The 133502-nt window shown below is 35.3% G+C and overlaps 2 protein-coding genes across 2 annotated transcripts; both read left to right on the top strand.

Moving 5' to 3' along the window:
- The first annotated feature begins 609 nt into the window (after positions 1-609).
- On the top strand, positions 610-105282 carry LOC128546252 (protocadherin Fat 4-like). Its single transcript, XM_053516538.1, has 32 exons — positions 610-680; positions 41239-41304; positions 55672-55894; positions 57112-57233; positions 59348-59416; positions 59781-59942; positions 60220-60439; positions 61521-61645; positions 63705-63773; positions 64786-64953; positions 67978-68218; positions 68746-68870; positions 74677-74748; positions 75209-75367; positions 75881-76112; positions 76426-76559; positions 81987-82052; positions 82681-82842; positions 85818-86052; positions 86608-86738; positions 87203-87271; positions 88182-88343; positions 94675-94912; positions 95390-95520; positions 96169-96237; positions 97475-97636; positions 98245-98473; positions 98733-98863; positions 99221-99289; positions 100945-101106; positions 104338-104566; positions 105087-105282. The coding sequence occupies exons 2-32, from the start codon at positions 41247-41249 to the stop codon at positions 105265-105267; spliced, it is 4605 nt and encodes a 1534-aa protein (XP_053372513.1). The 5' UTR covers positions 610-680; positions 41239-41246; the 3' UTR covers positions 105268-105282.
- An 11169-nt stretch (positions 105283-116451) lies between these two features.
- On the top strand, positions 116452-121032 carry LOC128546253 (beta-1,3-galactosyl-O-glycosyl-glycoprotein beta-1,6-N-acetylglucosaminyltransferase-like). The gene is made up of 2 exons (XM_053516539.1): positions 116452-116688; positions 120552-121032. Exon 2 carries the CDS (start codon positions 120569-120571, stop codon positions 120869-120871), a length of 303 nt encoding a protein of 100 aa, XP_053372514.1. The 5' UTR covers positions 116452-116688; positions 120552-120568; the 3' UTR covers positions 120872-121032.
- Positions 121033-133502: the final 12470 nt, after the last annotated feature.

Consider the following 133502-nt stretch of genomic DNA (forward strand, 5'->3'; position numbering starts at 1 on the left):
CCTCGGTAAAACTTAACTGCTCGCTACGGCCATGGATCTGTTCTTTAAAACGTTCATGATTTCGAACAATAAAACGATTAAGGAACATATTACACCAACACAAATTTGTAGAAAAATTTAGTAGCACTATGGTATTTTCTCCGCCATTGAAATCTTACGAAACGTTACTGTTGAAGTAATGATGTGTAGACGTAATTCAGACATAGTAAAAAACGCGGGTTCTGCGTTGTATCTATTGCAAATGTAACATGTAAATGAATTCGCATCTTTTTTTCAATGAAAGAAACTTTTTATTTTACAATTTTCCCTATAGCCCTTATCAGGTTATTGTATAACATGTTATTGTGTTTAATGGTTTTTTCATTGAGATGTAAACCCCAGGTATGTTGACAATACATTATTATTTCAGTAGTCGCAATTACGCACAATATTGTTTTGTCTGTTATCAGGGATGCGAGACACAGTTTTTTTTATGTTGTACAAAATGAGCGTCGTAAATATTTAGAAATGCGGTACTCGTTAATCGTTATGTCAATCCTGCTTCGTGTTACCCGAGAAGGGGCGGGAAATAAAGTTCTGCACGGATGCACAACATAATTGTCCGATTATGTCATTTTCGTTCCGACATTGGAAATGGAAGGAAATGGATTTTAGTAGAGCTAACAAGTAATACTTCAAAGGTAATCTTTCATTGTTAAGACTTTTAGGCACTGGCACATTACATTTTAGTAGACAAAGAGTTTCTCTTATTTGGAAACATAACTAGATGTCAATATTTTGTTCTTTTATATCACAAATTGCTTGTTTGTGTTTAAACATTTAAGCTTTAAACGATGTACATCATTGCTAATTTAATGCGAAAATCATTATTGGCATAACATAATAATAGTTTTAAAACTTAGAATTGATTTTAGCGAAATTTTAGTGAAAAATACTGGTTTCTATATCCCGAAGCCACGAGACTTTTAACAAAATACTATGTTTTACAATTAGTAAGTCAAATCCTTTCAATACAGGGGCTTTCCAATAAACCCTGGGTGGAAAGAACACTTTAATACATATTAATAGGTGTTTGAAAAATTTTGACCTTTATTCATTGACTCTGTGCTTGTTTACTAAGGTTTTAGATTCTAATTTTGAAAAGATCATCAAAACGTGCATTCACCACGATTTGCAGGTTTTTATGAAATTGTAGCGTAATGAAATGTTGTTAAACTTAAAAGAATTAGAAGTACTATTAAGCAAATTTAGTTGCACCACATCAGCATTCGCGGTATATTTGACAAATGTTAATAGAGTTCGTGTTAACTGAGATACCATTATGCTATACATATCTTGCAACATTTGGATATAACTTTACACAAGAAATAAATCTCAAACCATGTCGGGAGTATCAGTTTCAATAGAAAAACATATTTTAGGGTAATTTAGCGTAAGTTTCCTTATGCTCATGTATTCAGTTTTGAAGACGGCCAATCCCAGTTATCTCCGTAGAAACTGAACCTTAAAGCAGAATACGTATTATATGCAACATGATACTAATTGTTTATAATAAGAGTGTGACTAAATGATCTTTAACATCCTTTATACTTGATTACGCCAACACTGATGAACTGTTTTCTAAGATTCAATTTCATTTATAAAAGCACAAAACAAAACAAAACAGAAAATTTAAAAAGGAAAAAAAAAAAAAAAAAGAAATAAATAAAATAAAAAAAGAAGAAAAAAAATGAATGAATAAAAATTCACTGTGGGTACATTTCTATATTTATTTCCAATTTGTCCTGCCTTTTTGTACCGCATTAACATTTACGAGTTTCGAAGCAACATGTGACGCGACATGAACGAAGTTAAAGTATTTATAAACATGATGTTTTCTTTAATGTTTTCCTTTATGCTTTGAAATAATGGTAATACTGATTTCTTGTTAGTTAAGATTTCCGTTTCAGATAACAAGCGACATAGCATGCTTCGTTTGAAATGAACACATAAGCATGCATGATTATATATATAATTATATATTTATATATCAAGCTCCACTATTCGGTCAAGTCATCAATGTATTACTAGTATACTTAGTTATTTTAAAGCAATCTTTGCTGTTTTGAGTATTGCTTATATTTTACTGTAAATTCACATAAACATTGTCCAGCATACGAACAAAGTATCTGCAGGGGCTGTGTTATACATTGGTTATTTCTAAGGTTAAAGTTCTTCGGCAACCTTTGTTTTTCTGTCATATCTTTGTTACTGTTGTTTATATCTTACTGTAAGTTCACATAAACATTGTCCAGTATACAAAGAAAGTATGTGCAGGGGCTGGGCCCATTATACCCAAGTCAAGGTCAAAAAGTTGTTACACTTGGGATTATTTTCAGGTAATTTTTTTCGGAACCTTCGTTTATAGACATATCTTTGGTATTTTAAAAGATAATGACTTGAATATAAAACTATTTCTTTACAGTCGTCATCTACATATGTGGTTACAATCCCCATAATTCCTATTGTATTATTGACAGAATAAAAATTCTTTCATACTTTAAGTTTTTGGAAATCTTAGCTTCCTGGATATAACTTTATTACAATATAAGATAAACACTTGAAACTTGAAACGTATCTTTATCATCACCATCTGCATGAGAGGTAACAATCCTTATAATACTATTTTGTATTTTTGACCAAATTTTAATTATACTCCTTTGCTACTTTCATACATTTTAGCTCACCTGTCACAAAGTGACAAGGTGAGCTTTTGTGATCGCACGGTGTCCGTCGTCCGTCCGTGCGTGCGTGCGTCCGTGCGTGCGTGCGTCCGTAAACTTTTGCTTGTGACCACTCTAGAGGTCACATTTTTCATGGGATCTTTATGAAAGTTGGTCAGAATGTTTATCTTGATGATATCTAGGTCAAGTTTGAAACTGGGTCACGTGCCATCAAAAACTAGGTCAGTAGGTCTAAAAATAGAAAAACCTTGTGACCTCTCTAGAGGCCATATATTTCAATGGATCTTCATGAAAATTGGTCTGAATGTTCACCTTGATGATATCTAGGTCAAGTTTGAAACTGGGTCACGTGCCGTCAAAAACTAGGTCAGTAGGTCTTAAAATAGAAAAACCTTGTGACCTCTCTAGAGGCCATATATTTCACAAGATCTTCATGAAAATTTCTCAGAATGTTCACCTTGATGATATCTAGGTCGAGTTCGAAACTGGGTCACATGCCGTCAAAAACTAGGTCAGTAGGTCAAATAATAAAAAACCTCGTGACCTCTCTACAGTAGGTCTAAAAATAGAAAAACCTTGTGACCTCTCTAGAGGCCATATATTTCATGAGATCTTCATGAAAGTTGGTCAGAATGTTCACCTTGATGATATCTAGGTCAAGTTCGAAAGTGGGTCACGTGCCTTCAAAAACTAGGTCAGTAGGTCAAATAATAGAAAAACCTTGTGACATCTCTAGAGGCCATATTTTTCATGGAATCTCTTTGAAAGTTGGTCTTAATGTTCACCTTGATGATGTCTAGATCAAGTTCGAAAGTGGATCATGTACCATCAAAAACTAGGTCAGTAGTTCAAATAATAGAAAAACCTTGTGACCTCTCTAGAGGCCATATTTTTTATGGGATCTGTATGAAAGTTGGTCAGAATGTTCATCTTGATGATATCTAGGTCAAGTTCGAAACATGGTCATGTGCGGACAAAAACTAGGTCAGTAGGTCTAAAAATAGAAAAACCTTGTGACTTCTCTAGAGGTCATACTTGTAAATGGATCTCCATAAAAATTGGTCAGAATGTTCACCTTAATGATATCTAGGTCAAGTTTGAAACTGGCTCACGTGCCTTAAAAAACTACGTCAGTAGGTCAAATAATAGAAAAACCTTGTGACCTCTCTAGAGGCAAGACTTTTCATGGGATCTGTATGAAAGTTGGTCTGAACGTTCATCTTGATGATATCTAGGTCAAATTTGAAACTGGGTCAACTGCGGTCAAAAACTCTGTCAGTAGGTCTAAAATTATTCAAATCTTTTGACCTCTCTAGAGGCCATATTTTTCAATGGATCTTCATGAAAATTGATCTGAATGTTCACCTTGATGATATTTAGGCCAGTTTTGAAACTTGGTCACGTGCGGTCAAAAACTAGGCCAGTAGGTATAAAAATAGGAAAACCTTGTGACCTCTCTAGAGGCCATATTTTTCATGAGATCTTCATGAAAATTAGTGAGAATGTTAACCTTGATGATATCTAGGTAAAGTTTAAAACAGGGTCACGTACCTTCGAAAACTAGGTCAATAGGTCAAATAATAGAAAAACCTTGTGACCTCTGTAGAGGCCATATTTTTCAATGGATCTTCATGAAAATTGGTCAGAATTTTTATCTTGATAATATCTAGGTCATATTCAAAACTGGGTCACATGAGCTCAAAAACTAGGTCACTATGTCAAAAAAATAGAAAAAACGACGTCATACTCAAAACTGGGTCATGTGGGAAGAGGTGAGCGATTCAGGACCATCATGGTCCTCGTTTGTTGTTGACAACTTTCGTTTTCTGGACAAAACTTTGGTGCTGTATAAGATAATGACTTGAAATTCAAAATATTTCTTTACCATCATCATCTGCATGTGTGGTATCTGCTCTTGACAGAATTATGCCCCTTGTTGTATCTTCCTTTGAAAGCAGAGGTCTCTTATTAAGACGTATATTCATTCTATTGTCACATTGTCGAAGAGTGGAGCGCGCTGTCTTACGCACAGCTCTTGTTAATTGATTACAATCTAGCGTGTGCATGATTGTTGTACATTCTATTTACGATGCGTCGCCGGCGCCGTTCGCTATGCCTTTTTAACCTTGCCTTAAAACAGATGTTAAACAATTCAAATGTTTACCTTATTATTTGTACTTATATGTGAATGTCTGAAGCTCCCTACAGTATGTTTTGCAACTCTCTTTTTCTCGTTTGTGGACATTTTCGCCGCTAAATTAAACATTCTGTTTACGATGCGTCGCCGGCGCCGGTCGCTCTGCTTTTTGAACGTTCTTTTAAAACAAATGTTAAACAATTCAAATGTTTACCTTACTATATGTACATATATGTAAATGTCTGAAGTTCCTTAAAGTATGTTTTGCAACTCTCTTCTTCTCGTATGTGGACATTCTCGCCGCTAAATTATTGCCCAAACTCTTTTTAATGTATCAATATTTTTCGTATATAATCGTGATTTTTGCTTGTCTGATTTTATGAAAAAGATATACGAGGTATTGTTGTCACTTGATCGTTGTGCTTAGAAAATTTGAGTTTACTGGTTGGTATTTTTGTTTGGGACCACCTTTTATCAAAAACCTATCAGTATAGCTTTGAAATTTTGCACTTGTTTAGTATAGTTAGTTGACTGTATTAGGCCAAGAACCACAATAATGATATGCATTTTGTCAAGGTTACGGCCCTTTTTGAACTTAGAACTTGTTTAAGTCCACTTTTTCTGAAAAGCTATTAATTATCGTTATTTGACTGTGTGGGCCATGAATCATGATTCTGATATGCAACTTGTCAGAATTATGACCCTTTTAGTAATTAGAAAATTTTGTGATTAATGTTATTTTTTTTTGTTTTTGTTTAGGTCATCCTTTTCTCAAAAGCTACAAGAGGTACAGTTTTGAAACTATGTACACTTGTTTATCATCATTCATTGTCAATATAGGCCAAGAACAATGACGCTGTCCAATGACTATTTGAATACTTAAATGAACCGGATCTTTCATACGGAATATCTAGAATTCCTACTTATGCTTCTAGAAATATGTACCATTGTTAAATTCATCCTTTATGGATCCTACCGCTTATTCTTTTTTCTCCAGTTTTGTTTTTGTTTTCATCTATTCTTTCCCCTTAATAAGACCACTAGAAGAATGCTGATTGTTGCTAATTTCAGAATCATGTCCCGAACATTCTATAAATCTTGTTCGTGTCCTGGTCTGCGATGGGTTTCGTGGTGCCGCACTGTCTCTGTTCTCCTTATGACCCTTAGTGAACGTATTACGTAAGTCTTAAATTGGAGACAGGGAGGTGCGTAGCGAGGATGAATCTTCTTTCTCCGACTGGATCTACTTGCTGCATAGCCAACTTATACTTGTTTCCTGCACATTGCTATAGATTTGTCTCATTTGTCCCTGCTGTTTCATTACTATTATCTGGAGACGTGCATCCTAACCCAGCTCCTTCAAATGATTCCTCCGACGAATCATCGGTTTGCAGTGATACTGATTCTGAATCTATAAATATCCTGAATAGTGGTCTAAGTATTATGCATGTGAACATTCAAAGTCTTCGGCCAAAACTAGATATTCTTGAAGCAGAGGCACAACAATATGACATTCTTATCTTCTCTGAAACTTGGTTGGCACATGATGTTAAAGACGACTCTCCCAAGATATCTAATTTCAACCTGCCTTTCCGATGTGATCGAGTTGGAAGACTTGGCGGTGGTGTTTGTACTTATCTTCGTGATAATATACATGGAAAAATAAGAAATGACCTTTCCTTACCCGGTCTTGAGGCACTATGGGTTGAATGCGTCTACCAAAATAAGTCTTTACTACTTGGCGGGTTCTACCGTTCTCCCGATGCAAATAATCACTATTGGTCTTTAATAGAAGAGAGCATCGATAGAGCACACAATACAAATAATCAACACATCATAATTGCAGGCGATTTCAATTATAATATGAAATGCCCCAACTCAAATAAAATGAACAACCTGATTAGTTCATGCAACTTTATTCAAACTATTGACGAACCTACCCATTTTACAGAAAGTTCCAGTACTCTTATTGACATTTTTATCATTAAAAACCAAAACAGTGTTCTAGCCAGTTTTGTAACTGATCCTTTTATCCCTGATCTAACTAGATATCACCGCCCAATAGTCCTTGTCTTGAAAATGAAAAAACCAATAACGCAGTGCTATAAAAGACACATATGGAAGTACGATCAAGGAGATTATAACACCTATCGAAACACTCTTGGCTCGACAAATTGGGAAGAAATTCTGTCTCACGAAGACCTTGATTTAGTAGCATCTAAAAAAACAACCACCATCAACGAAGCAGCTAAATTATCAATTCCAAACAAAACCGTTACGATTCGTCGTAACGATGTTCCCTGGTTTAACTCTAATATTCGAAAACTTATCCGTCGAAGAAACCGAATTCATAATATAGCAAAATCGCGAAATACCGACTATCATTGGGAAAAATTCCCCCGAAAGAGAAACGAAGTAATAAAAGAAATTAAAAAGGCAAAAGCCCAATACCAAAATTTTATAATTGAGAAAATAAATACAAATGCACTTACTTCAAAAAATTGGTTCAAATTAGCTAAAGCTGTTCTCAAACTTGTAAAATCTAATCAAACAATTCCAACATTGACAAATGGTGACACTATAGCCAATACTAACCTAGAAAAAGCAAACTTTCTGAATGTCTTCTTCAGTCAACAGTCCTCCATTAACGATACAAACAAAGAACTACCAAACTTACACTTCACAGCAGAATCCGTCCTTACCAGCATTAATATACTTCCTCAGGATGTAGCAGATGCCATATCAAACACTGATCCTTCTAAAGCCTCCGGCCCAGACTTGATTAGCCCTCGACTGCTGAAGGAAGCAATGAACGAGTTGTGTTCTCCACTCTCTGAATATTTTAATCGACTTCTGTCCAATTCATATGTCCCAACAGGTTGGAAAAAGGCTAATGTAACCCCAGTATTTAAAAAATCCGATCCATCAAATCCTAGTAATTACAGACCTATTTCTCTCCTCTCATGTCTTGGAAAAATTATGGAAAGATGTATCCATAAGTATTTATACAACTTCCTTATGTCAAAAAAGCTTTTGACAACACTTCAATCTGGATTCATCAAAGATGATTCTACCAGAAATCAACTTCTCTATATATACAATGATTTCTGCAAAGCCTTAGGCGATGGAAAAGAAAAAAGGGTCGTGTTTTGCGATATATCTAAGGCTTTTGACCGTGTCTGGCATAAGGGGCTCATACAGAAACTATCTTCTATTGGTATCAGAGGTACACATCTTACTTGGTTTAAGTCTTATCTCTCTGACAGAAAACAACATTTGTCATTAACAACGCTTATTCTGAATGGCAAACAGTTCCCGCTGGAGTGCCACAAGGTTCTATCTTAGGCCCAGTTTTAATTCTTATATACATCAATGACATAGCCAATGAAGTAAACTCAAACATCAGACTCTTTGCAGATGATACAAATCTTTATGTAATCGTAGACCATCCATTAACTGCAGCTCATACTCTAAATAAAGACTTAGATAAGATTCACAACTGGGCGAACAAATGGCTCGTAGATTTCAATCCTTCCAAAACTGAAACGCTCATAATCTCAAGAAAAAAGAACAAAGTAAATCCGCCAGTCTTAAAAATGAACAACATTCCAATCAAAGCTGTCGAACATCATAAACACCTTGGTATTACTTTTGACAACAACGGGAAATGGCAGTCACATATCACAGCAACCACATCTAAGGCATGGCAAAGATTAGGAATATTAAGATCTTTGAAATTTATACTAAACAGAAAGTCTCTTGAACAGTTATACATTTCCTTTATCCGGCCTCTCCTAGAATACAGTGACTCTGTTTGGGACAATTGTACCATAGAAGAAAAAAGAAATATTGAATCCGTACAAATTGAGGCAGTGAGAATTGTAACGGGTGCAACAAAATTATGTAATATAGAAAAACTTTATATTGAACTCAAATGAGCAAAATTGGCCGACAGAAGAAAAAAACATAAACTGACAACCTTTTACAAAAAGAATCACAATATCGCCCCAGATTACTTATCTCAACTCATTCCAGTTCAAACACAATCAAGATATAATCTCCGTAACATCAATAATACCCCTCAAATTAATACACGTACTCAGTTGTATAAAGACTCCTTTTTACCTTCTGTTATACGTGACTGGAATTCTCTTCCTAAATGAACAAAACTAGCCCCATCTCTGTCTGCTTTCAAAAACAAACTCAACACAAACTGCCAAAAACCTCACTTTTACTATTATCATGGTACAAGAAATGAACAAGTACTTCACACAAGACTACGGCTAGGATGTAGTTCTTTAAATCATGACCTTTTTCGAAAATCAATTACTGAATCACCCTATTGCTCTTGTGGTGAAATCGAAACTGTAAATCACTTTCTTCTCGCATGTCAAAATATTCTGCTCAAAGACAAAGATTCTTTTCAACTTCGCCTTGTCCTGTAACGTACCAAAACTTGATATACGGATCGGAAAATCTTTCTACTGATCAAAATGCTCTTGTCTTTTCAACAGTACAGAAATACATCCTCGCTACTGGGCGATTCACATCGTAGTCTGATCCACGAACTCAATAACTTACTTGTATGTTGTCTTCTGAAGACGAGTAGCACTCAGCATTCAATATCTTTGAAGTATTAATGTGATCCTACAATTCTTTTGTCCCCTCTTCTTTGATGGTCTATTATTTTATTTTATATATATATATATATATATATATATATATATATATATATATATATATATATATATATATATATATATATTTCTTCTCTACTCTCCAAAATATGTTTGCTTAAGTAGTCGTACACTAAACATCGCAAGACAAACTTTCAAGGAGCTGTATTAATATAAGCCTCTACAGGCTTGTTTATATATCCTTAGACTAGAAAGCTATGTCCATGTTATTATTTATTGCTATATAAAACTGTTTGACTTTGTGTATAATTTATAATGAAAATAAATATTGTTTAAACTAAGCACGTATGAAATGTCATTTATATCGAGAACGATGTTTTCCACCGAGGCAGTATATATATGGCGAAAAATACTTTATTTATATTTATCAATTTTATTCCTTTTATCATATGTTTGAGTCTGACGGTCGAATGTATATTAGTAACATTACGACTTTTAGGACAATCACAATCCAAGCGGCAAATAACAGCGGTATTTCGAAATCGAATTCCTGTGAAAATGAGACGAAGAGAAATGAAAAAATTAGTTCCATTTTGTCAGTATTTCAGAAATGATAATTTGCATATTATGCTTTGTGCATCACTTTCTGCATGAACGTTCCTGGTAAAACTGACTGATAAAAGAATACTCAGAATGTAAGAGATCGAGCACCTTTAGTTTGCTTGAATATTTTGCATATCTGAGAACAGTGTTCTGAGTAATCATTCACTGTCTATTGCTCACTTCTTCTTTTTTCAAATGATATCACCACTGAAACCGTTTAACAGAAATTTCTTAAACTTAGCCGGGATGTTACTTGGATACTCCTCGTCCGCTTCTTTCAAACAATAATGTTCGTTTATGCATATGGGCCACCACAGTGAAAACTGGAAATATCGTCAAACTGCATCTTATCCTAAGTATATGTAGATAGTGGAAACTTTTAAACTATAATTAGTTAAAAGCTAATTTTACCTTTATTTCGTACAAATGATCCTTGTGTAAATCTCTATATATTTTTTTTTCTAAATTACTCCCATCCCTCAGAATAATTTCACATGTAATTAAGGTGTCTTTTGGCAAAAGTATTCAGACCATGTCGATTCATTGCAACCTTTTGATGGGTTGAATTTCTCTATTATAGTTAAAATGCAGTATTCTGATTCCAACGGCCAATTTTCACTTCAGTTGGCAAATAATGTTTCTTGGGTGATTGTAATTTCCTTTAATATTTCATGTGAAACTAAGGTGAGCGATCTAGAGACATTATGGTCTTGTTATAAATGTTTGGCGTGTATATTACCTAAACGCTTACTCAGAAGGAATAGATCTACCTCTACAATAAACATTACAAGTACTAAATTAGCTGTTTTAGCAACAATCTAAAGGTACTTTGGTACAACAACACCGGATTTTTGTAGAGATGTTGTTATAATACAATCGATGCGATTCTTGGACATAATATTTAACGATCGTTATTTACTAAAACTATTTAACATTTTATTAGAAAAGCTATAGCTGAATTATTCTGTGACACATTGCTTGTTTGGTATTCAACCTTTCAGCAAATCGTTATCACGTTTCGCTTTGTAAGATGACGGGAGAAGTCGGCTACAGTACGAAAATTACCTGTTCATCTTAAGTTGAGAGCAAAATACTTTTAAATACTATTCTGTCATGTCTTATAAGCAAAAAATGTTATATTTCCTGTGTCAAGGATCTATTTGCGGATCATATACATTTATCTGTTTACTCAAATATTTTGTTTCAGACTTGAAGTAATACAATGAATCCACATTTAAATATTTGAACAATTTTTAGACATTCTAAACCATAGGAAAGGCATGTTGATATCTGAAAGGCTTGTTTATTAAGTTATTTTGTTATCATAGGCTGCAAAGGTCTGATCATAATAATATGAGATCACCAGCAGGGTCGAAGCGTTTTTGAGCGTAGTAACTTGATACAAATTCTGCGCGATTTTATTTCTCTGAATAAATTCTGTAATGGATATGGTTTGTATTTCACAAGTACATACAAAAAGGTAGAAGACAAATTTACTTTTTCATTGTTGATCCTGTATTATTGATTATACTGGACTATTTGCGTTTACAAAATACAGGACCCGAAACAGTCCTTATAAAATGTAAACAGAAAAGCCACTGATTCAATTTTAAATCGATTAACCTTGAAAAATTTTGTTAAAAAAAAAAATCATAAAGGTGGAGGTATATAATAAAAGGATCAGTATAACAAGCGGCGAGAGTGATCCGGTCTGGCCAAATCTACGAGGCATAAATCAGCATGTCGAAATATACATTAAACTACTGTAATACATGTAACAAGTGAAACGTAGCACTTTAGATTGATTGATTTTTGTGAGGAAGGAATCAACTTTATTACACCTTGAATAAATCTCCTTTTAACGTAAAAAAGTACAGTCCGAAAACAGAAAAAGATCTTCTTCGACAGCGTGAAATATTTTCCTGCAAAACAAAGTTTCCCTTCTAGCCTGTTACTTAACCATCATTCGAGGGATTGTAGTATTATATGACACAAGTATCCCATATGATTAGAAAATATGTTGTTTATTTTGTATGCACACAAGACCTCTAGCGTAAAGGTCCAGGGCACACTTGGAGGTCAAAGGTCAACATGGCACTTACCTGGTCTATTTCGTGTCTTGTCTTGCCATCCATTGAGGGCTTACAGCATTACTTGTCAAATGCTCTACATAATCAGACGACGTGTATTTTCCGAATCAAGGTCAAATATCAAGAGAAAGATTTCTTTTCCAGTCCGGTCCATAACTCTCTCATCCATCAAGGGGTATAATATAAAGCGGCACAAATGTTTCCCATAATAAGATAAGTAGTCACGCTAACACGCGGACCCCTAGTTGATAGATGAAGGTCACACTCAGAGGACAAAGGACAATACAACCTTTTTGCCCGGTCCAGAACTCTGTCATCAATCAAAGGATTTTAGTATACCTTGACAAAATGTTTTCCCACAACGAGACGACGTGTTGTGCGCAACATCCAATACCATAACCATGAGGCCAAAGCCACACTTGGAGTTCAATATGAAGTGGGTCTTTAATCAGTCAATTCCATCACTCCGCGATCGATTTAGGGGTTTTGATATTTTCCTATAATGAAGCAACTTGTCCTGCGAAACACAGAGATATCAAGCTCAAATTCTAAGATCACACCCCGAAAAAGGTTTTCTACCATTAACTGGCACATTTATTCCCCATAATGCACAATGGGACAACTAGTATGTAAAATTTTGAGACTTCTAGCTCAATGGTCAAGGTCATAGTTGAGGTCAAACATCAATGGGTTTTTATTCCGTGTCCGATCCATAATTCTATAACCACTAAAGGGATATTAATATAATTATTATGCCATGCACAGTATCCAGACATTAGATTAGGGGACTTTGTATTGCATGTCAGTCGACAGGGAAGTGTTAAATCATTTTATAAATGTGTTAAATCAGAAGTTCCGTCAATGAACACATAAATGATAGCTTATTATGCTGTTTATGCGTTTAACAAAGGGTGTGTATTAGAGGGTTTCTTATATGTAAATTAGGCCACATTTTTCCATTTTAGCTGTACGTGCTATCAGTCAGCTCATACATTTAAAGATGTAGAATACATTGTTAGTTAAACCTTAGCAATTTATTGTTTTTCGTGTAATCTAATGGTTTAGCTGTTACAATCTCAAGTTCGTTTATCTCTGTCCCTTCAAGTGCAATTTCTATCCAGGTTTGAGTAGATGACCCTCCAAAGTTTTTTTGATATTTAAAGAAGAAAAATACGAATATTAAACCCTTTTCAGCGTGTCTGCATAGTTGAATATATTGTATTAGTATGCGCGTTAGCATTCTAATATTTTAATATAAGCTTAAAATGTATATGTCCATGGTTACGCATTGTTAAACAATTATGTATGATAACGGGGATTTCAACGGCTTCAGTACCCCTCTCTTAGACCAAAATGAAATATTAAGGTAATATTATCAGCACAATATCAAATACGTTGCATGGTACACTATTTATTTCAATGTGTAAAGTAACCATGGCAACAAGTGACTTTATCTATAGCTTTTTGCATACTTTCTTACAAAAATATTGAATAAATTTATCTTTCTCGTTTAATGTAGTTTTAAAACATTTTATTTCTAAAGTAAGTAATATGTTCGTTTTATCATGTATTTGACGTCGTGGACGTGAAATAAAGCCATTACATAAAGGGGTAAGTTCACTAACCGTACTATTTTGCCCTGTAATTTCAAATATATTAAATACTTAAAAAAATATCATTTAAGTCTTCTTTCAAATAGACTAACCTTAGAGCTTCTCAAAAACATCAATAGATCAGTTCTATCCACAGTATGTGAATATTTACATCGCTTCAATCCAACCCTAGTTTCGCAAAGAAACCTGAATTTTCGCGCTTTTTCATTGTTCAGGCGAATAATTCAGTATCAGCGCATCCATGTACAAAAAAAATATTTGTATCAGTGAAAGGTTACTTAAATACCAACAAAATGGTGTATGCATAAGTTTGGTACACAAATGCGCTGATGCTGACATTTGATAAAATACGTTTCCAGGTGGACGGATTGAAGCAGAAAAATGTCTATACCCCACCCACCTGATTTATAAGCTCATCCGTAAATCATGTTCGTTTACCGGTGAAACAATCGTCATCACATGCCTGTTAGTGTTTAAACGTAAACGTCCTTTCTTTTTAAAAGTTTAACACATAAATATAATATTAAGAACTCGGATGAAAAATATTGTAAGAGCCTGTCACGGACGTAAATCTACATACACGACATAAATATAAGCTTTTAAGCATGCATTGTCGTTTGGTTATAGAGCATTGTGTTTACAATTACATGAAAGTTTTAACACAGTAATGTTTCTGGTGACGCGAAAATATAACGTTAATACTTAATTTTCTATAAGCACGCGGTCATTACCGAAGGAGCATCATTGAAGGCACGTGCAGTTTTCCCGCCAAAATACAAAGAAGAAACGTCTGCTTCCGGTTCTATCAAGAAGGACCGATATTTACGCATATTCATTCTTTTATTATTCACGTTTCCGTCTTAACATTCACATATGTAGGTGTGTTCAACCAAACATTAGGAAAATCTTCCGAACAATGTACGAAAATGTATATATCGATCTAGCAGTTTCTACTGAAATATGGTTTCGGAAGAATCATGTCGAGTCATTAAAACATACGCGTATCATGCCCCGACGCCGATAAGGCTTGTCATTTCTTTGGACATGATTTATGAAAATTTTGTCAACCGGTTTTAGAATAATGATTTCACACAGAACATGTTTTAGTAAACTTGTTTTAAAGGCACTGACCTCCAGATCGTACGACAACAAAAAAGAAAAAATTAGATATCAGAAAACTATTGCTATATTTCTTAAGGTTTTAAAACTTAGATACTGACAGAATATGTTATAAAAACACCTAAGAATTAGTTGACTTTGCGATTTTTTTCCCGTTCAAAATATCGGTACACTGTAGGTAAACTGCCTTTATATTTATTTAACGACCGTTACACGCATATTTCTCAGTGGTGTATTGATCAGGGACCGCAGGAAAAATTTTATTGCCGCGGCGGCCCGGGTTTGATTCCCAACTCGAACATCTCTCTCTCTCTCTCTCTCTCTCTCTCTCTCTCTATTGATTTGCATTTTAAGACAGATTAGAAACAAATCTCGCGTACTAATGTTCAAAATATGACCAAACTTTAAGCGAAAATCTGGTGGTCAGTGCCTTTAAATGGCTAAACGCTAAAGTAACAACTCGTGTGATCTTTTTGTCCACATAATGTTTAACGTATAATGGAAATAATTAAGAATGGTAAGGTTTAAGAAAAGATATGACATACTACGCAGGTCACATTTATTTTACTTCCACGTAAAATAAGTTTTAAAAAAGTTTTTTTTACGATGCTGACTTTGTCATTAATACTTTAAACTGCAAGAATGCACTTATTTCTGATAGGTCTGTCTATCATTTGCATTAATCTGTGGGCAAAATATGATTGGAAACTATTAGAAGGTAAGTTCACCTTGCAAATCAAATGTACACGTGGCTTTTGTCTTTGATCATGTTCAACATAAATCATGCAAGTATTTTAAAGAAATTGATGTTCACTATTTTATAGTTTAACTTTGCAGTGATACGCATGTGAATTAACTGAACAATTCGACAGAAAAATAGATAAACCGCGCATGGACAGTTTAAATAGTTCAATTACATGTAAGGCCACATATAACAGTAATGAAAACATTTGCGTAATACTGCAGTAAATATGATTGTGTGCGACATTAGTGACTTTCCATAATTATAAACGAGAATTACAGTTGGGAATATTATGATGTTGGTTTTCTTAGCGACTTACATATTTTCTTATAAATTAGGTTTCCTGATCGGCTATTGCTTCACAAGTATATTGAAATACCTGAGGCAAATATGGATGATGACGATATGTTATTTACGTCGGCATTGAATAATGAAATCGGTACCATTGATTTATTAACATACAATTTTAAGTGGAATCTGTACGCCCGTTTAAAATATTTGTGCGAAACATGAAAAATTTCGACAGATCTTCATGCTTTTTTTTTTTTACTCAATTCTCGCATGTTTTCGTTTCGGCCTGCCTCGGTTTCATTTAGCTTCATTCTATTTCTTTTCACGGCGTATGAGAAACATCCGTAACTGGTGGCATAACAAACGTCACGTGCTTGTCAGAATACACGAGTGTGAATGAAAGGCGGGAAAAAATGGAATTATCAATCGGTCTTCACGGGTTTTATTGAATTCTACACAAGTGCGAGGTATCGTACATAATCGGTGACACGATTCTATTACGTCAGGAAATGTTGATGGACAAACTTTCGGCGATTAATGACGCTGACTGTTAATTCAAAGGGAACTAGACAGAAAAATGAAATATTTAATGAACAGAAATAAAAATGATAATATTTTTTACATTAGTGATGTAAAAATGGCATTCCGTGTATTGCGATCAGTAAAGTAGCGACTTCTTGTTAAAAAGAAAGGAAAATATCCGTAAGTTATTAAGAGAGGGGACCACCCATATTTTTAATATTTTCACAATCAACCCACCACCCATAAAGACGATTTTTCTGAGGACCACCACCCATGATTATGATTTTCTGATGGACCCCACCACCCAAAACTATGATTTTCCGGTGGACCCCACCAACCGTCAATTCGATTGCCGTCCAGCACCCCCATACAGTTAATTCTGGAATCGCCCTAATTTCATTTAAAACGTAAATAAGTACAAAATATTATGTCATAAAATGTATACCCAAATAACGAACAGCATATAAAAACTCACACAAATTGTTTTTCCGCCGGAAATGACAGACGATTGCTATAGGTAGAGCCAATTAGAAATATATATTAGTTTTACACGCGTAACTGTTGGTAGTCCATGTGACTCAGTGGTAGGGCGCTCGCTTCACGTACTGAAGGTCCTAGGATCGAGAAAAACGGGTAATTTAGCTCTAAGTGAAATATTCAATGATATTGACATTGTTGTTACCATGACAACATCAAATTATTTGACTATCTGCTATTTTACAAATCATTCTGATAATTATTTCATGACAAGTTATAATCTGCTTAATTTTGTATAGGGCATCTACTGTTGTAATATTGAGAACTGAAACAATGTTTTGTCTCAAATATGCACGGTTACCATAGCAACATAACCTAAGATAGGATGGAAATCGAAGGAACTTGCAATTCATCAGTGTTGTGTTGTTAATGTTTATTACAGCAGTGTTAGTTGTTTAGTAACACATTATTAAATGCCAATTTTGCAGTAAAAACGGATTTTAAGGTAGTTAGCATTGTTGCCATAGCAACCATTATGATGTCCTTCAACTGGAAATGAGTCAGGTATTTGAACAGAATATATATTGCTCTATCACATGTGTGTAATTTATCTGTTTCTGAGATTGGGCAAATTTTGACCATTAGTGAACTTACCCCTTTGGTATTTGACGTTGATGTCATTTAAAGTATGAGACGTTGAACGAACGAGTTTACTTGGCCTATATTAGGTGAAGTAGGAAGACATTTTGATGTTTCAACAGGAAAGGCTTACATATGATAAAAATAACTTCACATTTGTGTATTTCCCCATTGGATTTATTACACTTGCTGAATGAAATTGACAAAATGCTTCGGCAGAGCCTCGCATTTTATCATTTTGTTTAACTCGTTTACTTAATTCAATATGAACAGACACGTATGTTATAACCTCTTTTTATTTGAATTTATTTAAACAAATATCAAAGCTTAAAATACTTACAGCAGTACGCATCAACTGACTTTTTATATAAAAAAATCATTCTATTTGCAATTCATGGATGATGCTGAAATACAGATTAAAAGCTAAAACTGTGATCCTTTAATATACCAGTGGCAATGCCTTTAAAATTTACATATAGATTTATAGGCCACGGGGTTTGTTTCCATAGTAAAATCAATTTATTTCAAGATATCACTATTTAATCCTGAAAATTGTAGAGCATATCTAAGTACCAAATTATCAATGCAAACATGATGAATAGGTATTATAAATCAAACTTCTCTAATGGCCGAAATAAGTAATCTTGCACTCAACTATATTTCTAATAACGTCACTTAACATTATTCATTTTCTTGTATTCCGCATGACATTTCAGTATTAGTTCATAAAAGCCGCAACTATTGACCATTATTCGAAGAGAAAGATTAATATAATATATAGTTCAGCAATGGAATTGCTGTTTGAAATAGCACAGACCAAAAGAATGCTCAGAAATACCTACTTTCAAGATAGAAGCTATTATTATTTTTAACTGACACGTAACATCATTATGTCGATGACGTCATTTTATCGCAAGTTCCCCTATCACCCCCCCCCCCCCCCCCATCCTTTCCCCTTGCAACTGCGCTCCCTTTTTGTTGGCATTTTCCCCTCTTCCCCCTTTATTATGAGTAAGTTATCGTGCCAAACTTAAATTTGGCTGCCGGGATCCGGTGCTCGATTGTTTATTTTTTCCTGAATTTGTGTGTGCGTTTGTGTGCTTGTGCGTCTGTGTGTCTTGGGCGGTGCCCAACAGTGATGTTATATCTTACTTATCTGTTTATCTATGTTAGTTGTGTGTGGCTTCGGTACATGAATGTCTGCGCTACTGCTGTTTACGTTGTAGTGTACCTGTGATTAAGGAACGTAGCATTCCTTTTCTTTATTCATCCTTGTTCTACTTTCCCCTTCAACCCCCCCCCCCCCCCCCTTTCAACTCCTTACCCCTCCCCCCCCCCCCCCCCGCCCTCTATCTATATTTTGTCATAAAATTAAAATGTACTTGTTGGATTTTTAAAGCCACCCGTCTGTAATATTTTCTGTTACAGCTTCTTTTTGTTGTGTGCCTACTTTGCCAATGCATGGCTCTGGGGCTGTGTTTGTAGTGCTCTGTGCTTCCGAGAAATCTACCTTTACTTATTATCTTTTGTAGCGTTTTTTTTTTTTTTTTTTTTTTTTTTTTTTTTTGCAATAATCTATTCATAATTTCAGCATTATTAAACAATTAAGTATCAGATCAGGGACAGCTTAATGAATTTGTTTTAGAAGAATGAGTATACAAATACAATTAGTTTGTCGAAAATGTTGACGTACAACTTCTCGATAGTTTCCAGTTGGGCTTGCGCCAATGTTAAGGTATACTACCTCCTCCTTAAGATGACTAGGGAAGTAAAACTTCAACATGATAACTTCACGCATGAATGGTTCATATCATTTGCTTACTGCTTACGTCCGCAAGTGAACATTTACTAACACACAAAAATGATTTTAGATACAGCCAATCTAGACAATGGAAAAGAAAGTCCTTTCTCATATAAGTTGAAATGATCGGACTAACTTTTCTTTCTTTTTTACTGCTGCATAAGTATAACAACTTTCTCAGTTTACAGTTGAAAAAACTTTAACGCATTTATAATGTTTCAGATTTCTTGAATTTGTTATTCAGTTAGGTAGTTGTTTTCAGTATATAACAAAAGTAGTCTGACCTTTGAAGGCGTAGCGTGCAAAACAGGTTGCGATGAAACAATTTGCAGACACCGTTTTGTGATTCTGATGGTGTTTTTTTTTTTCTTGTAATTGTTATTTTACTGCGCAATAACTTGCAATGTTACAAGGACAAAATAGAAAGGATTATGAAAGATATGAAACATTTGTTTACATAAGTGCACCCATTAAGTTTATTCATAACTAATCATAAGTAATCTGGTTTTACAAGAAACATTTCCTCCCTACCGTGAAACTCCTCCAAACTATCTGGAAATGACAATACTAGATCGCGATGCTTTTAAAAGTCGGAATCAATTACATCAGTATATAAGATGATAATATATATTCATTAGTCAAAGTAATAGCATGTGTATTTTAACATTCTGCACGGTTTATTTTTGAGTAATCTATCTTCTTCGAAATCGAGCAGAAGTGTAACGTCCCCACACGGTGACCAGAATACCAAAGTAGTATAATTGTATTATACAAATACAATACCATTTGTATGCCTGACAATGTTAACAAAGTACTAAAAGTATTTAAATGACCTGAAAAGAAATCAGTATAGTATGTACTAACATCGTTTACAATTGCCTTTTTAGTCTTTTTAAACATGTTTAATTTACCTGACCTCCGAAACACAATTGATCACTTTATGTCCTATTCCAATAAAACCATGGTAAAACCATTTTGCCATTTTTTTTAAAAACATTGTATAGGGTGGTTTGATTGTTCTAACTTTCATTACCTTAATCATTTTGATATATCGGTGGTAAATGTTTTTCAACAAAACAAAACTACTTAGTTTTCACTATTGTGTTGGCAATGAGGAACAAATATACGGTGCCCCTAAAGTGACATGTTACACACTTTTTTTCCAATTAGGTAATGTGACACTTTTTTTTATTTCGTTTAAACGAAATCATTTCGTTTAAACGAAATAACTTATTTCGTTTTAACGAAATGATTATTTCGTTAAAACGAAATAAGTTATTTCGTTTAAACGAAATGATTTCGTTTAAACGAAATGATTTCGTTTAATCGAAATAAAAAAAGTGTCACATTACCTAATTGGAAAAAAAGTGTGTAACATGTCACTTTAGGGGCACCGTACAAATATATCCGTATTTGTTCAGTTTTAAAATGAGTTATGGGTCAGTAATTGCATGATTACATAAACGAAAGGTGTAATTTTATAATGCTATGTTTTCTTTGCCACTTTTAAAACTATATTTATAGATTTAAGATATATTTGGAAAAAATGGAGATAACTCCGATAAAACATTAGTTTAGACTTAGGATACTTTTCATCTCCTGTAAACTATTCACTGTTTACCTCTTGGCAGTTGTAATTATTGCCGCTAGATGTTGCTAAGTGATCACTGATTTTCAAAGCAAAATATTTATTTTTTCGTTAATAATCCTTAATAATGGTAATGCTATACTTTTCCTTAAACATGCAGATATATTCCATTCAGTTTCTTGTTATAACTGCACTTTGTCCAGCGCATGCTTGTCTTGTGTTTTTAAGACACATTGTGTTTAGCTAATTAGGACTGTAAGATATTTGCATAAATCTGTTCCTATGCACTCTAAAATCACCATGTCATGTGTATTTGTACATATTTTGCATTGTATACTAAGGTATAAAGGCATAAAAGGTGTGTTGTGTTCTATAGGTGTGCACATCGAGTGTTCTGTCATATAGGTATCCGCGTGTCATTTCTAAGCATAAACATTTTGTTAACAAACTTAGTAGAATTTCTGGTAGTCCGCGTTACATCGTATAGCGGAGTACTTCTGTCCTCACGTTTTTGGAGTTTAAAAACAGTTTTGAATAATAGTAAGATAATAATTTGTTATAATTAGATGTAAATTTAAAGAGAATTCAGTTCTAGCGAGTGTCACTAAGCGACGACATCGTTCTAAATTCAAATTCAATGCCGGTATTGAATATAAAAACGTTGATAAAAATAAACACTTATTTCCTTAAATTTAGTTTGACTGGTTTACTTATCTCAATCTTTTACAAGTGTATATATACAAAAATTTTAGAAAACGTTTTTAAATGTTCTAATTAAAGCTTCTAAATATTTATGTAAACGCTTTTTTCTGGGACAATTGCAATGATGAGGAACTACATTCAGTGGTATGACAATGTCGCATAAATGCGACGACAAAATAGGTACAGGTTGCCAGAGTTTTCTCCAAAAAAAAGAAACAAGAATAAATATATAAAAGAGGTTTACCTCTTGTTTTTCTTGGCCGAGCACATTATGCCAGCTTTTCAAGAAATCATATGTACTACATACATACAAGTACTTAATCGTGACTTTTGTTGATATTATTTATGTGTAGGAATCACCTTGTATGTAAACATTCTTCAATCAAAGCTGTTATATTTTCGATCTTTTCAGATTGTTCAGCACGACATTTATGTTGTGTTCGTGTATTGTTTAATATTTCGGCTTGGATGGTTCCAGTCCTCGCGGTTCAAGTGCCTTGGATATTGTTTAATCAACCATTGGATATGTTGCCTGCTTTTTAACTTTGTCTTTTGGCAGTTTCTCTGATATGCAGACTGCATCACCACACATCTCCTCTAACAATTCCAGTTTGTTTAGTTTTGCCCATTGTTTTCCCGTTCAGGGCAAAGCCATTATTTTATCTCGGGACCATACGCAGCTCTTCACGGAACTGCACAATGTATTTCATCGACGGTTCCATGTGCACCGCCGTATGCAGACATCTGCGGATGTCTCTAAATTATATCCTGGTATTTAAAACATGTGTAAATGCTGAGTTCTGCACGGAGCTAGAGGGCATGGGCGGTAGCTTGCATTTCTACTACCGCTCATGAACTGGCTCAATCAAACCGAGCCTGCAACATGTTCATTTAAGTGTGGAGCGACCTGTGGTTTTCCCCTTCTTTTCTTTTTTCTCTTTAATGGTGTTTTTGCCCCTGACCGTTTTGTGGCGGTGCCCCACAGTGTTCTTTTTATTTCTTTTACCATGCATTCATGTTATTTACACATTCATACATACACTGTTGTAGGGTTTCGTTTCAGGGAGACAGTAATGTCAAAAATTAGCTATTCCTATTGGATTTTTGAGGATTCATTGACAGCCTGATGCCTGAATTTTGATTTCCGTTTTTATGCTTATAAGGTTCATGATTTATCATCACATGCTAATGCTTTCATTTTCATATTTTAATTTTATTTTTATGCCCCCGAAGGGAGGCATATAGTTTTTGAACCGTCTGTCTGTCTGTCGGTCTGTCGGTCTGTCAGTCTGTCTGTCAGTCTGTCGGTCTGTCCGCAATTTTCGTGTCCGGTCCATATCTTTGTCATCGATGGATGGATTTTCAAATAACTTGGCATGAATGTGTACCACAGTAAGACGACGTGCAGTGCGCACGACCCAGGTCCGCAGCTCAAAGGTCAAGGTCACACTTAGACGTTAAAGGATAGTGCATTGATGGGCGTGTCCGGTCCATATCTTTGTCATCGATGGATGGATTTTAAAATAACTATGCATGAATGTGTACCACAGTAAGACGACGTGCAGTGCGCAGAACCCAGGTCCGTAGCTCAAAGGTCAAGGTCACACTTAGACGTTAAAGGATAGTGCATTGATGGGCGTGTCCGGTCCATATCTTTGTCATCGATGGATGGATTTTCAAATAACTTGGCATAAATGTGTACCACAGTAAGACGACGTGTCATGCGCAAGACCCAGGTCCGTAGCTCAAAGGTCAAGGTCACACTTAGACGTTAAAGATCATTTTTCATGATAGTGCATTGATGGGCATGTCCGGTCCATATCTTTGTCATTCATGCATGGATTTTAAAATAACTATGCATGAATGTGTGACACAGTAAGACGATGTGTCGCGCGCAAGACCCAGCTCCGTAGGTTAAAGGTCCTAAACTCTTAACATCGGCCATAACTATTCATTCAAAGTGCCATCGGGGGCATGTGTCATCCTACGGAGACAGCTCTTGTTTTATTCTCATATGCGCATGTTTTAATGCTCATATGCTAAAAGTTCAATGATCAAATAAACAGGTTTAAAAAAAAAGATGGCAAGAAGTATTTAGTAACTACATCTATAGCATTTTCATCTGAATGTAAAGAATACGTTTCTCAATAGACACAAAAGATAACCGTGAAGATAATTATATGTTCACTAAAAATTAAATCTTATACCTCACTTCATTTTGTAGAACAAAGGTTTAACATTGTTTTCATTTAGCGAAAAAAAAGACGCTATCTAGGAACAGCATACCTCACAAGTGTGAACAAGGTCACAGTGTTTGGGCGTCTTTTGTAAGCCACATAACTTTACACTTCATTCATTGCACTTATTTTGAAACTTTGCCTTTGGATTAATATGTCAAAAGTCATATAGGCCTCCGCCCTATTTTATTCAACTTCAGTTTCCTGATATTGTATCTTAGTATCCGTCACCTAAGATCCCAAATCCCTACATATCCCAAACAAACATACATCCTTGCTATATCCTACGCCACCCCAACATATCCACCCTTACAATTCCCTTTATCTATTTCTATTTTAAGTTCGTTTTCTTGATATTGTATCTAAGTATCCCTCATTCACATGCCGCTCCCCAGCGTCACCAACATACCCCAACCTTTCCCTGTATTTTGTTTTACTTACAGATCACATTCCAGTATCTTAGCATTCCTCAACCATATTCCACAACATTACCTTATCCCTGCATACAACTACGCCAACTCAAACCCTCTCCATCTCTGTATTCTTTTCACTTTTAGTTCAGTTTCTGGATATTGTATCTTAGTATCCTTCATCGAAAATCCCGCCCCACCCCCACATTCCCTTTCTATCGCACACGTACTCCCAACAATGCCACTGTAATTTTCTTTACGTTCAGATTAGTTTCTTGATATTGTGTCAAAGTATCCGTAATAAAATTGTCTACCCTTCCTGTCCAACTTGTCCCCCATCTCCTCTGCTCCTGTATATTTCTACGTTCGGTATTTTTCTTAAGTATCTCTCACCCACAATACCTCCCGTACCCAGATTGTGTTTAATTTTAAGTTTAGTTACGTGTTTCGAAATACCCTTCTTCCCCGACAACTCTCATTTTTATCAGCAGTTTCTGGTGTTTCTTAATGTTTAGATAGAGGTTCTCCCCAACCCTAAAGTAACTGATGTTTTGTGTTGGCATTTTCACAGTATAGCCACATTCTACTTGCGAGCTGTTGTTTCCTTAGGATTTCTGTTTAAAGCTTTGCATGTAAAGAGGTCTGTAAACAACTTCCATCACGAGACGACGAAACAAGACAAGTTGCCGAACGCCTAACTCTGGCTTTTAGTTTGTTAAAATAATATCCCTTTTTAACTTAGAAATTTTGTGAAAGTAGTGCGTGAAATCAGGTTCCTCTGAAACACTTTGATTGTATGCTTTCGAAATGATCAAATACTTTTGCATCATGTTTTACTTCGATAAACATATTACATTTTAGACAGTCACAATTACAACTTGTTTGGCAAAACCACGGTAGATGCATGTAGTTTCATCATATGTAGTTTCGCGTATTGTTTAAATTAATCAAATTACATGAAAAATTGTCTCGTTAAAACCACAAATGGGGTGCTAGTCACAGACTCCTTAAAAACATGGACAGTGTCCTGTAAGTAAGTCAATACAGCAGTCCACAATATAAATTTTACATCATAGAAATCGGTAACACATTTGAATAGTTTCATTGTTTCCTCCGAGTCTTCCTAAAAATAAAACAAATTTTTGTTATTGTTTTTTTTTTAAATCGTCAGTTTGTCTTGGAACGTGAATGTCTTGAGATTTAGTCTGGATTGCCTGCCCCCGTCACATAAAGCACTATCAAGACAACAGTGAAGTTGTTGAGATAGTGTTGTATTCAAGCTATCTGCAATGACTCTACGTTCATGAAAGTATTCCAACTTTTAGTGAAAATAGTCATTAAAGCATTCATTTTTCGAGACAAAAGGAAATATTTCGCGAACTTATTTTGTTATCATATGCAGTGCTTGGCACTGATGTGAATTTTCCATCTGATAATAAGTCTGTAACTTAAGTTAAAAGTAAATATGTAGATATATGCCACGATATAAATGACATAGATGAGCCTTAGATATTAATTTGGCAAAAATAAAACTAGAACGAACTAACTAACTAGAAAGGACATATAAACTTGTACAATTTGAAAGCGTATCCGCGAAGACAGCTGATAAATACGTTTCAAAAACGCGCATTCAGTCAATGCTTTTGTTCTAGGACATATAAACACTCGAATGAGAATGCCTGATATGCAAAAGTTTCATGCAATAGACTATACGGAGGTAGATAATAAATGCTGATTTATTTCAGTAAATAATAACAGTTATCTCCCCTTATATATATATAATATTTCATCTGTTGCACTGCTGTGGTTTGTGATCTAGGGAGGCTGCCTCTTTTTGGAACGTGCGTATCCCTGTTAAATATTCTTCCATGTTATTTCACCTTCCCTCATGACCCCCGACCCATTCCGTACCCTAACCCCATTCATTTTTTTATGGGGTGGGGGGGGGGGCATATAGATTTGCTCTTGTCCGTCCGTTCGTCCTTCCGTCCGTCCGTCCGTCCTTCCGAGAATGTTGTGTCGCGCCTAGCTCCAAAAGTATTTGACATAGAGTCACAACACTTTACAGGAATGTTGGTCAGCATGTGTAGTTGTGCACCTGGGGTTTTGCGTCCGGATTCATTCAGTCATGTAGAAGTTATGGCCCCTGACTTTGTAAAAATTGGTCATTTTAGTGTTGTGTCGCGCCTAGCTCCAAAAGTATATGACATAGAGTCACAAAACGTTACAGGAATGTTGGTCAGCATGTGTAGTTGTGCACCTGGGGTTTCGCGTCCGGATTCATCCAGTCATGTAGGAGTAATGGCCCCTGACTTAGAAAAAAATGGTCATTTTAATGTTGTGTCGCGCGTAGCTCCAAAAGTATTTGACCTAGAGTCACCAAAGTTTACAGGAATGTTGGTCAGCATGTGCAGTTGTGCACCTGGGGTTTCGCATCCGGATTCATTCAGTTGTGTAGGAGTTATGGCCCATGACTTAGTTAAAAATTGGTCATTTTAATGTTGTGTTGCGCGTAGCTCCAAAAGTATTTGACCTAGAGTCACCAAAGTTTACAGGAATGTTGGTCAGCATGTGCAGTTGTGCACCTGGGGTTTCGTGTCCGGATTCATTCAGTATTGTAGGAGTTATGACCCCTGACCTGGGAAAAAATTGTCATTTTAATGTCATGTAGTGGGAGCATCTGTGTCCTATGGACACATCTATAGTTTATATCTTACTTATATTTAAAATGTACTTGTTGTTGGAACGTCTGCTGTATCTTTTCACTACTGTTTCTATTTGTGGCGTATCTACGTTGCGATGTTCCGTCTGGCTAAGTTTGCTCTGGAAACTCTGTCTTTGAATTTTAATATTTTATAACTGTTTCTGAAGTAGATGATCTAAATGATGTTGCATTACCACGGTTTAGTAATGGTCTCATGAATTATAGGCAAATGCACGTCACTGTTCAGTTATCTAAGGAATGACTTTTATTTTTTCGCTAGCGATTTATGTTTAATTTGCCGATCCTATTCTGTCTTTTATTGTGCATGTTATAATTTATTTCCATTTGTAAACAAGACTATAACAACAACATATTTTGTTGCATTTAACACTAAAATCAGCTTCCCGACCATTCTGTTTACCAGACAGAATAGCTACGACTTCATCTAAGGAACGTTCTCCCTAACAATACGCGGATGTCGTCAAAACAGGCCGTTATCACTAAGCAGCTTTGCCGTAACATTCGCTACTGTCCATTACCTGTTCATACGAAATTAAAATCATAACTTAAAATGGAAAAGAATAGGGTGTATGTAAGTATTTCTAAATCATAAATATTCGCAGGGGACTAATTTTCGTAGACTTGTCATAAAGTTAAATCCCAATGAACAAGTAAAATTTCCATTTATTTAAAATGTCATAGATCTAGTTGAAATCCCCCAAACATTACATCTCAACAAATAGCCGTTTTATCCAAATCACGAAAGTTTTGGTCAATACATTAAATGATTGCACAGTATTTTCATAGAAAGATGAAAGCAATCATAGACAAATATTCAAACCATTTAAGCATCTATATTAAATACTGGCATAGAAAAAAGATGTTTTGAAACAAATACAGCTATAACAGACATGTTTTACTGCAGCATTTTAAGAATACTGAATAGCAGCAGTATGCCATTTGCAGATAAGACATACATTAATGTTTTTACAAAACAATTTGAAAACTGTTTTTACATAAAGCGCAGTCAGCCATATTAAGAATAGCTTAACGTGTGACAGGTGTAGTAATAACCTTTCTTAATTATGTCAATGCTTACGTTTATGCCTTAAATTTGGCTATACATGGTCAAAAATCCTGGACGCCAAAACTGAATAAAGGGCAGTTAGATAGTTTAAACGTCCTACCACTTTTAAAAACAATCCATGATAGATGTTGCTTTGTAACATAAGTACCATAAAATAACTTATTAGGAATATAAGGTTTTATTATATATATTCTTCTATTCCACTTTTCAGTGACTGACATAACAATTATTTAAATATATACACAGAAAATATCTTACAAAAATATATGAGTAATGACATATATAAGTACATTAACAATAGAAAGATAGCTACACATACAAAGTATAATGAAAAATGATCGATATCAAACTGTTAACGACTGAATTTGTTCAGCTCAATAGAATGCATTTACGCAGCATTTCCCTGCATTCCCCATTACATAACTTATCGAAAGACGAAATATAAGTATCATGTCAGGGAATGTATAATCAGGTTATACACAATAAAGTGTCGTGCAATTTTAGTCATCTAAATAGAAACCTCCTAAGGAGGTTGTCTTTAGATGGATCTAAGATTATTTTTATATTGCATTGATATGTCGTGGATGTATTTACAGCATAAATTGGTGAAGCTCTTTTGGAGTTCTTGGTTAACGCCAAAAACAGCGAGTAGATTGCAACCAAAGAGACCTCTTATGAATGCTTCTGAATTTATTCTAAGATATTGCAAATACCAGAACGTATTTCTGCATGAATGGATTTAGTAAATCTTGTCCTTTCATTCGTATAGGCATCACACTCAGCTAATATATGTCTGTTTATATCCTCAGTTTCTTTTCGACATATGCCGAAATAACACTATTTTCTCAGCACATATAATTATAACGAAGTTGAAATGTCACCACCGGTCTTCGTAATAGCATGTATAATTTCACTGTTTGTATTTGTGAAAAGCCATAGATGTAATGATGTGACCGATTCATGTATTGCAATAAATCTGTCAGTGTTTGGAAAATTTGCATCCTTCATAAAGTTGACAATAAAATGAAATGGTTCATATCTATACAATATTTTGAATTTCAGGAATGAAGCCGTGTTGGTTTTTGTAGCCTTTCATAGCAAACAAGTTGAGTCTGTGGTTGAAAGGTCTCCTAGAAGGAGTATTTGTTGGCATTGTGCACAGCTTTTGTAAGAAGCTCAGTTTTCTTTGATCTATATCTGCTTTGATAGAAAACCATCCTAATGTGCTTAGAGCCATGTCTGTTCTAGTGGTTTGTAGAAGATAATGAATTTTCTTTGCAGCTAATATATTTTAAATCTTTAGATTTTAATTGTGTCAGCTTTTGACATATTATGTCGTAATTCCGATCCATAATAGGACGGTTGAAAACGATACTTTCTTGACAAATGATGCTAGGGTTAGAGGATTATATCACCTACATTGTTTTCAAGGACTTGCACAGAGAAGAGCGACGATTAGCCTTTATGTACACGTAGATCGATTGTATCTGCAGCAGATAATGACTTCTTGAGTTTTTACCGACATGTGTTCGCTTGGAAAGTGTTATCATGCGATTTTCCGCCAGATTTAAGTACACAGCATTTGTCATAGATAAATTCGTAGCCCCATTTATTTGCATACGTGATGAAAATGTTAAGCTGGTGTTCCAGTGACATAAGCGACGGGCTTAAATGTGTCAAATCATCGGCTAGTGTTGGGTTGTCACAGTCAATATTCCCGGTGATTATACCATGATTCAAGATATTGCAAAAGTTCGTCAGTAACGAGTAGATAACTCCAGGTAGTTAATATGCCTCCTGTCGAATGCCTTGCATAACTGGGAATTAATCCGATGGTACACCATTTATTGTGACACAACCGAATGAATTTTGAAAGCAGTTTATTATAAGGCGTAGAAATTTTCCTTTGATACCTAGTTGTTGCATTTTCACAATTATAGCACTGTGTCTCACATTGTCACACCTGCTGTATCGAGGAAAACGGCGTAGACATTGGAATTACTCTCCGTGTATGGTAATACAGCTTCTTGTAGATTAAATGACACTTTCACGGGCCCTAAATGACTTTGATATATGCATTTTGCTGAGTATTTAGAAATTTTAGCTCTTTGCATAAAGTCCAACCAGAGGTTCGTTTATGTAGAACTCGTTCAAAAAGTTTATAAATAACTGGGAGAAGGGTTATCAGTCGATAGATTTTAGGCTCCGTTTTATGTTTTCCAACCTTATGGATTGGTATAATTACTCCAATTTTGCATGCTACCGGAATGCAAGAACATTGAACCATCATATTAAAAAGTTTTGCAAGTGGATGGCCAAAGTATTGCCTCCATTGATTTTATAAATTCAGATTTTATTGAGTCTTGCCCGGGTGCTTTTCTGCGCTTCATGTCTCGAATACAAGTTCTCAGCTCATTAATCTTATCGCCCTGGATAAGATTTCATCCTCTGAAAGGTCGTCACTTGCTTTGAACGTACTTACGCTTTTATATAGATTATGCAAAAATTTATTTTTCAAAAGCTGATTTGTTCTTCTGGGTAAATACATTGGCGTAATATTCTTGAAAGAGTTCATTTAGTTGGTAAATCCATGGTATGAAAGTTCTTTTTTCACAACAAATTATGGTTTTTCACCTGCTGACTGTTTCGGACAGTTCTCTGTCCTTCATCACGAGCACTAACTTCCGGTCATCTTCGACTGTTTCCGCCACCATAATTAGTGGTGAACAAGAAATGTCTTTAAAAAGACAAACGGCGTAAAGGTAATAATGTTTGGCGCATGAAAAATTCAGAATTAAACAGGATGTACAGACAGAAAATATTTGGATATGCATGTACAAACACATTATTCATTTGCAAATATTTCAACTAAGCAGCAAATTTAAATGATCAACAGGTATCCTTTCAGTGATAGAAGGTCAAAATGATTTGACGTCCTGGGCTTATTCTGAAATAATATCGCGTTGGGTCAGAATCCCCTATAAGTAACTCAATAGCACAATAGGTCGACCATCGTACAATTAGTTGGACTGGAAAAGGCTAAAACAGTTGACATGAAAATAAAACCCTAGCTTTTAAATCACTAGTAGTGACCCCCAAGACTCTAATTACATGTACTTGATTAGGTTTCAGTTAAAAAAAACAACAACAAAAACTTAAAGCAAAAAATCAAACATTTGCAGACTGGGATACCTTCAATAAATGTTGAAATCTTTTTTATTTGGGTAAAGTAATAGGTAAATACTTACATAATATATGATGAAATAGTGATTTTAAATTTAATTTGCACTTTGCTGTTGTTTGCATAGTCATTTTTGTTCATAAAATTTAAAAATTTTCAGCCGACCTACTGGCCTCCATTGGTGTTGTTATTGTTTTTGTCTCAGCACTTGCCAGAGCGGGGCTCCAGTGGGGAAAGACCCCTGGTGTCAAATTATGTAGGGAATAACTCAGTTTCGTGAAATAATAACAAAGAATTGTTTAATTTTTTGCTTTATTTTCACGAAGAACATGAATTTGTCGTGTGTGCGAAACCGCGTATAGTCCGACACCTGGTACACTGACTCTACAGTTACAACCAGCCACAACTCATTCATCCATAAGCGAGGTACGCAACGGAGGGAGAAGTTTACTTTCGATTTCTCTGGCGGTGATAAATTACTAAAAACTTCAAATAAGAATATATCATTTTAGTTTACGGTAACAAAACTACTAAATATGTTCCATTTTAAAATATGTGACTTCTGATAATCAATGCCATTTAAGACTTAATAAATAGTTATATTCTCAGCGCGCACCTGTTCCGTGTCCCGATTACCACAGAATCTAGGTCAAAATCCATGTTATTCAGCTAACGCCGAAAAAAGAAATTTCATACCATTGGCGTAATAGTTTCTAAATGTTTTTGCAATTCCGTCAGGCTCGCGAATAGTTTGACCTTTGTCAATGATTTCATTTACTGGATTTAATCGTTTACCTTTGTTCGTTTTATTAAACTCCAAAAGAGCTTTATATCACATTCAGCAGTCTCATTTAGCTCATCATACTATTTTCTATTGACACCTGATATAGCAGTTTTTGAGCATTTATGAACTTGCGTTTAGCATCTTCTTTATAGTGATTGGATCACGTGACAAATTCGTAAACGGACATGCTTTTTTGAGTGGATTAAAAACTTAAGATTAAACATGTTTATAGTAAACTAAAAGGTTTAAATTTAGTACTGGAGTTTTCAGTAAATATTTCTCTTTCTGATGATGTGTAACATATTTCATGGATAACAAAAATAATGAAGATATTGAGAAAAAACGAAAATGCAGCAGTGACAATACAAATAGCGGGCTATTGAAAAATCCTAGACATGGCCGCTCGCCCCAGGGCAATGTGGAGAATCATAATGACACTAGTGTTATAGAATCAATACACCAAGCCAATTCAGTCTTATTCAATGATACGATATCGCTAGAGGACTCTGTGTTCGAAACTTGTGTCAATGTCAGTGAAAACGCGATGCCAGCAAAATCAACCAAAGAGGCAGCGCCTGCCAGTACTCCCGGATCCCCCAACATCCGGCCTCTACCAATTCCCGAGGATGGCCCCAAAGGGGACGGATCGCCAACGGACGCAATAATTGACTATTTACGGCGCATTGAATCAAAGTTGAACCATGTTGATCAGCGTTTGAATACTTTAGACGCTCTAGAAAGTAAGGTCAGTAATTTTGAACTTGATCTCAAAAAACTTTGGACATTTGTGCACGATCAAAATAAACGGCTTGATGAGAAGGTATCCGCCATTGACCAACGTGTGGACAATCTAGAATTTGCCCTAGGCCAAGCACAAAGCGAAATTACCGGTATGCGAAAAGAAGAGGTCAAAACCAAGGACGAACTATTGTATGTAAAATCGCTAGGAATGCGTAACAATTTGATCTTTGGGAATATAACGGAACTTAAGAATGAAACCCATGAGCAAACCGAGACATTATTACGCGAGTTCTTTGTTGACAAATTAAAGATTGCCAAAGATTTGGTCACTAGCATGAAAATTGAACGTGCACATCGCATGGGCAATTATGACTATAAAAGTAAACATCCACCCCCGCGTAGAATAGTGGCCAAATTTGCATTTTTTAAAGATAGGGAAATGGTACGTCGTCAGCGCGTTGAGCTAGATAAAACTGACTTCTTCCTGCACGAGCAGTTTCCGCCAGAAATATCTGCGCGCAGAAGAGCTCTCATTCCCTCATTAAAGGCTGCTAAGAAGCAGGGCCGGAAGTCGTGGCTAGCCTACGACACCCTGTATGTTGACGGAGTTCCGGTTCGTGATGGCAAGCTTCCAGACGGACCATCAGTCGGCGCTAAGGGGTAGCGATGCGACGAGGCTGGACTTTCTATCTTGTCATGGAATGTTCATGGGCTTAACAAGTCTAAATTAGAAGACATTGATTTTATTAATAAACTTTCAAAATATGACATTATATTTTTGTATGAATCGTGGGGAAGTAAAAATTCTGACTTTTCAATTGATGGTTATAATTGCTATAATTTTTATCGCAAATTTCAAAACCGTAGAGCGAAACGATGCAGCGGCGGTGTGGTAGTATATATTAAAAATAGTATCAGCAAGGTGATCAGCTGTTGAGTGAATATTTTATTGAAGCTTCTGATATATTACTGTCATATCTAGTTGATATTTTTAACGGTATTTTAAATAACGGATTTTTTCCGGATCAGTGGATGAACGGTATTATTGTGCCTTTATTCAAGAAAAATGACCCTAGTGATGTTAAGAATTATAGAGGCATTACACTAGTAAGCTGCTTCTCAAAAATATTTACCGGTGTTCTAAATAAAAGGATTACAGATTGGGTTGAATGTAATAACGTTGTTAGTGATGCCCAATTTGGCTTTCGAAAAGGTCGTTCGACCATTGATGCAATATTTGTATTAAATGCAATTGTTAGCAAAATTTTAAATGAAAATGGAAGGTTAGCATGTGCTTTTATTGACTTTAAAAAGGCTTTTGACAGTGTATATCGTAATGACCTCTGGTTTAAGCTTTTTAATCTTGGTGTTAGAGGAAAAACACTGAGGATTATACGTGATATGTATTCTAAAGTTAAAGTTCGTGTGAAAGGTTGTAAAACATATTCAGATTATTTTGAATGCTCTATTGGATTGAAACAAGGGGAGGGGGAGGTAATGTCCCCTTTACTTTTTCATTATTCTTAGAAGATTTAGAGTTATTTCTCCTTGACGATGTTAACTCTGGTATAAGTTTTGATGAAATTTCGTTTATACTTATGTTATTTGCAGACGACATGGTGATTGTTAGTAAAAACCCCATCCGACTTGCAGAATAGCCTTGATCTTCTTCATAACTATTGTAATACTTGGGGGTTAGAAGTAAATCCAGATAAGAGTAAAATTGTTGTATTCAGAAAACGTGGCCCTCTTAAAAATGACGAAACATGGACTTATAATAATGTTCAATTAGAAACTGTAGATAATTTCAATTATCTTGGCACTGTATTCAATTACACTGGAAGTTTTATTCTAAATCAGGAAACATTAGCTGGAAAAGGTTTAAAAGCACTAAACACATTGCTTGTTAATACACGTGGTATGCAATTAAAACCTAGTACACTATGTCAATTGTTTGATGCCTTTGTTTGTTCTGTATTGAATTATGCAAGTGAAATTTGGGGTTTCAGTAAAAGTAAAGAAATCGAGAGAATTCATTTGAAATTCTGTAAGTCTTTACTCTATGTTAAACAGACAACTAGCAGTATGGCTGTCTACGGCGAGTTATGCCGATACCCATTGTATATTGGTAGATACGTAAAGATCATAAAATACTGGTTGAAGATTGTTAACTGTGATAATGTTATTGTAAGCAAATTATATGAATCTATGTTGAGTGATTGCCAAAGAGGCAAAAATAATTGGGCAACTAAAGTAAAATCGTTGTTAGATAACAGTGGTTTTTCAAATGTATGGATAAATCCTGACATTGTTAATGCTAATACATTTCCAGCATTATTTAAGCAAAGACTTATTGATCAGTTTGTGCAGGCATGGTTTACCACAGTATCTGGAAGTCCAAGTTTATACACTTATAAATTGTTTAAAACATCTTTTAACCATGAATACTATTTGGATAAAATACCACTTAAGCTACGAATACCATTTACAAAGTTAAGACTATCATCACACCAACTACGTATTGAAACTGGTCGTTATGGTAATGATAGAATTGAACATAATCAACGATATTGTATGATATGCAACTCTGGTGATCTCGAAGACGAGTACCATTTTATTTGTATATGTTCAGCGTATGACCAAATCCGTAGACGTTATATTAGTAGACATTATGTTTGTAGACCAAGTGTTGTAAAATTTCTAGAACTAATGCAGTCTGTAAATTACGAAGTTGTATTTAAACTATGTAAGTTTATAAAGGAAGCATTTACAATTAGACAAGGTATAATAAATAGTCATAATTAGACATGTATTTACTGCCAATTTTCTCTAACCATCATTTACATGCCCCACTTTTATCATTATAAGCCATAATAGCATGTAATCTTAGGATTATATTGTACTGTTGTTCCTTTTCATATGATAATAAATGTGATGTCCATAGTCCTTCCTCATGTACATGTTTATATCTAGAAATAATATAGATGTTGTTGTATGTAGTTTTCCGTGTCCTTGTACATATTTGTCATGTTTGTAATTTACATTTAACAAATTATTGTACCATGTAACAAGAAACGTTTATATGTTTACGTTACTTAATAAAGAATCTTGAATCTTGAATCTTGAATCTTTATAATTAGCAAATTAAATGTTATCTCTACCTCGTGGTTTATCTTGCTGAAGCCATTTTATGCGTTCAGCCTTTTGCTGTTTATATGCAAGCTTAACATCTTTATTCCAGTAAGGCTTAATGTGACTATTAAATTTACAAAAAGGTAGAAGAGCGTCGGCACATTTTTTAGGCACGTCACAATATGTCTATATGAGAGTTCAACATTTTCTATCGTACAGCTCTGATGTGCGATATCAATTTCTGATAACTGTTTGGAGAGAAGCAGTGTATGCTAAAAGTTGACCGGGTGTACATTTGTTCCATACAATATATGGAGAATCAGGCAGATATACATGAGTACATGGTAAATCATATGTAGTAAATATCGGCAGATGATCTGAAACTGAATAGCAATCATCATCAAATATAATATTAGATTTAACAAAATCACATTTGGATTTACTAATGATGATATAATCTAGTGTTTTTAAATGGGACGAATGTATAATTTATACCACTTGTTTCACAGGGTTTCAAATCATTTTGCCGTAGGAATTGTTTATAACTAGCCACTCTGTCAGTGTGCGTTTGTAGTTTAAAGTCAATATCTACATTTGCATCGCCACAATACTGTATATTGCCTTCAGATAAATATAGACACGTAGACCTTGTAGCGCGTCTATACAGTCTGCATAGTCTGCAAGTGTATAAATAAAGGATGGCATATAAACGCAGAATAAAAATGTTGGAATCAAATTTCTATGCGATATTTTGATGTCCACAATGCGATTTAGATTTGCATTTGGTAAAATATCAATATCGGAATCTAATGACTTCCTGTACAATATGCTTACACCCCCTTTACCATATCTCATGTCCAAATCAACAGTTTCACAAACAGTATATGAGCGATAATCTGAATGAATAGTATGTAGGAATTGCACGCTATTATGTTTCAGTTTGTGCTCAACTATGCACGCAAAGTCGATAGCATATAACTGACAGATCCTGACGAAGACATTGCACCGCGAACATTCCATGTAAGAATATTGCATGAAAAGTTCTTGTTTGTAGTAACTATGTTAATAAAGTAATTAGCAACTAATAGTAAGATGGTTGTGTGTTTAACTTTAATCATCATGTTATTGTTTATAGTTCTGCCAGGCCGAATTTTCTTCAGTGTTATCATTCTTGTAAAACTTAGACTCCCATTCCATTTCCGTGTACATGTACTAGCGTCGACAGTAAACTTTGCGCGGCCAAAAGTTTTGACATTCAACATGTCGGCAATCAGACTGATAGATTGTTAACTTAGCTGCGAGTGATCCACAATTTGTATCGATAAGCTTGAAGGCAAATGGCTTTATATTTTTGCTCTTAAGGAACTCCATCATCCCAGCTTTGTTTGAAGTTGTAGATATACTTCCAACATAGTATCTGCGAGTACGGCGTGTCTGAACGGTCTCGAAGACTGTTATTATCATGGCTATCGGTATTGTGTTGTACGTAATGAGAATTGCTTAAATCTGAATTCGTGTTGCTCTTTCTGCTGAGTCGTGCTCAGCAGCGGTATCATCAAACTGTGGTAAATGACTGTCGTTTTGTGATCATTACTTGTATCGACTGACCGGAAGTACTCACTGCTACCCACTGACAATGTTCAGATTCGCGCGGTCTTTTCTGAAGGATACTTCTATATATGCAAATGTCGCCGTCGTTTTTCCGTGCAGCACGTACTAATTTCTCAATATACTCATCCTTTAGCTTATTGAAAAGAATCTCATCTAGCACATTGAAGAAATCTTGATTGAACATTGGCTGGTTATCTATATCAAACGTTTGATTTATGTACTGGGTATCATCAAGCTGATATTGATATCATATAAATTTAATGTATTAAGCGTCTCGAACACCTTCGAGCTGTTGCTGAAATACTCGTTGATTTCGCAAGCATTTACTTGAGTGGCAGACGGGGCTCCCGGAAATGATAGATCAGTTGACTCTGTTGTGGCTCTGATCGGTCCAGTCAATGAAGGATAAGTCTCCAGTCGCCATCAGTATTTTCCGTTATAAGCGTTTAGATATAACATTTGCCGTTATGCCCTCCGGCGCTTCTTGAAAACTTTTAGCGTGACCCCTACAGGCTGTATTTTTCGAATATCAATTTTGAACAAAGGACAGTACTCTATAGTCAATAATATATTTCTAATGCGTTTTTCTATTTGTATCCATGTTTTGCTTCAAAATCAATTGAATACCACTTAACTGCAATTTATCCATATTTGTAATCCATAGAAATCCAATATATTAGGTTAAATTTCCAAATTTAGTTTTCTCTCAAATAAACAAGCCAAGACTAGATTTGACCATATACTTGGAAAAGAATTTGCCCGTCATGGTGCGGCTTTCATCAATTTGGCAAATATATTTTAGTTTTATTCATGCATGCTTTGTTGGCAAATAAAACATGGTTTTGAGTTCAGAGGCGTAGAAAAACGTCTTTATTTGCCAACAAAGTACGCAAAACTAAAATCTATTTCCACTATAACACGTTTGAATTACATCAGGACGGGATATTAATCTGGATATTTTATGCGGAATAGTCAAAAAGTGTTCGAATTCTAATTTATGCATGAATTAGAATTTTGCGATATAATTGAAAAATGTTTTCTATGTTTAAATATCATTATGATATAATTTACAGATGGCATGGTAAGAAAATTGTAATTCATAAAAAACTGACTGATAGTTACATATCAAAACATCAAAACATTTTTTGAAAAATATTCGTATAAAACTGTAATCAATCAATCTTTAAAGTATCATTAGCCAAAATTATGAACGAGGTTTTACATGTGATAATATTGTTAAAATTTAGAATGTTTTATATACAATCATGAAAACCTGGAGACATTTAGAATAGAATGATTATCTAGAGCTTGTAGAATTGAATCTGCGCATAGCCTTGTTAATTATAACATTAAAGTTATAAATTAATTTATGGTATTGGCACATTGTTTTATTAATTTCTATTTAAGGCTTGGAGATTTTATATATGAACAGCAATAAAATAGTTTAAATAGTTAACGTACTGGAAGTATAATGGCGATAACTATGCGTGAAGGTAATTCTGCACATGTGGATATGGATATTTTTTCTCCGTCTCACTCAGGTTAACATTCATGCCAAATATAAACAAGATTGCTCTATTCATGTCGAAGTGATGGTCCGGAAGAACAAATCCGGACTGACGCACGCACGCACTGACGCACGCACGCACACACGCACCCACGCACATGTAGCCGTCTTCGCTTCCGCAAGCGGACAAAAATGGCATTTTCTTTATTTTTGTTATACACCGATATGGCTTTAATACTCCGATCAAGCTAGGTTTGGCTACTTAAGATAATAGGTAAGGGTAGATTTCTCGGAAGCAGAGAGCACCAAAACACAGCCCCAGAGCTACGCATTTGCATAGCAGGCCCACAACAAAAAGAAGCTGTAATGGAAAAATATTTCAGACGGGTACTAAAACTTAACTGACGCTCATGAGTAGTGGGAGCATATAGATTTGGTCTTGTCCGTGCGTGCGTCCGTCCGTCCGTCCGTCCGAAGTTCTTGACGCGCCTAGCTCAAAATGTATTTGATATAAATTGATGAAACCTTGCATGACTCTTTATCATGATATGAATTTGCGCGCCTCTTATTTTTCGTCTGGCTCCGCCCCCTGCTTTTAGAGTTATGGCCCCTGAAAAAGTAAAAAATGCACATTTCCGCCCTGTGACAGGCCTAGCTCAAAAAGTATTTGATACAGATTCATGAAACCTTTCATGAGTCTTAATCATGATATGAACTTGCGCACCTCCTATTTTTCATTATGGTCTGCCCCCTACTTTTAGAGTTATGGCCTCTGAAATAGGCAAAAATGTCCATTTTCACCTTGTGACGCGCCTAGCTCAAAAATATTTCATATAAATTGATTAAACCTTGTATGAGTCTTTATCATGATATGAACTTGTGCACCTCCTATTTTTAGCTCGACTTTTCGGAGAATACGGGAGCAATCCTATTCGCCCCGGCGTCGGCTTTAGCGTCACACAAATGTTAAAGTGTGCGTACCACCCCAAATATTTTCAAAGTCCATTGAGATATTGCTTTCATATTTTGCATACTTGTTTACCATCATGACCCCATTCTATAAACAGGAGTAGACAACTCTATCAAGCATTTTGACTGAATTATGGCCCCTTTTCGACTTAGAATATGCTTATTGTAATGTTAAAGATTTACTTATAGCTTATATTATACTATCAAGCACTGAGAATAGTCGAGCGCGCTGTCAACTTACAGCTCTTGTTTGTCTGGCTCCGCCCCCTATTTTCAGAGGTTTTGGCACCTGAAATAGTAAAACAAAATGCACATTTTCACCTTGTGACGTGCCTATCTCAAAAAGTATTTCATATAAATTGATCAAACCTTGTATGAGTCTTTGCCATGGTATGAACCTGCCCACCTCTTATTTTTGTCTGGCCCCGCCTGCTATTTTCAGAGTTATGGCCCCTAAAATAGTCAAAAATGCCCATTTTCACCTTTTGACGCGCCTAGCTCAAAAAGTATTTAATATAAATGGTTGAAGACTTGCATAAGTCTTTATCATGATATAAACTTGCACACCTTTTATTTTTTGGCCCGCTCTACCCCCTGTTTTTTTTAAGATATGGCCCCTGAAATAGTAAAAAATACACATTTTCACCTAATTATGTGCCTAGCTCAAAAAGTGTTTAATGTAAATTCATGAAACCTTGCTCGAGTCTTTATCAAGATGTGACCTTTCACACTTGGCATTCTTTTTGAGAATCTTTACGCTTATTACAGAGTTATGGCCCTTGAAATAGCCAAAATAGTGGATTTTTTGTTTGTGATGCTCATAGCTCAAAAATATATGGCCTAGAATAATGAATCTTCGCTTATAGCTTCCTGAAACGTATAAATGCAGTTTTTACTTTTATTTAACAGAGGAGCAGGCAAGATAATTTTGATAAAAAAGTTAGTGAGCAAGATTAAAAAAAAAAACTTCCAATGTTTCAATATGCATAGCACGCATTTGCCGAACTTCACGTTTAAACGTAGAAATGGGGGATTGAAATTTGCCATTACTTATCCGTTATTAACCATGCTTTGTACGTTACATAGGGGTAGGGATAGACATACCAAAATTCAATGGAACTTCCCTTTTATCTGGTGCCAGTGGTGCCATGTATATCATAAAGTAAAGCTATGTCTATTCTTGTATTCCAGTGATTGAAATGAAGATCCTTGTAACAGCAGTTCTGGTTCTTGTGCTGATAATCCGAGTGAGTGCAGGTAAAGAAAATTCTTACATTCTCTTGTCTTTGTATTAGCGGGATACAACAACTTGATAGATCTGTAGTGTTTAATTTGCGGAAAATTTAGTTTTGTCTCAAGGCAAAAATGCACATTAATATTATTACAACTTTGGGGATTAAAACCTCTTTCCATTACATAATGTGGGCCTCAACTGAGTGGGTCGTTTAAGTATTACCTTAATTTCAATTTTGTCAAACTCGCAGGTCATACGTTTTCGATACCTGATTTCTTTACGAAAAGAAAGGAATGCAACACGAATGAATATTAAAACGTATTAACTACGATTCCTTTTTGTGTATTATGGGAGCAACAAGCAATTACAACATCTTGGTCTTCTTATAATGTTTTCAAATTTGCATCACCTTTTTAACGTATGAATTTCTGTAGAGTACACCTGTAAAATTCAAAATAAAATTGCAAAATTGGTAAAGCGCCTCGGACGCTTTTGAAATAAATGATAGTGAAAACCAGCATCGTTCAAGTATTTAATAGAAACGAGACAGAATATCAAACAGGTAAAGCCACGTTCTAAAAACGCAGCCTCCCAAAAGACACACACGAACAACACTCGCACACCACACACACAAACAAATACAGGAACACCGTAGGGCACCGCCTTGGAACGGTCAGTGGCAAAGCCGCCACTGGGGAGTTTAAACCGATTTTTGGTGCACCTAACCTTACTCTTACCCCCCACCATGTTCCAAAGTCACAAGACAGTGTAAATAAAAGTTATCCCCGCCAGGTGAAATCCTAACATACGTGAAGGCAACAGATGGCATGAAATGTAAAACACAAAAATGCTCTTGTATATATGTATATAAAATGAAATCCTTAAGAACCTAAAACGTATGTACTCAATGCCTTTGCAGAAGACAGAGCAACAAGGGAAACACCCTTACGGGCCCGACGAAACGGGCCAGAAGACGGTTATCATAATCGTTCTGTCCTGGTGGGATTTAAGAACTACTAATCATAGAGTCCTCCACCTGTTCCGTCAGACACAATCAAAGAGGAAAGAGTAGCGTTCAACTGTAAAAGGACTGAACACCACACATGCCGTGTGTCTCAAAACAGTTGGGTCATAACCTCTTTTCATAAAACGTTTAATCAACTTACTAAATACAATTGGAAAATTGCCATGACCCAAAATCTTACGAAGTTTGTAAACCACATCCCCATAAAAAGCGGGTTTTGATATACCTTCTCGCAGAAGTGTCTTTAAATTGCTATTGGATTTCAAAATCTAATCTGAATTACGACTGTAAAATTTGGAAAAGTATTCACGTAATTTATAATAACGGTAGCCTGATGAAGAAGCTTATTTGTAATATATAAGTTACGTTTCCTTTTCATTTTGTTATTTATTAGTGTCAGATATACAGTTTATATCAACTTTTGTGCACACAAGGGTAAACATGCTTTTCCTCAAAATTGTGAGCAAGCATTTTAACCTTATGCACCTGAACTGTCTAAAAGGGATTTTGAGTCATGTTAAATATGTGTATGTACCTTATCATACAAAACTGCAGGTCGTGTTCTTTCCTTAAAAACTATGTGTACTTTATCGTTACTTCAGTTTTGGTGTTGACTCCAGTAACTGATCAGTTATTCTCCTTGATTAAATTACATTTGAACTATTGTTCTCAAGTTTGTTGAAATTGTTCCATTGACCATGTTACGGGTACACCATAATCTAAACTAAAAAGAGGTGCCTCCACAACCGTGTGTTTAAGGCCGCTGACTTTGAATCATTTGTTCTTCACCGTGAGGGTTCGAAACCTCCTTTCGGGTGTAGAAATTTTCATGTGAGGAAGCCATCCAGCTTGCTTATGGAAGGCGTTGATTCTACCCGGGTACCCGCTTGCACTTAAGATAATGCACGGTGGGACACCGGGGGTCTTCCTCTACTACGGAAAGCTCGTGTTTGGTGAGAATATAAACCTCACAAAACAAATAAAATATGGGTCGGTATGATTAACAATAAAAATATACTAATCATGAATGAACTGTTTAGTAACTCTTCTTACAGTTTGTGGTCACCAGTATTGATCTGTAGCATCCTGTGTAAAGTTTTTTTATGCAGCTGTACACTGTTTTATGCTTTCACATGTAATTGACAACTTCCCTAGATAGACATACCGACAAAAAGATAGATAGATAGATAGATAGATAGATAGATGGATGGATGGATGGATGGATGGATGGATGGATCGGTCGGTCGGTCCCCCGACCAGTCGGTAGGGTAAGGTAAGGTAAGGTTAGGTAAGGTAACGTAGGTATTTTTCCCACACTGAAGCATATTAATATGTACAAGAGATTGTCCTCATTCCAGTAGCTTTCTCAACATATTTTACCTTGTGAGATTCTGAGATTTTTAACTTTTGCAACCAGCATGAATCCAGACCAGCCTGCGCATCCGCGCAGACTGGTCAAGATCCATGCTGTTCGCTATGCAATAGGCTTTGACAGCGAACAGCATGAATCCTGACCAGACTTCGCGGATTCGCAGGCTGGTCTGGATCCGTGCTGGTCGCAAACCTACTATGTTGGTTTTCTCATGGCGCGGGTCTCATATTTTTTATATTTTAGACATAACAGATCTAAAGAAAATATTTTCTTTATTGTCATACGTCGCCACAGACTAATAGTTACTGCAGAAATCATTTAGCCATATCTAGAGGACGATAGACGTTGACAATTACATCGAACAAAGTCTATTTGTAACTATGTAAAGATTTGTTTTAAACTTTAAAATTCGTATCATATTTCTTACTGGCGTACATGCCTGTGCAATTTGTCTCGACTACAAAAATACCAAACTATTTTTTACCTTTTTTTCGCAACTCAAACATTTGAAATTGGTCTATACAAAAACATACATCTAGGGTCATTGCATTTTTGTACTGATGGAGAAGTTCTGTTTTCATTAAATTCTGATTTAATAAGAATACTTTTTAAATTCGGAAGCTGTCTTTTACATTTTATGATTTTAATGAAAACAGAACTTCTCCATCCGTACAAAAATGCAATGACGCTATATGTAGTTTATGTATTTGTATTATTGAAGGGTCTTCTTTCAGTTTGAATAATAAAATATTTCATGTTAAAGAAAGTATGGACTGTACTGTTCAAAATGTATATATGTACTGGTTTGTAATGGGTGTAATGACTTTTATATTGGTCAAACAGGAGATAAACTCAGAAATATAAGGACAGTGCATGACTAACAAATAAGAGACCCATCAACAAGACAATTGTCTTTAAGTACTCATTTAGATATATGCTCAAAAACCGTCTCTAAATTTTCAATATTTTCTTTTTACAAATCAGATTTCATAGTAATGATGTTTCAGCTAGGTTATCTAAAGAACGCTATTTCATTGATATTTTTAAACTGAAACTTCACCAAAATTGATGACGTTACAATATTCTTGCATAAAAACTACTTTTTTTCACTGGATCCGCCCATGTATTAACGGGAGAAAAATCGTGTGCAAACAAGGCAATTCACGTGCTGTTAATACCCGATTTTTATTTTTGAAATGCTTTCCCAGGGACGTATATGTAATTCTGCGCAGATTGACATCTGGTATCTGCGTCTTTTTTCTTTCATAAAAAACCTCTTCTTGAAGCATTAAAGATGCAATCTGAACCATAGAATGTTTTACTGTATCAGTAACTAACGCCAAATGCGCTGCCCCCAACATTGTTCATCGTTTCTTCCCTTGTTTACTCCCCTTTTAGAACTCTGCGTCAGTTCAGATTTTGTAGACAGCCGTGAATGTTACAGAATCGCGTGTTTACCTGTGCAATTCTTTGTTTTTAGGTATCATATTTATGATTTTGGTAAGTATCAGTCAGTATGATTTTATCTAATTTCTCGAAGAATTTATATAAACAGCCTGGAAACTTGACACTACGTTCGTACTCATCCGTACTCCAACTGCGTGTCCGTACTCCACATAACTCGAATGTAAAGTTAATATTCTTGAAATTGTGACCGAGTCCACCAAATTGTGGAATGATATGAACAGTAATTGGTAATTTTATGTTTGTAATATTGAGAGATAAAAAAAATCGCTTAAAACCTCCAGGATGTGCTTTTGATAGTGTTGTTTATTTCCGGGCCCTGGATACGGATATTTAAAACATGTTTACCGTTTCCAAGAACAACTAGAATGGTAAATAAAAAATGTACCGGAATCGTCAAGTCATCACATATGAAAACAATACATAAATCGTCGTGAAATATATTTTTATGCAAGAATAGTGACAATACACGTTTGTTTTGTGTATTAACGTCTGCAGAAGCCCTTGGGATATGTTTGTAACCTCGACCTTCGATCTCGGTCACAAACAATCCCGCGGGCTCGACTTTCGGTCTCGGTCACAAACAATCCCGCGGGCTTCTGCAGACGTTAATACACAAGAAACGTATATTATCCCTACATTAACGTTGTGTACACATGTGTACGCAAAAATGACGTTGCTTAGCAATTACACATTTATTGACGCCATATTGTATTATTTGCCCTGATGAGTATAAACGAAACCAGTAGGCAAATATAATGTAACTCATGTAATGTTGTTTAATATATATATATATATATATATATATATATATATATATATATATATATATATATATATATATATATATATATATACACACACACACACACACACACACACACGCAACCTGGATGCTTCTCTCTCTCTCTCTCTCTCTCTCTCTCTCTCTCTCTCTCTCTCTCTCTATATATATATATATATATATATATACACACACAACCTGGATCCTTGTCTGACCATCGAAATGATTGTGTGTTTGAGTCTTCACAAAACAAGACATCCAGAGGACGTGGACACTTCCCTTTAAAATTTTTAAAGATGGCTCGATTTTAAAATAATTGACTCAATACCAAAATTATAAAAACATATAATTTGTTAAATAGGCTGGTCCTCAGATTTAAACATAAAACACAAACTCAAACAACATCTCGCCTAAACTTCTGGTCTGATTCTGTAATATTTTCACAAAAATTATTTGGAGAGCTTCGGTCTACCAAGTTTGTTTAAATTATTCAAATTGTCTAAAACATGGGCAAACTGGGGGCATAGTCACTTTTTTTCTTAAGTAAACATTGGCAAATTGCATGCCTAATTTAAAATGACACTAAGTTGACTGTCTCTCAAGAGTCTGGGGGCAATCACTTTTCAAAATGTATATAGTGGATACTGAAAACAAATTTTATTGTCAGTAACAAGAGACCATGTCAGATTACCTTAATCATAGATTTTATTTTATATTGTCATGAAAAACATTTTATATAGACCTTTGTTTCCTCACTTTTTCTCCTTATTTTAATCAGATATTTTTACGTGTCAAAAAGTTTATCAAAAGAGGATACAATGCGAAATTCGTGAAGCACAGTGCATGTTTGGTGATTGACCCCTCTACAGTTAACCCCCTCTACAGTTAGTCGCTACGCTTTCCTATTGGATGGTGCGATTACTAATAAGGTGTAAGACTCCTTGGTGTTTTTCTCCTAAATCCTACAAGAACAGGACGGAGAGAGTGGAAGTTTGTCTTGCAGCTTTCTTAGTCGTACCCTTAAAGGTTAGACTCTTGGGGCTCAGACGTCAGACAAGTTGTTGAGTACATTGGTGCACTTATATTTAGATTGACCATGATTTTATGTTTTACTTAATATGATCTCGTATTTTTTTCACTAATGTTAGAGACTTTCTCATCGGAGAGAGACTTTATTTACATTGTGTTGTCTAACTTGTTGAAAATAGGGGAAGTGCGAGGTTGGCATTCCCTGAATGCGTTTAAACCCCCCAGTTTCCTTTATTGTTCCTTCTCTTGAGAAGGAATATCTTAATTCGGTAGGTCACACTTGACTGAGCTACTGATATTGAAAGCTGTTGTAATTACAAGCTGGCCAGTTAAACTCCGTGACCTTAGAAATAACCTTTGACGTTAAACTATTCTTTCTCAATTGAGGCGACTCTCTGACTGAACGCGTTCCATGGATTACATAATATTAAACCCGAGGATGACTGATTGATTCTTTTATTTCCTCCATTTTTGAAGAACATAACATATGTACATTCAGCCGACCAGATAGACATATATCAGCAAATTTAAATGTAAACAACCAAATATTATCGTTACCTTCAAATGCATGGTTAATATGTGAAAACAAACCCTATTGCGACCCTCTAATTATGCTCAACAAATTCACACATCGAATCATAATGGATTGACCGGGTCAATGTCTTATTGCCATATTTACTCTACTGAAAGTGGTAACAGATTTAATTTGTTGTTGGATTTAACAATCTATGCTAAATAACTAGCGTAAATACTTACCTGACATTTTTTGGCAGTATAAAACAGACATTGCAACCAAAATTTTATAAGATGATCATTTTATATTTATATAGATGTGCCCTAGAAGGAACTTTTGCTATGCTTTAACTTGTATAAGTTACTGACCGTTCAAAACGGTGACCCTATTTTCAACTTGTTTTCTGTCCGTCTTGTATTTTATGTTGTTTGTGTTGTCTTGTTTGTTTACGAGTTTCTTTCCTCATTCTCCTCAATCCCCCTATCGCCCCTCCCATCCTCTTCCCTTGCATAACTACGAGTAAGTTATCGTGTCCACCTTAATTTTGGCTGCCGGAATCCTTAGGCGGTGTATGATTGTTGTATTTTCCTGCTTATGTGTGTGCGTGTTTGTGCTTGTGCGTCTGTGTGTCTTGGGCAGGGCCCTACAGTGTTGTTACATCTTACTTGTCTGTTTATCTATGTATGTTAGTTATGTGTATGTGTGTTTGTCTTTTGTACGCGAGTGTCTGCGCTGCTGTGGTTTACGTTGTAGGGTAACTGTGATTAAGGAACTTAGCATTCCCTTTTGAATATTCATCTTTATTTCACTTTCCCCTTCTACCCATCTTTTTCTACCTCCTATCCTTTCCTCCGGCTTTTTTTATATTTTGCAAAAAAAAAATGTATCTGTTGGGTTTTTGAAGCACCCCATCTATAATATTTTTCCGTTACTGCTTCTTTTTATTGTGGGCGTACTTCGCAAATGTGTGACTCTGTGGCTGTGTTTGTGGAAAAATATACCCCTATTACCTTTTATCTTTTGTTAAGGGACCGCATTTTGCACTTCCTTTAGGTGGTCTCTTAATGCTAATTGCACTGTATATCACGCTGGACGATATTCTTATAGCGATAAGCTGTTTGTTTTGCTCAGTTGGTAGATACACTGAACAGAATTAAAAACGCAACACTTTATCTTTTGTCGATTTTTTTCAAAAGGACAATATATTTTAATACATCTGCTTATTGCAGTAAAAGACGAATACTTTTACTAGCAATGTTAAAGTATCCGATTAATTGTCGATAAAAATATGCACATAGTGGTGGTTTTATCGAGCACACCCTCCAAATAAAAGTAACAAGAAAATGTCATAAAATTATCGTATATTTCATATTATTTCAGACTTGATTTATAAACATTTTATTTATTTATTTTGAATATTTCGTCTGTCTGCCAGTTTTAACAAGTTTGTTTTTACTGTGAATATATCCGGAAACGCCACCTTTTGCAAAATAAAACTCAATTTTAACCATAGCGGAAGTCGTGACGTACGTAAAAGAACGCTGTAATATTTGCTTATAAGAGACTCGATCCAATCACGCTGATTTCCATAACGGTAATGCTAGCTTTTATTTGACCATCATTTCTTTGAAATACACCGTTCGTTTTACATTTTTAATGTAAACGAAACCATCTCATTGTATAAAACATATTTTCGGCTTTTTGGATTGATTGAACGTATTATCTTTGAAAATGAGCAAATCATGAAAATAGATGAAATTTCATTAAGCTGAAAATAAGCTACAGAAATGCGTCAGGACACACCAAACATTTACATTTTTTATCGAGTACAAACGTCATAAAAGTGTTGCGTATTTAAAGCGTTTCGGTATACTATTTATCCCAGGAGCTTCTGTTAAATAAAATTAACAATTCGGATACTACTGGTTCATATTTTTAGATTTACCTCTCTCTATTTATGACAATAGTATACATACCAAACTTTATGACAAGAGGGATGATTTGAAATTTAGTATTGTATATTTCCCTCATTTGGATGGAGATGTATCCCGGGATTATTCATATGGAATATATATTTCTCAGTTAATTCAGTTTGCCAGAGCGTGTAGTCATGTTCAGGATTTCAATGAACGTAATCAATATAATTATTACAATTAACTTTCTTCAGCAGGGTTATCATTATTATGTCTCCCCCAGGAGACATATTGTTTTTGCCCTGTCCGTCCGTCCGTCCTTCCGTCCGTCCGTCCGTCCGTACGTCACACTTCATTTCCGAGCAATAACTGGAGAACCATTTGACCTAGAACCTTCAAACTTCATAGGGTTGTAGGGCTGCTGGAGTAGACGACCCCTATTGTTTTTGGGGTTACTCCGTCAAAGGTCAAGGTCACAGGGGCCTGAACATTGAAAACCATTTCCGATCAATAACTAGAGAACCACTTGACCCAGAATGTTGAAACTTCATAGGATGATTGGTCTTGAAGAGTAGATGACCCCTATTGATTTTGGGGTCACTCCATCAAAGGTCAAGGTCACAGGGGCCTGAACATTGAAAACCATTTCCGATCAATAACTAGAGAACCACTTGACCCAGAATGTTGAAACTTCATAGGATGATTGGTCATAAAGAGTAGATGACTCCTATTGATTTTGGAGTCACTCTATCAAAGGTCAAGGTCACAGGGGCCTAAACATGGAAAACCATTTCCGATCAATAACTAGAGAACCACTTGACCCAGAATGTTGAAACTTCATAGGATGATTGTACAGGCAAAGTAGATGACCCCTAATGATTTTGGGGTCACTCCGTTAAAGGTCAAGGTCACAGGGGCCTGAACATTGAAAACCATTTCCGGTCAGTAACTTGAGAACCACTTGACCCAGAATGTTGAAACTTAAAAGGATGATTGGTCATGCAGAGTAGATGACCCCTAATGATTTTGGGGTCACTCTGTGAAAGGTCAAGGTCACAGGGGCCTGAACATTGAAAACCATTTCCGGTCAGTAACTTGAGAACCACTTGACCCAGAACGATGAAACTTCATAGGATGATTGGTCATGCAGAGTAGATGACCCCTAACGATTTTAGGGTCACTCTGTTAAAGGTCAAGGCCACAGGGGCCTGAACATGGAAAACCATTTCCAATCAATAACTTGAGAACCTCTCGACCCAGAATGTTGAAACTTCATAGGATGATTGTTCATGCATCTAGTAAATGACCCCTATTGTTTTTGGGGTCACTCCATTAAAGGTTAAGGTCACAGGGGCCTGAACATTGATAACCAGTTCCGGTCAATAACTCGAGAACCACTTGACCCAGAATATTGAAACTTCATAGGATGATTGAACATGCAGAGTAGATGACCCCTATTGATTTTGGGATCAGTCTATTAAAGGTCAAGGTCACAGTGGCCTGTTCATGTAAAATCATTTTTTGGAAATAACTTGAGAACCACTTGACCTACAATGTTGAAACTTAATAGGATGATTGGACATGCAGAGTAGATGTCCCCTATTTATTTTGAGGCCACTTGATCAAAGGTCAAGGTCACAGGAGCCTGAACAGTGACTTGAGAACCACTAGGCCAAGAGTGTTGAAATTTAGTGGGATGACTGGACATGCCAAGTAGATGATCCCTATTGCAGCTAACCATCAGTGTCTCTTTGACTTTCGCTCCTGACCCCTATAGACTTCTTGCCTATAGGACTTTGCATTGGGGGAGACATGCGCTTTTTTACAAAAGCATTTTCTAGTTATAAATTGCGTAAATATTTTGCTTATTCTTAGTACTTTAATTCAAATCAGTTTCGTAGTAATTTAAAGACAATTCTGCGAGATGTTTTCCGAAACTCGATTTTTATGGGGAAATGTCTGACTCAATCAAACCGACTCTCTATTATGTTGCTTGGTTGCGTTCTATGCTTCCAAATGCTCTTTCTGTATACTTTATTAACTATAACAACTGTCTTTAAGTACGTATGACGGCTGTAAAGTCTTCGCGTACTTTCACTTAGTGTTTTTATATTTTCTGGTCCTTCGGGATCGTGGAGTACAGTTTCTGCAATAGAATTCCGCTTAAACCTGTGCTGTTGGCCGTGAGGGTGTTGCATTTTTATTACCTTTCGTAAGACTTTAGGTCATGGTAATTTTCCAACTGTATTTGGTAAAAATATAAAAGGTGTTATTAAATGAGGTTATACACAACTCTTTTGAGACCCACCGCATGTTTAGTGTTCAACCGTTTTACACTTGGACACTACGCTTCTCTCTGTTTAGGTTAACTAGGTGGAAGTATGTCAGAAGTGACTCGAGCAAAATTCACCTCCTTTAAATATATGACGTAAACAGGCGTTATCAAGATCAGAGTATTTCTTCTTCATGCATGAAGGGATTTTGATGTAACTTGGCACAAATGTTCACCACCATGAGGCACCCTTGTTTTTAGAATTACATGTGTTGCTACTATAAATAGATTATAATATAACTTATTTATGACTGGCCGTAGAGAAAAATCGAGACAAGTTTTCTGTGATACAACATGCATGTTACAATCCTTTGGAAGCATAGAACGCAACCAAGCAACATAATAGAGAGTCGGTTTGATTGAGTCAGCTATTTCCCCATAAAAATCGAGTTTCGAAAAACATCTCGCAGAATTGTCTTTAAATTACTACGAAACTGATTTGAATTAAAGTACTAAGAATAAGCAAAATATTTACGCAATTTATAAGAACGATAACCCTGCCGAAGAAGGTTATTTGTAATAATTATATTGATTACGTTCATTGAAATGTTACATCCAATTTTTATGTGTATTTTGACCTTTTTCTACCTGGTAAAGGGTTTCTTGTAGACATATTATGTAGATTTTTTAGGATTAATTTCCCTTTGTTGTTACTATAAATAACTTATATGATACTTTCTTTGATAATCGGCCAAAAAATACCATAGGTTTTTATATATACAAACTTTACACTACTTCATTCACTTGTTAATCATTAATATTACATTGACTATATCATGTATCGTACGCATGCCAAAAAATATGTTTAGATATGTTTTTGTTGTGTCGATGAACTTTTCGTGTTTAAGACGAAAAACAAATTATGTTATGCTATGTTTTTAATTACGGTAAAACCGATATAATCGAAATTAAAACCAAACTTTACATATAAAATGCAAATACAGTACTTTACATACAAATTGCATGAATAAAAAATAATCAACATAATTATAGGTTTATCTCTTATGTTTTATTCTTTTTTAAGAAATTACCAATATAATTGCAACTAAAGTCACAATTAAGAACAAGTCCATTTCATAAAAAGTTTGGCAAGGACACGTCAATTTCGCGAGGCGTGGTCGTCACTCAAGCTCATACTTCACTCAAACTTGAGTAAGTATCACTCAAGTGGGCCTTGAGTAGACCTTGCGGGAGTGTGAGTGGAAGTCTAATGTCATATTCATTAAACCCACTCAATCTTAACTTTCGGAAGGGCAACTCAAGTATTGGTTTCATCGTACACAATAGATTTAGCGGATTATAACGTTACATACGAGAATAACATCAAAGGCATGGTCAGCTTTTAACGAGAATTTTCAAGAATTCTCTCCCTTAATTATTGACAGTGTTGAAGCAATTCCCTTCAAACTGGATTGTCTCCCTTACATTAGCTAAAGTCGTGTCATTCATGACCCAAGTCAATAATTCTTTCTCATGGATTTTGCATTGATCTAAAATTTTGCTTTGTGTAATACACGGAAATTAAGCTCCCATGTTACTCCATAGAAAGCAACAAAACATATAGCCAGTTTTAGATATAAATCATGCTGTTTTATAGATTCAAATAGAATTTTATTCTTGTAAAGATATAAAACATTTCTGTAAAAAACCATTATGTTAGCTTATGATATTACGGAATTCATGTTGTCATGTAACAGAAAATGAAAACGTTTAAATAAAATTCTTTTCTTTTCTTTTGAAACTTTGAATCCCGCTAAACATTGACATCCGAGAATTATTTCATAAACGAGCTTTGCCATAAAAACATGTAAAATAGTTTTCTTCGAGAAAAACGAAACCTGTGTGAAGATACATGTATTCCCATTTTGTTTGAATGTTCTTGTCAATATAACGGTACTTTTGTTTAACTTTCATGCCTAGAAGTTTACTCTTTAAAACATGATAAGATAAAGTAGTAAACTAAGCAATACTGTATTTGACAGGCAATGGCAAAAAAACCCCGAGCAGTTCAACAAACCTAAATGACATACATGTTAGTAAAACACGCACACACATGTTTTATTAACTGGCCCTGATCCTAGGTTTTCCATAGAAATCAAAGAAAGAAAGAATCTATCAAGTTTCTGATTTTTCTTATCAGCATTAGTGTATGTGTATCATTGAGATCCGAACTCATATTTTTAAAAAAGTAGCTCTGATTCACCCTGTCTACTTATTTATAGTGTCCAAGTTTCTTAGTCTTGTATAATCAATGATATACATAAATCAAATATGCCATTCAGCTAATTGTTTGTACATACTATACAATTCAATCATGAAATCAAATTTATCCGCGTAAACTAAAGTCTATAACTGAAAAGGGTGGCTATTTTGCATGTTTTCCACGAAAAAATCCGTGACAAAAATGTAGGTCGTACTAAAGAGATAATCCTACCGTGCAAACTCATGAAAAGCATGCTATTATGAATGATTATTTTCTTCTTTTTTTAAGCTTGGATTTCATTTCTAAAATGGACATGATATTGCGCGTCTGTTATTTTCACCCTTTCTTTGCACAGCGTGCAAATCATGCTGTGTCTTTTGTTTAAACAAATGTACACATTCTCTCCCCCTCTCACCAACTTTCAATGAGCGCCTAACTTGCAAATTACACTATTTCATAAGAAAATTATTCTTTGACGTAGTTTTTCTCCTGACGTCGAATGTTTCAATATTCCAAAGATATATAGCTTTCAGTCGGAAATAATGTGATTTTTCTTGATTCGTATTGTTCTCATAAATCAAGGCTCTGTTCTGTTCTGTTCATTTTTTTCTATTTTTTTTACTAATGAGACAATTATGAACGTTATTATTTCAAAAGACTATATTGAATCGTACGTCAGATGTTGGTGTAAGCAGTTCTATAAATTAACACCGTTTAAGTTACATCAGAACTTTAAGAAATCCACAAGGGTTTTATTTCTTGATACACTTTGAAGTTTAAAGGAAGCAAGAAGCCTTTACTCTATTGCACGTAAAGCAAGAAGCCTTTACTCTATTGCACGTATAATTATACTGTTGTACATATTGTTTATAAATCAAGAATACCTACATATGTGATAAATTGCCATGCATTGGAAAATATAATTTATTTGCCTCTAAAGTAAAAGAAATTGAAAAGTTTAGTGTTTTCCACTATGTGTTCAATATAAGCGACAGTGATACTTTTAAAACAAAATTGGAAGCAAGAAGATGTTCAGTTAGAATAAATATTTTCACATTAAATTGAAGAGAAGAAATTGATATATACTGTCATATCTGGTAAAATATTCACAAACCAAAAGACATGTTTGAAATTAATCATTGAAAATAAATTTCCTATATAATCTATTGCTCAAAGTAATATCAGCAGGAAAACCAATATTGATTATTGGATAATTTTCAAGGGGGGCAACCTACAATGATAAGCCAGTCAAATATAATAAAAGCTGGGGATGGTATGCAAAAGTGTTGATCGTTATATTTGTATATATATTTGCAAAGCCGGAAGTTGTCATCTTATTGCCTGTCTGTCCATTTGTTTTATAGTATGTCCTTCCGTCCGTCTATTCACCTGTATAAGTAGAATGAAATTCATACTTTGAAATACATGACTGTATTTTTTGATGAAATCGATTTTTATTACAACTGAATAATACTCGTGTCTTTAATTGTTCATGTTTTTTCCGATAGCCAGTCCGCGTAAATTTCAATTATTACTATTCATTAAATCTCATATACAAACATTTTCTATACCTATTCCAAAGGATCTTTCAAAAAAGCAGGATTTGATAAATGTTTACTTAATACTACAGCGTTTGTTTTTCAAGATTGCTCTAAATATCTCAGAATTAAGTAAAGTTACAAAAGGTGAGTAAATCTGTTCAGTTTGCTGATTAAAAAAAAGAGCAGATTGTAACTGAATTTCTGTCATTTCCAGTTATCTGGCAAACACCACAGGACGGTCATACAGACACACTTGCTGAAAGTACATCGATAGATTCAAATATAACAACACTGCAGGCGGACAATGCACTTAATTATTCCTTTACCCTGCTAGAACCAGCAGATGAAGATTCCAAATTTAGGATAGAGAGTGGCGCCTTGAAACTTAATGAGTCTCTAGATTATGAAACAACAAAATCATACACCTTCACCTTAAAGTAAGTTGATGTCCCTGTGTGAGTAATACAGTTGACATATTGTGTTGTTTTTTTTCTAAATTATCAGGACACTTTTACTGAACCGTCGGCAGTGTCATATTATACTCGCATAAAGGAATTCGGTACTGATAAGGTTCGAACATGTAAGTATGTTTGGTAATTGATTTGAAACCAGCGATAATATCTATTTGGTTAAGGAAGACTTATTGGTTTCTTTAATAGGGAATCGATCCTTCGTCTACGGTAACATGCGATATACTGAATGAGATATTTACTATCCAGTTAAAACATGTGTACTTCCGGCACGTGCACAGAGTGTCTGACTTCGGATTTTGTGGAAGAATACGCTTTTTCCTTGTGCCTTATAAGCGTCCACAACTCTTGTCCGAATCGCAATGTCTTGCACATAGGTACAAATATGGGCAGTCGGATCGATTCCCGATTGAGGCAGTGCCTTATTTCACATTATGATTTCTTTCATGTTTATCAGTATTCTGAAAACAGAAGCACAGGTTCTTTAAAATACCTGTTTTATAATAATTTCATTTTGAGAGTTCCTTTGACGTCATACCAACACAATTATAAGTCATAAGGTGACTTTACAGCATTGATGGTTGAGAAAGACCCCGGGAGCTCCTCCGTGCATTATTTCATCACGGGCGGGCTCCCGGGTAGAACCACCAATCTTCTGTAAGTCATCTGGACGGCTTCCTCACATGGAGAATTCAAAGCCCCGACTGAAGCTCGAACCCACACTGTTAGGATGCAAGTTATTCAAAGTCTGTGTCATTAACAAGTCGGCCACGAAGGCTCCTTGTAATACTTTATTTCATTTTTAGAGTTCTTAAAGGGTGATAACGCCCTTATTTAAAATTAGGATGCCACAATGCTTGGTATGTACATAAACTCTACGATTTACTTTCGTGTTACTACTATTTTGATAAAATGTTTTAATCATATTTCATCAGTTTAAATAGTTGATTAAAATAATAGAAAGTGTTATTGAATCCATTGTTTTGATTATCTCTCTTTAAGGCTCTGACTTTATAGGTTCATGTGTACTATTGAAATTTATGTTTTTAACTATCTAATTTTACATATTCTCTATTTGGACAGTTTTTTAATATGTTTTAATATAAATTTAAAGCCTTATGGGACATTAAGTAATATTTTATTTCATTTTTAGAGGTCTTATCTAATATTTTATTTCATTTTAGAGCTCTTTCGTCGTCAATGTCTGCTGCAATAACTTACATTATCAATATAACAGATGTTAACGATGAAGCTCCGGTATTTACAAGCGCCACAAGCATAGATTTAACAAAAGACACAGATATAGGTAAAGCTAGAGTGGGTAAAACATCCGAAATAGATACTTCTATCTGCTGCTATAAATTGCTATCCATTCCATTTTCTCTTTGTGCATGCTGCCTTATATGACAGCTGAAAAAAAGGGGGTAACGATGACAACCGTAATTAAAGCTGAAACATCGTTGTACTTTTACGAGCAAAATGAATAACACAAGTTTTGAACTTCACTTTTGATCATGTCTATACAATACTGAATCTTTATGATATAAAGTTGTTTTCAGCCCCAGTTATAAACAAGCATTCTTTATTTGTCGAACGTAATAACCTGATCGCATTGATTCTTACTCATAATGGCATACTACCAATGCATGGGGCAAAATAGTACGTGTAATGTATACGATATAATATAGAAAAGGTGGAAATTTCACAGGTCGCTCAGCACGACAAAAACGAAATTTGTGCAGGCTCGGTTTGATTACGCTTGTTCGTGGACGGTAGTGGAAATGGATGCTACTGTCCGCGTTCTCTAACCCCGGTTGAGCAGAACGTAACAATAACAAATGTTACAAGTACAAAAACAATTTAGAGACATCCGCAGATATGATACTACCGATCTACAGGTAACAAAGGTAGAGGGCATTTATACGGTAATAGTGATCTTGGGGTAACAACTGTAGGGAGTATATATATTCTCTCTACTAATAATAATTTATAATGCGAACTTGTATCCTAGCGGATCTCACGTATGGGAAAGTCAACTGTTCTGAAAATAATTATATCCCTTAATGCAAACTATCTCTATATATTCAATGTATCCTCGAGATCCAGTTAACTTTCAGAGAGAGAAAATATAGCTTCTCTGGTCCCAATCAGTTAAAAAGACTAAAATGTCATTACTGATTTGTGAGACATGAAAACAGAGATTTGAGTATATATATGCAAATATTGAACCAGTACGAATGTGTAGTACAATTCGGGCTCGTATATAAAGCAGCACCGAAACTAATCTTATTGGGTTAGTGGACTTGCTGTGGCATGTGCGAGTTCGTTTGTACTGCTAGGCGCTTTGTCGTAATTGGTCTGGTATATTGTGGTGGTGATTTAGTTCGTATGAATTCTCTCTACTGTATAATAATTTATAATGCGAACTTGTATCCTAGCGGATCTCACGTATGGGAAAGTCAACTGTTCTGAATATAATTATATCCCTTAATACAAACTATCTCTATATATTCAATGTATCCTCGAGATCCAGTTAACTTTCAGAGAGAGAAAATATAGCTTCTCTGGTCCCAATCAGTTAAAAAGACTAAAATGTCATTACTGATTTGTGAGACATGAAAACAGAGATTTGAGTATATATATGCAAATATTGAACCAGTACGAATGTGTAGTACAATTCGGGCTCGTATATAAAGCAGCACCGAAACTAATCTTATTGGGTTAGTGGACTTGCTGTGGCATGTGCGAGTTCGTTTGTACTGCTAGGCGCTTTGTCGTAATTGGTCTGGTATATTGTGGTGATGATTTATTTCGTATAAATTCTCTCTACTATATAATAATTTATAATGCGAACTTGTATCCTAGCGGATCTCACGTATGGGAAAGTCAACTGTTCTGAATATAATTATATCCCTTAATGCAAACTATCTCTATATATTCAATGTATCCTCGAGATCCAGTTAACTTCCAGAGAGAGAAAATATAGCTTCTCTGGTCCTAATCAGTTAAAAAGACTAAAATGTCATTACTGATTTGTGAGACATGAAAACAGAGATTTGAGTATATATATGCAAATATTGAACCAGTACGAATGTGTAGTACAATTCGGGCTCGTATATAAAGCAGCACCGAAACTAATCTTATTGGGTTAGTGGACTTGCTGTGGCATGTGCGAGTTCGTTTGTACTGCTAGGCGCTTTGTCGTAATTGGTCTGGTATATTGTGGTGGTGATTTAGTTCGTATAAATTCTCTCTACTATATATATATATATATATATATATACGGTAATAGAAATATTGGGTTTAATAAAATTCTACCCATCTAAAGGGGATAAAGGTAGGGCGTTTGTGTAGGATTCTAACGATCTAGGAGTGGCAAAGGTTAATCCAATACAACAACAAGTTTTCCTTTTATTTTAGACACGATTGTTTACACTGCTGAGGTAACGGATCCAGATACAATCGGTAGCTCTACCTTTTCAATAGCAGGTATGTAATATATATATACAGAATGCCTAGAAAAAAAATCAGCAATAAACTTATAATTTTTTTCTATAAGTTTAATTTTTCACTGCAAGCGCTTTCAATGTTAAACATTTCTTCGTATATATATCAATTTTTCATTACAGCATTTTTATATTAATGAATTATTTTGAATATATTTGTGCTAACATAACAATTCGAAAGTGAATAAAAATGTCTTTGCTCATAAAACAAGTCTCGGAGCGCGGCTTTCAGTCTCTTAAAATCACTCACTTTTATGATGAAGATGTTCAATTTACAATGATTTATGACGACATCCAATGTCCTAATATTACGAAATGAAACAGTTTCTGTTTGATTTATTACCTAGGTGGCAATACAAATGAGACATTTAGTATAAACACAACGACTGGTGATTTAACTCTTGATAAGGCACTGGATCCTGACGTTATTCCAACATACAGTCTGGTGATAGAAGCTACCGACAGTGTATTCACTGCCACCATGACGCTAAGTGTCACTGTAAACAGAAGTAAGCATTATTTATACATGATATACGAATAGTGCCGCCAATATGATAATAATGAGAAAGGTCATACAAGAATGTGATTTTTTTATCTACATTTATACAGAAAATTTACAAAAATTGTTAAAATGATTTGATGATAAGCTTGCGACCATTGTTCTATTGTAATACAACATAACGGGACAGAACCAAATTATTATGTTTCATCTTTAACACAAACATTTCTTTTTTTTCTTTCTTTACTTTTTTTCTTAATCACTATTAGTATATATTTGCATTTTAGTTGTGTGGACGGAACCAGTGAAAGGAACATCAGAAGAGCTGCCCGAGGACACAGCAGTCAACACAGTGATAAAGAATTTGACTGCAGAAACAGCAACATCTTATATCATCAGAGGCCAAACTCCATATCCTGACCAGTTTGGTATAATAAATACAAACGAGCTGGTGCTTGTGTCTGAACTGGACTTTGAAAATACCACTTCACACATCATTTCATTAAGGTGAGTTAAATTTACGTTTAGTGTTTATATACCGGCTCCTATATAGCACTGCCGTCCCTTGTTACTGAAATAGTGTAGTTCTATCTAAAATTACGCTGCATAGATATATTTAATATATTTTATGCATGCCAGTTTCATAAAGTAATGTTCCTTTTTAAAACAGTTGAAAATTCAAGCTTTGGACTGTTTTTCTTCATCTTCAACGATCGCGTTTAGATTGAATGAAATGTTTTGCCTTTATGTGCTATCAAGGCTGTAAATATAAATTCTAGTATGAACGTTTACCATACTTATAAAAGAAAAGGACCGTTTTTAGCTCGACTATTCATAGAATAGTAGAGCTATTGGACTCGCCCATGCGTCGGCGTCCGCGTCGGCGTCCGCGTCCCGATTTGGTTAAGGTTTTGTATGTAAGCTGGTATCTCAATAACCACTTGTGGGAATGGATTGAAACTTCACACACTTATTCACTGTGATAAACTGACCTACACTGCACAGGTTCCATAACTCTATTTTGCTTTTTTACAAAATTATCCCCTTTTTCGTCTTAGAAATTTTTGGTTAAGGTTTTGTATGTAAGCTGGTATCTCAGTACTTACTAATGGGAATGGATTGAAACTTCACATACTTGTTTACTGTCATGATCTGACATGCACTAAGCAAGTCCCATAACTCTGCTCTTTTTTTTTTTTCAAAATTATGTCCCTTTTTCGACTTAGAAATTTTTAGTTAAGGTTTTGTATGTAAGCTGGTATCTCAGTAACCACTTGTGGGAATGGATTGAAACTTCACACACTTGTTCACTGTCATGATATGACATGCAGTACAGAGGTTCAATACCTCTACTTTGCATTTTACAAAATTATGCCCCTTTTTCAACTTTTGTATTAATTCAATTGACAAGGCTGTTGAATAGTCGAGCGTTGCTGTCCTCCGACAGCTCTTGTTTTTATTTATTCTAATGATTTATAGTAACAGATGAGGCAACTCAACAAGACAACTTAATATATATGTTTAATTAGTTATTGCTCATCACAACCTTAACGGTTTAGCTTCATTCATTTTGAATTTCATGTTGTAGAGCTATAGATGGATCAGGAAAGTCAGCGGATATCACTTATATTGTTAATGTTACTGATGTAAATGATCTACAACCCGAGTTTGTGTCAGACACAAATGAATTCATTCCGGAAAATACCCCTGTTGGTATGTAATATGATTTGTCTGTCTTTATCCAAAACATAAACTTGCAAACCAAGACAGCTGTCAGTTAGGGTGAATTCGTAGTTTACCTGTTGCAGACAAAACGTTTTTAACAAATTCAAAAACACATGTTAATCAACAGCAAAGGCATAGGTGATATGTGACAAAATGAAAGTAATAAAACTTCCTATTATCAATTTTGATTGGTTTAAACTTGTGCTTTGCTAAGATAATCTAGTCCAGTTTTTCGCGAGCCCCCTTGCGGTGAGCTCGACTAAGTCGTCACTTTTGGTGGTTCGGTGTATGTGCATCCGTGCATCCGTCCGATTTTGTCCGGATCATAACTTTGACATGCATGGATCAATCTTGTTTATACTTGGCATAAACCTCAATGAAAAGGAGTGTCATGCGCAAATCCCATATTCCTATTTCAAAGGTTAAGGTCACAGTTGGAGGTCAAAGGTCATATTGAAGTTTGTCTGGAGCGTTTCTTCTTGGCATGAATGTTCACCATTATGAGACGGAGTGTCATGCGCAAGAACCAGGTCCCTAGGTCTAAGGTCAAGGTCACACTTAGAGGTCAAAGGTCAAATGCAAGAATGACTTTGTCCAGAGGTTTTCTTTTTTCATGCATAGAGGGATTTTGATGCGCAAGAACCTAGAATTACTTCCTTGGTTGTTACTATAATAAGTTTATATTGTAACTTTTTATTACTGGTCGTTTGGAAAAATCAAGACCATTTTTCAGTAGTACAACATGCATATTACATCCAATTTTGAGGTGTATTATGAGCTGTCTCTACTGGTAAAGATTTGTGTGTGGACTAAGAGTGTTGTGTGCAACTCCCAGTCCTTCTGCCAGCTGGCGGGCTCGACATGTTGCCCGTTGGCATCTTGTTTTAATAAGAGCATTTCGAAACCACGAATGCAAAACTAAGCTTATCGTCATAATCGTGAAAGGGATAGGTTTGAGTCTATATTCTTAAAACTTGTCATAGATTTTCTCATTTTATTAATGGATTGTTCCTAGGTTAGCTAATTATTCTACAGTTTGCTAAATTTATTATGCCCCCACACATTTATGTTGGGGCACATAGAGTTGCCGCTCTCCGTATATCCGCGAGACTATCGGTGCGTCCCGAAATCTTGTGTGTCCAACTTTTCCCACACCGTTAGCCAGATTTGCTTCAAACGTTCACAGATGATCAAGCTAGATGTGCAGATGACCATAAAGGAAGAAATTATTTCTAAGTCTAATTTTACCACTGTTATGACACTTGGATAATTTTGCTTTATAGAATATTGAGAACATTTTTTTGTATAACTCCTCCCACACTTTTTTCCTGATTTGCTTCAAACTTTCACAGATGATCAAGGTAGATTTGCAAATCAGATTAACTTTAAGGAAAGATTTTGTTTCTGTGACTATTTTACCGCAGTTATGGCCCTTTAATATTTTTGTTTTATAGAATACAGAAAACAATCTTGTGTGTCCAGCTCCCCAAACACTGTTGAAAGAATATGCTTGAAAGCTTCACAGACGAAGGGCCTTCATTTGAAGATGATCAAAAATAATGGATTTTTTCTGTGGCTATTTTTTCTAGGATTATGGCTCTTTCTTAATTTCACAAAATAAGCCATAGTAAAGAAATTTTGTGTGTTCAACTCCTCATATACTTTCTGAAGGAATGGATTCAAATTGCTTAGATGCACAACCTTATCTGAATACAAGTTGCTTCAAACGTTTAGTCGAACAGGTGGCTTTGCTATTTAGAGGATGACACAGCGTGTTGGCGTACCCGTGTCCAATGGACACAGTTCTAGTTACTTTTAAAAGTTGTCATAGGTTTGCTCATTTTATCTATATTTGTTTTATTCTGCAGTATTTCTAACTCATCATTCACCCGCGCATTTAATCTATAGTTTGTTCACTGCTCTAAATGAAAGGGCCCGCTCATTTTTTCTGTAATATGTTCATTCTACATTATATTTTGCAATAGATTAATCAGGGTTGATTAAATTTTATTAACTTTATACATAAGATCTGTATATTGTTTTCTAGGTACCACAATTCACACTGCCTCAGCAACCGATGGTGACACTGTTGGTACTGTCAGTTATTCCATAACAGGTGATGTATTTTCTAAATAATTCTCGTTTTTATAGTCACTTATATTTGCATGTGTTGTTCTGATCACTGCATAAACATTTTGATTTTTTTACGGTTCTAATTATGACTTTGAAATTCAAATGTCAATATCACATAAAAGCTGCATTGTTATTCATTCTACTTATGTACCGTTTTAAAAATGATTTTTCTGTACTTTCCATGCATAAAAATAGAGATAGGAATAGGCAAGTGAATGGGCAAGTATAGAATTATTGGGCTTTTCATATTTTATTTTCGATGGGTTGTAAAATAAAGTACTTGATGTTCCTCATTAACATTAATACGTTCACCACTATAACAGTCTTCCCATACAGCATCTAGATTTTGCCCAAAACGTATGTGTTAGTTTTCCGTGCATAACTGACCGACAGTAAAACATGTATGAGTGAGTCAGTCAGTGGAGAGGCTAGGTCTTGCGGCTTAGGACAGGTGATTGCTTTAGACATGTGGAAGTCGGAATAAAACTTCAAGTTTGGATATTACCTTGTTTGCTTAAAGACAAGCGGTTGCCTAATACAGGTGACCACTAAAGCAGGTTAGACTGTATATAGACATATAGGCACACATTCAGGGAATCATTAATTCAATGCAAAATGTGAAAATACAAAATCATATTTTTCTCTCGGATCTGTGTATGCAAACTAGGCGTAATGATGCTCATTTGATTGATTCATAGTTTACAAATTATTGCGTGTTCACAAACATTTCATTGTCTCAAAATTTCTTAGCTTACTTTACATCGAAGTGTTTGAGTCAAGATTGGTTTAAGTAGACAGATCTAAAGTGTTTTTTCCAGTGCTTTAGAACCAGTCGATATCTTGCCATTCTGATATACCAAAACTTGGAAAAAATCTTAAGCACGTACAAACTCTCATCTAAATAGTTATCTTTCAAAAATGTTGCCAGTTAGTTTAAACTGTAAAAAATATTTTTGGGCATTTTTTGTGTTTACTTGGACATCATTTTATTACAGCCGGTAATGATGGTGAAACGTTTGGCATAGATAATAGCACCGGAGGTATTACCTTGAACAAAGCGCTCAACCCAAATATTACTGGCGACTTGCAATACAACCTTCTCATTGAAGCGACAGATTCTGTACATCCAGTTACACAAAATCTTACAGTCACTGTTAAATCAGGTATGATAGTACAGGATTAAAATATGGAGAGTTTGACGACTTATTTTTTCAATTTACATATTTCTGTACTGGTACTGATGATAAACCCGGACAGAAAATGGGGTTTTCTACCTGTAACTTTTTTATTTCTGAAAATTGTTATCCATGTTTGAACGTTGATTGATTATTGATTCGACCACTTTGTCATTTACAAACTTTTAACTATAGTATTATATTGAAACTTTCCCAAAAATGCTGCAAAAGTCATTCCGGGTCAAGTAATGAAAAGTGGCCCAATGTCAGGCCTTCATATGTTGACAGTGAGCATGTATAAAAAAACATCCTCTTCCCCAGTATTTTTGATACTTTTTAAGATAAATGTAGGTCATTTATTTTTACAGAATATTTACCAATTTTGTTGGGGTTTTTTTTGTTAACACCAGTGGGTGTTGCATGTATTTGCTATTGGACAGGGTGTTCAATTATATAAATAACCGATTGAAATCTAATAATTCGAAGGTTATCGACTTTATCATCTGTCCGAGTTTATCATCAATACCAGTACATATCTCCGGGGCATTTAATTCTTGATTTGATTTAATTATGTTTTATTAGTCCCCTACTGGTTGAAAACCAGTTTCGGGGACTATAGGAATGCACTTTTCCGTCATTCCGTCCGTCCGTCTGTCCGTCCGTCCGTCCGTCCGCAATTTCGTGTCCGGTCCATAACTCTGTCATCCATGAAGGGATTTTAATATTACTTGGCACAAATGTTCCCCATGATGAGACGACGTGTCATGCGCAAAACCCGGACCCCTAGCTCAAATGTCAAGGTCACAATTGGAGGTCAAAGGTCAACATGTCTTTTTTCCTGTCCAGTCCACAACTCTCCCATCCTTGAAGGGATTTTAGTATTACTTGGCACAAATGTTCCCCATGATGAGATGATGTGTCGTGCGCAAATCCCGGACCCCTAGCGCAAAGGTCAAGGTCACAATTGGAGGTCAAAGGTCAACAAGGCTTTTTTCCTGTCCGGTCCATAACTCTCCCATCTATAAAGGGATTTTAATATTACTTGGCATAAATGTACCTCATAATAAGACGATGTGTCATGCACAACTTTCAGACCCCTAGCTCAAAGGTCAAGGTCACACTTAGCAGTCAAATGTTAACATAGCATGAACAGGGTCTGTTTCGTGTCCGGTCCATAACTCTGACATTCATTAAGAGATTTTAATATCACTTAGCACAAATGTTCCCCATGATGAGACGACGTGTCACGCGCAATTCCCGGACCCCTAGCTCAAAGGTCAAGGTCACAATTGGGGGTCAAAGGTCAACATAGTTTTTTTCCTGTCCCGTCCATAACTCTGCCATCCATGAAGGGATTTAATATTACTTGGCACAAATGTTCCCCATGATGAGACAACATGTCATGCGCAAAGCCCAGACCCTTAGCTCAAAGGTCAAGGTCACAATTGGATGTCAAAGGTCAGTAAGGTTTTTTCCCTGTCCGATCCAGAACTCTGTCATCCATCAAGGGATTACAATATTACTTGGCATAAATGTTTCCCATGATGAGACGACGTGTCATGCGCAAACCCAGTACCCTAGCTTAAAGGTCAAGGTCACACTTTGAGATCAAAGGTCAAGAGGATTTTTTTCCTGTCCGGTCTATAACTTTGTCATGCAAAGCAGGATTTAGATATCAGTTGGCACAAATATTCCCCTGGATGAGACAACATGTCATGCGCAAGAACCAGGTCCCTAGGTCTAAGGTCAAGGTCATATTTAGAGGTCAAAGGTCAAATTCAAGAATGACTTTGTACGGAACATTTCTTCTTCATGCATGGAGGGATTTTGATGTAACTTGGACCAAATGTTCACCACCATGAGGCACCCTTGTCTTTAGAATTACGTCCCTTTGTTTTTACTATAAATAGATTTTATTGTAACTTTTTTATTACTGGCGGTAGAGAAAAATCGAGACCACTTTTCTGTGGTACAGCATGCATGTTACAGCCAATTTTTAGGTGTATTTTGACCTATCTCTACCTGGTAAAGAGTTTCTTGTGGACATATATTATATAGATTTTTTTTTTTTTTTTTTTTTTTAAGCTTAATTTCCCTTTGTTGTTACTATAAATAACTTACATGATAACATTTTTATAATCAGCCAAAAAAATTCAATATGAAAACAACTGTGGGTTTTTATATATGCACATTTTAATCCAAGTGTGCTGTTATAACATATTGTATATGTAGTACAATATTGTTTATACATCATTGACAGATATCAGTTCATTATGTTATACTGCAGTAGAGAAAATTAGGTGCCTTCCAGTAGGGGACTTTGTATTGCATGGCAATACTTCATTCACTTGTTCTAATCTAGAACATGCAATACATTGTACATACATATTTATAACACATTAAAACAAACAAACAAACATATGATGAAGACGATTTAGGTAAAAAGCAAATGGGTTAGGCCACAAGTTTTACCAACATTAATGACGGCCCTCCCCTGAGTACATTCTTCATGTGAGGAAGCCATCCAGCTGGCTTACGGAAGGTCGGTGGTTCTACCCAGGTGCCCGCTCGTAATGAAATAATGCACGGAGGGGCACCTGGGGTCTCCACCATTAAAGCTGGAAAGTCGCCATATGACCTACCATGTGTCGGTGCGACGTTAATTCCAACAAAAAAAGGTACTAGTACATATTAGCCTGACTGCCACATCATTTTGAACTTGAAATTGGAAAAAAATATGTAATAGTATTATTCAATCCTAGTTTCAATATAAAATGATTAGTACAAAAACAAGTATAAAAAATACATGTTAAATTCTATTCAGCATAAACCCTTCTACAAAGTAATATTCATATGGACAGCTTTTTATTCATGTTTTCGCTAAGACCACGCATATATTGAAATACATTATGTCCATTGCTTTCCTATTTCACATATAAATATATTTTGTATGACTATTTGTTTAACGTTTTGTAGGGATAGTAAGTTTATAGAAGACTGTTTCGTTTCCAGTACCTGCTTTAGTCCTTCCGGCCGATGATACTACTACTATTACGGAGAACGCCGATACATCAGGACCACTTGTTGTGCTGACCTTGGATTCAACAGATCTGGATAACGATCCTACACCGACATACAGTATAGATACCCAAAGCCATCTTGGTACATTTTCTATCAGTAGTGACAACACAAAGCTCGTCACTACCGCTTCATTTGACCGGGAACAAGTATCAGAGTATAATATCACCATAAGGTCAGTAATATAGTATGTTTATTAATTTTCTGATGCTTTCTACATTTATTTTGGTTGGTCTGACAAAGCTTCTTTGCTTGATTGTGTCAGTATATAATATACCTCAAATTGCAGGATTATCTAGGACCATCGTATATTTACGATATAAGACACATTTAGCCCGAGAATATAATCAAAATTATAAGGCTATTGTAAAAAAATTATATCGTGTATTTTGCTTTTGTTTCTCGGTTATCTCCAATAATTTTCAGCTGCGATTCAGTAGCCGACCACCAAGTGATTATAAGTCGATTATGCTATTTCAAACTGTTTGTTGATTGAAAAAGAAAACAATAAAACATAAATATTTCATATACTTCATTCAAATCGAGTGGCCTTAAAGATAACATGCTTAGTTAATATACAAATAGAAATACTGTGTAAGGTGTTTAAGTTTGAACAACTTGTATCGAGCTTAGTTGTGGCCCTTTACTTTTTTCCTACACGTAAGCACTTTATATAGGGCCACTCATTTATTCTATGCACAGGGTAACAGATTCGTCAGGATTTGATCTATCGTCTGCTGCCACATTGACAGTGACGATCGAAGATGAGAATGACGTTGCGCCAACCTTCACATCAAACGCAACACTTGATTTGGCAGATTACACAGGTAAAAGTTTGTTTTTATCTCTCTGAAATGTTGTTATATTTGTTCCTTCACATTATTGTACCCCGCGACAACAAAGTTGTAAAGGAGGGTATACTGATTTCAGGTTGTCTGTCTGTCCGTCTGTCTGTCCGTAGACACAATGTTGTGCGCACAATTGCCACAATTTAATGAAACTTCACACACGTGATAAGTAACAACAGTAGTTGTGCATGGGGCATGTTAGGTTCAGAAAAACAAATTGCAGAGTTACGGGACTTTGTTTTTTGTTACTATACTGTATACATAGACACAATCTTGTGCGCACCATCTCTCCTCATCGCCTTGCCAAATTTAATGAAACTTCACACAAGTGGTCAGTAACGACAATATTTGTGCAAGGAGCATGTTAGGTTCTTTCAACAACAAAAATTGCAGAGTTATGGGACTTTGTTTCTTGTTAACATACAATGTACATACAGTCTGCATATGCAATCTTGTGCGCGCCTTCCGAACCCTTGCACACAATTTAATGAAACTTCACACAAGTGATCAGTACCAACCCTAGTTGTGCATGGTGCATGTTACGTTCTTTTAGACAAATATTCTGCATAGTTATGGGACTTTGTTTTTGTTACTATACTGTATATAAGTCTATATACATACAGTCCACATAATCATGCAATCTTGTGTGCGTCAAATTGCAATGTTCTGTGTCAGTGCATGCGGGTAGGTGGTGGGGGTGGGGGTACATTCATCACCTTTAGTGATAGCTCTAGTTGATAAAGCTTCCTAGTTATATCGTGGAGATAATTTTTAGAAGTTTCTCAAGATCCGTTTACAGGTTTGATTTACGAAGTGTTTAATGTTGTGTGAGTGAAATAAAGACAGTTGGATCTCGGTTAAAGATAATACTCGGTATCTAATTAGTAGAATAAATATTTGTGATTTTTATGCCCCCGAAGGGAGGCATATAGCTTTTGAACCGTCTGTCCGTCTGTCGGTCTGTCAGTCTGTTCGCAATTTTCGTGTCCGGTCCATATCTTTGTCATCCATGGATGGATTTTCAAATAACTTGGCATGAATGTGTACCACAGTAAGACGATGTGTCACGCGCAAGACCCAGGTCCGTAGCTGAAAGGTCAAGGTCACATTCAGACGTTAAAGGTCATATTTCATGATAGTGCATTGATGGGCGTGTCCGGTCTATATCTTTGTCATTCATGCATGGATTTTAAAATTATTGGGCATGAATGTGTACCACAGTAAGACGACGTGTCGCTCGCAAGACCCAGGTCTGTAGTTCAAAGGTCAAGGTCACACTTAGACGTTAAAGGTCATATTTCATGATAGTGCATTGATGGGCGTGTCCGGTCCATATCTTTGTCATTCATGCATGGATTTTAAAATAACTACGCATGAATGTGTGGCACAGTAAGACGACGTGTCGCGCGCAAGACCCAGGTCCGTAGGTCAAAGGTCCTAAACTCTAACATCGGCCATAACTATTCATTAAAAGTGCCATCGGGGGCATGTGTCATCCTATGGAGACAGCTCTTGTTTTATATTTCTTTAATCAAAATACTATCAAATTTATACGAAATTTATTCTGCTTGAAAGAAATATAGACAATTCGGTTTTTAGCTCACATGTCACAAAGTGACAAGGTGAGCTTTTGTGATGACGCAGCGTCCGTCGTCTGTCGTCCGTCGTGCGTGCGTGCTTGCGTGCGTGCGTCCGTAAACTTTTGCTTGTGACCACTCTAGAGGTCACATTTTTTTGGGATCTTTATGAAAGTTGGTCAGAATGTTCATCTTGATGATATCTAGGTCAAGTTCGAAACTGGGTCACGTGCGGTCTAAAACTAGGTCAGTAGGTCTAAAAATAGAAAAACATTGTGATCTCTCTAGAGGCCAAACTTTTCAATGGATCTTCATGAAAATTGGTTAGAATGTTTACCTTGATGATATCTACGATAAATTCGAAACCCGGTTACGTGCAAAAAAACTAGGTCAGTAGGTCAGATAATAAATAAACCTTGTGACCTCTCTAGAGGCCACATTTTTCATGGGATCTGTATGAAAATTGGTAAGAATATTTATCTTGATGATATCTAGGAAAAGTTTGAAACTGGGTCAACTTCGGTCAAAAACTAGGTCAGTAGTTCTAAAAATAGAAAAACCTTGTGACCTCTCTAGAGGCCATACTTATGAATGGATCTTTATGAAAATTGATCAGAATGTTTACCTTGATGATACCTAGGTCAAATTTGAAACTGGATTACATGGCATTGATAACCAGGTCAGTAGGTCAATTAATAAAAAAAACATTGTGACCTCTCTAGAGGCCATATTTTTCATGGGATCTGTATGAAAGTTGGTCTGAATGTTCATCTTGATGATATATGGGTCAGGTTCGAAACTGGGTCAACTGCGGTCAAAAATTAGGTCAGTAGGTCTAAAAATTAAAAAACCTTGTGACCTCTCTAGAGGCCATACTTTTGAATGGATCTTCATGAAAATTGGTCAGAATGTTCATCTTGATGATATTTAGGTCAAGTTTGAAACTGGGTTACGTGCCTCAATAACTAGGTCAGTAGGTCAATAATAAAAAAAAAACGTTGTGACCTCCCTAGAGGCCATATTTTTCATGGGATCTGTATGAAAGTTGGTCTGATATCCATCTTGATGATATCTAGGTCAAGTTCGAAACTGGGTCAACTGCGATCAAAAACTAGGTCAATAGGTCTAAAAATAGAAAAACCTTTTGACCTCTCTACAGGCCATATTTTTCAATAGATCTTCATGAAAATTGGTCTGAATATTTACCTTGATGATATCTAGATAAAATTTGAAACTGGGTCACGTGCGGCCAAAAACTAGGTCAGTAGGTATAAAAATAGAAAAACCTTGTGACCTCTCTAGAGGCCATATTTTTCACGAGATCTTCATGAAAATTGGTGAGAATGTTCAACTTGATGATATCTAGGTCAGATTCAAAACTGGGTCACGTGCCTTTAAAAACTAGGTCATCAGGTCAAATAATAGAAAAGCCTTGTGACCTCTCTAGAGGCCATTTTTTTCAATGGATCTTCGTGAAAATTGGTCAGAATTTTTATCTTGATGATATCTAGATCAAGTTCAAAACTGTGTCACATGAGCTTAAAAACAAGGTCACTACTTCAAAAAACAGAAAAAATGACGTCATACTCAGTTCAAAACTGGGTCATGTGGGGACAGGTGAGCGATTCAGGACCATCATGGTCCTCTTGTTTTACGGAACGAAACGGCAGTCTTAGATTTTAGCGTAGACAGTAAGCGCGGAGAGTAGCTTCCCTTACCAAAATGGCGAAAATTGTAAAGGTTATTACACACTAAATAGCCAGCACTATATATTCTATATAAAATAAGAAGTTTTCACAATGCTGCAGTACACACCTAGACCCATTTTAGATTTCTTTAACTTACATTTTCTTGTAGAGCAACATTTATACTGTAAAAATATCCAAAGAAAAGTAGGGGTCATATTTGATGCAAGAAAAATATTTCTGGTCAAACGGACACACCGTAATTTTTACACTGAAATGACAATCACAATTTAGGGTAGGGGTGTATGAATAAATTTCACATGTTAAATCAGTTTGGTGTCTTTTTTCAACATGCAAATGCTACCAGTATGTCAAGTATAGGCATGCAATATGATTTCAACCAATAGATAGCAATGATTTCAAGGAAAATCCTTCTTACAGCAAAAAGAACTGAGAACTATTTGAATCCGCCATTATGCGACTACCATTTTTCACAGGTGCTCAGGCTATTTAGTGTCTGTATGCCTAAACAAACTTGTTTTGAAGTTGGAAAATTGTCTGTAACAATTTTGTTGTGAAAAATCACGCCGGAGTTTTAAATTGCTAAGAAAGTATATAGGTAAGGGTAGATTTCTCGGAAGCACAGAGCACCTAAAACACAGCCTCAGAGCCACGCATTAGCAAATTAGGCCCACAACGAAAAGAAACTGTAATGGAATGGAAAAATATTACAGACTGGTTGCTTCAAACATTTAACAAGTACATATTACTTTATGTGACAAGTACATATTACTATTTGTGAAATATGGATAGAGGATGAGGAAGTGGTAAAATGGAGGGAGTGGTGGATTTGAAGAGGAAAGAAGAACAAAGATGAAAATACAAAGGGAATGCTACGTTCCTTAGTAACAGTCATACTACAACGTAAGCGCAGACACTCGTGTACCGCAATCATACACACAACCATACCCAACTAAATAACATAGAAAACAGTAGGGCACCGTCTTTGACTCACAATCACACAAACGCACCCATATAAGAAACTGGGGATTTTTAAAGAAGACCATTCGTATAGCGAAGGCAAATGCACGTCAATGTATCATGGTAAAATAATTATAGAAAACCGAAAAAGAAATGGGCCTAAAGGCTAAACTGGTCAGAAGTCTAATAAATACATATACTGGCTGCACCTCCGATCAGCGGTCACCTGGCTTAAGTGGCCAAATTGTCTGCTTCCCCTGGCTGGCTGCTTAAGACAGGTTAGACTGTACATAGAGGATATTACATGAGTGTCTTTTCATATTGAATTTATTAAACGAGTTGAATAAAATGATAATATGCGAGGCTCTACCGAGCATTTTATCAATTTTATTCAACTCGTTTAATAAATTCAATATGAAAAGTCACAAATGTAATATTCTTTTTATTACATGTTAGTCTTTCCTGTCGAAGCATCAAAAATTCTACTTCTTTTTACTATATAAACAAGTCAATTTGACCAAAGTCTCCTATACTATAAACGACGTCGACGTCAAAGCTTTATTACACTAGTGTATTATCATTTTTATTTAATGGCTTTATTACACTCCCGCGACGTCAAACATGTGATAAATATATTTATGTATTACAAGAAAGTTATACAGTTTTGCGTTGATGTCGTTTCTAGTTTAGAAGAACACGGTCTGTAATAGGTAAAGAAAGAAGGAATTTCTATGTTCCAACAGAAAAAGCTAACACGATCAAAAGAATATTATAAAAGTGATAAAAAGAACATAACGTTTATGTTTTTCAACATTAAATTTGTTAAACTAGTTCAATAAAAACGATAAAAGTCTTTCGTTCTATCATCTACATCAACATGTTTAATAAACTAGATATGTCAAACACTCGTGTAACAGCCTCTATTTACTATGGTTTACTATGGTTTTATTTAGATCTGGAGCTGAATTAGCATATCTAAGAAATATTGTTTCTTTCCATCACTTTTTCGTTTCCATTCATAATTTTTACATACTCACCTTGTTTGGCGTTGGCTCAGTTTGACAGATGATTATACAAGAAAAGGAAATTCTAATTTGTCTAGAACAATCTGAAGGGATTGAATTGTTGAATAAGGCCAGTTGCTGTACAAAGGTTATTTACTCATAAAAAGATAATATAAAAGAAATCATTTGCCTGTATGGAGAGATGTTTGCTCTTCAGAGTTTATAATTACAGAGTTTTACTGTATGTATGTGTTTTAGTTGTGACAAGGGTTTTATTGTTTGCATGTGATTGTGCTAAAGAAAATCATTGGAACGAAGGTTTTTTCTGTATGATTTGTACAAAAGCAAATTCGTTGAGACAGTGGTTTTACCTGATACATGTGTTTGTGCCAAAACATAGTACGTCGAGCCAGACGTTTAAGTGTATACGTGTATTATCAAAGCAAACAAATCGAGATAGAGGTTTTACTGTATATATGTCCTTGTACCTAGGTCATTTGAATTTATCAAAATTATGATATACATGTTTATGTTTCAGATGACATTATCGTACACACAGTCACGACGGACGATCCCGATATTACTGGGACCGTTACATACACAATCACAGGTACATGTTTACACAAAATCATAGGAATGTACCATTAATCTAAGACATGTATAATTTCGTATACAAATTATTCAAATGCCAAAAGCACTTTAGTCAAACAAATGAGTTTTGTATAGCCTTCAAAGTTCTTCACCTTATGTTGAAAGTTAAATGTAAAATACAAAACATTTTTTATAATTATGTGTTAAAAATACATAAAATTTTAAATACATGTACAAGTTTTTAGCCTGGCACAGTTTTATTAGTTTACTCGCAGCGCAGCATTTAGATCGAAAGTTTACCTCGGGATAAGCCGGGTAAATTCATCTACGGCCACTCAGGAGAGGGATTATCATACAAACGCTTATGAACCGAATCTTCTATACGTTTGATTGGTTGCTTTCTACATTTCCAAACGAATTTCGTATATAATATATTTTTCAGTAACTGTAAATAAAAGTGTTATTTTGTTTTGTTTCAGCTGGGAACACCAACAGCGATTTCAACATGTTTACGAATGGTAGTATCACACTGAACAACGCCTTAAATGCATCTATAACATCGACATACACTCTGACAGTTGTTGCCAATGATACTCTGAATGTAACACCGTTTAATCTTACTGTAAATGTGGTATCAGGTAATGCAACTTATGATGAAACTTTCCTATTTTTCTGTGACATATTATTGAAGACGTTCTAGAGACAGAAATGCTGGTTAATGAAAAAGAGGTACAATATTTTCTAAATTAGCTTCCTTACTTTCGGCGTGCTTCGTACTGTCGTTTTGAGACGTTTCCATTCGTGAATATGCCTCGCTTAAAAGTATACATTTTGTGTAGATGTATTTCAATGTAAAATGTACAATTCTTTCGGCTTAGATGGGGCGTATACAGTGGTCCAGTGTTGTACAATAATAACAGAAGTGAAATGACTACGCGTTACTTTCATCTCTGCCAGCACTTGGACTTTCTTACAGGGAAACCATTGGAGATTGGCGGATTTATTTGCCTTGATAATATGTGCCAGCAGTCACACAAAAGTCAAGTAAATAGTAAATAGATGATTTCGCCATTAAACATCTGCAGAATCTTGTAGACAACCTTTCTGTACCCTATTTCTAAATAACCAGTTGGTACTTTATCTATATCTAGAACCACAACTAAATATTCCTGCGTCCGGTGTCGCAATAGAAGAAGGCAGTTATACGTCAAGTATGGTCTGGACTTTGAGTTCTACAGATGAGGATGGTGACACAAATCCCACTTATGCAATACTAGACCAGAGCGTGAATGGTACTTTCGAGATAAATGGCGACAACACACAGCTGATAACATCGGCAACGTTTGACTTCGAAGAATTAACAAGTTACACAGTAACGCTGCAGTAAGCAGTGATGTTTTTGTTTTGTTTTTTTCACAGCTTCTATCCGTGTTTTTTTCTCTTTGATACATATGTATATGGTTAGTTTTTCACAGCGTGATACGATATGTTTTGTAATTTTCTTCCAACTTTTGTACACTAACATGTCTTTTCATTTTGTTATTTGACAATACGTTTTTTCTTACTCACTAATCTACATATTACTTTTCTTAGCGTGGTACTAGATGGTATTTCTTTCTATTCAGTTTCATTTTTCCTTTATTTTCACCTATTAACAGGACAGTTGTTGTCAGTTTTTCCTTCTAATTATTTACAGAGTAACAGACTCATCCTCGCTCCAGCGCTCCTCTACAGGAATACTTACTGTCAACATTACAGACGTTAATGATGAACCGCCAGCGTTCAATCCAGCATCTGTAGATCTAGAACTAAGAGAAGACGCCCCGATTGGTTTGTCTTGATTTCTGCACATTTACATAATGCTTTTACGCGTAGTAACTTGATAATAAATTGATTAAATATAATAATTATGTAATTATGCCATTTTTGTAAACCGCTTTTTATCGGCCATGCAAACAACGTAACATAGCAATAGCTGTCATGTTAATGTTAATTTAACCAGTATATTTAGCATTTGCTTTGATGTTTGGCTGCAAAAACAGTTTTTAAAACTCGTTCCAGTCTTACTTTAGAACATTCTAATACCTCCCTTTTGTTGATGTTCAAAAGCTTTGTACAAAAGGAATCTTAGAAATACATTTATATCTCCTATATAACTGTTTTTTGTTTCGAGCATTTTTGGATCAAAATGCTGTTTTCGCGAATGCGGTTCCTAGACCTTATTGAATAATAATTTATAAGTTTAGTAGTGTTACCGTGATGCATGTGGCTCTATGGCTGCCTACCCTTAAGTTTTATATTTTTAGAAGTATGTCCTCTAGCTGTTATATAATTTTAAAAAATGCAATTCCACTAGAAATAAAATCAACCATGATATTACTAAAATAAAATCTTATATTTGTACTCTGTCACAAAATGATGAAAAAAAGAAAAAAAAATTCACGTGATCATGGCGGACGGATGTGATTTTCGTGTGCTCCGAGAAATGTTTAAAATTTAGGTGTTTTAATAGGATTTGAGGGATTATTGAAGCTTGGAATGTGTTTAATTCTAAAATGAGATGGACAGTGTACGATTGATATCAAGTAATGTTTTTGACTTTTGAAATTTGATTTTGAATACCTGTTTACCTGCTTATTGATACGCATGAGTGAATTACGGGTATATGGACTATCTGCAATAATTTTTCGTCTATACTTCACGCCATAAATATCATTACTCATGTCTGCAGTTGACAATCAAGACAGTTTGACACCTGATGTAAACGAAGAAACGATTTCTGTCTTCACCTTTTGAAAACGCCGACTTTAAGAAATCTTGTCTCATAATGGACATTAATACTGATAGCGAGTCCACTAATGGTATGGAGCAATCCGGGAATGTAGTAGAAGATCCTCCAGTTGCTAGTCTGTCACTTGACGACTCGGCCTTAGGAAAGATCGCTCAACTGTTAAAATCTTCGTTCCAAGATGAAATTTCAGCAATCGTCATGAAAGCAGTACAGTCATCGATTGACGCCATTGTGACTGGCGTTACTGTGGGACTCGATCATAAAATCAAAATTTTAGAGTCGGCCAATCTTGATCTTAAATCAGAGAATATAAAGTTAAAGCATGAAAATGTTGCATTAAGGATTAACATCAACATAACACAATGTGACATAACGCAGCATAATAACATAAGAGTTTACATGTATTTTATGTGGTTTATATTCTCTGAAGCAATCCTCCTTAATTACTAATATCGAACACTGTCTTTATTTAGTGTCCGAACATACTCAGAAACATCTCTGATGTATCACTTGTTTTCTTTATTTTATTATATTCTATCTTATCCTCCTTTTGTCTTTCCCTATGTATCCACCGGTGATGATACTACAGGTGATCTTTCGTGTCCACTATCTAAGCTAAGTCAGGTTCGGGGCATTCCTTGACCAAACACTTAACTTCACTTCCATTCGATAATGGTTAAAAATGCACTTGTTTTTGCAAATGTCCCGAATAGAAACAAGTCATTCTCTAGGGGTGTTTTGAGTATTTACAGGAACCCTTTTTCTTTTCCCTTAGTGACCCACTTCTTTCTGCTTATTGTTGTGATGCAAGATCCTCTCCTCTTGGTATCTTTTTCATTCAGCTTTACATGCAACACAACGCCTCAACTTTTCATACATTTTCCAACTAGAAGGGTATATGCAAATATCTTGCGTTATAGATCAAATTCATTATTTATAAATTTCAGTTTGACATTGCTTTTCGAGTGTGTGTTGGTAATGTGGCTTCATGTTTTACTCACAAACGCTGGTGATATTCATAAAAACCCTGGACCAGATTCTGTCGCTTCCTCAGCTGAGTCTTCTACAGGCTTTTTAGAAGCCCCACTTCATGTTCACAATCATCTTTCTTTTATCCACTATAATGTTCAAAGTATTCAGAATAAAATTGATATCTTGTCTGCTGAACTTACCGATTTTGACATTTTGGCCTTTACTGAAACTTGGCTTAGTGAATCAGTTACGAGCAGTGATCTTACTATTCCAACATTCCATCCGCCAATTCGAAAGGATAGACAGTTCGACAATCACGGAGGAGTAATAATCTATGTGAAAAACAATCTTCATTTCAAGCACAGACCTGATCTTGAACCCAATCGACTAGAATGTCTCTGGATTGAGGTGATTCTTCGTAATAACAAGCATGTCCTGTTTGGAAATTTTTATCGACCACCTGGCTCCGATACCATCTACAATAACCTTATTGAAGATTCCTTTTCTATGGCTACTGACACAGGGATAGCTGATATCTTTATTACCGGTGACTTTAACTTCAATATCCAAAATCCAAATACATGTCTTAAAGTTTCATCTCTTTGCCAACAAAATGGCCTCATACAGTTAATCCAAGAACCTTCTCATTATACAGAGCTTTCTAATTCTACAATTGACTTGACCTTTGCTTCTAACCAACAAGCAGTATTCCATTCTGGAGTTGGTGACCATTTTCTCGAACAGAACATTAGATACCACTGTCCTGTCTACTGTATTCTTAAGTTCAAAAAACCAAAGATGCCTTCCTATACAAGACAAATTTGGATGTACGAACAAGCCGATTTTAATGCCCTTAGACAAAAGTTTCAAACTGTGGACTGGGACTCATGCTATCAAGATGACATAAACACCCATGTATCCAATGTCACTGAGAAAATTCTCCAGATAAGTAAAACGTCTATCCCAAAATAAACCGTAATGATACGATGTTCCATGGATGACAAATACAGTTCGTAGAAGTATTCGGAGGCGCAAGCGGGCATACAGAAACGCCAAAAGCCACAACACCGAGGCACATTGGATGACCTTTCGAAGAATTCGAAATGATACAGTGACACTAATCAGACGAGCGAAAAGAGATTACTATGAACACATGTCAGAGAAACTTAACTCAAGATTGCTATCTCCAAAAGACTGGTGGACTACTCTGAAAGCTTTCATTTCAAAAGACTCCCGTAAGTCACTGCCTCCTCTTATAAATTCTGATTCCAGCACTTTAACATTTGGCTCCCTCGAGAAAGCTGAGCTTCTGAACAATTTCTTTGTGGGACAGACTCATCTGAATGATCATGGCAAAACTGTTCCAGCGCCTAATGTTCAGCCTGAAGATGTTCAACTATCATCTATTGCTATCCAATCTAAAGAAGTTGAAGACGTTCTTAGAAATCTTCCGATTGCAAAAGCGACTGGTCCTGACGGTGTAGGCTATCGTATTCTTCGTGAAGGGTCTCACGAACTTTCATTTCCACTTTGTTCTCTCTTTAACCACTCTCTACAGCAATGTGTAGTCCCAGATTCTTGGAAGGAAGCTCATGTATGTGCTGTCTTCAAGAAAGGTGATCCAGCGCTTGTTAATAATTACCGCCCTATCTCGCTTCTTTGTTGTATTGAAAAGGTTTTTGAACAACCATCTACTCGATACGCACTTTATTTCTCCTTATCAGTCTGGTTTCAGGCCAGGAGACTCAACAGTTAACCAGCTTGCCTTTCTCTGTGATACTTTCTGCAAAGCCCTTGACGACGGACTTGAAGTTAGGGCGGTCTTTTTCGATATCAGCAAAGCCTTTGACAGGGTGTGGCATCAGGGCCTCTTAATAAAACTCCAAAATGCCGGTGTCTCAGGGAATCTTTTAAAATGGTTCACCAACTATCTGTCTGGACGGCGTCAACGTGTTGTTCTTCCTGGTATTTCTTCATCCTGGGCATATATTGCTGCTGGTGTTCCCCAGGGATCGATATTGGGTCCCCTTTTGTTCTTAATATTTATAAATGATATCGTCCTTGATCTTGGTAGTCATATCCGCCTTTTTGCAGATGACACTAATCTTTACATCATTGTTGACTTTCCGGTCCCAGCTGCGGAGCTTCTGCAATCGGACATTCTGAAAATCATGTCATGGGCTGATCAGTGGCTTGTAGATTTCAATCCTTCAAAGTCAGAATGACTTCTTATATCCAGAAAACAACACAGTTGCTTCATCCTGCTCTGACTATGTATGGCCAAGTGATTCCGGAAGTGTCACATCATAAACATCTTGGACTCATACTCACTAACGACTGTTCTTGGCATGCATGAACATGTCAACTACATCACTAAAAAAGCCTGGACACGAGTGCACATTATGCGTAAATTGAAAATGACTCTCGACAGGAAATCCCTTGAAACGATATATACTTCTTTTGTTCGCCCTATTTTAGAGTATGCCGACGTTATCTGGAATAACTGTACAGCTTTTGAAAAGGATCAGTTGGACAAGATTCAGAACGAATGTGCGCGAATTGTGACAGGAGCAACTAGACTAGTATCCTTAGAAAATGTCCAACACGAAATCCGTTGGAAATCACTTGAAAACAGGAGAAGAGACCACAGATTGATTTTACCTGATTGAACTACCCTGCTCTTTGGTGACGACTCACTATCTGATGAAGATAACATGGAACTATTTGCAGCTGTCCAGAAGTATATTCTTGACAGTGGAAGGTTCACTAATAATTAACATTGACTTCCATTGTGACATGTGCTGTTATATCTTGATAACACTTGACATCCTTCTACGTTTTAACTAGTTCATCTGCAGGTGGATTATTTCTGTTTTCATTATTTTTCATTTATTTTCATTTACTGATTTAATCCTTTCTTTCTCTACATATTATTTTCTTATAACTATCACGATTTAAAATTCTTTACTTCTTTTACTAGCACTTAACTTATTTGTGACTTCTGAAAGATGTATGAACAGGCTGATAATATTTTGTTTTGTTCTTGGAAACTATAGGAATAAAAGAGCCTCGTATGATGTTAAGAGTCTACGATTTCCTTACTAGCACTTAACTTATTTGTGACTTCTGAAATATGTACGAACAGGCTGTCAATATTTTGTTTTGTTCTTGGGAATTATAGGAATAAAAGAGCCTTATATGTTAAGTACCTAAGATTTTCAGAAATATGTCTTATCGTATATTTTCTTCTAAAATTGGATGTATTGCACAAGAAATATTATTTTATTTTTGTAAATTTAAGCCATGTTTTTGGTGTATATTTTATAATAGAAGATTGACCTTATATGTACAATGTGCTTTCGTGAATATTCTTTGCATGCAAAATGGTTACTGTACTATTGTTATTTGTGGAATTCATGCAATAAATATGTTTAAACTAAATGATGCGGTTATCTTTTTTCATATTAAAACTTGTATTTATCATTTGATTGCAGGTTTGGTGGACTACATTGCAGCATCTGTCGATCCAGATTCAGTATCTGCAGATTATTCAATCATAGGTAACATAAACTTCCGCATCATTCTTTCTTACTTGATGTTGCGGACTGCTTATATTCAAATTTCATTTTTGAAATAATGTACAATTACAGAACGGCATCTATGGAAACATAAAATAAACAGGTTTGTGTGTATAAAGAATATTGCGTATTAAGTTAAAAGTAGAACACAATGTATTACTGGTCACAGTAAAATTGTATTACTATTGAAAGACTATTACTAGACAGCTATGACACCAGATTCGTGTACGCCGTTATTTTTTTTATATTTAGCCACGTTATATACGTTTTGAAATAAAACGATATTCTATATTTCAAATTAAGTTTAATCATGAAATATCTTTGTGAAAAATACTCATATTTTAGCATATCTCAAACATTGACCTTCCCGTTAAAGTTATTTACAGTTAAAACGCAATCACCTGCATTATAAAAGTAAAGTCTAGGTTGCAGGATGTACGAACACAGGTTAGTCTACATTAATGAAAAACTGCTTAAAATGGCATTAACCAATTCAAATAAAAATATAAGTGGTTCAGGCTGTGTTTTAAAGACAGTGAGTAAACGTCAAACACTTTGAGATCCAATTCAATTACAAACAAATGTACAGTGCAAAAACATTTTGTTGCAGGTGGAAATACAAATGATGTATTCAGTATTGATGCCGTTTCTGGCAACCTATCACTTGCATCACTGCTGAATTCCTTCGATGATCTGAGTTACCTCCTCATTGTTCAAGCAAACGACAGTGTAAATGTTGGAACACAAAGTGTGAACGTTACTGTTGTAACAGGTAAGACGTCTAAATATTCAAGCAAACGATATTTCAACATAGTGTGAAAGCCATTTATGTATTTTACGATAAATGCGAACGCCATGTTTGGCACCTTAAATGTGGTAACACACTGTGAACGTCATTGATGTATGTCACCTTAAATGTGGCAACACATACTGTGAACGCCATTGATGTATGTCAACCTAAATGTGGCAACAAAGACTGTTAAATTCAGTGATGTATTTCACATTAAATGTGGCAACCAAACTGTGAACGCCATTAATGTATGCCACCTTAAATGTAGCAACACAGACTGTGAACGTCATTGATGTATGTCACCTTAAATGTAGCAACAGACTGTGAACATCATTGATGTATGTCACCTTAAATGTGGCAACACAGACTGTGAACGCCATTGATGTATGTCACCTTAAATGTGACAACACAGACTGTGAACGTCATTGGTATATGTCATCTTTAATGTGGCAACACAGACTGAGAACGTCATTGATGTATGTTACCTTTAATGTGGCAACAGACTGAAAGTCATTGATGTATGTCACCTTAAGTGTAACAAAACAGACTGTGAACGTCATTGATATTTGTCACCTTAAATGTGGCAACACAGACTGTGAACGTCATTGATGTATATCACCTAAAATGTGGCAACACAATGTGCGAACGCCACTCATTTATGTCACCTTAAATGTGGCAACACGGACTGTGAACGTCATTTATGTATGTTACTTTGATGTGACAACACAGACTGTGAACGCCAATAATGTACGCCACCATAAATGTGGCAGTACAGACTGTGAACGTATTGATGTATGTTACTATAAATGTGGCAACACAGACTGTGAACGCCATTGATGTATGTCATTGATGTTCGTTATTTTAAATGCGGAAACACGGACTGTGAACGTCATTGATGTATGTTACTTTAAATGTTGCAACACAGACTGTGAACGTCATTGATATATGTTACCTTAAATGTGGCAACACAGACGAGTGTAAACAATATTAATGTATGTCGCCTTTAATGTGGCAACACAGACTGTGAACGTCATTGATGTATGTTGCTTTAAATATGGCAACACAGACTGTGAACGCCATTGATGTATGTCATCTCTTATGTGGCAACACAGACTGTCAACGTCATTGATGTATGTTACTTTAAATGTGGCAACACAGACTGTCAACGCCATTGATGTGTGTCGCTTTAAATGTGGCAACACAGCGTGGGAACGTCTTTGATGTGTGTCGCTTTAATTGCAGCAACACAGCGTGTGAACGCCATTGATGTGTGTCGCTTTAGATGCGGCAACACATCGTGTGAACGCCTTTAATGTGTGTGACTTTAAATGCTGCAATACAACGTGTGAACGTCATTGATATGTGTCGCTTTAAATGCGGCAACACAAAGTGTGAACGTCATTGATGTATGTTACCTTTAATATGGTAACACAAAAAGTGAACGCCATTGATGTGTGTCGCTTTAAATGTGGCAACACAGACTGTTAACGTCATTGATGTGTGCTACTTCAAATGTGGTAACACATACTGTGAACGTCATTGATGTTTGTCGTTTTTAAGGTGACAATACAGACTGTGAACGTCATTGATGTATGTTACTTTAAATATGGCAACACAGCGTGTGAACGTCTTTGATGTGTGTGACTTTAAATGCTGCAATTCAGCGTGTGAACGTCATTGATGTGTGTCGCTTTAAATGCGGCAACACAAAGTGTGAACGTCATTGATGTATGTTACCTTAAATGTGGCAACACAGACTGTGAACGTCATCGATGTATATTACTTCAAATGTGGTAACACAGATTGTGAACGCCATTGATGTTAGTCGCTTTAAAGGTGGAAACACAGACTGTGAACGTGATTGATGTATGTTACTTTAAATGTGGCAACACAGACTGTGAACGTCATTGATGTATGTTAATTTACATGTTGCAACACAGACTGAGAAGGTCTTTGATGTGTGTGACTTTAAATGCAGCAATACAGCGTGTAAATGTCATTGATATGTGTCGCTTTAAATGCGGCAACACAAAGTCCGAACGTCATTGATGTATGTTACTTTAAATGTGGCAACACAGACTGTGAACGTATTGATGTATGTTACTTCAAATGTGGTAACACAGACTGTAAACGTCATTGATGTGTGTCGCTTTAATTGTGGCAACACAGACTGTGAACGTCATTAGTGTATGTTACTTTAAATGTGGCCACACGACTGTGAACGTCATTGGTGTATTTTACTTCAAATGCGGCAACAGAGCGTGTGAACGCGATTGATGTGTGTCGCTTTAAATGCAGCAATACAACGTGTGAACATCATTGATTCGTGCCGCTTTAAATGCGGCAACACAAAGTGTGAACGTCATTTGTGTATGTTACTTTAAATGTGGCAACACAGACTGTGAACGCCATTGATGTATGTTGCTTTAAATGTGGCAACACAAAGTGTGAACGTCATTGATGTATGTCACCTTTAATGTTGCAGCACAGACTGTGAACGTCATTCATGTGAGTCGCTTTAAATGTGGCAACACAGCGTGTGAACGTCATTGAAGTATGTCACCTTTAATATGGCAACATAGACTGTGAACTCCATTGAAGTGTGTTGCTTTAAATGCGGCAACACAAAGTGTGAACGTCATTAATGTGTGTCGTTTTAAATGCGGTTACACAAATATGTGAACGTCATTGATGTGTTGCTTTAAATGCGGCAACACAAAGTGGGAACCTTTATGATGCATGTTACCTTAAATGTAGCAACACAGAGTGTGGGCGTTGTTGATACAGGTAAAAAAGGTATAGGAATTTAGTGCTTCATTAGTGGTATTTTTAAACACACACACAATTCATCTCTCCCTTCAATTATTAAATATTCGAAGATATACAAGCTAAATGAGGTTCCAATTTGCATTATTCTTTCAATTCTATGCTATCATTTATTATATCCATTATTTTAGCACCAGTCTTTGAGTTCCCTGAAAATGTAGAAATTCCCGAGAACACGAATACTTCTGGAGGGTATGAAGTATTAGCACTGAACTCAACGGACCGTGACGGTGACCAAAATCCACAATATGAAATTGTATCACAGAGCGATCCGGGTACTTTTGAGCTGAACGCCGATAACACAACTCTTGTTACAACTGCGGAATTCGATTACGAAGCCAGTACCGGTTACAATGTTACTTTGCGGTTAGTATTTATCTATACAATATATGTAATGTATGTAATATTTACAAAATCCATACACAATGACCTATGTTATATATAGATGACATAAATAGCAAATTAGATATTCTTGTTGTATCAAATCATTTTCTTCTGTCTTCGTGTAGTGTTGATAATTTAGTATAATTTTATAATTTAGTAAAAGCTCCCTCCTTTCTTTTATTAGCCACATTTAGCGCTGTTTTTGTTCATACCGTTATTGCTGAATACAAATATAACTATATGCATAGATTATAACCACGTTTGAACTAAAGATACTGTGCAACAAAGAAATACAACAAACAACAAATATAAAACGGTCATTTGAAAACATATATATAATTATTCTGTTCAAAATGTAGACTAGTATAATTAAATTCAAATTACTTATACAGGTTTATGAAATCTGTACTATGATACAGAGTCGCTCCTTTATAAGTTCGAGCAGACCTCAACTTACTTTTAACTTGTTTCGTTGGAGTAGCGGTAAATATTCTTAAGGGTAACAGTGGATTGAAATTCCATGTTTATACCTTTCAGAGTAACAGACACGTCAACGTTTACTATGTCTAGCACAGCTACATTAGTGATATCTGTCACTGACATGAATGATAACGCTCCTGAATTCCAGTCTAATGATACATTTGAGATATCTGAATTTACATCAACTGGTAAGTGATACAAAAGTTTTGAATCATTGGCGTAGGGGCCATCTCAAAGTTGGGGTCCAATCGGAAACCGACCAGCTAACTCTGCCCTGAAAATGTTTGGACAGCAAAAAGTGTTCTTTCGCTTATTCACAAAACATCACATCAAATCCTGATCTGCTCTCCAAAACTGACTTTTTCCCTTTTATCTGCTGTTATTTCTGAATAAAATCATTTTTTGGGTCAAAAGTTTGTGGATGGGAGATTAAGGCATATGCTGACACCCATTTTCATAGTTAGGGCACCACCTTGCCCTCTCCTCCTCCACCTGCTCCTGCGCCTATGTTGATTTGCATATTGTGGTAAATATTGCAAGGTTCTATTATGATTCTAATAACAGCTTCTCCAGTGACCTTTTATCTGTTAAACATGTACATGATCTAACTAGTTCGGAAACAAATGTTTTTAAATGAATGCATATCTTGCAGGTACCGTTGTATATGTTGCTAAAACTACCGATGTTGACACCGGATCTATTGTAACATACTCTTTCACAGGTATTTTTATTCTCTGATTTCATTTGTGAAACAAAACCGGTTACTTAATGCTGAAAAAAATACGCCATTGTTTCTGTTACATGCACACCAGCCTTAGAAGCCGCGTTATTGGTGGAATAAAGGAAATACAAAGAGGATTTATCTGGTATAATTATCTAAATACATGAAACGCGAACTTCTTTTGATATCGCTTTTTTATCTACTGTACAGTTAAAATTAAACTGAATCGTAATCGAGGCGCTGTCAATATTTGCAAGTCAGTTACTTTATCATGTAAATATGCCTGTTCGTTGTTAGATGTAAATTCCTATAGTGTTTGAAACTGAAATGTACAGTACCGAAAAGTTATATTCAAATTCATATGGGTATAACCTCAGCATATTACAAGTAAACGTTATATATGAGTATGACAACACAATGTTGGCAATATTGTTCGAGTTTGAATACCTATGACCAAAATTGCTTATATTGTGAAAATCGAAGGAATAAATAGAGAAATTGGATAAATATTAATGACGTTTTATAATGACGTTATAATTGTATATAAGTTTTAATACATTTCTCCACATTGATGCACTCTTCTTTTTAGATATCAAGACAAGGAAAATGTCATGGATGTTTCATTTTATCGATTATTTCTGCATGTCGTTCCGAAGATTTCCAGTTGTTTCGTTTTTTACTGAAAGCTGATTATCATTTTTAACATTAATCTACACATAGTTTATAAGCATTTGAAGTAAATCATTACGCGATTCTGATCACATATTGTAAATAGTCAATTCAGTTATTTTATGAGTTTTGTTTAGAGTTTTGCATAAAAATAAACGATTTAGTAACCGAACAACAACATCCAAATTAGGTTCGATATTTGTTGACTTACTTTAATAACTTAATTTGTTTTTCACGTTAGATGGAAATACCGACAACACTTTTAGCATCAATGAAACAAGTGGGGAGATAACACTTGCCACAGATCTCCAGCCAAACGTCACACTGACATATAGCCTAGTTCTTCAAGCAAACGACTCGGCGCAGACGACAGATTACACTGTCACAGTATATGTAAAAACTGGTAAACTTTCATATGTAGCTGTCATTTCTATCAACAAAACATTTTTCTTCACTCTAGATGGTTAAATTAGTTATCGTTCATTTCAGACTTTAAGTATACCGAACAAAAAACAAGATTATACATAATCTGTCTTACAGACGTTTGTCTGATCTGTATCATTCATTACATACGCTTAAAACATGTATTAAAGCGTTTATTCCATTGCCATTCTCAAAGCTATAAGATAAGCCATGTCGTACACTAATATATAATATTTGAATTTCACAAAGGAATTTCAGATCTAGTTATGCTCTTTACTTTTACTCACAGTGAAAACATAGAGAAGAACAATTTGAATTTTTTTTAGAGTTTTACCAATCCAAATATATGTATTCACAGCAAAAGCATATAGAAGAACAATTTGAAACCTATAAATTACAGCTTTACTAATGCGCATATTTGTTGTTACAGTGAAAACTTATAGAAGAACAACTTAAAATCTTTAAATTACAGTTTTTCCAGTGCCCATATTTTATTCATGACGGTCATATATTTTCTCCTTAGTTCTTTTAACTTCAAAATCAACGATCATTTTTGGGGGCAATGCCCCCAGATTTAACAAACCGTCTTTCAATTTTCTTGTCGAACTTATGACCAACCTGACAACACACAGAAAACAAGTTCCAAAGTATTTACCAAACGTAACTTTAATATTGCATTTTGCAATTATATTTTTGATCCAGATATCATTAAATAGATCTACACATTTTATATTTACAACAGTATCTGAAGAAAACTAAACTGCATTATAAATATAGATCTACTTAAGCGTAAGAATAATAAAGACGCTTGATTTGATCACGTGATCGATTCTGAAACCGACACATGTTTTGATCATGTGACCTATTCTGAAATCGAATAACTAGTTTCAATACGCTAAAAAATCAAAGCGCTCAAAACGCTGATGGTGGCTGCTAATCAATGTTTAAAATATTACAAAGAAAGCGACAACTGAGGAATTGTTAATATAAACCATAAGAATTTTTTTTGCATTTTTTTTTAATATTCGGCTTTGGTTTCAAAATTAATCCCTTTTCACTGCCAGTCATTGTTTACATACACACTGATTCAGTCTTTAACGAATAGTTTTGATCCTTTTTGATTATTTGTGACAAAAACTAAAACATAAATTACATCGAAGATGTTTTACTATGAATAAATGGTATAAGCTTTTTCTCCAAATCATTCAGCTTTTAAGATTTCTTTTTAAAGCTTTTGGGCAGTGTCTTTCATGAATTATTATACATACTGATTTAGTCCGTATCAGATAGCTGTGGTTTTCATGAGACTTTTGTGAAAGAAAACAACACAAACATGCACCACAAATGCACCTCAGAATGTCAGTTCTGCAGCCAGTGTATTTTAGAGGTGCATTAATTATCACTCCATCTGTTATACTCAAAAGTTCGCTAGACATAACAGCAGGCTTCGCAAAAATGCTGGACATTAAGTCAGACAAACTTACAACTTTAGTCAGACCGAGAAAAAAAGTCCAATATATGTAACGCGAAACGAAACCGTTTTAATTTTTATACATATATTTGTATCCAGATATATTGAGACGCACCATGAGAAAACCAGCATAGTGCATTTGCGACCAGCATGGATCCAGACCAGCATGTGCATGCGCGCAGTCTGGTCAGAATCCATGCTGTTAGCTTTCAAAGCCTATTGCAACTAGAGAAACCGTTAGCGAACAACAAGGATCCTGACCAGAGTGGTGTGCGGATCCGCAGTTAGATCTGGGTCCATGCTGGTCACAAATGCACTATGTTGTTTTTCTCATGGGGCGACTCGAATGAATTTAGTTGAAGTGAGCAGAATCTGTCTAGAAACAATTCAATTTTTAAGTTGGTCAAATCTGTTATCCGACGACTTGCTACAGTCTGACAGATTGCCGTTTCAAAAAGGCGAGTATTAGTATCATCGCTGCGCCCACTTTCACGGGCTTACAAGTTGATGAAATCGTGATACAGTAGCACCATTTAGTCAAAGCGAGCTTGCAACACTTCTCAGCTTGCGCGACCTGTGGGTTTCCACGTGGATAATTCGTGTTTTGTCAGACGAAATTATACCGAATACATGTGTATCTATGAATACATATAGTGTTTGCTGAAGGAAGATTATCCGTGAGGGAATATTATTTAGAAAACATACATGTCTTGGATTCTCACGGCAGGTGACATTGCAAACAATATCGAATGAAATTTAACTGACTGTTCTTTTAGTTTTGTTCACTCTCGTGTTGCTAAGCATGTTTTAGTATATTTTGTTCTTGATATAACGATGAATTGTACATGTTCAAGTTATATCAATAATTAAAGTACTGTCCTGTTCATAAATCATCTCACTAAATTTGCGCTAATTAGTGTTAATTGGCAGTATCAACGCTTGAGGAAATCCATATCACTGCTGATTATCGATTTTCTATAAATAGCCTAATTAACATGTGGTCATATTTTTGCGTGCTTGAAACGAAAACGAGACAATGCAGTCGAAAATTCAGTAACATTCTTAGATCACTAGGGTTGCATTAATATAATATCTTACAATTTGATAGCTATGACGAACATTTAAGTTTGTTCTGACATATTTGAAAAGTGTTACAACTTGCTGGAAAAGCTATCAGAGGTACAAACTGGTATTGTCTATGGAAATGTTTGGAAACTTTTCCGTTGAAATTCCGTTTCTATTTTTAGCCACGGATTATTGCTAGCAGAAGGCACTGTTCTTTATTAAATAAAGCCTTAAATTTCGGGAGTTATACATGTGACACTGCGGTTAGGAAACATTTTTAAATTGTCAGTCTGGATTCCCAGGTTTCTGTATATATAAGCTACCTTTTCTACGTTATAATCTACGTGACCTCTGGGGCAGTACTATGCAATAGCTAATCAATATCATCGCTTCAGTTCAGGTAACATGAGGTCATCATTTATTCACGTGACCATAAATTTGCATATTTGTATTCATACACGTGGTTGTTTTAATTAAAACGTTGACTTCAGTTTGCATTGATTTTAGTCGCCGAATTTACATTAAAAGTGGTATTATGGCATATATTGTAGCTTTGCATATTCTGCACGTTGTGTAGATAATTGTTTTGCTGGAAAGCTTGGAACTATTTTTGGTTGTGTTGTTAGGATGGTCTTAAGAACTGACAAGATTTCTCAAACGGAGTATTCTTTTTGACACTGGTGGCAGCAGCCACCAAAAATGTGTTCTTGATTCTGCGTGAAAATAGCAACTACTAAGGAATTGCAACGCCACTGATAAGCCGATAGATTATTGATTTTTTCATCGCCGTTCCTCGACACCGTTGTGGATGTGTATTATGGAGAAACTTTATCAGTTTGCGGCGATCACTACCGTTTATCAGTAGGCGAATCTATAAATATGCGGCAACATCCTATATATATCCCGATTCCGATCTGTTAAAATATCTTTTCCGTGCAGGTGTTATTTCTAAAATATTATTTCAGAAAATGCAGTGCTGAAATGAAATAATTTTCACATGTCTAAGAAAATATTTAGAAGAGATATGTTATTTATAAAAAATAATACTATATAAAAAATAATAATAAAAAAAAAAAATAATAAAAAACAGTTTTTACTTGAAGTAGAATAGGTAGAAAAAATTCATTACTTAGTTTGAATTTATGACTTATTTGGTTAGGGGAAATTAATTTGACAGTTTGATCTTTTATAATTATCATATTACATGTATCTAATCTGATAATCGGCAGTAGATTTTTTCTCTCATTGTTTGAAATCGTAAAATCAATTATTAACAGATTACTTCTGTTTTACACCAACTATTAAGAACATTTTTAAAGGCATATTTATGTACTTGGTCGGACCGTCCTTATTTTGTAATTGTATATTATGTATAATTATATATTTTGATCTCGAAATCAGCTGTAAATCGTTAATCAAAATGTCTTGTCCACACAAGTTGCATAAAAATGAATTGAATTTCAAATAGTTACTAAAATTTAATACACAATTGCACGGTGCATATCCATATCGGCGGACTCTGCGAAATATGCTTCATCGGTGGTTTCTTGCGTCGGCACCGGCGATTCTTTGCTATAAACAGGTTGGCAGTTATAAAAAGTCAGATATACACACCAAATTAATTAAGCTATAATGTTTCCAGATAGTCATTAGCATAGAGCCTCTCTGTGCGTAATGCAGAGAGCCTGCTTGTGCATAAAAAAAAACTGGTATGCAGAGAGACCGCCGGTGCAACGACAAAACCGAAAGTAAGGGGTTTTGAAAAATTCCATTTACATTTCGGCATATTTATCTTTATTATTTGGAAGAATATTGATAAATGAATACAAGCAGTGCGCTTGATATGTATGATATCAAAGCAAAAACTGGTTAAAGACTGTGGAAAAAGTCGGGCTAGTGTTCCATGTCAGTACACCATCAACAAATTTCATCGAGTTGCGAGCAAAATCGCTGATAATCAAAAAGTAAACACTACAAAACATAGAAAAGACAGTCTAATGTTCCGTGCTCTACTTATTTTTGAGCAGCATACCTATGATCATGGATGGCAGCTAACTTTTTCCTCCCATACCAACCTAGGCACTGTTTATAGCAAAATTAGCCGGTGCCGACGCAAAGAAACCGCCGATATAGCAGATTTCGCAAAGAGTCCGTCGATATGGATATGCACTATGAATTGGAGAGAGCATCCTGAATATACATGTCATCTAGGGAAGGTTTGAATCCATAGAGATGTTGTCAAAAGTTATGGCATCAGAATCTTGCGGGCATGCAGTAATTTCAATAGCAACCACCGCGCCACCGCAAATCAGGGGAGATATATGTTTTTTACTTTTTCCACTATAGGGCCAATAGAAACGCGCTTATTCTGGAAAAGTACAGCATTTCTCAAACTGAACATGTGCCCGATTCTTTAGTCTAAAGATCAGAACATTATGTATATGACGTGTTTAACATATAATGTTCGGGAAATCCTTGAAAAAGGACCGAAGAAAAAAATCATTCCCAGATTTTTATATCAAAAAATGCCATATACGCTGATCAAACTGGCATTTATCTGCAGGAAAATTATCGTTTAACGTAAAGAGTGCGTTAAATACTGTTATAATTGCGCGTACATATACGTATTTTATCATTTTTCAGGCCGAGTAATTTTTGCTATGGGAGGTAATCCGCCATTCCGCGATAATAACTTGCCGCAGGTGCCCGTTGTATTTTGGCCTCATTTTCTTGGTAATTATCCCTACAGATGTACATTTATGTTACCAGTTTAATGTATTTCATCTATCTGAGGGTGCAAATGGTTTCTGATGGTGATATTCGAAGGCAGAACCACCAGAAATCATGTTCTTTTTCCACGGGCGTTTCGTATCCTAATTTACTCGAACCTAACTGTATACGGCAGTTCGGTAGGTTCATTGATATGACGAATCACGGTTTTCGCAGTGTTTAATGTATTTCTTATATTAAGATATTGATAGTTTGAAATACAGGTGTACATTAAATAACCTAAAATTGAAACAGACAATGTTATTTTGATCAACAAACATAACAAACAATATGAATAATAATAGCATCATATATCATGTATGTTTTTAAGAAAACAGTTACTGAATATTAGCAATAGTTGGAATGGAAAAAGGTAGATCTATAAAAATATTTGTGTGTTAACTTATGACGACTTCTTATTAAAATGATGTTTATTTGTAACAAAAAACATTCCTGACTTTTTTTAATTGATAAGTATTGTACACATTAGAAAACATAGCCTAGTTTTTTTTCAATGTCAGTTCAAGGAAATCCTGTTCCTTTAAACTTTCACATATTGGAATATTTTGACTTTCTTTCCAAACTTTCATAAAGTGTTACAAAGTTTGCCTGTTTCTGTCAGACTGTCAAGAACACACGATGTCAGGACATACAGTGCAAACAGAAGTATTGAAGAAATTGAAATACATTGTATAGCTTTATCTTTTACATTTTATCAAACATGGCAATGAAAGGTTTTTGTTTGTCGATGAACAACTGCTATTGATCAAGACTATATTTTTCATCTTTACCTTTTGAACAAAATATAGAAGTGTATTGAACACAAAATTAATAAATTTTATTGTTGTGCACTGCTAAAGTTGTGACCACTCCATTTCTTGCCACACACAAGTGCATTACATAATGCCTGCATGTACTTTCCTGACATGAATGGGTTACATCAAGTCTTGAAACTGCAAAGCATTGCCGCCATCAGTCCTCTCAGTACTTTGATTTTCTGTTACAGCGCCTATATTCGTATTACCATCGACGAACATAACAATATCAGAAGACCAGGATACGTCAATGACATATACAGTCTGGACATTGAACTCAACTGATGCAGACGGAGATACTGGTGTTGTGTATGAGATTGTTTCCCAAAGCGTTAATGGTACTTTTGAGATCAGTGCAGACAATTCGGAACTAACGACAAATGCTTCATTTGATTTCGAAACAACTCAGATGTACACTGTAACCCTAAGGTTTGTGACTTAAATAGTTGATAAGATAAATTTCTAGAGTCCCCACCATGTTTGTAAGATATACTGCTAGGGTCCCATCTGTATATACTAACAATGGAGACCTTCTGATTCTGGTTACCGAGTTTGGTTATAATATTCGTGTTGATATATAAATTAAAACAATGTTGCTAGAGTCATTATACGCCCTCCATCTTTTTTGTATGCAGGAATTTTGATGGAGAACAAACACTTGTATATCTGTCTATTTTTGAAATAAACTGGTTGGTTTGTGCTTGGTGGATGTTGATGATTTTAAATTAGTACAAAACACACAAAAAACATTCATGCTTATATTTGCCACAGTACAGCGCAGTTAAGCTAATTATTTGGGTGTCTCATGCATTCGTAAATACCTATCTAAATTAAACAGTTAACATTCAATTCGTCCTTAAGTCAGCTGATGTTTTTTTCACAGTGGTGCTTTATGTTTTATTTTAGAGCCACAGACAATTCAACTTTCATGTTATCATCCACTGCAACATTGACTGTTTATATCACCGACGCCAATGACAGTCCTCCTGAATTCACATCAAACGGAGCACTTGATCTTCCTGAATTTCAAGACAATGGTTGGTTTTCTTCGATTAATATACTTGAATTTGTTTTTTCAAATTCCATCTAAGAAACTCATTTCTTTTAACAATTTGAGGTTTTCCGCATCATTAATGTTTAGGGGAAACAGAGCCAGTGTTGTTTTCGCATGCTTCGCTCTGCATTATCTATTTGACAAACAGAATGATGTAAAATATCTTACACACTTCAACTAAAATAATGTTTATTTCATTAACATGTTGAGTTCCTTAAATATATAAAAATTCCTGGCCGCAAATTGCTGAGGTTGATACGAATCGACAAACCGCTTAAATGGGTTTTCAAGTTTGATATTGTTTAATAAATATGTTGAGTTGTCTTACATTATGTTTTTTCTATATAAACTTTTTCTTAAATTTGAAAAGAAAGTTACTCTTTTGATCGCTAAAGAAATATCAGCTTCCGGTGTAATGTAAACTAGCACTATCAATAATTATACGTCTTTCCGTAGTTGTTACGCTAGTTACGTATACAAATGGTGCTAAAACCTTAAAAGAGCTTGAAAAACAGAAAATGTAAGCAAAAACAAATTCTTTTTTGTTAAATTTGTAATGAACTTAAAAGAAATATGTTTTCTATACTTGCTAATTCTGTATAATACTTACTAATTTTTATCTATTTAACAGATACACTTGTGTACATAGCAGAAATCACAGACAATGACTCAGTCGGGACAGTATCATATTCTTTCACAGGTATTGATGAATCATTGCTACTTCTTGTTTGCATGCTTTTTGACTCTGAAATATTTGTTTACAGTGGACATGATCAGTTTCAACATCTACTTTTTAACATATTAGATCATTTTGACAGAATGATCTATAATCATTTAAGAAGCACATTAATAATACAAAATTATAGTGATAATGTTTACTGAATAGTTACATATTGTCATAAGAAATAGAAAAAGTGGAAACTCCACAGGTCGCTCAACACAACAAAAACGAAAATGTTGCAGGCTCGGTTTGATTGAGCCTGTTCATGGACGGTAGTGGAAATGCATGCTACCGTCCACGCCCTCTAGCCCCGGGTTGAGCAGAACTCAACATTTACACATGTTAAAAGTACAAAAAATAATTTAGAGACATCCGCAGATGTGTTCATACGGCGGTGCACATGGAACCTTCAATGCTACACTAATGTGTAATTCCATGAAAAGCGGCGTAAGGTCCCCAGTTAAAATAATGGGTTTGCCCTAAACGAGAAAACAATGAGCAGAACTAAACAAACTGGAATTTAGAAAGGGGATCTGAGGTTATGGAGCCTGCATATCACAGGAACTGCCAAAAGACAAAATTAAAAAGCAGGCACCATATCCAAGGGGTGATTAAACAATACCCAAAGCTGCGAAAGCGGAATGAACCGTAGATTGCGTCAGATATAGTCAAGGAAGATACCACGTGATTATTCATGAAATCAGGATTCTTCCAGTTAGTGATTAATTAACACATAGTTCAATATATCAATAGTATCAAAATCACACGTTAAGCAGGTTAATGATCTTTGATATATATCATTTTATGCACGTGTTGTTTACGCTTTTAAAAGACTGGTAAGTGGATCTAAAATGCAACGTTTTTCACCAGAATTATACGATTCGCGACCAAAGTAATGTCTTGTGATACAGCTTAATCTTACTATGCTTTATCTAAATACGTATTTGTTCCAAGCTCTTTGTCGTGTGCAAAATGACCAGTTGACTCGCCATTTTCTTAATTATGTTTTGTGGATTCGTTAACTGGTCGCAGTACGTTCATTTCGCATTTTTATAGACTTTACCCTCCGCGTTGTTAAGTAATTGCTCTTCGTATAACTTTGGATCTTCTTCTTTAAAGTCACTTTTGTTTTGAATTCGCATATCACTTTGTTCATGTAAATTACACTACCTCGAATATTAGCCCATCTGCGATATTTTATTATTTTATAATGTAGGTGGAAATTCAGATGGCGTGTTCAGTATTGACTCAGCTAGTGGAAATGTGACTATTATAAATGCGCTGGAACCAGATACACGTTTGAATTACATGCTAACCATACAGGCTAATGATAGTGTTAACTCAGTGACCTTGAACCTTACTGTAAATGTAATAACAGGTAAGAAAATAATATCAGTGTAAACTCGTCGAAAGTCAACATGTTACTGTGTAAGATTATGTTCAGCCGATATAGTATTGAATTCTGTGTATCTGAATCTGTGATGTATTGTTATGGTTATATTTTTAAAGCTTTATGAAGATCTGATTTTAGTATTTGAACTCTTCTAGTATTAATGCGACTTTATTTTCACGTATAAAGAAAACTTAACTACTTGAAATTGTTCAAAACCTGTTTTAGTGTTACTTTATTGTTTAAGGAATCCTCATACAGACTTATATCTTTATAAAGTTTTAAAATTGTATATATTACAGGATGCACGTGCCGAATTCGTACAACTTTCATATTACTGCACCGAAAATAATTCAAAATGATTCATAACAGTGAAAATGTTATCTAAAAATGGCGCCGGTACCTTCAGCTTCCAAATAGAATAATATCAAAAGAGACCGTAGAAGACATTTACTTATTTTATGAAACGTAGGTAAATATGAAAAAATAATACCATAACATTAATTCTGACAAATGATAACGTCTTCCATTCTTAAAGAAACGTTGAAAGTATGTACTTGTCTATATATTTCAAATTTGTAAACATTTTGTTTCAGTGCCAACAATAACTGCATTTCAAATCAACATAACTGAGAACAGTGTAATAGAGGAATATCAAGTCTGGAATTTAACATCAGCTGACAAAGATGGCGACACTAACCCAGTGTACGTCCTTGTTAATCAAAGTGACCCAGGTGTATTTGAAATAAATGACGCGAAAACAGCAGTAGTAACCAATGCCTCATTCGACTACGAAACGACAACACAATATACATTTACAATAGAGTAAGTAATTGTATCTATATTTTTTTCTTTCTTTTTTTGATTACTGCATAAATGATTTTACCTTGTATTTCTGCTAAAACTTCTGCATCATATTTCGCTGTAAAATCAGTTAGATTTCATCAATATAAATATTTACATAACTAATGTAAACTTTACTTTTATTGTATAAATTTATACTTTGTAGACTAAATCTTCGCTAATCACTGTGTCAGTGCGACTGTGTCACTTCGTTGTTAATGATTCCATCGCATTTTTTCAGGGTAACTGATAGTTCATCTTTGCAACTGTCATCTACCGCAGTGTTTAACGTATCTGTCATTGATGAAAACGACGTAGCCCCAAACTTTACAACCAGTGCAGAGGTTGACGTGTTGGAGGATGCAGTCATAAGTAAATAAAAATATTATTCATTATAGTATCTATAAATTAAGTATCCATGTAGTTAATACAGCCAGAAGTTAAGTTAAGTTTTATTAAGTATAATACTAAACTTGATATTAGATGCATAGCTGCGTCCATTTATTGTGAAATATTTTCATGCATTTCGAAGCAGCACTTCAAAATTGTTCAAATATTTCGGCGCTTGTTGTATGTAATGCTGTACTATACGCGCTTATAGTCGCTGTGAAATGTAGACGATAAAGTAAATGTCTGGCGTTTTTTGTTTTGCAGTAGAAGAAGGAAAGAAGCGTTCTTGCATTTTTGTTTCTATATACTTGTATATAAATTATTTATTCATTCTAATAGATACAACAGTTTACACAGCTGTAACAGAGGACCCCGATACTATAGGATCGGTAACATACACCATAATTGGTAAGGCTTTACTTAATGTCATGCTAGGTGCTGCCATTTATTTCTATCAGACTTCTGTCGTCTTTGTATTTGGTTTGTGTCGGCCTCATAGTGCAATTTGCTTTTAAATGGAGGCACGTGTAATGTAATGTGTGAGAAGTCAAAAGATTTTTGCTAATATCACAGCTTGATTGATACGATTCTTGGCCCCGGCCTTGTCTTATTTCGTTACCCAAAGTATTAAAGCAGTCACAGAAATCTTGCCAGATAACCTTGTACTCACTGTTGTTATATCTTCTGGTTATTTGAAACTATGGAGAACATTCAGTATTTGTTACAATATAATTCCATATCAGCCAACGTAAGGGGGAATTGAGAGATGTTGCACATTTCATAACCTCGCTTTAACGGACTCGATTATCTTGTTGTTTTGGGTTTTTTTGCCTTCTACGGTGCCAACGGATCTTCTCACATATCTATTATAATATTAACTGAGCGAAAGGGACCTTCAAATGTCACATTTGAACAAAAAGGCAAACTGTCTATATTTGGTACCTTTTTTGCTCCTTTAGGACAAATTATAATGCGACTTATGAGTTTATTTTGATTCCGTTGCTCTTTGATCGATGAAAGATACTAAAGTGTTTTCTAGTTTATAAGCTTTTGTTATATAAGGGACGTACATGTATTATGTTATGGTCCCGGTGACCGTCTGTCTGTCCTTCCGTCCATTAGCAATTTCGTGTCCGCTCTGTAACTCTTGAACCCCTTGAAGGAGTTCAACGAAACTTGACACAAATGTTCACCACACCGAGACGACAAGCAGAGCGCATGTTTTGAATGTCTCATTTCAAGGTCAAGGTCACACTTAGGGTTCAAAGGTCATATGAGTACTAGTATGTTTCGTGTCCGCTCTGTAACTCTTGAACTGCTTGAAGGATTTCAAAGACACTTGGCACAAATGTTCACCACACTGAGAAGACGTGCAGAGCGCTTGTTTCGGATGACAAGCTCCAAGGTCAAGGTCACACTTAGGAGTGAAAGGTCATATATGACTTTGCTGCGTCCGCTCTGTAACTCTTGAACTGCTTGAAGGATTTCAAAGAAGCTTGGCACAAATGTTCACCTTTCTGAGGCGACGTGCAGAGCACATGTTTTGGATGACTCGCTTCAAGGTCAAGGTCACACTTATGGGTCAAAGGTCATATATGACCTTGCTTTGTGTATATTACTATGCATTTCAGTGTGCTCTTGTTTTAATTTGGTAGATCCCTTTTTGGTCTCTTATAATATTTTTTTAATTACTTCCCATTTTTGTTACTATAAATAGCTTATTTGAAACTTTTTTGTTATTGGCAGTAGGGAAAAACCGAGACCACTTTTCTATGGTACAACATGGATGATGCATCCAATTTTTAGGTGTATTTTGACATAACTTTACCTGGTAAGAATTTTTTGTGGACTTAGAAATCATTCTTTTTTTGCGGGGGGTGGGGATTTCTTCTTTTTGTTGTTCCTGTCCTTTTGGCTTCAACAGTCAAGTTCTTTCAATTTTGCTCCAATCCTCTGATGTAATGATGTAATCCTTCGGGCGTATATTGCTCCGCTTGGCGACGCTCTTGTTTTTAAAATGTAACATGTTTGAAATGCGACGATATTATAACTGTATTATTCAGGTGGAGATGAAGACGGTGCCTTCATAATTGATGGTGTCAGTGGAAACGTCACACTCGAAAAATCATTGAATGCCTCTGAAAAATTAACTCACGTGCTACATTTACGAGCAAATGATACCGTCAACGTAGCGAAATTCAACGTAACGTTAAATGTGAGAACAGGTGAGTGGAATTATAAAATATTTTCAGGGGAGTCTCTTAAGGAGGTAGGTTACCTTCATATTTGTATGTGCGCATGTCCAACCGGAAGCTAACGTGACGATTTACGACGACGTTTACGACAAACTAAATGTGTTTGTATATTCATTCTTCTGAAAACAAATCATGAACCTGTCTTCGATCTGATGCTTTATGGTTTAATAATGCAGAAATAATGAATAAATTGCCGCAGAAACGCTTCAAAACAATGTTGCCTTAAAATGACGTCATTGACGTCATGACGTTACGTGCCAGTTACCGCGCAAAATTAATAGCTTTTTACCTTGAAAGTACGTAACTCTGTGCATTTTCTTTATTTTAACTATTTTCAAATAACCATTATTTGCTGAAATATTTTTTATGAGTCTTTTGCTCTGAATAATAATCAATATTTTGCTTCTTTTATGTAGTTATATTGAAATATTATGCGGAATGTAAGAAAATGGATGATGATAAGCAATGTTATTTGGAATATAGTTGGGTGAAAGGTTACTTGTTACGGCCATTTTCAAATAGAAAATCTAGCAGTTTGATTTGTAATACCTATTTTTCAGGTTCCGTTGATAATTTGTTACTTATGTACTAAAACTAAGATCTAAAATTCTCCAAATTTCAGTAGAAAATTGTGGTTTCTTGAATTGAATTGATGTTACCATGGAAACGAAGCCCGTGACCTATGTATCTAAATGTAAAATTTAAAAGCGTTGACACTGGTCTATTTAAGAAACACAGCTTCTGCTTTTTATTTTCATTTCAACAATATCCATGACAATAATAGCAGCATGCTGAACGATTTTTCCATGAAAAATTCCAGACGAGGGGTACTGCTGTAAGTATTCTAAGCTGTGAAATTTGTTTGAATAAATGCAAATAACACGAAAATATAACTTACGTTAGAAATAATATGTTTTAAAGCTACATCAACTAGAAAGACAATCTAATTCAATACTTTTTAATAAGAAATTACGACAAAAAGCAAGATATAAGCTATTTTAAACATCTCTGTTGCCATGGTTACTTTAAACTTTAAGAAAAATAGGGTACCATGTAAAGTGCTTGGTATTTTGCTAATAATATTACCCAAATATTCCATGTTGGTCATTAACAGAATGGCACTGAAGCCGTCGAAAACCCCTATTTTTATACATAGTTGTTTAAAAATGAGAGAAAATGCGTTACCATGGAAACACGAGCCCCGCGACATATACATTTTAAGCTTATATTAGAAAGCTAACGTGCATATTAGTAAAATTATCAATTATGCAGACTTCTACGGATATCAATGAAATTAAAATACACTGAAAAGTGTTAAATATCCGTATTTTCCTTCTTCTTTCAATATGAAATACCTTTGGAGGGTCATGTTCTTCAAACCTGGATAAAAAATGAACTTGAAGGGACAGAGACAAACAAAATTGAGATTGTAGCAGTTAAAACTTCATATTACACGAAATACAAAAGAATGCTGCGGTTCAACTAATTTGAATTTACCCTTGTAACAAGGTAACCTACCTCCTTAACATCAGATGATGAAAGTTAGTTCTATAGCTATAGATTGTAACTTACTCTGATATATAATTATTTATGTTAAAGTGGTGGCGAAAGAACTTGAAGAATTGTGGAACGTTTTGAATGTTTAGTACTTAATTGTTAAAGTTCTAATTTTTATCATTAAAATCATTAGATTTAAATAGCATTAATGGATTTAACACTGCCATATACTTTAAATTTCATCCGGTTTTACGAGGATTGTTCAAATATGAATGCATCTAGAACGTTATCTCGCTCAATAATGCAAAAATCACGAGGAAATTAAGATTACTTGGTAGATAATCAGGTTAGCTTTACATTGATACCAAACCCATTAAAATCAGTTCACTTTAGCTGTGTCTATCACTCGCTTAACATTGCCTACTCGTGTAAACTAATATAAAAATGGTTGGAAGAATGTCAGCGCACGCCGTTGAAATACGGTCCTATATTAAGAATCGTTGTATTCTTGGCATAGGGTGTAAAGACATTTTTGATGAAATACGTTCTGTTTATGGGCATAATGAAATGTCTTTTTCGACATTTATTCGTTGGTTTAAGAATTTCAAATGTGGGTTAGTTTTTACAGAAGATGCACCACATGGCCGTCGGCCGAAAACAGCAACGTCTGCCAAGATGGTTGCTAGAGTGAAAGAAATAGTTGCTACTGATGCAAGATACACCGCTAGGCAAATAGCTAGTATGGTTGGCATCTCATTTTGAGCAGCTCATACAATTTTGAAACGAAATTTGAAAATGAGAAAGATCTGTGCTAGATAGATTCCCCATCTGTTGACAGAGGAGTAGAAAAAGGCACGCATGCAATGCGCAAAATTGTTAAACAGTTTCCAAATTACAATGCACGGTCTTTTGCAAATGTCGTCCCTGGTGACGAGGCATGGGTTCACTTTTTTGAGCCCAAACGAAAGATTCAGAACAAAATATGGGCAACAAAGTCGGGCAAAAGACCATGGATTGCAAAGCGGACCATGAGTGTCAAGAAGGTAATGTATGCCATATTCTTCACAACTCAGGGTCCTGACATTCAGGTTGCTGTACCTAAAGGCAAATCCGTAAATGCGAAGTTTTACAAGACTAAACTTATAAATATTTCAAAAATCTAAGACCCGCAACTGGTTTGGCCAATGCCAGATTGCTACATGATAATGCGTCATCGCACAAGGCGTCTATTGTACAAGACCTTCTGAAGAAGGAAAAGGTTGTTGTGCTCCCTCGCCCTCCTTATTCGCCTGACCTTGCCCCGTGTGACTTCTGTTTCTTCCAAAGGCTCAAAAAATACCTTTCTGATCGAAAATTTGTGCAGCGCAAACACATCAGTTCTGCAATATTCCAGTGTCTCATAGTATACCTAGAAAAGACTATGAAAATGCCTTCAAGGATTGGATTAGAAGACTGAAACTTTGCATATCTGTTGGAGGTGAATACTTCGAGGGGACCAAATAAAATTTTCATTAAAATCTATCGAGGATACATTTTTAAGTGCTTAGATGCATTCATATTTGAACAATCCTCGTAACACATGATACGATATTTTACACAAATCTTTCCAACATAATTTAGACAACTTACAAGGACCTTCAAATCTCAAAACCGCGCAGATCCTTCACCATTGGTGTATTTTATTTATTTATTTATTTATTTCAGCTCCATTTATGAATATCCCTGACACCGTAACGGTAGAAGAGAACGTCGCTATCGGGTCTGACGTCCTGATCTTGAACTCGACAGATCTTGACGGCGATAACAATCCGGTGTACGAACTCGTCTCTGAAAGTGTGCCTGGTACATTTAAGATAAACAATGACAATACAAAGCTTGTGACAAATGCTTCCATTGACTATGAATCAGTTCAAAATTTAACAGTTACTGTTAGGTAAGTTAAGTGATTGGGGTCGGAATGAATCTAATGCAAAGGTAAATTCGTGCTGTTTTCAGCATCACACATAAAATAGTGATATCCTGCTGCGCTTTTTACAGCAAATGCTGAAAAGGTTAATGGTGCTTTACTGTTACAGTCAGGATAAGCATTGGAAAAAACCTAAAACTATCAAGCTTAGGTGTATATCAAACACCTCCAGGTCAAAACCCCTTGGCTGAAAAAATAACATAGTGGTCATTTTTGACCCAAGGGGAGTATACCTCGGAGGGATGTTGAGCGTCAAACTATTGCAAGTCATCCTGTTTGGCGGATTATAAGTATGTTGCAATATCCGTTGATAAATTCATTTTGTATAATTTTGTTTACCCAATTTACTATGGTAAGGCAATATGAAATATTAATTGTAGTATTATAATTATAGTAACATTTACTTACATTTGTCACATTTTATTAAGCATCTGCGTGGTAAATCAAGAATAATTGACTCTGTAAAATGAATTCTTGTTGATAACAGAGTAACGGAAATATCAGATTTGAACCTCACTTCAACAGCAGATTTTACAGTGTATGTACTGGATGGTAACGATATAAGTCCAGTATTTACATCAGCCAATTCCACTGAGGTTGCGGAAAATAAAGCTATCGGTAAGTTTATTTTGTTGTGTTGTGTTCAACTTTCTACAATCGCTTTTTGAAATATATCATTTGATAGTTCACCCACAATGTCTTTGAGACCGTACCGCTTATCTTAGCTTGGATCACCACAAAATCTAGGGATCTGTCGGAAAATAAAGGTCAAAATGCCCGAAACCTCACTTAAGTATCTCAAAAACCCCTAACACGTGAAATACTTCTCTAAAATAGTTGTACATTTTGTAAATTACACTTCACTAATTGATTCATTATAAAATAAGTTTAAATACTACACATAAAAAAGACTTTTTCATGTAGCTTCATCATTTTTTGACATTTTAGAACTGCTTTGATATGTAGGAAGTTAACGATTTATATTATAAGAAATTTGAAATTAAAATTACATATAGACAAGATCCAAAGAATCAATCATATTTAACTATAAACGACTCTTATGAAATACTTAAATCTGAACTTAAAACTTTAAAAGGTATAAAAATAAACGTTGTTTTAAAAATAACTTTTGCAAAAATGGATAAAACTGATACAATATATAAATCAGCTTATTTTCAATCAAAGGCTTTAGAAATTATTAACACAAACGAAATAAAAAAAACTTTACATCAAGCTTTTGATGAAATAATAAATAGAATTGGTAATTGGATTTCTGAAGGAAGTGGCTGGAGAATAGAGTCAGTTGATGCTCATTATATAAACAGATATAAGTATAGCCCATTGGCTGCTTCAAGTTATTTAGAATTACCAAAACCATTACAACATCCAATGAAAGGATTAATAAATATAAAGAATGATGATAACGAATGTTTTAGATGGTGTCATTTAGCTTACAAATTTCCTGTTGAAAAAAATCCTCAAAATATTTCAAAATATAAAAAACATATAAACGATCTTGATTATACTGGAATTAAATTTCCTGTTACATTAAATCAAATACCTAAAATTGAAGTGTTAAATGATATTTCATTTAACACTTCAATTTTAGGTATTTGATTTAATGTAACAGGAAATTTAATTCCAGTATAATCAAGATCGTTTATATGTTTTTTATATTTTGAAATATTTTGAGGATTTTTTTCAACAGGAAATTTGTAAGCTAAATGACACCATCTAAAACATTCGTTATCATCATTCTTTATATTTATTAATCCTTTCATTGGATGTTGTAATGGTTTTGGTAATTCTAAATAACTTGAAGCAGCCAATGGGCTATACTTATATCTGTTTATATAATGAGCATCAACTGACTCTATTCTCCAGCCACTTCCTTCAGAAATCCAATTACCAATTCTATTTATTATTTCATCAAAAGCTTGATGTAAAGTTTTTTTTATTTCGTTTGTGTTAATAATTTCTAAAGCCTTTGATTGAAAATAAGCTGATTTATATATTGTATCAGTTTTATCCATTTTTGCAAAAGTTATTTTTAAAACAACGTTTATTTTTATACCTTTTAAAGTTTTAAGTTCAGATTTAAGTATTTCATAAGAGTCGTTTATAGTTAAATATAATTGATTCTTTGGATCTTGTCTATATGTAATTTTAATTTCAAATTTCTTATAATATTGTTTTGTGGATCTCTCAATTTCCATCTATATATTATATTTAGAAAAAAAATCTTCAAGCAAAAAAGGATTAAAAAATAATTAAAAAATAATAAAATAAATAAAGTTTTAAATTATCTTTAAGAAGAAATAAAATATTTAAATTTATATCTTTTTCCATTAACTTTTGATATTCCACATTTTACTCGGTTTGTCCCTTCACAACACATTTTTATTAACCCAGCATTAATACCAAATTCTTTAGATGCTTTGTAAGTGCTTTTATATGTTTTTTCTTCATTAGTATCACAGTCGGTTACAATTACTTTTTTAGGATTGTTTCGATAATTATTTGGTCTGGGACAATCACATAATCTTTCATCATTTTCTTCTTCAGTTAATAGACAACCACAGTCCCATTCAAATAAATTATTTTTTAAAAGATAAGGATCTATAACATTTTGTAATTTATCAATAACATGATTTTTATATTCATCGCTAACTATTTGATCAAGTTTTGATTTAATAACATTTCTTCTTTTAAGAACTTTCTTATATGAATTTTTGTCTGGATTCATTATTTCTCCTAAAGTGCTAGATAATTTTGACATAATCATTCTATCTACCTTTCTATTAACCATCTATATATAATATACTTATAGAAAAAAATCTTTAAAAACACACGTAAAATTTAATACAGCTCTTCTTCTTTTTTACTTTTATATCCGTTAAGTTTAAATTCCTTCATATACGTTTCAAAAGGCATTGAATATTTTTTTTCTTTCTGCATTTCTAATAGTATTGTAAAAATATCCTGAATAACTTGTTTCTCTTCTTCTTTATTTACTTTTCCAATCCGTGCTTTTGTTATTAGTTGTTTTATTTTATGATGATGTGCTTTTAAAATAAATTTCTTGTCGTCAAGTTTTAGTCTGTTAGTAAATATGGTAATTACTGATGGAACAGCGCCAGCAACTGCTACAAATATAGGAATAGCTGGAACAAGTGCTAATGCAGCTGAACAACCAAAGACACCTGCTGTAATATATAATCCGGTACTTACTCTCCCACAAAATTTATAACTTTTTCTGTAAGTAGCAGCTAGTTTAGTTAAGTGAATAATTAATTGATCTATTGTTTCTATTCCATTATTATTAGAAATAAGATTTTTATTACTCATTTATATAATTAAACTTTTTATTTTCTAAATTAAATTTGTTCAAGATCGCTAAACGGAACCCAACTATTAAATTCTTCACTATAACCTTTCCATTTTACTAAAGCTTGTTTTTTCTTATAGTCTCGTCTAATAACTTTTTCTATTCTAAAAACTTCTTGTGTAGTAGGTAAAAGTTCTTGTTCATAAAATGAACCTTGAATTATTTCATTATTTAAATCTTTAATAGTGTATGTTCTGGGATTTGTATTATTAATTCCATAAATTATAAATATTTCCTCTGTCCAGTTTGGTGTATATCCTTTTTCAAAATGTCTTTTAAGTTTGCTTAAACGAACTCGATCACCAATTTTAAATTTTGTTTTACTTTTTGGTATTTTTAAATCACCATATAAATTAAAGTAAACAGTACCTTTATTTAAGTTTTTACTAGCTTCGATTGGTGTCATTTTTATACTAGAATGTTTTGTTTTGTTATATTTATCAACCATATCCTGCAAATTATCTAAATAAGTATAAGTATTATTTTATTACTCGAAATAAAAGACAAATAAATCCCGTGCAATTTACACATATTTATTTCTATAATATATAGTTCTATATCATAATCATAATACAACGAGATGTATATAATGCACTGCATAATATCACACGACTAACTTTAACGTACACTATCAACGAACAGTAATTAAACTAAGGTTGGAATGAATTGGCCGCTCAAAAAATTTACAGAGAAACATCGCTGGCTAGCCACAGCGCATGTAATTGACCGAAAGGAGAACAGACGTGTTGTAGACGCCAATGATGAATAAATTTGTATCAGTCCCTGGTACTAAACCCGCAAAAGTATCATACTAACGCAACGCAAACGCAATAACGCAGTGTTAAACGGTCCAGATTACCGCAAATGACTGTCGAATTAAAGATTCCATCCATCGCTGGCTAACCTCAGCGCATGGATAAAAACCTCAACCCGCACCACTGTACGGCAAAGCCAGCACTGCAACGCAATATTGGAATTACCAAGTACTAAGGGCAAAACCAATGACGCAATACTCCTGTGCAAATAGTGTATGATACATCTCCCAATTAGTGTTCTGATCAAAGGTCAGCCTACCCTGACGGCTGCCCTGTCACGAGAAGTAAGACCCTAATCAGATTTAAAATTTAGAAAATACAGACACGCCTGATCACCTCTCGGCCGATAAAATTTCATGGCCACAATAAATTGCCTAATTTATACCCCAAATTCTTATCGAGCAGCGGGGCTGTTTTTAATAATCGAATCCCTGATATTATCTAAATAAAACTCAAGTCCAACATCGTTCAGGTGAACACCGTCAGAACGAAAAAATGCCGTTTTCGCATCGATATCTGGTCTGACGGCATCACTTCTGCCTGACGAAGCGACCAGCTGAGAACCTATTCTGTTCACCCGTTTACGTTTATTGTCTACTGATAGCCATGTGCCTGATGCTTTAGCCCAGACCTGCCGTTGCAAAATATCCACCCATATAATGACAGTGTCTGGGAATGCGTCACGAAGATACGTCACTTCCGTCCGAATGATATCTTTCAGCTCTAATATTGACAAATCAACCAAATCATTGCCACCTAAGTTTAAAATAAGTATCTTAGGAGATGAAGAAAACAGCACCTGCTGTTGAATGGAGTGGTGAAAGGACGTCCATCGTAGACCACGTATACCCCACCATGTTATTGTTATGTCCCTCAGGCGAAGATTTGGTTTGCCAGTGTCCTTCGCACGCTTGCCTGCCCAATACGGAATAGAGTCGCCCAGGACCCAAACATCTAAACAAATACAAATTCGAATTACTTTACACACCAAATTGCATTTACCTTCCCTGGCATTAATGAAACGTTTAAGAGTTTGTTTATAAATGGCTGTCCCATCCATTGTTATGAGCTTAAATATATCAGTTTCTTATTAAAAATTCTACTTCCGATACTTTACACAAAATTTTATTTTTAACCGAGGCTTTAAGCCTTTCAAGGCTAATTATTGACGAATATATAGTCTAAAAGATTCAGAATTCCACCTTCCAAGTTTCATTATTACCGACGAAGGATAACCTTGAATGGCTAAATCTGTAGCCCTGCCAATTCTAAAACTATGTGACTTGTATCGAGCATCGGAAAATCGGGACCCACTGATACATTTCGTTAATACAGCAGAAAATTGCGTTCTTGTGACGGGTGCGCCATCTTTATGACAAAACAGAGGACCTTGAATACATGGCCTGCAGGATAAGAATTCCGTTAATCTGCGGACAGGACAAAATCTGCCCTCTTCTCTTGGTATTTTTAACATGAATGGCGGTCCTCTTTGATTCGTTTTAAAACGACGAAGCTGAATTTTTGCGTACCTATTGCAATAAGTAAATGATAAATCAGACACGTGGATCGCACTTTCTACTTGAAATTTGGACGGCGCTACAAGTTCACTGACCCGGAACAAACCGAAGTAAGCCAATATGAATAATGACGTGAATAATTTACTCTCGTAAATGTCATAACAAAACTGTGGAAGACAGTCGCATACCGCCTCTAAAACCTGTTTAGTCAGTGGAGCCCGATTATCCTGGCTAGTACGGCTTCTACGGCAGCCTTCTAACAGTTTACTTATTATGAAAACCTTAGATATCTCATGAAATCCCCTGAGTTTATGATAATAGTTTATTCCAGCTACATAAGTTGTAATAGTCTTAGGTGAACGACCCTTCTCAAAGCAAAACGCCATGAATAAGATAACATGTTGATTTGGTATCGGCCATTGATTTGGGAGATTATGCAACAGTCTGAAACTTTCAAACACATTAACGCTAGTTATGTATGTTGAATGGGAGTTCGCTGCTATTCCTGATCGTAACAGTTGTTCAGCTCTAGACTGAAGACGTTCCAAAGGAATTCTGGGACCTGACATGGGTCGGAGTCCGCCTCTGGAGCCAATTTTCTGAACCTGTCCAACTGAAAACGAGATAAAGCATCACAAATCTCGTTTTTTCGGCCCGGTACGTGATTTGCTTTAATTAAGATGTTAAGTTTAAGACAGCGTAGGGTTAGCAATCTTACTAGACACATTACTGCTTCCGATTTTGATGTTGACTTGTTCAAAATGTAAACTACTGCCATATTATCGCAATTGAACCTGATCTTCTTATTCACTAAATATTTGCCCCAAATAAACAATGCAACTAAGATTGGGAAGAGTTCTAACACAGTGATATCTGAAGTGATATCCAAATTGTGCCACGACGCTGGCCACTTAGCATGGCACCAGTGACCTTGAAAATAGATGCCAAAGCCTAAATTTTCACCTCCGGCGCTATCGGTGAACAGTTGGACGTCCCCGTTCGAGACCCAAAAACGGTCATGAAAACCGAAATACCATTGAATTTTTTTAGAAATACCAACCACATGGACAGATCCAACTGAATTTCTTTCTTTAGCCTGATATGATGGAAGGGTTTAGTCAGTCCACAAACGGAGTTAATCAAACGACGCGAAAACGGCCTGCCTACCACAATTGCACGACAACAGAAGTTCAGCGAACCAATCAAAGACTGCATTTTTTTAAAGTAGTTTTTGGACTTGCCAACATGTCCTTTATTTTTTGAATTACCTCTTGTATCTTTGAATTAGGAATCCTGACTAACATATGGTTTGAATCAAGCTCAAGGCCAAGGAATATCAGGCATTCTGTTGGGCCTTCTGTTTTATCTTCGGCTAGAGGAACACCAATTTCGGACATTGTATCTCGAAAAACATTTAATGACCTGTTACACAATTCCGTCGTTTTGTCCCCGCCCAGAAAATCATCTAAGTAGTGTAATAATTTGCCAGAATTCAGATTTAACTTAACACAAAATTCTAGAAATCTGGCAAACCATTCAAAAGTAATACAACTAATAGAAGCCCCAAATGGGAGTGCTTTATCAAAATAGAATTTATCATTGAAGCAAAATCCAAGTAGCTCAAAATCCGAAGGTGTTATGGGTATCAAACGATATGCACTTTTTATATCAGACTTAAAAAGTTTACAGTGACGCCCCAAATCTTGAATCATTTTTACGGCCTCATCAAAACTGGTATATTGTACTGTACACAAAGCTGGGTCTGTATAATCATTGACGGATTCGCCTGGAGGATATGAAAGATGATGGATCATTCTGTACTCTCCAGGGGTTTTCTTTTCGACCAAGCCAACAGGGGAGACAATTAAATTTGGAAGTGGGCGTTCAGTGAAAGGACCAGCTACCCTACCTGCCTCTATTTCTTTCTTTATTTGACTCTGAATTATCTCTGGATTAAGTAAAGTGGAACGGAGATTATTCGAATCACGTGGGGAACGTGGGCCCGAATACTGGATCGGAAAACCATACTTAAAACCATTTAATAGGAATGCCGCCTCAGTTTTATTATAAAATTGTAGATAGTATTCCAACATTGCCAGTTTTATTGGGGAATAAGCCAGACTAAGAGTGTCGAGGTTGCAATTCTTCTTTTTTTTTTCTCTCTCTCTTTTCTCTTCTTCTTTTATTTTTTTTTCTTTTTTCTTTCTTCTTTTCTCTAAACGATTTCCTTATATCAAATTGGTGTCTGCATTTTACCCAACTGAGCTATGCTGCCATATTAAAGTTTTCTTGTGTTGAGAGCGACGCGTCGATATCTGACTGAGAAAAGTGCACGGGATTTATGTGCTTATATACTGTAGCGACTTTAGCCCGTTCGTAAACAGCAGAGCGGGAACCAACGTGAGACAGCGAATGCAACGATAAAGCCCGAGAATAACCAAATGCATAGCAACCGATAATGTTCGTCATATCAAGACAGATGACAATTTCTCCGAAAAATAAATTGAATTATTTTAAAGGAAAATAATTTTTATTATTTGCTGTAAAATATTTCCACATTATTCTTTTTAAACTTCTATTAAATCTTTCTATTACTACAGCCTTTCCTTCATTAAATGTATGGTACATATTAATCTTATTTTTATTCAAAAATGATTCAAATTTTTTATTATAAAATTCTTTTCCTTCATCTACCCATAAATTTACTGGTAATCGTCCTTCTAATATTATTTTTTCAAATGCTTCAGTAACAGATTCTCCAGTTTTATTCTTTAATGGAATAACCCAAGCATATTTACTAAATATATCAATAACGGTTAACAAGTACTTTACTCCTTTATTATATTTTGAAAAAGCTTGCATGTCAACTAAATCAGCTGACCAAGTATCATCAATATCATTAACAATCACTCTTCGTTTCATAAATTTTCTTTTAATTGGTTTGTGTAATTCTTCTGCTAATTCATCGCTCCATGTGATTCCGGGGGTATACTCTACCCCCTTTTCCCGTTTTTTGATTTTTGTCCGAGACCAAGTGTGTATTTCGTTTTGATAGCTGGTTTTACAACTAAATGTTTTGCAATCTTTTCTCCAAATGTTTTTGATTTAGTTTTATTTAAATTGGAAAGCATTTGCTTATCACATGTACCCTTTTTTACACCACTGTCATAGCAAAAATCATGGTCCATACATACTGCATCCAGTTCATTGACAGGGGGTCCATTATCTAGGGGATTTCCTGGCCCACAATAATTATATCCTGGAAGTGTTAAACCTTTCTTAGGTAATAAAGGTAACATTGCTTTGTGAATATCTAAATTACCCCCTGTACTTTTAACAAACTTTGATTTTATTTTTCCACAAGATGAACAAGTAGCCTTTATCATTTTTCTCCCGTTTTTTGTTATAACATAATGAGGATTTATATTATCAGTAAATCTTCTTTCTTTCAAACAATATATTTTATTCTGTAAACTCATCTATATCATATGTATTTAAAACTTTTTAGTTGGTTTTTACTGGGTTTGAAACCTGTGGATTTTAAATTGTCCGGCATTGGTCAGTCTTGACCAAAGACTAAATCTTTTTTTTGGTTAAACCAAAGGTTTTCATTCGGTTTAACTAAAGATTTAAAAAATTTTTAGCTTGTATCTTTGATAAAACCTGTGGGTTTTTAATTGTCCAGCATTGGATTTTTTAGAATAGGGACAAGGGGTCAGGGGGGGGGGGGGGGGTTAAAATGCCAAAAACGCTATATATATAACTACTTGTATTGATTAGCCATTGAAATTTGTCATAATCTGTACAGTACTTTCTATGCGATATTTGATTTGATATCATTGATCTTTCTCAGTAGCATAATCTTAGCTCCCTGTTTTTGCCTAAATTTTTTTTCCAGTAGCTGTATTTCAATGAAAGAGTACCAAGCGGTAATTGTGGAAATTAATGGGAGCAATGCCTTAAATTCCAAGTTAAAATTTTAGATTGTTGTAACATCATTTATCTTTTAAAACTAGCCGCGATGGCATATTTTTTGCTCCGTGTTTTGCCTATAAACTCGCATTATACACAACATAAATTCGACTTACAGATCGTGTTTAGATAAAAGAGTGATATGCGTTGATTTACGTATGAAAACTGATGGGAAAACGGACTTAAAATAAGATTATCGTTTCAGCTTGTTGCGATAGCATTTATCTTTTAGAACTTGTCGCGATATCATATCTTTTTATACCTGAAAATAACACCTTTAACGTGAAAAATAATTAATCAGCGGATGTTTGAAGACAAAAAGTACCAAACCAAAACGGCCATTTGAAGACTTTAGCAAGAGAAAGCTGGTTTTAATGCGGTTCTGGAATCGGCTTTGAGCAATAACATGAGCGATTTTGAGATTTTGGTCAGTTTGTCCCGTTTTCCAGCCAAACTAAAGCAGACACGGGCAGATGCTGTGTGATCGGAGGTACGCACCTATAAAAAGACTTGCAACATACTAAAGACATTTTACAAAAATTTGTAACAAAATACTTACGACGAATTTTCTTCTTGAATCGACGCTTTGTTGACAAAAAATGCTTGGCGCGATACCTATAGCATGACGTCATAGACCACGGGATTGTGCACCGTGTTATAGTAGACGCAACTTGACCCCGGTGGTTGAACTTTGCATTATAATACATAATGAGGCACAACCTATTATTGAAAAGGAGTGTACGTAAAACTCGAGCTGCACGAGAAAAATGAAATACCGGTATATGTGTAAATATAAATTAGTGTATTTGAAAGTTTTAACTGGTCTTATGTAAGTATATATACTTTGATACTGCGCTGTATACAAACTAATTCCACATAAATATACACGGCTACCCTAAGCACCCTTGATTTCTACAATGAAATAATCGATATGAATTGTCAGCCTAAGGTCAACCATCGCGGTCAAGTTGCGACTACTATACTATGTTGACTGTTAGGTAAATAAATTCAGCTAAGAAATTTTAATACCCTGCTATTTGTGCCAAAGGTCCTGGATAAAAAAGCGTCAGTTAAGTTATGGTAGCCAGAGCTTACTTCGGCCAAAACTGCGTGGAGCAACCAAAGACCCAGAAATTTTAATCTTGGTATTCATATTAAATTGAATACAGACTCTCTGATTCAAATTTTTGCATTGGTTTTCATGAAGACTGAAGCTAGATGTCGTTTGCTTACTGAAGACTTAGGTTTTACATAGACACATATTCAAACCTATAATTATATTTTGATAGAGTTTTAATAAAATTTCAAAAACATTAAATAATGCATTTTATTCATTTTGCAATCAATACTGTCCTTTAAAAAGTCATAAATACACTGTTATACAGATATACACATGTATTGTGTGCATGTTTACTGTTAGATATACAATCAAATTTAAATTTTCTCTAAGATATGACAATATACAGAAGTCATTTCACTTTGTCACGATTTGCCTTTTAACAATATTCGCACGTTTGTAAGCTTTTGACATTTATGTTCATTTTTCTTGTATTTAAGGAATTGTAAATAACTTGATAAATGACCTGTTGCACATTTTTTAACACCAAGTCTAAATTCAGCATTCGTTGTTATATTTTTGTCCTTTTGCATCACTGAGTACATTCAGTATTTCGTTTATAACATAATTTCTTTTCAACGGATGCTAGGAAGCGCGAATGATTTTCATCACCAGACTTATTTCAAAATAGATGTTTTGCAAAGCACATAAAAAGTATGACACTCCAGCAGCCAAAAATGTATTGAAATCTAACAACATTAAAAATATTACATTATTTAATTACTTCATTCAAACAAGATTACGTTTTAATGGATCCAAATTAAATGAACGCTTACTCAGGTATAGTCACAAGAAGTCCAAATACAGCTCTCTTTTCTTATTCTACACTAGTTCTTTGAAAATCTTAAAGCCAAATTTAGAGGTTTTCAGTCAGAACCAGTTACGAGCGGAAGTTAACCATTCCTTTTCATATAATCAATTATTAAATGAAAATTCCTCTATATCTTAAAATAGTGTCCTCACATTAAAGAATGTTCTTATTCAGAAAATAATCATTATTTGATCATTTTTATATGAAATATCTGATGCATTTTTTGTCTGTTTCTTTTCCAGTGCCAATAAAGACAGATGGGAGAATGCGGGAACCCCACCGCACGGGATTGTTCCAACAAAAGGATCTGTCCATATTGTAGCAAGTAGAGGATATGTTGACTATGTTTTACATGATCAAAGAGCACGTGACTTTTTGAATTGGACAAAACACACCAAAGTGCCTGATGAAACCTTTTTTGCATCTTTAAACCATAATCCAAGTTTACAAGTACCAGGATCCTATAAAGGTTAGATATTTTAGCACATGATATAAGATTTACATGTACAGTAGCTGTTTATATCAGGCAAGTAGGCGACTATTAGTAAAAAAGAACGACATGATTTAGCGAGCCTTCTAATAATTTTGTCAAGAACCTACTAACTAAATATTGCCAGCTACTGTACATTCGGTTCTACTATTATGCATTTCTGACGTTATAACGCTTTTCGGCCGTTCTAAATCGATGTAGAGCTACTGCACAGAAATGACGCCATGACGTTTTAAGGTGAAGAAGGTGTAATGAGCGGTATTTTCAAAAACAATTTACATCCTAGATAGCATAAGATGTGTTTTAAGTGTAATATACGGTGCAACTGGTGGTAACTTTCTTTGCATAGAGAATGTAACAATATGAAATATATATTTTTATGTGTCCTATCCAAGTTATGTTTGATCGGGGCAATTAGTGTTCCCCTCGCACGTCTGTCCATCAGTCCGAAATAGTGTCTGACATATCTGAGAAAGTATTGACCCAGAGTAATCAAACCTCACAGGATTGTTACCAGTATTACCATTTGAGTATACATGTATAATATTTTAATTTGATTTCACACAGTCAGACCAGTGTTATGGCCCTTGACGTAGTCTAAAATGTACATAACATTGTGTCGCATGCATCTCATTATGTGCTTCAAGATTTTTGTTACATTTATTTTAAAAAATGATAGAGACGTGAAACCATGTAGGAATAATATGCAGCATGCAAAGTTGTAACACATTCGGGACTGAGCGACCGCCAATTTACTTGCTTTTGCTATAATTTATCTTTTGGAACTACTGCATCTAAACAAACCTGCTACAGAGTAGCTTAAAATCTTCAGCTCTCTCGGTTTATATACTGGATTTGGACGGGAGAGCTGAAGTGCACTCCGTAGGGAAATCATACCAATAATCGTGCCAGAAATCTGACACGCTCGCGTTTGTACATTTTAAAAGAAATCGGCAGCAGCACTTTCTGATCAGTTAATATATAATAAAATCTACCATTGTGCCAAATTTTACGCATTAAAACCCATAATTGATGGCAGAACTACCTGACAATTTCGAACCGGTCTGAAACGTTTACTCTACGCCGCCATCTTGCTCCTTTGAAATACGAGACTGACCTTCACCCGCGCGAACCGCTAAGAGAGCACTCACATGTGCCGCTTCGTATTTGAAGTTGCATCAGCATCCCAGTGGCACGAACACTTGGGAAAATGGTTATTTTTTATTGAAATTGATTTGAATTATTACTTTCATAGATAAATCCTTAAGAAAACTTGTATGTATAAATCATTTCCTTTGTTTACAAGGTGCTCTAGAGACTCTACATGTGTATTTTTAGCGGCTCGCGCTGTTACGTCATGCGAGAATCTCGTTGTAGCTATTCAACAATGGCCGCCAAAATGATGCTGATCTAGCAGTGACTTGTAAAAATCGGCGGTTTTATTGTAAGATTTGCTTCCAAAATTTGATAAATGGTGTTAACTGATGTAGAAGTGATTACTTTATCAAGATATCCATACATCTTCGTTCAAAATTTCAGTTGTTTACGTTTGCGACGAAAAGTTGGACAACTTTTTATTTTGGTATGGTTTCATAGTAGGCCTGGTCCAAAACTCTAAAGCCGCAACTATGAAAAAAATAAAATATAAAAAAGCGGCATTTAGAGTTTTGGAAGCCAGGACTAGCTACAGAGATGTTGTCAGTAACAAATGTTGAGCAAGCTGATACCGTTAGGAAAATATAAAAAGTCGTTTTTCTGCACATGTTTTGACTTCAAACGAATTTTGCACGGCTTTTGTAATGTTTAGTAGTATATTTCAAAATGTGTAGCTTTTTTTAAAGATTTTTTTATTGGTCTTTATTTGGTACCTTTAACCACCAAGATTATCCAGCCGAGAATAAAAAAAAAACAAAAAAAAAACGTACGGTGTATCGCCCTCCCGCATCACTCGGCGCCATTTTGTTTCTTAATAGAACGTAATGACGCGACGTTGCGAAGCGTAACGTTTGGCGTTCCGCCAGACGTCGCTGAATTACACCTTCTCACCTTAAAGTCAAAAATAGATTCTTGCACACCGGACTGGCGTTTCCAGTAATTTTATCCATGCCGGCAAACCCCAACTGGCACCCCCATGCCAGATGACTCTCGTGCTGTTAATGACAACTATTATTATTATTATTATTATTATTATTATTTACCTGATTTTTATAGCGCTCTTTTCATCTATAAAATAAACGTTCAAAAGCGCTGTACAAACTACATATCACAGAATCATATGGACATACAATACAGCACAAAAAATATATCAACAATAAAAGGTATTTAGCCTGAATCAGGTTTTACTCTACATTTAGTGGTTCATGCACTGATAACATATTGTTTATGTGAACTACGAACAAAGCAGGTACCTTGATAAATTTCTCGATTCAAAATACGTTAGTTTATCGTAAGAACATAACGTTACGCTACAAACGATAAAACTAAAAGAATGTTTCTCATTGCAGAGTTGGTGCAGCCGTTCTGCGCAAGCGCGGAATTATTATCAAATGGAACGCACGGCAAAAATACTCATTTTTTTGCATGTCCGCGCGCATTTAGTGTATAATATGCATAATATACTGACTAAAGGTTACGGTTAGAATCACCATGGTTACAAAATATATACATTTAAGATATTTTTGTTCAAATTTAGTTAATCCGGTATATACCGGAGTCTGTAATATATCACAGGCGCACCAACTCTGTATTTAGTCACAGCCAAACTAAAATGGAACTTTGTCATTGTGCGTAACGCAAAACATCATGACGTCACTTCTGCTTACGGACGTTAATTTCCCGCGCGTGTGTTCATTATCTACTATAAAAAAGAGTGCTAAAAAGAAAGTATTTCTACCTTTTGTAAAATACGGTATCCAAGAAAAATAATCTGCCAGAATAAGATGCTATAAATTTAGTTTGTTATTTTTCAATAATGGGTGGGCCGGTGGTCTAGTGGAAACACGCTTGACTGTCAATCCAGAGGTCCGGGGTTCAAATCCCGGTCCAGACACTGGAAATTTCTGAGATGCTCTTGAGTGTATCCCAGCTAACTAAGAGGCCTGTACTGGTTCTTCCCAGTATCGGTGCTATACACCGGGCACGTAAAAGAACCAGACTATCTGTTCTCAAAGAGCTAGGCCAAGTTAGGCGGACAGACCTGTATCTAAAAAGGATTTCTCTCCATCTGTTCTGGGGGCTTTATCTCACATTGTCCCTCTGGTCAGATCGCTCTTTGTCTGTGCTAGTGGAGGATGAATTTCGCGCCCTGTGTGGCAGCGTTTGCTATATGTAAAGCGCCTTTGAACGTGTTTATCATGAAAATGGCGCTATATAAATCTGGTATACATGTAATAAAAATAATAATGTTAATTGAGTAAATTTATATGATAGTTTTGTCTGATGCTAGTTTTGTCTGTTGCTATTGAATAGTCAATATTTTACTGACAACATAAACATGAAGTTGTAAAAACTTATATTAAATTTCAGAAAAGTGTTTGAGAAATTTTTAATATATTAGCAAAGTACAATGTACTGAATCAGACATTTTTTAAGTGTATTCATGTGATGAACGTGCACAGTATAGATCCATTAAGAATTCAGAAACATTGCAACTGTCCGAAAATAACGTTTAGGAGAAATGTCTACTGCTGTCAAATTTGATGCCTCAGAGGTAACCCCCGCTTGTTCTCCCCGTAACTGCATATGGGACAGTCGCACACTATTTGTTTTTTGAATTAATAATTATATGTATTTTACCTAACTGGCAAGATAATTCAATCAGTGTTCTTATCCTTTCTTTGCAGGCTATCCGGAGACTGAAATGAAAGAGAATATCAAACCGTTTGTTGCACGTTTTAAGAATTGGGGAGCCGGAAAATACAACTGGCCATGCAAAGGGAAGCGAGTGCGCATGATCTGTATATTTGGAACGGGAGACCTTCCAATGCTAGCTTCAAGGCGAGAACTTTTCGCGAACAAGTTTTATTTAGACTATCACCATTTTGCCTTAGACTGTCTGGAAGAGCTTCATTTTAACCATACGAGAGACGAATATCTCGGAAAACTAGCATTCGATCCAAGATGGTATTCAAAACTTGGATTTGTATTAAACAAAGTGGAATAAACCAAAGAGAAACAAAACAGAATGAACAATGACTACGGTGATTTATTTTTATTTTTTAACTGGTGTGTATGCGTTTGCAAAGCCCCGTAGTTAAGATCTAAAAACTTGGTTTAATATTATAGTTCTATCTAAAGTGCCATACTTATATCACATGAACAGAAGTTCGCAACGTATTGTTTTATTAACATTTCGCCATGTGTAGGTTATTATGTCTCCCACCACACAGTGGTGTGGGAGACATATTGATATACTCCAGTCTGTGCGTGTGTCTGTGTATCTGTCTGTCACAAAGCTTGTCCGCATTCTTAAGTCAAATATTTCTCATCCGATCTTCACCAAACTTGAACAAAATGTGCTTTCTAATAACTCCTTGGCCAAGTTCGATAACTAGCCAAATCGGCCCAGGCACTTCGGAATTATGGCCCTTGACAAAAAATTACGAAACCATTCATACAAGTCCGTCGAGACTCACATGACCAAAATTACGGAACCATTCATACAAGTCGTTCTAGACTCCCTATATACTTACTATTCAGATAATTAGGCAGTTATGGGAGACATGCCCTTTTCTCAAAAGCAGCTCTGGTTAATAATTGAACTGAATATGATTAATTAAAAACTTATGCTAATTTATGCATTTTCTACCCATTTTACAGTACCAAGGAGTAACTTAAGTATTGTTTTAAATAATACTTATATTTTGTTTTACAGTTTTATGTATACATTCCCATTCCAACTGTTAAAGTGTTTTATGATATGATGATTTTGCAGCTCAAACTTGTTATATTACAGTGCTCATAAACAGCTATCTATTTACATGCACCCGACCTTGTTTCTGTTATATTTATGATCATTTAAATTACATATAAAATAAATAATGCTACAAAAATATCAGTATGTTACATTTTATGTGAAGGGCTTATTTAGACGATCTGTAATACCACTCGTTTTTAAGTAACAGGTGCAAATCGCAGATAGTCACCATGTTAACTCTTTTTCTTGACATTCTGTAGAGATTTTGCATAGGACGGTGAAGGTCGGTGACTCGATGATAAAATTCATATAATGTGTTAGGAACCATGGTGCAGTATTTAACAACAGTATGGATATTGAACAGCAAGTCAACTCTGTGTGGATATACACAACTACGCAGAATAGATCAATTCAGACGCCATCTTACCGGTCATGCCACGAAAACCTTTGTCAACAGTGTGTTTACGTCATGGTTAGACTACTATAATGCCTTGTTAAGTGCGCCCCGTCGCAATCATATAAGACCGGTTTTGAAGGAGCTCCGTCGGTTCCAAGTGAAGTATAGGGTTCAGTACAACCCACACCTTTAAGGCGGTACACGAGCAGTCCCCTACCTATATAAGGGATACAACAGAAGTATACAAACCTGTCAGAAACCTAAAGTGACAAGACAGTGCCAAAGACTAAAGCCGTGATGTATAGCAATCAGAGCTTTTCGTTCGAGCTCCAGAGCTTTGGAATTCCCTTTCCGTAAAGATTAGGGAAGCTGACACGCTGGCTGCTTTCAAAAGCCTGCTAAAACCCCACTTTATTGTACATTTCATAAACTGACCAATACATTTTTATGCTCCCTGAAGGTGGGGGGAGATATTGTCGCCGCCTTGTCCGTCCGTCCGTCACACTTCTTGTCGGGAGGTTAAATAAAAACGTATTGAAGATACCAAGTTGTAACTTTGTACAATGGTAGAGCTCATTGCGATGAAGTGCAGTGACAAGTAACCATAACTCTAGGTGATCCCATTTTTGAATTATCCCACTTTTTAGCTCACCTGAGCAATACTCAGGGGAGTTTTTTGTGATTGCTCGATGTCCCGCGTCTGTCTGTCGTCTGTCAACATTTAGTTTGTGTATGCGATAGAGGCTGTGTTTTACAACTGATCTTCATGAAATTTTGTCAGAACGGTTACTTTGATAAAATCTAGACCAATTGCGAAAATGGGTCATCTGGGGTCAAAAACTAGGTCACTAGGTCTAATAAAAGAGAAACCTTATGTATGCAATAGAGGCTGTATTTTTCAACTGATCTTCATGAATTTTGGCCAGAATAATAACCTTGATGAAATCTAGGCCAGGTTTGAAGATGGGTTATCTGGGGACAAAAACTAGGTCACTAGGTTAAATCAAATAAAAACCTTGTGTATGCGATAGTGGCTGTATTTTTCAATTGATCTTCATGAAATTTTGTCAGAATGATCATCTTGATAAAATCTAGGCCAAATTTGAAAATGGGTCATCTGGGGTCAAAAGCTAGGTCACTAGGTCAAATCAAAGAAAAACCTTGTGTATGCAATAGAGGTTGTATTTTTTATTGATCTTCATGAATTGTGGTCAGAATGATAACCTTAATGAAATCGAAGCCAAGTTCGAAGATGGGTAATCTGGAGTCAAAAACTAGGTCACTAGGTCAAATCAAAGAAAAACCTTGTGTATGCGATAGAGGCTGTATTTTTCAATTGATCTTCGTGAAATTTTGTCAGAATGATTATCTTGAGGAAATTTAGGTCAAGTTCGAATATGGGTCATCTTGGGTCAAAAACTAGGTCACTAGGTCATATCAAAGAAAAACATTGTGTATGCAATGTGGGCCGGTGGTCTAGTGGTAACACGCTTGACTGCCAATCCAGAGGTCCGGGGTTCGAATCCCGGTCCAAGAACTGGAAATTTCTGAGATGCTCTTTAGTGTCTCCCACCTGACTTAGAGGCCTGTACTGGTTCTTCCCAGGAAAGACGGCTTCGCGTGTATCGGTGCTATACGTTAAAGAACCAGACTGTCTATTCGCAAAGAGCTAGGCTAAGTTAGCCGGACAGGCCTGTATCTCTCTCTGTTCTCTCTGTCTGTTCTGGGGGCTTTATCTCACTCTGTCCCTCTGGTCAGATCGCTCTGTGTCTGTACTAGTAGAGGATGAATTTCGCACCCTGTGTGGCTGCGTTTGGTATATGTAAAGCGCCTTTGAACGTGTTTATCATGAAAAGGGCGCTATATAAATCTAGTATAATAATAATAATAATAATAATAAATGCAATAGGGACTGCATTTTACACCGAATCTTCATGAAATTTGATCAGAATGTTTGTTTGGATGAAATCTAGGTCAAGTTTGAATATGGGTCATCTGGGGTCAAAACTTAGGTCACCCGGTCAAATTAAAGAAAAACCTAGTGTAGGCAATAGGGGCTGCATATTACATCGGATGTTCATAAAATTTAATCAGAATGATTGCTTTGATGAAATCCAGGAGGATTTCGAATATGGGTCATATTGAATCAAAGGCTAGGACACTAGGTCAAATCAAAGAAAAACTTTGTGTATTCCATAGAGGCTGTATTTTTCAATTGATCTTCATGGATTTTGGTCAGAATGATTGCCTTGGTGAAATTTAGATCAAGTTCGAAAATGAGTCATCTTGGGTCATAAACTAGGTCACTAGGTCAAATCAAAGAAAAACCTCATGTATGCAGTAGGGGCTGCATTTTACACCGGATCTTCATGAAATTTGATAAGAGTATTTGTTTGGATGAAATCAAGGCTGAGTTTGAACATGGGTCATCTAGGGTCAAAAACTAGGTAAAATGAAAGAAAAACCTTGTGTAGGCAAAGGGGCTGCATTGTACACTGGATATTCATAAAATTTAGTCAGAGTGATTGTGATCAATCTAGGCCAAGTTCAAATATGGGTCATCTGGGAAACATGTTTACACTGTTATGATGTGTTTCTCAAAGCGATCTAGGGCCATCTTGGCCCTCTTGTTTGAAAATGTTGTCAGGGCATAACTTGAATATTATGTAAGATATTGACTTTCAAAATTCTTTACATACTGATAGAGGTCAGTAAGAGAAAGTGCAGTGACAAGAAACCATAACTCTAGGTGGTCCCATTTTTTAATTATTTCCCTTTTTTTGGAAACGTCCGGCGCATAACTTGAATACTATGTAAGGTATTGACTTTATACTTTGTATATTGATAGAGGTCAGTGAGAGGGAGTGCAATGATAAGGAACCATAACTTTAGGTGTTCCCATCTTTTAATTATCTCCCGTTTTTGAAAACCTTGTCCGGGGCATAACTTGCATACCGGTACTATGTAAGGTATTGACTTTATACTTTACATATTCATGGAGATCTGTGAGAAGAGGTGCAGTGTAAAAGAACACAACTTTTGCCTAACACAACCTCCGTGACTGAAAAGCCCCTTATGCCATGTTACCGATTACCTTATTTCTTTTTCATATCACAGCATAAAACAGTATTTTATCCTAGGGTCACTCAAATACTTTTAGATATGTATACATGTTTACCTTTGTTTATTTATATGTTTAAGAAATAGTAAATCTGTTCCTATATTTTATCAGTTAATAAAATATGGGCAGGAGTTTGGATGCGTAATAATTAAATCACGAGTGCGTAGCACGAGTGATTTAATTATTCGCATCCAAACGACTGCCCATGTTTTATTAATTGATAAAATTATTGGAACATATTTATTATTTCGATTCTAACAACGCAAATATTAATTCGTATTTTACAGTACTACATTTTCAGCGTAATACGTCATTCGGGTCATATGCTGTTACAATTTACCCCCTATGTTTAGAAAGTGTTGCACAGCCAATGGAATGTATAGATATTTTTTCTTTTTTTATCAGAATTTTGAGAAGTATTATGTAATAGTTATAGTATGTGTGAGAGTGTGTTACCAGGATATATCAGAGCTAGGGGTACATCGAGGGTATTTTTCTCTGCACATATCGTCGAGGCCGGTAGGCCGAGACAGATATGTGAAGAGAAAAATAACGAGATGTACCCCTAGCTCTGATATGTCCTGGTAACACACGAGCATTACATATTATAACTGTTTTATCGCATAGTTTATCATTAAAATTTATATATCATTTTCATTTAAATTTGTTTATTATTATTTTTACTATTTTGATTCCCTTTCAGCGCCTCGCTGACTGAAACACTAAAACTTCTGTTTTAGAAAATGTGTTCCCCAGATAAAAGTACCCAACAAATTTCTGCATTGGTTTTAAATCTTTGCATTTCATTGGCCAGACATATTGTAAAACTTGTTGTTTGTTTGTAAAAAAAAATCAAAGAAAAAGAAACATTTGAGAAATCTCAGAATTTCATATATTTCATGTATTTCTGAATTTGGCACAACTATCAAATTTTTGAAATATTCTAGTTTATTTATTCTTTTACTTTATAAATGTAGGTGTTTGTGACAATTCTTTCTCTGTGAACTGTAAATTGGAGCTAAAATCATCTTTTCTTTGAAAGGAAAATCTTATACTCCCTTGATAGGGCCTCAATAGAGAAAAAGTGTTCCGATATATATCGGAACAGTTTTACTGTGCTGATATATATCGGAACACTTTTTTTCTTATGAAACTCCATAGAGATTTCCGTGTTGATATATATCGCAACAGTTTTGTAAGATATCAGCACAGTTTTGTAGTAATAATGTGTGTTACTATGTATAACATGCTGCAAAGATCAAAGGAAAATTGCCGCACTATGCGATAAAAATAAGTAATCTAACAGCTCGCAAACTAATTATGAATAGAATCATCAAATTAGGCGATTTGACCCTGTGTTACGAGTGACGAACTTAACTTTTATATGACGTCACATCATTATGACGTCATACTTTATGTCATACATTTATGACGTCACCGCTGAATCATAATTGAGCTAATTGAATTCGTTCGTAGAGATCAAAACGTGTTTTGCGGTCCTACACATAAGTCAGTATGTTTTTTTATCATATTTATTTTTTGAAATGCTGTTTTCAACCGTTTGGCCCCGAAATAATTCGTATGTAATAGAACTGAAGTAGAATCTCTAATGTCACAATCATAGGGGGTGAAATGTAACAGCCAGCCATATTTTATTGTAGATTCATGTATAGGCGATTTCGCTATATGTTTATATAGCAATTGCTGTGGATCGTGTTAGAATTTACATTAATGATTTTTGTTGATGTCATAAAAGCACGATATGGTGTCTGTGAAACAGCTCTACATGGGTAGACTCCTACATAAGGCCTCGTACTTGTAAGGTTAATATCAACAATGCATATTCATCAGACCGCCAGCTTGAGTGCAGTGTGCCCCAAGACAGTTTCCTTGGTCAGTGGCTGTATCTCACCTGTGGTGGAACTCTTTTTGATGGCATTCCCAAGTCTATATCAGTCTACACTTTTGTTGATGATCATATAGCAAATAAAAGCTTTCGTCTCACATCTGCTTCCGTAGAACCACAAGCGGACGGAGACCTTGAACGGTGAGCAGTTACAATCAATGACTGGATGAATAGAAACAAACTGAAAATGAACACTTCAAAAACTGAATTTATTATGTTTGGTAGCAGATCTCAATTGAACAAATGTTTTACACAATCGATTAACATTGCTGGTGATGATATCATAATGTCAAAGCACAATAAGATATCTTGGTGTATTTCTTGACGAAACCTTGAACTTTAAAGATCATGTAAATCGTAAATGTCGCACATCCATGTTGAATAACCTACTAATTAAAACATCCGAAAATATCTAACCAAAGCAGCCACTGAAATTTTAAGTTTTGTCTCTAATTATTTTACATCTGGATTACTGCAATGTCATACTGTATGGTGTAGCTAACGGTGAGGTGTATTCAAAACATGTGTGCAAAACCTGTCCTTAACAGGGGGAAATTTGACAGTTCCAAACAAGCATTGTATGACTTACATTGGTTGCCGGTGAAAGCAAGGTTTGAGTTTAAGATCCTTTTTTTTCATTTATAGCAGCATCTATGTATTTAACAGAACTGCTTACGGAGTACGAGACAAATTTCAGAAACAACCAAGCATTCAGAGCCGTTTTCGTTTTTTTCCATCATTGAATGTTTTACACTTGTTGTATGGAACAACATAACGACATTCAGAATTTTCCTACGATCTCAAATCTTATCTACTAGGAATACTCTGCTTGGTTGTTTCTGAAATTTGTCTCGCTGTGTGGTTTGTATGAAATAGTAATTATTTGGTACAAAGATAGCAGATGTTGATAGAACCTGATCTGCGAACAATGGGAAATGGCATAAGCCTAAATAATAAGGAGGAGAAGCCACATTCAAAGACCACAGCCGCTTATACAGCACTCCACATGGAAATATGGGCATGTGAAACTGTTGACACATACACCGTGGCTGAGCTCATGTACAACATAATAATATAAAAGAAAGTGCTAAAGATTTACAAGTTCTATTAAGTGTTGTTTTTGATTGGTGTAATTAAAATGATATGACAATCAATAAAACTAAAAGTAACATATATTTAGGCCTAGTGCATTGCCAAGAACAAGTTTCGTAATAAAATGTGATCAATATATTACTGATTGTGCTGAAAATTATACATATTGAGAATTGTTCTGGACTGAATATCGTGATATGAAAAGTGCAGCTAAAGCAGTTGCTTAAAGTATAAGCCGGTTCCTTGGATACGTTATAGCTAGGTAGAAATCAGTAGGTGGTGTCCCATTTAATGTTGTTTCGAAGTTGTATGAGTGTACCGTTTGGTCAGTTATTGGCTATGACTCAGTTCTTTCGGGGGTTCAGATTATACTCCTGAATAAATTAACGCTGTGCATAATCGAGCCATAACATTTTGTCTTAGCATGGTCAAATATACACCCAGTTCCCGTGTAGACCATTTACATGTCATTGTTCATTTCTGAGAAATACATTCATAGACATTTATAATCGGTCACCTATAATGATATATCTCGTATTCCGCTGTTCGCACTAAATGCATTAATGTTCTCTTGTAGAAATAAATTATGTTATTTTTTGGTGATAAATCATGCTGTAAGAGATTACTTGTCTGCTATTATTCAACATCAGTTGCATTCCGTTTTATGGTTTGTTTCGTAAATTTATAATCTACACGCTTGGTGGCAAAAAATACGAGAAGTTCGTGCATGTATTTGCCACGCCCTTGAACCAGTTTGCTAGCTGAAATCGTCCGAACAACATCGGTAGAAAAAATCCCTCCCACCCTTCGTTTTAGGAATTACTATACCAGATTTATATAGCGCCCTTTTCATGATCAATTTCACGTCCAAAGGCGCTTTACATTGTTCAAATGCAGCCACATATGCAGGGCGCATAATTCATCCTCTGCTAGTACAGACACAGAACGATCTGACCAGAGGGACAGAGTGAGACAAAGCCCCCACGACAGAGAGATCAGAAATCAGATACAGGCTTAGCCTAGCTCGTTTCGAATAGACAGCCTGGTTCTTTAACGTGCCCAGTGTATAGCACCGATACACGCAAGGATTGCCTGGGTTCCTGACCAGTACACCTCTAGTTGGGTGGGAAACACTGAAAAGCGTTTCCGAAAATTCCCGAGTAGCTGCCGGGGATCGAACCCCCGGCCTCAGGATTGGAAGGCCAGTGTGCAAACCACTGAGCTATGAGCCATGAGAGGTCACGTGATCATGGCGGATAGTGTTTCTGTTTTGTGCTCTGTTGAAAAAAGTAAAGTAATGTAGTTTTTTTGGACTTTTGGAGGATAGTTTTGTGCTGGAATACTTCATATGGAACTTCTGAACATGCTGATAAGTATAGATGAACTTTTTTTGACAATAATGAAAAGGAATTTGATCTTGATTGATTTTTAAAAAAGCCGCCCGATCAGTTTACACACCAGTGACCATTACTGACCATCGTTAAGTTACCAAATAGCTTATTTACTACAGTTATAAACAGTGAATTTGTTACATATGACATCTTCTGAATCTACGCCAAACACAGGCCAGGCGAAGAAACGATATTTATCTTCACCATTTGAACATAGCGATAATAAACGTTTGTTCGCTGAAACAATGGACTCTGAAACCGTAGTATCAAAGTCTGGAGTAACAAATGTCTCCTTCGGCCAGGAAGATTTGGAGAAAATAGCGGACGTGCTTAAATCCTCTTTCAAAGATGAAATTATCGATATGGTCAAACAAGCTGTAAGTTCTTCAGTTTCAGCGATTGTAGATGGTGTTTTGACTGGACTTGAGAACAAAGTCAAATCCCTTGAGTCTGAGAACATTCGTCTTAAATCAGAGAATGAGTCCCTTAAAAACTCAGTCAGTCAGCTTAAAGCCACTGCAGAATCAGCGGAACAGTATAGCAGACAAAATAATGTTCGCCTTTCTGGGTGTCCAGAATCTCCAGGTGAAAATACCGGCCAAATAGTTCTTGACATGTGCAAAACACTTGATGCTGACATTAACATCAATGAAATTGACAGGTCCCACCGGGCAGGGAAACGTAGTGACACCGGAACCCCAAGACCCATCATAGTAAAATTTGTGTCGTACAGATCTCGCCAGCGTCTTCTTAAGGCTCGTACAGGATTGAAATCACACGGGCTAAATGGCATATACATCAATGAAGATCTCATTAAGCAACGTAACTTTGCTTTCTATACTGCCCGACTTCTAGTAAGAAATAACAAAATCGATAGCTGCTGGACTTTCGACGGTATGATATTTGTAAAGGACAAGCACCAAAACGTACATCGTGTCACATGTAGTGAGGATCTGGTCAGATTCGAACATTGACTTTTCGTTAGTGTACAAGAGTGTCCTAATTATAAGTGCAAACTGTACTGATAAATTTTGTCACAGTCACTGAGATCACGTTATATAACAATAGTACAGTTATCCTACTATTTATAGCTATGGTCATTATTATATTGTGTTTCACATGCATTGTATTGTGACTAAATCTCATCAATTTTCGTGCAAGGCGAAATATGCTATATCGTAGTTTTTTGGGGTTTTTTGGTTGTTGTTTTTTTATTAATACCGATAGTTTTTTTTTCTGTGAACTATTAACATACAATACCGTAAAATATGCATTATTGTCTGTAAGTTTTTATTTTTTGTATATATTTTTCCGGTATTCCTGTTCTCTATGTGAACATTTGAGGATCAAATGATCAAAAATTTGACTACTTTTAATTCACAATTACCAGAACTTAACGTGTAATGTATAAATTTCATTTACATTATCCAGTTTGGTAAGAAATTCCATACATTCGCTGTTATATTTCATTATAAAATTAAGATTTCAATCTCTAGGTTAGAAAAAGTTACATTTTCTGTAACTTAGAAAACTATATTGGTACCTTAAAATTGTGATCTTATAGCTAACCCCGCGAGTCAATGTATGTTGTGTTATGTGGTTCAGTCCGTTTTTCAAAAAAAGTTTTTATTATTCTCAAATGTTTATCGTACTCTCTTTTCTGTACTTGACTTTTGTAAAAAAAAATGTTCTTGCTTGCAAAATTTTTATATTTCACTACAAAATCATGGTTTTTAGCAATTGATGCACTATAGGTTAATATTTTTTGAAACTCGGGGAAAAACAGTAAAAATGTTGTTTTACAGCGTATCCCAAGAGGCCAGGTCTACTGTTTTTCTCTCATGGCTAAGTCTGTATCAATGTTTTTCTTCTTTTTCCTTTTATCATCAGATGCTAATTGTATGAAACTGTACTTCTTAGTAATCTCAACACTTGTGTCAAAATAAATTTTGTTCGCTTAAAATTATATTTCTTTACAAAACAAGGTTCATATAAATACTAGATTACAAAAATTAATATCCATTGTTATTCTAAAAACTACTTGTACCCCATATTGTTGACTAACGGCACATTTCACAAGACCATATGTTGTGTATGTTTCTGTTATGGCACATCTTGTTTCAAGATGTTTTCTTTTTTATCTTTAATTGTTACTTATTATAGAACACTATATAAGCTTTACTTCCTATTTAGAATTTCACTTTTGTCATTTTATTTTAGTATTGTTCACAAAAAGTACACTTCATCAGAAGTCAAAACTTCAATAATTACTAGATTACATAAAGTAATATTCTCTGCAACTCAAAAAAAATGGCGTAAGGCTTAAACTACGAGGTCATGTATGGTATGTCTTCTTTTATTTTTTTTTGTGGCTAATTCTGCAGTTTCAAGCCGATTTCTTTTTTAGTATCAACGTTAATCATATGATCTAACAGAACAGGAGCAATACTTTCTATTCACTATTTTTACTTCATAACTAAAACTTAAACATCATAAAACACCATGCATTATAGACCTGGAGCGGCTGAATTTCACACCATATCCTTAATTTATACAAAATTAATCCTATTCCTTAAAATATCAGTCAACTGCATTGATTCCAGTATAATCTATCTTCCTTCTCTACAAATATGATTTTACTTTTCTCTTGTTTTTTGTTTTGGTTTCTTTTCTCCTTTGTTTTGACAACAACTCCGTATTGATATGTTATCCTAAAGTTTTTACCAGGACTTTCTCTTTCATGGTGGCTTTCCTATTGTTTCTTCTGCTGTGTTCTGCAGTAACGTAATTATGAAACGTAAGTCATCTACCACCATGAGAGGAATTTATCTGCCTGTTAAATTCAGATTTCTTTTTCTGGTATGGTTATTGTTTTATTCCTGCTGTGATAGTTATCTGCCATTTGCTATAATTTCGGATCTTTTCTTCTCCTATACAACATTACACAACCTTAAGTTTCAGTTGAACAGTCGCAGATACCCAGTCAGCCAAAAGCAGATTAAAAACATATATTTCTCATCCTTGCTCTTTGGCTCTATTGCTATACTGTTTATATCCGTCCAAATTTGGAATATTCATTCACTTATACTTTTATCAGGTGATGTACATCTAAACCCAGGACCTGGATCGAATGATTCCATATCTTCATCATCCTCACTATCGACCTTTACGGAGCATATTGATCTCTCCAAACACATCTCCTTTATCCACTTAAATGTTCAAAGTATAGCTTTAAAGTTAGATTCCCTTTATGCAGAGCTAAAGGACTTCGATATCTTAGCTTTTTCAGAAACATGGTTACATAGAGATTTTCCTAACGACGAACTAATTTTGGAGTCTTTTTCACTTCCTGAGAGAAAGGACCGAGCAGACGGATATGGAGGCGTTATTCTTAATGTAAAACAGTATCTATACTATAGAAGAAGGCGTGATCTTGAAATCAACGGTGTGGAATGTCTTTGGATTGAAATAGTAGTTTCTAACAAACATATTCTTTTCGGTACATTTTATAGGCCACCAAATACTGATGCCTTTCAACACTCTTTGATATTAGACTCTATTCATCTTGCTTTTGATACAGGTATTGAAAACATCATTATTGCCGGTGACTTTAATCTTAACATAGCCAACCAGGTTTCTAACAAAAAAGTCAGTAGTATATGTGACCAGTTCTCCTTGACGCAGTTAATTGATACACCTACACATTTCACTGAGACATCATCCTCAATCATTGATCTAATTTTTACCTCAAATAAAAACTTAATGAAACTGAAACTGAAACTGGTTTATTTGCTTAAACGCCTATTTCTACATTTAAAACATATTCAATGGCGTTTTACAATACAAGTTGAAATAAAATATTAAATATAAAATATTTTAAATAAGATTAATTAAAACGAATCAAAATAGCAATTATTAATTTAAAGTCAATGATAATACTATATTTTAAAATATTACTAACATACAATTAT

Source organism: Mercenaria mercenaria, chromosome 10 (assembly GCF_021730395.1).
Source record: "Mercenaria mercenaria strain notata chromosome 10, MADL_Memer_1, whole genome shotgun sequence".
NCBI lineage: Eukaryota > Metazoa > Mollusca > Bivalvia > Venerida > Veneridae > Mercenaria > Mercenaria mercenaria.

Coding starts and splice junctions, on each gene's coding strand:
- LOC128546252 (XM_053516538.1), top strand. CDS start 41,247: ATGAAGATCCTTGTAACAGCAGTTCTGGTTCTTGTGCTGATAATCCGA. Junction 63,774..64,785: donor TGTCAGTTATTCCATAACAG/GTGATGTATTTT, acceptor ATTTTATTACAG/CCGGTAATGATGGTGAAACG. Junction 101,107..104,337: donor AACGTTAAATGTGAGAACAG/GTGAGTGGAATT, acceptor TATTTATTTCAG/CTCCATTTATGAATATCCCT.
- LOC128546253 (XM_053516539.1), top strand. CDS start 120,569: ATGAAAGAGAATATCAAACCGTTTGTTGCACGTTTTAAGAATTGGGGA.